A 131,186-nucleotide genomic window follows, 5' to 3' on the forward strand; every position below is an offset into this window, starting at 1 on the left:
CTTTGCTTTCAGGAATTATGTATGTTTTTTATAAATCCATAAAAGCGATAGTCTTACACTGTACTGTGATGTAATGTAAGAAATATGTAATTTGTTTTCTAAGCCTGCTCCTGTCCCATAGAGACCCATCACTGAGAGGTGATGTTTGTGTATCTATCATATGCACTGCATAGTGTACCTTGTCAACATTAAAGCGGCAGTGTGTAGTTTCTTGGCGCTAGGGGGCAGTGCGTGCATTTCAGGGTAGTTTTACACCATATCCCTGTGACTGTCGCTAGTTTAATACAACATTAGGGTAAATGTTGTTACCTGTAGAGCAGAAATGATGTAATATTGGTGTGACTCCTTAGACTTTGATGGTCCTTCAGTTAATTCCGTCAAGACAATGGAATGCCAATTGTAGTTTTCTGGCACTATAGTTTCGAGATTTGCTCGGGGGTCCTTCACCCGCCGATGACATCATCATACTATGGGAATACCGCCTGGCCAAATATATTGCATCTCTTTTTTGATTCTGTTCTTTCACATATGTTTTGGAAAGAGTTGAGCAGTTTTGTTATTAAATGTATGTTTCTTACTGCCTAAATGTTAGGGATGCACCGATACCGATACTGGTATCGGGCAGATACCGATACCATAGCCATGTACTCGTTAAAGTTAACCGATACCAAGGCAGTTGCCTGAAAGTGGCTTTATTGTGAATTGTCATTTCTGTTGTAGTTTTTGTATTGACCACTAGGAGGGGATGTTGAGCTAAAGAGTAACAGTGTGGGTTTAGGAGTGCTGCCTCAGAATAATAAAACCAGGTGGTGCTGTAGCTAGGTTATTGTCACACTCTGTCCTGTCCCCCCATTCTGTTCAGTCCTGTGTCCATGTTAACTGCTCCCACCTGCCGCTTGTCTCCCAATCAACCAAGGTCCCAGCTCCTCATGTATTTAAACCCTCTCAGTTCTGTGTCTTGTCGGTTGGTTGTTTCTAGGTCCTGCGTGCTCCGTGTCGGTAAAACCCTTAAGTTTCCTGTCTGCCTGCTTGCCTGCTTCTTTCCCTGCGTTTGGGTCCTCACTTCTGGCTCAACTCACCTGCGCACGTCATGACAGAATTAACCAACCTCCTGAAGGATTCAGCGGGGAAGTCCTGCCCTGGGACGGTCTGCTCCCAGGGCTCACTACCAGCTTCAGCTCCACACCCCCTCTTCCAGCGCCGCCTCGCCGCAGATGCCGCCATCGAATCTCGGCCTCTGCGATCCCCTCCACCCTCCTGGAGCCAGATGGGACGTTGGGCTGGGAGCCGCAGCTGGACCGCTCCTGCTTTGTCGGCACCAGACTGGCTATGTGCTCCCCTGGAGTTGGTCCCCGGCGCTGGGAGGGAACCCAGGCCCCGCTGTCACCTCCAGCCCAAGAACTGCGCCACGGGCGCGCTGCGGTCCCGGCTGACGTCACCTCCGGCTGCACGGCCTCCTCCCTCTCCAGGGGGGCCATGAGAGGGACCAAACCGGCGGTCCACCCGGCAGAGTTTGCCCTTCTCCTGGCTAAGCTGGTCAGGCTGAAAGATCTTATCAGCCTCCAGGAGTTCCAAATTGAGGAATTTACCACCCTGATTCTCTGGGCCACCTCACCAGCTCAGCCCAAGCTTTGGCTGTCCTCTGGGAGCAGCACCACCCCAGTCCAGTCAGCTGCTCCGCCTCCTGCCAATCCAGCGGCTCCACCTGCAACGGCTCCGCCTCCAATCCAGTCAGTTGCACCGCCACCAGTCCAGTCAGTGCCAGGTCCAGCACCTCCAGTCCAGTCAGCACCGGGTCCAGTGCCTCCAGTCCATTCAGCGGCACAACTTCCACGCCCATCAGCGGCATCGCCTCCGGTCCAGCCAGCATCACCACCTGCAGCAGCACTGCCACCGGTTCAGCCAGAGGCACCGCCTCTGGCCCAACCTGTCCAAGAGGTTCCTCCCCCAGCCCAGCCTGTCCAAGAGGTTCCACCCCAGCCCAGCCTGTCCAAGAGGCTCCGCCCCCGGCCGCGCCTCAAGTCAAGTCAGCGTCAGGTTCGGCGCCTCAAGCCAAGTCTGTGCCAGGTTCGGCGCCTCAAGCCAAGTCAGCGCCAGGTTCGGCACCTCAAGCAAAGTCGGCACCAGTGGCTCCACCACTCCTGTCGGCACATCCCGTACTGGGGTACTGTCACACTCTGTCCTGTCTCCCCATTCTGTTCAGTCCTGTGTCCATGTTAACTGCTCCCACCTGCCTCTCGACTTCCATTCACCCAAGGTCCCAGCTCCTCATGTATTTAAACCCTCTCAGTTTTGTGTGTCTTGTCAGTTCATTGTTTCTAGGTCCTGCGTGCTCCGTGTTATTTACAACCTTAAGTTTCCTGTCTGCCTGCTTGCCTGCTTCTTCCTCTGCATTTGGGTCCTCACCTCCGGCTCAGCTCGCCTGCGCACGTCGTGACGGTTATACAACATGTCAGCCATATGGACGTACTTTAAAATTAGTGAAGATGACGGAAGCAAGGCCAAGTGCAAACTTTTTACTTATAAAATGTCCAGGGGAGGAAAGGTGAAAACGTCATTCAATACCAGCAGCTTAATAAAACATCTGAGACGTCCTCATCAGCCGCAGTACATCGAGTTTGCTAAAGCTAAGGCTATATATTTTATTTTTTATCTAACTCGCCATCTTTTCCTGTTGAAAGTAAAGAAGAAAATAAAACCTGTATTCCAGTTCATTGCATTTATTATTATTATTAAGTATATATTTTTTGTGTGTGTGGTAGAAGTATCAGTAATCGGTATCAGCAAGTACTCAGGTCCAAGTATTGGTATGGCATTGGTTTGGAAAAAAGTGGTATTGGTGCATCCCTACTAAATGTTTTTGAATGCAGTAACGTTACTTCCATAAGTTGTACATCCAGCCAATCATCCAGTGTGATGTCATCGACAGGCGTAGGACCCTAAACCGGCCGGAAGGAAACATGGTGTCTAATATGGCGTCCCCCAAAGACACTAGACCTCAAAAGAAGCATGTCAAGTGATTTACATATGAATGGTCTCAAGACACGACGTATAATACTGCTGTCCATGGTGCTGAAAGAACAAGACTGAATTACTTGGATTTTATTAATTAAATTAACAAATTGTTAGTATTCTTACTTAGTATAAAAGTAAGATCAGTTACCCTGTGGTAAAATTGAATATAACCTAAAACGTTAATTATTTTGGCGGTTTGGGGGGAGATCCTCTGTTTTTTTTAGGGAAACCCAGCAGTTTTTCAACCCACCCACATTCCTAATGGGGTCCAATTGACCCCAGGTGTTTTTATTGATTTTTTGAAATTACTTTTTATTTTTATTTTCAACCCACTCGGGACCCTAATGGGGTCCTAATGTGACTGGGCGTGGTCAGAAGGCGGGGCCTGATCCATCAACCCAACCAATCAAACTTTTTGCAGAAAGTTGGGTTTTATTTGTCTAATGAATATGCTTTGTGTATAGCCACACACGTTTCAGTGTTTTTCACAACATTTTTTATTGTTTGTATAAACACACACTTGTTAGGAAATCAGAATATTTCTGGGTAACGCACACAAATAAACCAACAAAAACCCAGTAATGAGCGAAATACAAACTCAATATGCCCCACAGCACTGCATACTTCATACTGTGAACTAAGACTTACACCAACAATCTTGACTCTATTCAGTTTTTATGTGTTTCTGTTTGTTTCTATGATTGTGTCTCGACTAACGCTCCCCCAGCCTCCTCCATCTTGCAGCTCTTTGGAGCATCTTCCTCCTCTCCACTGCCCTTCGCTTCTTCACCATCTTCTTGTTTCTCCTCCTGGTTCTTCTCACTGCCAGTACTGGATGCCTCTTCCACAGCTTCATTTCTTTCCTCATTCTCTTCCCCCTTGTTCCCAGCTTTCTCTTTCTCCTCCTGCTCTTTGTCCTTCCTCTGTTTCTCTATTTTAGAGAGGCTGTGGCAGAGGGACTGCACGTATGTGAACACACACATTGGGTCAGGATTGTTGCCCATCATCATCATGTCAGAAACCTCCAGCAGAGGGCAGCAGTCAGCCAGGGACCTGCAGATATTCATACAACAACAATAAAAAAAAAGGACTTAAAACAAGATGTGAGTGGTTTCAGCACTTCTGATGAATTCATTGAATAATTAGGGGAGATGTTTTAACACTTTAAACATCTACAGAAGTGTCACATTGTTGTTTCTGAGTCTGTACTCTGCTGTTTGGAAAGCCAGGGTGAAGTTTTTCTTCCTCTCTTCTGGTTTCAGTGAGCTGTAGTCAAAAGCATCTGGAAAGAATCGATGGATCAGAGCGCAGAATGCCAGCCCATTGCTCCAGGATGATGAAAAGTTCTCAATGTTAACATTCTGCAAGTTTCAAAAGAGGGAAGAGAACAACATATCATCATTTGGGTCTTTTCAACAATCTTAGATGTGACCTGCAGTTATTTTTACCTCATAGTTGCGTGTCTTGCTGTGGCACCACTGGAGAATCTTCTGTTTGATGGAGGCTCCTGTCGCCATGGCAGCAGATGACCTCTGAATTTTGAAATTACGAGGTATTGGTGTCCTAAAAATGACACCAAGTGTAACGGTTTGTCATGATGTGTGAGTTCATATTTTAATGTAAACAATGGTTTAAATGCTGGTGATGACTTACTCTGGTGCACCCTGTTGGAACTTGGCTATGATGTCATTTTTTGAAGAGGCTCTAATGGAGCGTGCAGACGGTCTAGGTCGGGGGACGGAGGAGCCATTGGGGACACTTTTCCTTTTAGGCTTCATTTGTTTATCTGTCTCTTTTGTCTTTCCTTGATCTGCTTGCTTTGCATGTTTTTTCTCCTCTGTTTCTTTTGCCTCTTTGTTTTCAGCATTTTCTACTTCAATTTTTTCTTTTCTATCAGATTCATTATCCTTTGTGTCCATCCCCCCTGCTTCTCCTTCACTTTCATGGCTCCCTTTCACCTGGCCACCTTCCTTGCCTTCCTCCTCTTTCTCACTCTCCTTCACATCTTTTTCTTCTCTTGAAATCTCACTTTCTTTCTCATTAGCAGCAGCTGATGTTTTGTTTTTATCTTCTCCTTCCTGCTCAGTGTCACAGTCAGCAGGCTGTGAGATGGTCTGCGGTTTATCTGGATCATCACCTTCACTCTTATCTGGTACAGTTTCTGCCCCACCCTTCTCTCCACCGTCCACTATCCTCTGACCTTCTGCTGTCTCTTTCCAGTTTTTACTTTCCACCAAGCCTTGCTCATGTTCCTGCAAAACAGCAGAAATAGCAGTACAACATGTGATCTTTTATTCGTTTCAGCACCAGGTCAGGTTTTGTGGGGGTGACTCGTGAACGAGAATAGCTAACTCCACTGGGGGTGTGAACTTGATGTGCACCTCTAACTCATGAGAGATGCTCAGGAGTAAGAACAGGTGTAACACTGACAACTGCAGCTAAAAGCACAGCGCCTGCTGTGGCCACACATTCTCCACCTGACTTGTCCCGCTTCATAATGCAAGTCACTGAGAGCTACGAGTATGAAGACAAACATGAAGCACAAACCTGGTTGTTGTTGGTGTCTGACTGAGAGACCACTTCTGTATCCTGGGTGGGTGTTTCTCCATCCATGATGATCATATAAAGTTATTATTCCAACAGAGATAGACTTCTTTGTAAACTATGACCAGAAAAATCTCGAAGTTTTCAGGTTTCCTCAAAAATCATCCAACAAAAGCTCTATACGTCCTTCTTAACCACGTCTCCCTTTTCTCCCCCTCTCAGCCAACCCAGCTCTGTTTAAGTTGTGTGCCCGTGTTTGTGGACATCTGCCTTCACCCCCTTTCACCGACCCCCCCCCCCCCCCCCCCCCCCCCGTGAGGATTCCTATGCTTCTTTATCTGACCTTTTGAACAACACACAATCCCAAAATAGAGTTGTAATGACACAGCCTCAGTCCTACTGGGTTGACAGCTGCGTCTGCTGTGGAAACCACGACTGTACACTGACAAGTGCCCCCCCCTCGACACACACACACATACACACACACCCCTCTACAGTGTCCATTTAACCAACAACACACATTCACTCATATTAACACATGACCACAATCTGGCTTGCATGAAGCTTATGACATCATATTGGAGCAACTGGATGTTTACATGAATTAAAGTCACATTTGAAGGATGGATTTGATGGATCAAGGAAATTTCAAAACCTAAAGTTCATGGGATTCATGCTTGATTGTGCTTAAAACAGGGTTTGTAAACTGCATAATTAACTTTCTGTGCAAATTTAATCATTTACAGCAAATACTGTTACAGGAAAGTGTGTGCAAAATTAAAGGGGACATTTAATGGAAATTTGATTTTTTGCATCTTTTTGTGCTGCCATGGTGGGTCTCTTTTGCTCTATAAACACTCCAAACTTGACAAACAACTGTAATTCTGTTTCCTGTCAGTGTCGGAATTATGTGCTAATTGTTTGAATGCTGTTAAGCATTCAAACTATTGTTTTACTGGTTTCTTCTTATTCTGCTACCGTACACTTTTTGAACCTTTTCTACTCCTTCAAATTTTTAACTATTTCAACAATTTTATATCAAAATGTTCAGCTCGTTAAGCTCTTTCCGGCTATTACTTTTGGCATTGATATCTTTAAAAAATTTTGAGTTATTAAGCTTTTTCTGCGAAAAATTTCCCATTGAAATGAATGGGATTGGTCAATTTTCAGCAAATTCCTATCAGTTTTTTTCACCTAAAACTCTATTGGGTTCCTTTTAACTTAGAGACTTCATTCAAAGTTTAACAAACTCACAAGACTTTCCTGTTTAACATATTAAAGAGGCTTTTTGACATCTTTTACGGTTTTTCTAAAATCGCAGGTAGAAGTTGAGGTACGACATGAAATTTTCAGAAAAATTCACAAAAGTTATAATGGTGAAAGATAGGAGCGGTGACCCTCCCTTTCTCCATTTCTGGCGTTGTCCCAAGAGAACCGTAGGTCCGATTGAAATGAGACACATGCTGGCTCACAGCTAACGAATATACCTTCGTTTTGAGCTATAATTCATGACTGTACTCCAAACATTGTGGTCATACGGTTCATTTGTTTGAGAAAAAAAAAAGTTTCCCACCACTCTAAACTGAAAATTCCGCACTCTAACTTTTGAACTTCACATCTTCTGTGAAAAGCTCTTTACTACCCCCAGACCGTTTGGACTACCAAAACAAATTATAACTCAAAAAGTAGGAATTTTTGTCAGCTTTTCAGAATGGGTTTCATTTTATCTATAAGTGTTACCGTTCTTTCGCTACAAGCCTCAGAAAGAGGAGAGACCCAGATTTTCCCTCATTGAAACCCATGTTAAAGAGCAAGTCACCCCCTACTAGATTCTTACTCAACTCCCACTTCCTGTTTGAAAAATGCAACAAATGCTGTTGCTTAGCAGACCAAGAAGGTGGAGCCGCTGACAAATGCACACACTCACGACATTGTGGCATCATAATGTACCATCTAACATCATAGTGTACCTCTTAGCCAATAGCGACGGCAGATTTAAATTCAAATGCAGTGTTGAGTTTTTGCCTGACGACGGTGCATCGCTGACAGTTTTAGGCAGAATATTTAAATTTTAACTAAGATGCACTAAAGTGTCGAATTATTGACTACACGTGTCTGCACGATTAGACTCACATTTATATAGTTTATCAGCAAAAAAAATGTTGATTTGGAGTGACTTGCTCTTTAAAGGAACAGATTTTCTCCTCTGATCAGCTTCACACAGCTAAAAGTTTCTCGTCATAGCTTCTAGACAATTCATGGTAGGCACATAAAAATTCACACAGACGATCATCAAAGCCTTCTGTCGCTCACGCTTTTTGAATTTTTTGAATTTGGTGCAGTGCTTTTCGAATGATGATGAGAAGTTTGGCAGGTCCAATTTCACTTCTGAAGGACAGATTTAAAGGCTTCTCTCATTAACAGGAGTACAGCTGCAGGCCTCCAACAGCCAGGGACAAGGTAGGAAAACAGTGCTGCTCTCTGATTGGTTGAGAGTGTTCAACCATTTTCTGTCCAAGCAGGATCCAGCACCCACACATATGACACATCAAAACGACCAGTTTGGTCTCAGGAATCTTGTATTCAATTTTAAATGCGTTATCTGTTACCATGGTAACACAAGTGCATAAGTATATCCCCAAACAAGTCTTATGGAAATGAATGTGAAAAGCCTAATATTGAGCCTGTAACATACTGCTGTTTCTCATCTTCTTAGCTCTATACACTTAAAACTAGCAGCATAGCTGACATTTTAACACTAGTCAGAAGGCAGGAACCACCCCCTCCTCCTTCGCTGGCCTCTCATTGGCTGAGAGTTTTCATTCGTCTTCTGCCTAAAAGGAAATATGCACCCACACGTATTATACATCAATTCAACCTGCTTGGTCCCAGGAGTCTTGTATTAACTTGATATTGTGTTATGCGTTTCCATGGCAATGTGCTAAGCAACAACATTTAACAACGTTTTAGACACAACTGTATCAACATGCTTTAATATGGAAATGTTATTCAAAATTTAAAAGAGTCTTGTGACATTGTACATTGTTTTCTTAATGCAGACTCCTGTCATCTATTACCATGGCAACACAAGGAACTACAAATCGCTTTAACCAAGTCTCATAGGAATTAATATAAAAAGCTGAATATTGAGCCAATAACAGACTCCTGTTTTTGATCCAGGGGTCTGTGTTGGGGCCATCACTATTTAATATATATGAATGACATTTTAAACACATCTAATATACTGAAACTCATACTATTTGCAGATGACACAACAATACTTTACAGTAGTGATGATTATAATGAGCTTGTAAATACGGTTAACAATGAACTAAATATAATTTTAAAAAGTGCCACGCCCAGGTGCTGCTCCAGCAACCAGACCAGTGTCAGGATCTGGGGTGAGTCTGCACATTCAACTAATTACCACCAAGTCGTTGCAGGTGAGCGGTGCCGGAGAGTGGCCAGCTGCGGTGTGTTTCCCATCACCTGCCAGGGTTTATAAGGAGCTGGGAGATCACTTCACCTCGCTGGAAGATTACTCAACTTGGGTAGTTCTGTCTTGCCTTTAGTACAAGCTACAGTTCTTGTCACAGTTTATAGATCGCTACAGTTATTGTTATCTCAGTCCTAGTAGCTACAGATGGTGTTGGTGCTCTTAATGAGCGTAGTAATCATTCGCCCTGCTTTCCTCAGGATCATCTTCAGACCTGCCTCATCCAACCTCAGCCATAATCTGGAACCGTGCTACAGATCTCCCTCCTCCTGGTGGACCCCACCGCTCTCCTCCGCTCACCTCTTGGATCACGCCCCAGTACCAACACCTCTGCCACAGCTCACCCCAGATCTGCCCAGACATCAAAGCCAGCTTCCTACAGTAAGACTCCTCCGAAGAATTTATTCCACTTCAGCCACAAGATCCTCACCTCTGTCTATCCTACAGACCCCGGCCACCGGAAAGAGTGCTCTGCGCCTTTGCTACCCATCTCCACATTTTGTGGTGCCTCTTTAGTTCAGTTAAAAGAAATAAAATTGTATCTTATTTTTTCCTACCTCTGTCTCCGAATCATTCTGCATGTCTTGGGTCAGGAAACTCCCCTCAGTCATGTCAGAATCTTCCAGCCATACTCCTGACTCTGCAGAACCCCCTTCCCCATCCATCTCCGACACGCTGGCTCTCCACGACCGGACCTTACAAGCCCTCATGGAACAAACTTCGGCCTCTAATCAACGTCTCCTCCGTATGGAAGCCCTGCTTCAAAACCTGCACAGCAGTCAGCCCCCAGTTACGGAACCTCCGGAACCAGGAGCTCCACCCGGGGCCGTTGCTCAGGAACTCCCAGCTCTCCAACACTTCCGGGCTGCCCCCTCACCGCCTGCCGACACGTTTGAGGGTGAGTCCTCTGAATGCCAGGGTTTCCTGCTTCAGTGCAGGCTAGCCTTCGGACGTTCACCTCATTCATTCACTACAGACTCTGCTCGCATTTCATATGTTCTTGGTCTGCTACGCGGGCGAGCTCTCCGCTGGGCAGAGGCTAGGAGCCATAATGAAACATTTTTAACCGGCTCTTATTCTGAGTTTGTTAAGGATTTTAAACTAACCTTCGGATGTGAGGAGACACCTGGTGGCGTGGCACATAAGCTGCTTCATTTATCTCAGGGGCGGAGATCGGTAGCTGAGTTCGCCATAGACTTCCGGACCTACGCGGCTTCCTCGAGCTGGAATGAGGAGGCTCTAAAAGGGTTTTTTTCTAAGGCTTTGTCTGAGAGGATTAAAGACCAACTGGCGTTCTGTGCTGAACCCGCCACTCTAAATGGACTGATCGATCTGGCGATCCGCATTGATAAAAGACACCGGGAGAGACAATCAGGTACTCGTACACCTTCACCTAATTACCCTTCTCAGTCTCTGTCGCAACCTAAAAACCAGAGCCCGAGGGAGGAACCCATGGAGCTGGGTCGTACACATCTGGACCCAGAGGAGAAGCAGCAACGCCGCAGGTCAGGTCTGTGTTTATATTGTGGACTCGCAGGCCATTATGTCTCGAAGTGTCCTTCACTAAAAGACAGGGCCCGTCGTTAGGAACGAGAGTAATGATGGGCAGTATAACCAGTGGAACCTCTCGTAGCATCATTCCCTGTACCGTAATTTCTAGACTTCACGCCCTCGACTGTCACGCCCTTTTAGATTCTGGCTGTGAGCAGTCCCTTATGGACTCTGAGCTGGTGAAACAGTTAGAACTTTCCACTGTGCCTCTATCTACGCCTCTAGCTGTCTCGTCTCTAGATGGTAATTCTCTTACCACAATAACTCACCGCACAGCTCCCCTCACTCTCAGAATATCCGGTAATCACACTGAAGAACTCTCGTTTTTTGTTTTTCCATCACAAAACGCCCCTGTAGTTTTGGGTCATTCCTGGCTCTCAGTCCACAACCCGCACATCAACTGGCAGTCAAACTGCATCGAGACCTGGAGTCCCCGCTGCTCTGAATCGTGCCTCAAGTCCGCACTCCCTTTCTCCACTAGGGACCGCCCGACTACTTCTGTGCCCCCAGACCTCTCAGAAGTTCCCAAATGTTACCATGATCTTGGGAGTGTTTTTAGTAAGGAACATGCAGCCACCCTTCCGCCTCACAGACCATTTGACTGTAGTATTGAGCTACTTCCAGGAGCTCCTCTTCCTACCAATCGCCTTTACTGCCTCTCCAAACCTGAGCGGGAGTGTATGGAGAAATACATATCCGAAAGTTTGGCTGCTGGACTGATTCGACCCTCAACCTCCCCTTTGGGAGCGGGGTTTTTCTTTGTCCCCAAGAAGGATGGCACGCTGCGACCGTGTATAGACTACCGGGGACTCAACAACATTTCTGTGAAGAATAAGTATGCCCTGCCTCTCCTGTCATCCACTTTTGAACCCGTGCAGGGCTCCACTGTCTTCACCAAACTAGACCTCAGAAACGCTTACCACCTGGTCAGGATTAAGGAGGGGGATGAGTGGAAGACTGCTTTTAAGACTCCACTTGGACATTATGAATATTTGGTAATGCCTTTTGGTCTGACCAATGCTCCGGCTGTCTTCCAGGCTTTAATCAATTCTGTGCTGGGGGATTATATTAACCGTTTTGTTTCTGTCTACTTAGACGATATCCTGATTTTCTCTAAGAACATTACAGAGCACAAGGAACATGTGAGGGCAGTGCTACAGCGCCTCCTCCAGAACAGATTGTTTGTGAAGGCGGAGAAGTGCGAGTTCCACGTACCCTCTGTCAAGTTCTTGGGCTTCATCCTGGAGAGTGGTCGTTTGAGGGCGGACCCAGAGAAGACCCAGGCCATACTGGACTGGCCCACGCCCACCTCCAGGAAACAACTACAGCGTTTCCTGGGCTTCGCAAATTTTTATCTCCGTTTCATCCGCAACTACAGTCAGGTAGCGGCCCCTCTAACCAGTTTGACGTCTGTTTCTAGACCTTTTGTTTGGACCCCCCAGGCCCAAGACGCCTTTGCCCGACTGAAGCATAGCTTCACCCAGGCTCCTGTCCTTACCCGACCAGACCCCACCAGGCAGTTTACCATGGAGGTAGACGCCTCGGACGCTGGGGTGGGTGCTGTGCTGTCCCAGGTAAACCCACACGATAACGCTCTCCATCCCTGTGCTTTCTTTTCCCGGCGGCTGACCCCTGCTGAGAGGAATTATGATGTCGGAGACCGGGAACTCCTCGCTGTCAAGTTGGCTTTGGAGGAATGGAGGCACTGGCTCGAGGGAGCAGAGCTCCCGGTGGTCATCTGGACAGACCATAAGAATCTGGCCTATCTGAAGGACGCCAGAAGACTCAACCCCCGACAGTATCGTTGGTCCCTGTTCTTTTCCCGTTTCAACTTTATTATTTCCTACAGACCTGGCTCTAAGAACATCAAGCCTGACGCCCTCTCCCGACAGTTTTCTCCTGACAGAGAACAAGAACCTGGGACCATCATTCCCCCCTCCTGCGTCGTGGGATCCCTGACCTGGGACATCCGTGATAAGGTCCTCCAAGCCCAGAAGTCTGACCCAGGCCCAGGTAATGTCCCACATGACCTGCTCTTCGTCCCCAACCAGGTCCGAGGTTCCGTCATCCACTGGGCCCACACCGGACGCTTTTCTATGCATCCAGGAGTGGGACGCACTGTGGCCCTCATCCGGCGCATGTTTTGGTGGCCAACCCTGTACAAGGACGTGAAGGACTATATTGCGGCCTGCCACATCTGCGCCAGGGGTAAGATCTCCAACCAGCCACCTGCTGGTCTTCTCCAGCCTCTTCCTATACCCTCACGACCCTGGTCTCACATTGCCCTGGATTTCGTTACTGGTCTTCCCCCGTCTCATGGGTTTTCTGTGATTTTGTCCATAGTTGATCGTTTTTCTAAGGCCTGCCACTTGGTTCCCCTTAAGTCGCTTCCTTCATCCTCAGTCACTGCCCAACTTTTGGTTAAACATGTGTTCCGCCTTCACGGCATCCCTCAGGACATCCTGTCTGACAGAGGTCCCCAGTTTGTCTCGCAGCTGTGAAAGGAGTTCGCTGCCGCCCTGGGGGCAAGGGTCTCCCTCACATCAGGGTTTCACCCCCAGACTAATGGGCAGTGTGAGCGGTTAAACCAGGAGTTGGAAGCCACCCTGCGTTGTGTCTGTGCCACGAATCCCTCTACCTGGAGCGCCCAACTCCCCTGGGTGGAGTACGCGCACAATGCTCATGTCTCCTCGTCCACAGGCAGGTCTCCCTTCGAGACGTCGCTGGGTTTCCAACCTCCCTTGTTCCCCTCAGACCAGGTGCGGTCCGCCTCCTCTGTCCCGCAGTTCCTCCGTGGCGCTCGGCGCGCATGGACTCAGACCGTTGCAGCCCTGGAACGGACGGCCGAGCGCAACAGGAAGGTTGCTGACCGGCACAGACGTCCTGCTCCTCTGTACGCCCCTGGACAGCAGGTCTGGCTGTCCACCAGGGACATTCGCCTGAAGTCCTCCAACCGGAAGCTCTCCCCTCGCTTCATCGGTCCCTACACCATTGCTGCAGTCCCGGGTCCCTCCACTGTTCGTTTGACCCTTCCTTCCTCCCTTAAGATCCACCCTGTTTTTCATGTGTCCCTTGTCAAGCCTGTTGTGTCTAGTCCCCTGTGTCCCTCTCCTGCTCCTCCTCCTCCTTGTTTCTTTGAAGGTGGTCTCGTCTACCCGGTCAGGAGGCTCCTCGACGTTCGTCCCCGGGGACGGGGTCGGCAGTACCTCGTGGACTGGGAGGGTTTCGGTCCCGAGGACAGGTCCTGGGTTCCGGGGTCTTTTATTGTGGACCCCTCTCTCATCGCGGACTTTGAAGCTTCCAGGGCCTCGTCTTCTTCCTCCGCCTCCTCTTCCTCTGCTGGGACGCCAGGGGGCGTCCGTTGAGGGGGGGGGTACTGTCAGGATCTGGGGTGAGTCTGCACATTCAACTAATTACCACCAAGTCGTTGCAGGTGAGCGGTGCCGGAGAGTGGCCAGCTGCGGTGTGTTTCCCATCACCTGCCAGGGTTTATAAGGAGCTGGGAGATCACTTCACCTCGCTGGAAGATTACTCAACTTGGGTAGTTCTGTCTTGCCTTTAGTACAAGCTACAGTTCTTGTCACAGTTTATAGATCGCTACAGTTATTGTTATCTCAGTCCTAGTAGCTACAGATGGTGTTGGTGCTCTTAATGAGCGTAGTAATCATTCGCCCTGCTTTCCTCAGGATCATCTTCAGACCTGCCTCATCCAACCTCAGCCATAATCTGGAACCGTGCTACAGATCTCCCTCCTCCTGGTGGACCCCACCGCTCTCCTCCGTTCACCTCTTGGATCACGCCCCAGTACCAACACCTCTGCCACAGCTCACCCCAGATCTGCCCAGACATCAAAGCCAGCTTCCTACAGTAAGACTCCTCCGAAGAATTTATTCCACTTCAGCCACAAGATCCTCACCTCTGTCTATCCTACAGACCCCGGCCACCGGAAAGAGTGCTCTGCGCCTTTGCTACCCTTCTCCACATTTTGTGGTGCCTCTTTAGTTCAGTTAAAAGAAATAAAATTGTATCTTATTTTTTCCTACCTCTGTCTCCGAATCATTCTGCATGTCTTGGGTCAGGAAACTCCCCTCAGTCATGTCACCAGGCTCTGTGCAGGTGAGAGCAGAGCAGCTCAGTGTCAGTAAATTATTTCTAAAATACATTTAATTGCTGCCAAAACTGACATTTTCACCAACCGACGTAACATTTCACCTTTTGAAGCGAAATTATCAACTAAACTGTCAAAAGATGCAGTGAGAGGTTTTACTTTGTTTCTCTTTTAGACACAAGTTAAATAAAGTCCCCTAAAGAGGACCCTAAACCCTACTAACCCTAAACAACACTCAGCTGGAGAGTTCGCAGATCATTCAGAGAAATGTCTATTTATTTCAAATCATGCCAGATGTTAAATATTTATCATTTATAGTTAGTTGCTGATGTTGATCAATGTCTATAATAGGACTCTGAGAGCAGAGCAGCTCAGCATCAGTAAATTAGTCCAGAAATGAATTTCATTGTTGCCAAAACTGAGACATTGATTCTGAGCATTAGAAATGTCAGTTTTTAAAATGAAATACAACCAGAAGTTTCAAGTGTTGCAGTGAGATACCTGTCACAATTCTTTCTTTCTATTGCAGGACATTTTAAACACACGTTACGGTAAATAAAACAACCGTCTCATTGTAAATGGTGAGTAAGAAAAGATGGAAATACACCTGGAATGTGTGAAAATTGCTGCATTCAAAATGAGGCTTGTGAACAATCCACGCTCAAACTAAGGCCTAGTCCACATGTAGCCGAGTTTTTTAAAAACGAATATCCGCCCCTCCAAAAACTTGCATCCACACCACCTCGTTAAGAAAAAAACTGTCCACACGTACCCGGATAAATATGTTGTTAAGGACATGCCAGACCTGTAGGCGGCAGTACTTCCCCCGTTCTTAACCTCGTCCTTCGTCTGTGGTCTTCCGCAAGGAGCAGTAATTCCGCTTGCAAAAACAAACAAGCAAAAAGCGCTTGGACAATTGATAAAGCGAGCGCAACTCTGAGGGCATCCATGCTGTCGGCTAGTGTAAACACAGGTCGCACACGTGATGTCAGCATTTTTTTTTATCGCGGAAAGTGACGTTGCGGACCTTAAAACTCCGGTTTTGTCTGTCCACACGCAGACACCCAAAACGGAGAAAACGCAGATCTTCACTTTGGCCGGAGTTTTTAAAAAGATCTGTTTTCGTGTGAAAAAACTCCGTTTTCGTGTGGATGACAGGCCAAAACGTAGAAAAATATCTACGTTTTGGCAGATCCCCGGCTACGTGTGGACAGGGCCTAACAGGGCCGGAGTGGGACCATAGACTGTACATATACTGGACAATTCGATTCCATAGGCTTCAATTTCACGTTATCTGTCCATAATGGGAGGTGTCCACCACCGCCATTTTGACCGTGTCACAGGTTCCGTCCAGCCCAGACAATTCCATAAAAGGGAAGAGAGGAGGCGCTGAGGGTGTGGCTGTAAGGCTGGGCTCGAGTGACGACACCCAGGCGAACTAGCTACGAGCTAACCTGAAGCTAACCCTGGCTAACCCAAAGCTAAAGCGGAGGTGGGAGCCGAGCTAACGGATGTAGCCACCTAGCTTCAACCCAACCGGAGCTAACTGGAACACCCATCGACCTGAACCTTACACGGAGTTTAGGTGGAGGTTTTCTGCGCCTGTTCGTGAGAAGTACCTGTATTAAAAAAGTTTTAAATCGGTAAGTTTATAATTTATTTCCGTAATGAAAACATTTTGCTTTGAGCAAGTTTTCAGTAGTTTTTTTGGCGCTATCACTCCTGAGTCGCACCAGCCATTAAATGTATCATGAAGAGAAAATATATTTAAGTCGTATTTTGGGGGGACATTTTATTATCTTTCTTACAAAATCTGAGACCAAGCGTTTCACATTGCAACACAAGCACCGGTAACCATAACAGAATTTACAGCCAGCAGAGGAGAGGATGGCGGTGTTTCAAACCCTCCCGGCCGGCGTGTAGAGCTCATTCCTGGGCTGGAGCCGGCCCTCAGCACCCCGCCACAGGCTCTAACAGATGCTGGCGGTGTTTCATATATTTCCAAAACGTAATACTTGTTTGTATCTTGTACAGCCAACTAGCCTTTATTCTGGACTCAGTACAATTTACCAAAAGTAAAGAGACATTATACAGATGAAGTAAGCACAAGATAACTTACTGGAAGACACAGAGTTATCATCAGAACCAGAACAAGAGAGCCTGATAACAGTCATGTGAAAATAACAGTTAAAAAGTATGTATGTATAATAGAAATAAAAATATATTAGAATTAGTGTAACTCACTGTGATCCAAACAAATCAGCCATAGCTGATGAGTAAATATGACATGAGGTCTGGGAGTTTTTAAGTTTCATTCTTTTATTACATTTTTTTCTTAGATCTATTAAAAGGTCACCATGGCAGCCTGTGTGTCTCCAACGTCAGCTACACAACGCAGCGTGTAAGTTCCAAGTACTTGTCTTGACCACTTCATGAATGGTTTTGTACTTTAAACAGCTAGGCCAAACCTGTTATTTTTTCCTCCATAGCCATTTGGATCATTGGAGACAGCTGAGTGAGGCGTGGTGCCCAGAGAGCTGCAGAGACAACCTTGGCCTCCCTGACGTCTGTGTCTCTTGGTTTGGTTGGGGCGGACCATCGACATACATACATGTGCCGACACTTTGCGCCCTGTTTTATAAACTGTAGTGTTAAAAATAAATGTTTTTGCTCAATTACTTGAATTTCTTTGGTTAAGACAAAAGTGAGGAATAATCATTTACAAGTTATTTGTACAACAGGCCCATTTTAAATCCCAACAGTTTCTTAGCAGACAATAGAAATGTGTTCTTTACTAACTTTACTTGGTTTGAAAATCTTACTAAAATAAACTTGAGTGCCGTATTGCAAAACCCAATCATACTTGTTATGTAAACATTAGCTTTGTAGATATTTTTTACAGATATATATTTGTGTGCAACAAAAACCAAACTTAAATAATTTGTCATTCTTTATTGAAAAACAACAAAATACAGGTATACAGAAGTGTGGGAAAATGATAATGTGAAAGTATTGCACTATAAATGAAGTGAGATGAGATGAAGGTGAGATGAAGGTGGACGCCAGCGGGCTGGACGCCGGACGAAGAAACCTGGAGACGGATCGCTCAGACAGGAAGGGAAGAGCTTCCTCTTACCTTGATGGAATTAAAGTTAGCCGTCGTCTGAACGCCCAACCGTACGGTCTGAGGTCAAAGGTCACAGGAAACACACACCAGTCAGCAGTCATACAGATGCATAAAGATAACTAGCCATGGCAACCAGCTGACATGTCCCCACTTTCACCAAAACCTGGTGCCTGCCGGGTCACCTGAATTCCTGTGTGATGTCAGCACGGTCGGCCGTGACTGCTGCCATCAGAGGTGACCTCTGATCAGCTGAATGAACTCACCTTCCAGGGTGACGCCGTGTTAGAGTCGGCTTCATCCTGTAAACAAACAAATGAGTGGTAACATAAACACCACGTCTGGTTCTGGTGGAGGCGGAGGACAACACGCACCTTTCCAGGAGCAGAACCCAGATGTTCTTGTTGCTACAAACAGAGACGAGCAGAGTTAAACCAGGAAGTGAGAGGGACCAGCTGCTGCAGACAGGTGACGCTCACCTGAGCCTGAACCATAGGAGCCTCCTCAGCCATCAGACCTTCTGACTCCAGTTCAGATGCCACCTTGTTGATGTCCCTCAGGCGGGACTCATTGGCCTTCAGGTCCTGCAGGACAAAAGCACCTGCTGATCACCTTGTTGCTGTCGGGTTAACAGGTCTGGTGTTAGAACGTGGTGGATAAGAATGTTCTGACGGGCCGAGGATTCTGAACTCACCCTGCAGGACTGGGCCTGCTCCTTCAGGGCCTGGATGCTGCTGCCGTAAGCCGACAGGTCCGACATCAGGGCCTCGTGCTTCTTCAGGAGAGCCTGTGGAGCAGAACATCAGAACCTTCAGCTCGTCTGACACAAGTGGAGCTTTCTCGCAGCGATGGTCCAATCGGATCCGCCACCGTAAAACAAACCCTGCTCAGTTCACCGCAGACGTAGCTCTGCGGGTGTTTAGTGGAAAAGCGTGAGCCTTCTGCCGGCTGCCACGTGTCATGGCTGCTCTGCAGCGGGAACACACATCACAGCTTGTAAACCGTTTGAAATAAGAGCGACGGGAACACGTTTGTCATCACTTCCTGTGCGAGGCCAGCACTTCTACTCCTAACCCATGAGACGCTTAAACGAGCAACGACGTCTGGTAGACAACCGAAGGAAATGCCAAATACAGAAACACTATGAAGGACTGGAAAGAGAGCAAAGAAAAGCGATTGGAGTTTCTCAGGAAGGGACTTCCATACCTCGGCCAAGTCCTCGTCTTTCCCTTAGTCTGGACTTCCAACGATGGGCTCCTTCTCCCTCATCCAGGACTCGGCCTCATTAGCATCCGCAAAGTACTGTTTGGCCTGCAGAGAGTCCTCCAGGTCCTGCCTCCTCTGGGACGCCTTGGCCTTCAGCGTGTCCCAACGTCCATGAAGCTCCCACAGTTTAGTCTTCACTTCCTCACCAGCGAAGTGACCTGGACCCAAAAAAAGTGAGCCAGAACCTGCAGACACCTCAGAAACATGTCAGGACCAGACCTGCTCTACCTTCTTCCACCATGGTCTCTCCTTTCTGGGTGACAGCCTTGATGCGAGGTTCATGACCTGTGATCTCAGCCTGCAGAGCCTGGTGCTTCTTCAGCAGGTTCTGGACACCAATCAGGTCCTTCCCTTAGGACACATGTTAGAGTTCAGCATTATGCAGTAGACAGACCAGTTTAACCCAGGGGTTTCTTTCTTCTACAATCTGCTCTTTAACTGTATTATTTCAGCTGTTAACTTTATTTTCTCTCTAAGTGTTTTTCTCCCCAGAAGAAGCTACAACGATGTTCTGTTGAGCTGTGGTGGCCTCATGGAGGGGGCCATCGGCTAGCACACTGCTGCTAACCACTTAAACATTCTCCCTCTCCTGATAATAACATTTTACTTTCTTTGATGTTGGATGTGCTACTACTAGTTTACCCGTTTAATTATAGATTCACTAGGATAAATACAATAAAGTTTATCTCTTGCCAAATAGAATATTTACTGTGGCGAGCCCGTGAAGAGGTGTAGGAGAATGCGACAAATTTGTCTGTTAAAAAGTCTGTTATGTACAAAAACACAATATCATCACACTATTTTGGACCGATACATGACGGTCAGGTCCAGCTTGGGGAGAAAATATGACACGTCTTTCAGGATGGACTTCATCTTTGGTAGCTGGCGAAGCCGGGAAAAGCAGGATCTAACCACCTGGCTAATGTGGGAGTCCATCCGCATCTCTGGGTCCAAAACCACCCCCCGGTTAGTGATGGTTGGCTTCACTAAGCTGCAAAAACAGGGTTGCAGGACAGGACTAACTGCAGTGGGAGAGGGAGGAACAAATATTCCAGTTATAAATATTAAATATTTGAACAAATAAATATTTGTTAAAAGGAAGAAACTGATGATGACTTTAAGATTAGAGGAATGTTCTAGAACGGGTCTGGAACCAACGATGGCCCTTTGGATCAAATTTGGATTAAAAAAATAGCTCATGATTTTATTTATGGATGGAATAAAAATACAGGTTGTAAGCATCTTCTCAGTATCTTCATGTTGCACGACTTTCCACAGCAGAAGGACACAAAAACTGCCAGAATTATGATTAGAAAGATTTACGTTTTAATCTCAGAATCCCAACTTTTCCCAGAATCTTCACATTATTCTATGAATTCAGAGAAAATATACATTTTTCAGAGGTCTCGCTCCCCTGTTGTGGATATTTCTCAAAATTCAACCATTTTTTCTTTTCAAAAGCTTTAGTAAGAGTTTGGACTCTAAACAAGTTTTACTTTGCAGACTGCTTGTCTAAACCTTCATCAGATCTGCTCATAATAAAACATTTGGGTTATATTTAATGCCCAGGAAGATGCTCTTCCTGGGCATTAAGTTATCAAAAACAGATAAAATTATTTTTTACCATAATTTTAACTGCTATCAGCTGATAAAAATAATAAAAAACAGCCTGATCATTAAAGGGGTGTAAGTGAAACCGCGCGGATCACACAAACCATCATGCTGTCTATATGACTTTGAAAATATATAGTTTAATTACAGTTTGATTTATTTGACATCTGTATAATGTTTATTATTTTGTTTTTTCCCCATAAATGCCTAACGTTTCAGTTTAACATGAATATTAGTCATTCATCACAATACATAAAGTTACACATTTTAAATTTTAATAGGGGAAGACTGCAGGAGGGAGCGGTAAAATACAGAAATCCCCAGCAAAAACAAGAAACTTTACGAGTCTGATGAAACCCGCTGGAGTTCCTTCAGCAGGCCTGGTGGCAGCTACAACGACCCAGTGGCTGTGCTTGGTCAATGTTATCGAGCTCAGTCCGGCTCGGCCGTGAACGAGCCGAGGCGACATCCTGCTCTGCTTAAGAAGAGGTGTTATTTTCCGCTTCAGAAGAAGCGTCCGTGTTTTACGCTTTCTCAGAGACATGTCACGTTGCTAAGTTGTTAGCGCCGCGCGCTAACACGTCAATAGTGCAGCATAGCCTGCTGGAGGGTTCAGATGAAAACACCCTACCACTCAGGCTGCTTACACATCGATATTAAGTTGTCGCTGTTGCGCTCACGCCGTAATACAGTATTAGATGCGGTTAAAGTCAGACATGAAAAACTCCACGAGCGGTCAGACCGCGCAGCAGCTAGGCGCAGCAAATAGGCGCCGGATCGTCCAGGCTGCCCGGCCTGACCGCTGGGGATTACCGGATGGAAGAATGGACACAGAAGTCTCCCTCTTAGCGCTCCGTCATATTTCAACCCATTTTTATCTTAAATGCACTGGGTTTTACCCTATTACCCATCTAAATATGCCCTATTAATTATTTTACCGTATTTTACATTTAAATTTCATGGTTAAACAGTACATGCTACATGTTAAACTGATAGTTAGCTAGCTACTTCGGTAAACTCAGCTAGTTTAAAGGTAGCAGTGACATAAAATACGAATATAGATTTTAACTTACCGAAAAAAATGAAGTGGAGACTCCTTGGACGCTCTATTAGTGCAATTAATACCACTGCAAGTCATTTTGTCCAACAATTGCACCAATAATATCCAAAGAAGAATACACAAACACAGAGACTCAAAATGCCGGAGCAGTTTCCAAGCCAGACCGAGGCTGTACTGAGGCCTTTCCACGGAGCTAGCTCTGTGGTCACGTGGGTCTGAGGCGGCGGTCACGTGTGTCGGATGCTCATTAATTATACAGAATTTTAGGCTTTCAATACACTTAAACAGAAGAGTGAGAAAAAAATTCACCCCCCTCAGAGTTGTCATGAGTATAAACTAGATAATTTAGACAAAAAACATGTTTTGGCACCAGGCTGTAAACATGTTTATTTCTGCTGTGAAATCGGCATTTTTAACATGGGAGTCAATGAGGATTTGCTCGCTTCTGGCACCAGCCCCCAGCGGATGAGGGTGGAACTGCAATTTTTCTTACTTCCGGGATGGGACCATTTTCTGAGCGGCATTGTGGGGGCTTGAGTGGGACACATTTTCATCCCTGGAGTTTCAGACCCCAGACCGGCCCACTTAACGACTTATTATTAAAATCATGTTACAACTTCATATGTATAGTCTACAAAAGCACTACTCTGTAAAGCCTTGTAATTCAGTGCAAGAAAGAGTTGCTTTACAATGTAGGTTAATTTTAACATAAGTGCACGTCTCCAACATTGTTCTTTACAACACTTTCTCTAACAATATAACAACCTACCTTCTGTTCAAACAGCTGTTCTGAGATTTTCAAACCTTTAAAATGAAATAAAATAATAAATGAAAATATAGATTTCAAATAGTGATAAATACAATAAAGTGTTGCACTTTCTATTAGCACTAGTTTCTTTTTTCTCTGTAAGAAAACAGTTTCACCACAACTTAGTTTTAACAAATAAGCTCTATAACACTTTTTACAACATCAAATTGTCTTTTTCTGCTAAATCAAATACCAGTCAATTAGTGTTCACAGACATCTAATCAGTATGAACAAAGAATGAAAAAAATTGCACTGTTTTTTGCAAGTTTGCAATTCACAGTATAAGATAATGTTCTAATGATGCCATTATACCCCCTAAAAAAGGTTCTTCATTATCTTGTTTTCCCTTTGCATAGTAGTTTCAAAAACACATGCCCAACCTACAACAATAATAAACGCTTGAGAAGTGCACTGGTCTCTGCGACTTTGTTTATTACTGTATCATTGTCCAAAGACATGAGAATTTCTTTCTCAGTGCACATGAGCATGAAGGCCTCAAGTTTCTTCTGGGTCAAAGTGCTCCTTAGTCTGTTTTTTATGAACTTCATGATAGAAAAACTTTGTTCACAGGATACCTGTGTGATGGACAGTGTTAATAACAACTTGTAGGCCAGTCCAATCACATGGTAGGCATCAGTTAGCAGATTATACTGAGACAGGATGAGATGAACACAAATGACACAGTTTTTACAGGAAGAACAAAGTTTGCTCTCTAGTTCAGCATCCTGCTGTGCCATTGAAGGATCCTGCTCGCTTCCTTGTGACATTGCACCAGCTGTCCTGACAGTATAACCCTCCAGAGGGGACATCTTTAGTCTGTCCCACTGACATGCAAGGTTGTAGAGTTCACTACATAATGTGCCAACTGTATCTCTTTTGTCAAATTTAAGCAGACATTTGCTTATTTCTTCCAGAGCTGAGCCAGGGAGTCTATTTTCCCTCATGTGAGCAAAGTTCTGAGGGTCTAGCCAGACAAAATCTGAGCAAAGTTTTGCATTGGCAGAAAACCTTCTATGGATACTGTCTGTCACTGTGTCCACAATGACATTGTGAACTTTAACCTTGAAGTTCATATCAGCTGATCCTAGATGCTCATCTTCTGTGAGCTCTCCTTGCATTCTTTTCTTTTTTCTGAACCTTTTCTCAGGAAAGGCAGTCTGCACTACCATCTCACACTCTTCCTCTTCTTGCAACTTCCTATTTGCCCACTTCACAAACTCATCAGCTGCACACTTAACTCCTTCAAAGTCCCTAGCACACTCCCTGAGACCCTCCTCTGTCCCTTCAACCAGACGTTGAGCTGTAATAATATCCATTCCTTTTGTCTGCAAGTACTTTGAAAGAGGAGATGTTTGCTCAAAAATGCGAAGGAAAGTTTGAGCTGTGAGCACCGTCTCATACCTCAAAAGGCCTTCAATGAATCCTTTTGCCTTGGCCCTCACAGTTGGCTGTTGTGTTCTGTCATCTACAATGGTGTGTAATGTCATAAGAACTTCATGAAACAAGCCCCCCTGAGGGTTCCTAAAGCACCCAAACACTTTACTTAGTGCCTGATCCTTAGCCCACCACCTGATTGGCCCTATTGGGCACAGTCGTCTGTGATGCTTGTCCTGACTCATCTCTTCCCACCTCTGCATGCGCTTGTATGACTCTCTTAGAAAAACTGCTATATCATTAAGCAGTGAAAACAGGGCTGCACTTTCAACAACACTGCCTGTTGTGTCTGCCAGTACAAGATTCAAAAGATGTGCATAACACCATATATGAATCTGATTGGGGACTGCTCAGAGAGCAGTGCAGAAAACCCCCGATACTGTCCCTGCATATTGGCTGCACCATCTGTGGAGTTGCCCACACATGTGCCTATATCAATATTCAGTTCCAGTAAAACCTTTTTCAGGAGCTCTGCAAAATGCTGCCCTGTAGATGACTCACAGTCTACCATAGCAATCAGTCTTTCATGAATGACATCGGTTGCATATCTTATGATGATGGAGCACTGGTCTTTGCTGCTGACATCTTGTGTGGTGTCAATTTGGACTGAAAACATTCCCGCTTGTCTTACTTCTTCCGCTATGATTGCTTTTATCAGTTGGCTGATGACATCCACAACTTTGTCTAATGTGTCTTTTGACAGCAGTGTAACTAGAGACCCTCTGCCTTTGGCACCAGTTTCATGCTGTTTCTTGCTGTTGTCTATGCAAGTGTTTACATGTTGTTGTAAGCAAATGTCATATTTACTCAAAAGTAGAATTAATTCTAAGACATTGCCATGATTAACAGTGATGTTTTCTAGGCTGTAACCTGCCTCCTCTTTATCTCCCCTGCTTCTGTAACCATAGTAGACTCAGCACTCCATTTCACACTTTTTCCAGTTTCCCTAGACTCGCCTGCACCTCACACAATTAAACTAATCATCTGTAAAGCTTTAGCACATTTGATATGGAAAACACATAGTTTGTAACCAATTAAAATATTTTCTATGGCAAAATATGCAGGCTTATTTCATTTTACTTTCATCCTAATAGCTATCTGTTGTGGGCTTACTAATAAAAATACAACAGGTCACAGCGATTATTTGGACATTAAAATTATTATAATGAAACTGATGTTTGCTTGTTTGCACATGAGTTGGCTCACCTTCTATCCCAACAGGAGCAATACCCTCACTGCTGGCTCCTGGCTCTTCTTCTGACACTAAATCACATTGTGTGAAAATGGTCACAATTCAGCATTCATTTTACTTTTTTACACGCTTTCTGATCAATGCTGACTCATCTAGCATTTTAGGACACTTTCACATAGAGCTGTTATTTTTTTTAATTGCCCCGCGGGGAAAACGTTTTTCTGATTCTGATTCTGATCTTGACTTGCCTTACCCGTTATATCTTCATTTGAAGTTAAAGACTGCGAGCTTGTTTGAGAAAAAAAGGTGCTCATTTTTGCACATTTAGCTGCATCTGTTTCCAGCGCTTTCCTCTTTTTAATTCTTGCCTTCTACCTTCTCTTTCTACTTTCCATCTTTCCATAAACTGCGTGTCACGTGGTGCGCACATGCGCATACAGGGAAAAAAAATAACGAGCGGCAGCCTGCAGGTAGAGCCAGCCAGAGACAACCGGGAGGAGCGTATGAGATCAGCCCGGCGGCCTCATTGCCATGATTGAACACCGGCACCAAAAAATAAAAATAAAATTATGAAAAACAAAAACGAGAGCACCGGCCCATGCGGCCCAAACATCGCGCGGCCCACCGGGAATTCTCCAGACCCTCCCGATTAGCCACTCCGGGCCTAGGGCCTAAAATACCCAGTTTAAGAAAACCACTAGATTAAACAGATAAATACTACACCACCTCCATTTTCTTTTTAATAAAAACAAACAGGAAAATAAAAGCCTAAAGTTTTGTGCTACTCAGCTACAGCATGGTCACAGACTAATCACTTTTGACAAGTCAGTGAAAGGTGCAGGACTTTGGAATAAGCCTCCTGTCAACTTGAAATCTCTCTCCAGTTTTTACTCTTTTTTTATTTTTTATTTTACATCAGATGCAATCTATGTGTGTCTACATTCAAGTGCCCTGCATGTGTGCTCTTCTCCTCTCCTGGGTTTCGCCTGTGGTCGTCGCTTCCTGGGAGGACCTCTCTACACCATCGCCTGATTCGGCAGCCTGCTGCCTGAGGGTCCGGTTCGTGTGGGTCTGGACGTCCTGTGGTTCCTGCCGTGGTTGCTGGAGTTCTATGGTTCGCCTGGAGCCTGGTCTGGTCCCTGCTCATCTGCTTCCTTCCTGAGGGTTGTGTTAAGTGGAATTACCCTTTCAAGTTCGGGAGTTACATTGAATATTCTCTGGTGTGGGGGTTTGCTTTTCTCACTCCTGAGGCCTTTTCCTGGGAACTAACCTTTGCTTCCTCGACTGAGTCCTAAGAGCCTCTGGGATTGTTCAACGACCCGTGGTTTCCGCCAGGACCCCGTGCCCTTGCACAGGGGGGTTATGTAACGTCCAGCAATGGTCAATTTTTAGGTACAGTTTGACCGTTCAACATCTGGTCAAAAAGGAGACACAAGACTGCATGTGTTCCCTTTAAATCAGCCTGCCTTCATCCCATCAGCTGGAGCTCAGAGCCTGCAGCTCTGAACACAGATAACTAATTGTCAACAATAATGTTCTCTTCTCAAGGTCCATCCTTATCGCCCTACAGGATTCTTCATGCCGGATTAGTTGCTAAATCAAAGAATGATTTCCTAAATCAGATATGAACTTCTACAACTTATAAGCTAGATAATCATTAAATAAACGTTTGTTTATTGCTACTTATAATATTTATAATATAATGAAATGTTTCATTAATCTGTGCTCAATGATTGAAGTTTGAAATGAATGTTATGTTATGATTACAGTGATATATGTTTCGGCATGTTTATGTGACGAGGTCATAACCATTTGCACTCACACAAGGACAAAGTAAGGTTAAGTTAAGCTCATGACACGTAAATAGTCCTTTACCCAGATCAGAGCATCCGGTATCAAAGAAGGCGTGTTTCTGAGATTCTTGGACATATTCCTCAAACTTGTCAACCTCTGGTTGGCTACACAAATCATAACATGAGAACATTAAAACCAGATCACTCTGGTGATTCATTAGTTCAGTTCAGCTCAGCTGTTTAGTTCTAGAGAAAGCTTCAGATCGGCCATCTGAAGCAAAACCCTCTTTAACCATCAAAGCTTTTGACACGTCGTCAAAACCTTTTTGCACCTGCAAAGCTGATACAGCAAATAGTTCCTGCAGAACAAGCTGATATTGTTTAGACTCCCCAAGAGTCCCAGACGCGCGGTTCCATCCATCTGTCGTGACCCGAGACATCTCTGGACTGAAGAGTCGGTGCCACTGTATCCTACAGCCCTTCGGTGCCAGAGGCCATCTGACCTCTCTGACCTTCGGATCCACCAAGAGGGTCTCCAAAACGGGTGAAGTAGACACACAGATAGCGTCTGATGTGCTTTTGATATTAATCAACTTCATAGCTTAACACAAACCACATTCTTTTACATCCAGAACTCAGCTCTCTGAAGTGTAAATGCTTAGTTAACTTGTCATGTTTTAATTGTTGGTAAAATAAATTCTTACTTTTATAAACCTGACTGTTTTCTGAATAAAAACAAAGTGTGTACAATCCCTTAATAAACAAAGAACACTAGAATCTTCTGATAAACACAGTAAAGTCCAAGCAGGGTTGATATTCTATATTTAGAGTGTCACAGCTTGTTGGTCGTAAGTAGAGGTAATGTGTATACTGAGCTCTTAAAGCACTCAATTTACCAAACCCTACAAACCCAACCCCACACTCAACCAGGAGCCAGTGAAGTTGGGCCAATACAAGTGTGATATGCTCCCTCTTCCCTCCAGACGAGAATCTCGCCACAGAATTCTCAACAAGTTGAAGGCAGGCAATAGCACCTGAGCTCACACCAGCATACACAGCATTAAAGTAGTCAAGCTGCGACAATACAAATGCATGTCATGTTTTAATGGAGGTAGGACCCAAATGTGGGATTCCAGGAAGCAGAAAGAGGAAAAACTTGTTTGTTAAAACTCATGGCTGGAACAGGCAGGTAAAGGTACAGAATCCAAGAGAGGTAAGGAAATCACAGGAACAAAATCACATTAAACCAACAGTGAACCGAACAGCGTTTAAATGGTTCTGAAGTGAAACAAGGGAACAGGTGTAACTAATACTGAGGAGGGAGGACAAAACAGGCAGGTTGGCTAAACAAGGGTAGGGTGACCATATGTCCTGTTGTCCCCAGACATTTCCACTTTTCACTCTCTGGCCTGGGGGGTGGGGGTGGGAGGGGGGCTTCTTGTATTGATGAAAAAGTCTGGTTTTTCATCCAAGAGCAGGGATCAAAATATGGGGGAGCTGGATATCCTGCAAATCCGGGGAGAGACGGAAAAAGGTTTCTACCTATATTGCATCATTTATGTAGACTCTCAGGGTTCTTTTGAGCGGAGAGCACAGAGAGCGGCAGAGCTCTGATCGTTGGCGCGCTCCAGGCAGCTGCGTCCAGCGCACGGTACATCCTCAAAGTGTTGAAAAGTAAAATGTAGGCAGATTTAGTGGCTTTCAAATGGTTTTGTTACCTTTTGCAAGTTTAGAGATGAGACAGCAAGTCTGATAATTTTGTTTTTCATCTGATAACATTAGAACATGTCACTGTATAACTAATACAGGGTAGGAATTACACAAAAGCTTCTGGGGAGCCAGTTATAGGGGTGGGGGGTGTTCTGGTTTGCCTTGGCCCCCAAAATGCCTTGAAACAGCCCTGCGTGTGTGACTGAGTTTTGAAGGTGATCTGAATTGTAATAAATGTATAAATATTACATGTGTATAACTTATTGTTTTATACAGGTAAAATGGAGTCTGTGACAACTTTTTTTCATTGATCCTATCGTCTAATGTTTGCATCTGAAACAAGCATCCTTTATAATCTGTGCACAGGAAGTTTTACCGATGCTGTAGTTAAACAAAATATATATCTAATTAATATAATGTCGTTGCAGCACTAAAGCAGCAGAAAAATGAGATTTTGCAATAAATATAATAAATATTCAATTCAATTCTTTATTCAGGACAATGCACATTAATAAACAATCAAATAAATATGCAAAATATTTACATATGAATTGTTTTAGTCCTTTAATTGGCAGAATCTGATATTAATTTTAGCTCTTACACCTGGGAAAAAAAAAGGTCCCAACATGGTTTGTGTGACGTCATAGGCACAGATCCCCTGTCCTGTTTTTTGGAAATGAAAATATGGTCACCCTAAACGAGGGTAAACAGAACCTGATAAACATTAACTGAAGACCAGAAAATAAGGATCAACTAATCCGACACAACAGAATAACATGGGGAGCCAAGGGCAGCAAAATACGGTAAAACTAAAAACTGGAAGGCTAGGAAATACAACACTGGGATGAATAACAGAAGCCACAGAAACAGAATAACCTAAATCCAGAAAGCAGAAGGAACAGAAGATAAAATGAAATGCTGGGAGTAAAAACACAAGGCTAATAAGGTAAACCAAGACCTGATAGGATCAACAGGGAAGGTAAGAAAATAGCGACAGGAACTAAACACAAGTATATGATAAGCTGGAAGAATACTAGCAGAAACCTGACAGGAAAATACTGCTAAAAAATGACCTTTAGATATACCTTCTGTAAGGTCCTGCAGTTCTGCAAAGCACTTTCACACACATGCTGGTGAAACCCACTGCTGCACCGAGACAGACTCTGCTAAACACTGATTCCAGTCCCTTCAATCACCAGGTAAGGCAGGTTAAGTATTTTGACCAAAGGACATGACTGCAGGTAGGGTTCAAACCAGCAACCCTGTACTTGCACTTCAGTTCTGCCATAGTTGCAGTAAAATTTTAGACAGAAGGGAAACCTCAGATCTCTAATAAACTTTGTAATTTATTGTGTACAGGGGACGAATCACTAATGTGAGTTTAACACAATTAGGGATTTAGTATATTGGAAATATCTCTTCCAGTAATATGGAATTTATAGCTATGGGTTTTTAGAGCTGACATGAAATTATTTTCTTTAAGGGGCAATTTAAAATGGCATTTAGTAGAATGCAATGAGTTTCCACTTGGTACATCCTTTATTGAATATCTCACGTAATTTTTAGTCCATAACTAGCGTACAGTATTTTTAGGTTTTAGTCTCCCCTACATCACGAGTCATGATTCATTCCTACATATACACCATTTTTGAAGCATTTTGCTAAACAAGCTCTGCCCCCCAGTTTCTCATGTCTAAAGTATTGTTAAAAATTCAGACACTTGCTCACTTAAAATATGGTTTAATTTCAAGGACAGATATTTGTACTAGGTTGGCACTGAGTTTTCAGAGTACACTTGACTCAACTTCTTGCTTTCTTTGGTGGCTTTGGGAAGATTTTTTCCTGCTGCCCATAATCAGGAGTGGATGGAGTATCAGGAACATGCTCCTTCAGGTAGTGGATGCTCTGGTAGTAGTCATTGCCCTTCTCATGGTTCTTGCTGAAGGTGGTGTAGGTGCCAGTAGGGTACAAGCCATACAGGAGCCTGTAGTCAAAGTATGGAGAGGCTGGGTAGAGATAAGGGCTACCCCAGAAGACTCCACCATAAGGCATAGGGTAACCAGGAAGTCCTTGTCCAGGCCCCATGCTGGCAACCGGGTAGCCAAATTTTTCTGTTTCATGCTGGTAGTTCCCAAGTTCAGCTTCCTTCATAACATTTGAAGTCTCCCCAGACTGGAGGACTGGTCCTGATGGTGCAGAGTTTTGTGGGCGCAGCATGCTGGAGTCAGGAGTCTTGGTGTTGGCCAAGCCTTCCTCAGAGAAGATATTAGGAGCAACGGTCCACTTGGTTTCTGGAGACAATAGATCAATTATACCATTTGTTCAACAGCATTTGGAATCTATACTTCATACCTGGTAGACTGGACCCAGGACCTCCAGCTTCATATCCTGCTGGAAGAGTTCCAGCTGGGTATGCTGCTTGAAAAGATACAAAAGCACCAGGAGGGAATCCCTCTTGAGTAGAAGTACTGTACAAGGGTGCATAGCGACCAGGGGCTGATCCCTGTTGAGGACCAAAGTCATCTCCTTGGTGACTACTGCTCTGGCCATGGGATTTGGAGCCTAAAGTAAAACCAAGTTAGTAACCAGAGTTACCCAAAAGTTGTTTGGCAAGAGTAAACAGATCATTACCTTTAGATGGAAATCCATGTGTATGCAGAATCAGCAAAGCACAGAGGGAAAACCTGAAGGAAAGGATGATAAAATCATGAGCAAGTATTTTACAACAGATTCATTGAGACAAGCATCACTGTAACATACCCCAGGAAGGCCTGAACAGTCACCATACTGAAAGTCAGCTGTGTAGAAAGAGAGCATGGGAAGGGTTTATATATGCTGCCAGAGACCAGCCCTGACCAATCAGAGCCTAATGAGTAAACAACACTCAGCTGGAGAGTTCATTAATCATTCAGATTATCTAGTTAAAAACATGTCAGAAATAAAAATCATTATATTTGATTGCTGGTGTTTATCAGAATTAAATTGTATTTCTTTTTCTTCTTTATTTTGGTTTATAGCATTAACATAAAATTTTTCTTTTCAAACAAAACAACAATATTAACAACTTGAATTTAAACCAAAACAGGAATAGGCAGAAGCAATGCTTATTTTAGCCTACCCTATTTTCCACCTAAGGTACATAACCAATATACATTTCTTCTATTTTTCCCAATATAAATAACCACAATGAAAATTCATTAATGTCTATACATACTTTTCATACCCTGTAAATATGTGAAACTTTACACCTGCTTTAAACTTTAGTAAAGAAGTACATTTCTTCAAATCATCATCTAACTCATTCCACAATTTCACACCAACAATGGAAACACAGCTTGATTTCACATTAGTTCTGGCTTTTACACATTCAAACATAAATACACCTCTGAGATTATAATGATCATCTCTTGGTTTGAAATAAACTTTTATGCAATTTGGGATATTATTATTAACTACTTTATGAAGAATCTCTAAAACTTTTATTTTAATAATATCTCCTAATTTTAGCGTTTTAGTTTGACTAAATAGATTATGGATTTGTTCGAGGTATCCCAATTTATTAACTATTCTAATCACCTTTTTTTGTGATTTAAATACAGTCTCAACACACGTTTTACCTGCATTTCCCCAAACCTCTGCACAGTAAGGCAAATAAGGCATAACTAAAGAGCAATAAATCAAAAACAAGGCTTTTTTATTTAGTACATCACTAGTTTTATAAAGTATAGCAATAGCCGTTTGATATATTCAATATGTGGTTTCCAACTGAGTTTACTATAATAGAACTCTGAGAGCAGAGCAGCTCAGTGTCAGTAAATTATTTCTAAAATACATTTAATTGCTGCCAAAACTAACATTTTCACCAACCGATGTAAAATTTCACCTTTTGGAGCGAAATTATCAACTAAACTGTCAAAAGATGCAGTGAGAGGTTTTACTTTGTTTCTCTTTTAGACACAAGTTAAATAAAGTCCCCTAAAGAGGACCCTAAACCCTACTAACCCTAAACAACACTCAGCTGGAGAGTTCGCAGATCATTCAGAGAAATGTCTATTTAGTTCAAATCATGCCAGATGTTAAATATTTATCATTTGTAGTTAGTTGCTGATGTTGATCCATGTCTATAATAGAACTCTGAGAGCAGAGCAGCTCAGCATCAGTAAATTAGTCCAGAAATGAATTTCATTGTTGCCAAAACTGAGACATTGATTCTGAGCATTAGAAATGTCAGTTTTTAAAGTGAAGTACAACCAGAAGTTTCAAGTGTTGCAGTGAGACACCTGTCTCAATTCTTTCTCTCTATTGCAGGACATTTTAAACACACGTTACGGTAAATAAAACAACCGTCCCATTGTAAATGGTGAGTAAGAAAAGATGGAAATACACCTGGAATGTGTGAAAGTTGCTGCATTCAAAATGAGGCGTGTGAACAATCCACGTTCAAACTAAAATACCCAGTTTAAGAAAACCACCAGATTAAACAGATTAATACTACACCACCTCCATTTTCTTTTTTATAAAAACAAAGAGGAAAATAAAAGCCTAAAGTTTTGTCCTACTCAGCTACAGCATGGTCACAGACTAATCACTTTTGACTACTCTGTCAGTGAAAGGTGCAGGGCTTTGGAATAAGCCTCCCATCAACTTGAAATATCTCTCCAGTTTTTACTCTTTTTTTATTTTTTGTGTTTTCCTGTGTCCTGTCTGGCTGTTAAACAAACAGAATTGATGTCTGAATGCTGGTGACAAGCCTTACAGATTCACTCTCAGGTGGAGCATCAAAGCTTCTGCTTTAATGTCACGCCTGATATTTAAAACTTTATTGTTATTGTTTTTTGAAAGCTTGTGAAATACGAAATCAACATTGTTTTACTGAACAATCACACACTGTAAATCACAGTGCATTTAGTGCCAACCACAGCCTTAAGACATGTGTTGAAAATGCCCAACTCCATACTTATGAGAGCACCATGTGAGCATCTGTGTGCATTCATGCACTTGTATATGTAAGGTTTCTCCAGAGGAGGGTCCGATAGAGAGTGTGAGGGGCCACATATCTGTCCCCCAAAGATGTGTAGGAGATGAAAGTGTCATGTGCCGGGGTGAGTACTCCTCTCATTTTCCCATCTCTGAGCTGTTGTGTTTCAGGAGAGGGAGGCTCCAGCTGCAGCGCATTGGCAATCAGCGGGCCCAGCTATATAAGGAGGAGGAGAACACATCACTTCGCTGGATGATTAACTACAACTTATTAGTTTCCAGCCCTTTGTGACTTTAGGTTGATTACTTGGATTTTTTGAGTACCTTTTGGAATTTTTACCTTTACCTACCTGTCTCCCAGGTTTGGATTGCCTTGGATTTATTCTGTGACTCCTCTGGATTACATTTGGACTTCAGTAACTCCTTTGGATTATCCCTCTGGTTTCCTGTGACTCCACTGAGAGAACTTCTTGGATTTCCGTGCCGCCCCTGGATTACTCACCTGTGCCCATAGGACCTCCGGATGCAGCCCCCACTGTTCTCCTCCCCTCCTCGTCAGCCCACTCTCCTCTTGCTCCCTCTCCTGGACGCCCTCCTCGTGGACTCACCAGGGCACCCAACCTACCCACCCTCCTAGTTAGACTTACCTCCCTGGTCTCACCTGTTTCTCTGCTCTCCCCTCCTCAGACGCTGTGCTCCCGTTTTCAGCCTCCACTGATCTTTACCGGTGCACCTTCAGTTCCCGTTTTAAAATAAACATTATTTTTTACCTGAGATCTCTGTGAGAGAGTGATTCTGTATGTCTTGGGTTAAACTCGGTCCCCAGACCATGTCAGAAAGGAGCTCCAAGTCCCAGAGATACAGGAGCTGCCCCAGAGCACAGGGACCCCAGGGAGACTGTAACCAGAAAAGCCCCCCCCCCCCCCCCCCCCCCCCGAGACACAGAAGGTTGTCCCGGGGGGTCACAGCCAGCAGTTGGCAGAGTCCCGAGAGGTATCGGGCAAGACCATAGGCCCGCCTGCAGCCTCCCACCCTCATGCCGACCGAGCCTGGAACCCAGCGACCCGGGACCCAGGGACGACCAGCCCCACCGGGGACCCAACAGAGGCCAGGGACTCAGATCCCACCAGGCAGCCACTGGGATCGATCAGGCAGACTCCAAAAATCTTAAACCCCCTGACCCGGGAGCCACGAACACTCAGACAGACCAAGGCACCACACTCCTCAACAAATGTGGCAGGGGGAGGGTAGGCGAAGATGTATAGTAGCACAAGAAGTCCCAGGAGAGGGGAGGAGTCAAAGGCCCCACCTGACATACACAGTCACACACTCCCTCCCTCATGCTCACACATACAACCCAAGACTTACAAAATGAACTCTAGACACCCACTCACGCTCCCCATACACACCCTATTCACTCTGGTCCCGGTACTGCTGCACAAAGGGTACATCCATCACCGGTTCCCAGAGTTTGCCCCTTTCTGCTGGGGTGATGATGAGCAGGCAACAAAAACAAAAAATAAGTCCATGTTGTTTACATTTTGGGGACAGCAGTAGCTCTGGAGGTAGAGTGGGTTGTCCAGTATCTGGAAGGTTCAGGTTTGATCCTGGCTCGGAACAGAGAATGCTGCTGTTGTGTCCTTGGGCAAGACACTTAACCCGTCAGAGGGACCGGTGGCACCAGTGAAGAAGAAGAAGAAGAAGAAAATATCATTTCTATAGCACCTCTCAAGATAAAAATCACGAGGCGCTCAGTGCTCAGAAGGCTATTTACACATTGACTCACATTCATTCATACTACACCTCACCCACATTACCATCACCAACCTGATCTGATTCAGGGTTTCAAAACAAAAACAAACAAAAAGCAAAAATCAGTTCAGTGATGGTGATATTAGGCTTTAGTTCTGCAAACTTCAAAGTTTTTCACACATCCACATTAGATTTATATTATAATTAATCTACTTAACCTTCAACAATGTAAACCCAATCTGATGTGGGATTTCAAAATAACACAAAAATAAAAGCCTAAATGATGTAGGATCGGTCTCGGAGCTTAGTCTGCATTACCACCAGTAAGTGAGGCTCACCGTTGGTGAAAATTGGACTCTAAGGCTGCCTTTTATCACCAATTTCTTTCCTAATGTTTGACAGGATTTCTAGTTTTTAATAAGTTGCTTTAGACAAGACAAGACAGCTTTATTTATATAGCACATTTCCTACACAAAGCAACTCAATGTGCTTTACAGCAGTAAGAACAGACAAAACAAACACAAACATGAACATAAATCACTGAAGATTAACACTAGAAAACTAACATAATATCAATAAAACATTGAGAAGATAACTAAATGTGGCCAGCCAAAAATGACTAAGTCAGTGAAAACATTTATTAAGCTTAAGGTGAAAGGAGCCTAAAGCTAATGCAGTAAAAGCTGGCAATACTACAGAAACACATTGTTGAAAACTAACAGAATTTAAATTTTTTAAGTAGGTAAGAGGGCACACATGGAGTTACAACAAACTACAAAAAATTAAGGTTGCAAGGAGGAATTACTAAAACTTGGAATATTGAGGCAGACAAAAACTAAAGTTGTGAAACTAGTACAATGAACAACTCAGTACTTTCAGTAGAAAAAAGGCTAACCAGGAAATACAGAATTTAAGATGACTATAACTAAGGCAGTAAAAACTGGTACAATGAACTACAAAATGCATTGATGACTTAAAGACCCAAATTAATTCTGACAATGATTGAATGACATTTTTAAAAATACAGCGAAGTTAAAGATTTGGGCAAAGATGATCACGTATCCAAACGTGGAGCAGAAAGCAACGGTACTGAAGCCCATTCCTGCCACTTCAATAAAAAAAATTATAAATCTCATAAATATGACTTAGCTAAGTCATTATTATAAAAATATATTTTTTCATCAGTGTTCTTTTGGATAAAGAATTGATCTTGTGGAACACCGCAGTGACATCTGGTGGTCAAAAATTTAATTTCAAAATGCTGAATTCAGTAAAGTCAAGTTAAACTCCCATTAGTCATCATCACACAGTGATAAAATTACCTTTCTGTATTTGACCCATCACTGTGAGGAGCAGTGAGCTGAAGCAGTGAGCTGAAGCAATGGCTGCGTTCAGGAACTATTTGGTGGTTTAATTCCCCAATCCAACCCCTTAATGCTGAGTATGAAGCAGGGAGGCATTGGGTTGCAGTTTTAAAGTCTTTGGTATGACTCAAACTGGAATGTTTTCATGGATTATTTAATAATTATTCTGCTTATGTGAATTTATCTTGTATAGTAAACCTTTATTCTAACTCAAATGTGTATTTAAATATTATAGCCTAGTTTATTCTAGGATTTCCAAAGTATTTTTGATTGTAAATATGCACATACCATCCACAGATTTGTGACTTGATTTAGCTCTGGGGTGAGTTTTTCTGTCACTGAAGTAGACATCAGGATGTTTAATTTGTAGATGTCTCCACATTGTTGTATTGTTGTTGCAAAAGGCTAGATGTTGCATGCAATGCACACATTTTCTCAAGGAGCTCAAAGGGGTCCCTGATAGTTGACCTGAGACACTTTCTACTTACTTCTATTTCTAACTTTCTACAAAAACATTCATTACACTCAGACAAGAAAAAATACTTCAAGATAAGCTTAATAGGTTTCATGCATATTAGCTGATCAGCCACCAATCAGGCACATGGTTTCCTTAACCCTCTCAGGCTCAAAATACATTTTGATAAAAGGACAAACAACTAAGTCCTTCAGGGGTACTTCTGAGTTAAAAAATGCTCATGAAATACGTATGTGGAGTAACCAGGTAGTTAGGTTTTAACTGTTGCAAATCTGCAATGCCTACCTCCAGAGGGTTAAAAACTTTAAATTAATAAAAATAATGAAGTGTATTCAATGCACTGAAGCAGGATCAGTTGGAAGTTTGCTTTGTAAAGCACCTTGAGAAGGATTTTTGTGCATTGGCACAGTGTGCCATCATTTGTTTCTATAGCACCTTCCACTATCTTTGCAGAAGCCCAAGGTGATGTATACAATCACAGTAAAACAGCAGACAATGCGTCAATAAAAATATCGTAAAACAGATTAAAAAAGCAGTAAATCCATCCATCCATCCATCCTTCCATCCATCCGTCCGTCCGTCCATCCATCCATTTTCATCCACTTATCCGGAGTCGGGTCGCAGGGGCAGTAGCCTAAGGCGAGAGGCCCAGACTTCCCTCTCCCCAGCCACTTGGGCCAGCTCCTCTGGCGGAATCCCAAGACATTCCCTGGTCAGCCGAGAAACATAGTCCCTCCAGAGTGTCCTGGGTCTTTCTTTGGGTCTCCTCCCGGTTGGACGTGCCCAGAAAACCTCACCAGGGGGGCGTCCAGGAGGCATCCTGACCAGATGCCCGTGCCACCTCAACTGGCTCTTCTCAATGTGGAGGAGCAGCGGGTCTACTCCGAGCCCCTCCCGGATGACCGAGCTTCTCCCCCTATCTCTAAGGGAGAGCCCAGCCACTCTGTGCAGAAAACTCATTTCAGCCATTTGTACCCGCAATCTCATTCTTTTGGTCACTACCCAAAGCTCACGACCATAGGTGAGGGTGGGAACGTAGATTGACCGATAAATTGAGAGCTTCGCCTTCTGACTCAGCTCTCTCTTCACCATGACAGACCGGTACAACGCCCGCATCACTATGCAGCACCAATCCGCCTATCGATTTCACGCTCCAGTTTTCCCTCACTCGTGAACAAGACCCAGAGATACTTAAACTCCTCCACTTGGGGCAGGACCTCATCTCTGACCCGGAGAAGGCATTCTACCCTTTTCCGAATCAAGACCATTCAATCAAGACTATTCTCTGGTACGATCTGTGTTTCATTCCTGCCTGACATGTTCTGCTGCAGTAAAGCACCTGTGCTCTGGTGACTTCGCCTCACTGCCGCAGACGCACACCCCACTATATATTATTTGCAGTCGGTATCCTATTGAATTCTATTAAACTGCTTAATGGGTTAAGGTTAGGGCATTTTGGGGGCCCAAGGCAAAATTAACTCATTGTTTTTACAGGATAAGAGCTGTATTATATTTAACCAGATCTTATAATTTTTGTTAATTTGCTTTCAAAAACAGTGAGTTTGTGTGCACCCTATAATCCAATCTGTGAACTATTCTGGTTTGTCTTTTTTGAAATAAATATAATGGTCTTTATAGTATTACCCCAACCCTTCATACCATAAGTCAGATAAGGTAATATTAAATATAATCATAATTAGTAATATTATCATTTAGTTATGCTTTAAGGTTAAGGAGGAAGTGAGTGTGAGGTTTTGCACAATATTCTGTTTTTTTTAGCTGTACCTGTTCCACCATCACACAACTGATTCCATTCTGCTTGATGTCAACAAGATCGCCTTTAAAAGCTTCACTTTATTGCAGCTGTTCACTTTCAAGGGGAACAATATTTAAAGCCAAAAAGAGATGTTTACAGTTTAACTCCTCAGTTAAAATGCATAAAAGTTAACAAACATGAACACACCATTAACCAGCAAGTGATTTAAAATGCAGTCATGCTTATCAATGTAGTAAAAATGTTTCATTACCTAAAAAAATTTCATTCAAACTTAGATCCTTTACATCTATCAGTTGTCACACTTTAGACAGAGAAATGAAGCATTAGAGAATAAAATTGTACCAGCATGCATGTTTTTGGTAAGTTGTGTAATTCTGGTGCTACTCAAGCTTAGCTTAGAAACTTAGACAGACCATAGCAGAAGCCATCTCTAGCCATGCTCCACAGAAACTTCAACTGTTCAACCACTGGTGTTGCTTCCAAGTCGGTAACAAGATGGTGCCTGTGCTTGGTTTAGCCGCGATCACCGGCCACTTTTTCAAACTTTTCTCTACTTACCTCCTCCTTTCTACCTTACTTCTGTCTGTGATCTTCTTTGGTAGTGTCCCGGCTACCATCTCCTGTGATCGCCAGACATTTTTGTCCTTCCTTTTGTCTGCAATCGCCCAAGACGTGCCAAGGAATTATTTGCCTATTTGTTAACACGAGCAGCTGACTCGCCCAGAGCCAAACGCTGATTCCTACCCGAACGCCTCCAGCGATGTTTATCCAATCCCAGGAAAACGTCAAAAGAAAAGGGGTAAGCGTGCAGGAATCGAGGTGAAAATAAGACTTCTCTTAAAGCATGGTTTATCTAGTAAACATCAGCGTGATCTTTTAGCTTCTTGCCCTTTGTTTGGCAACCTGAGCGCCACTTCCACATTCCCACCAGGCCGCGATGTGGCGTGGCTTCTCTTTCCAAGTTTTTTAAGGTTTGTTTATCCTCATTCTTCAGTGGTTTTTCCTCCTGTTCCCTCCAAAAGTGGCTTTTATAAACGCCGTGGATTGAATCCTGCTAACTTACGTCCGCCAACTCCAGCAGTTTCTGATTTCTCCACCTCACTCAGCATGGCTCTATTAGATACCTGCTCCATTAACAATAAGTCCTTCCTGCTCAATGATCTAATTCCTTCAGGACTTTAGTGACTTTTTATCCTCCACTGTGAAGTTGTCCAGACTGGTAATTGTTGATGATTTCAACATCCACGTTGATGATGCCTCAGACCACTTTGTCATGAGCTTCCCCAGCCTCATGGACTCCTTTAGCTTTACTGAGCATGTTTCTGACCCCCCCCCCCCCCACACACACACACACACACACACACACCAGGGGGCGCTGTCTTGACCTTGTTTTTACCCTGGGTTTAAATGCTGACAGTGTTTGTTGCGAGGACATTTACATATTTTTTTCAGATCACCATCGAATTTTCTGTAACCTGTCAGTTCCTGCATTTTCACCTCCTGCTTGCTGCTTGGTTAGTTCTTGTTTTCTTCATGAGAGCACAGCTAGCAAATTTTCTGCTGCTTACGGAATGCAGAATATCAGCAGGGAGATGGATTGAGACAGAATGTCATGCATCTGTGACAGTGTGTCCTGTCACTGTGACCTGATTAATGATGCGCCCTGGTTAGTTGTACAGGGAAGATGTCTGTTTGGCTGACTGGTTAGTGCATGTGACTTTCAACTGGGAGTTTGGGGATCAAAACCTGATTGGACCATTTTTTTTACATCCGCCACAGATCTCTCTGAAGAATTCACAACATTGACGGCTTCAGCAATGCTGTGCCACTCCGTGGATTTTCTCTTATTTGTTTTGCAAAAGCACTTCCTTTTATTTCTCCACCTCACCCACAGGTACCTTAATTTCTGCTTCTGTGAAATTGCGCTTCCTTGATCTGCCTTGATCTACGTTCGCCATGTCATTGGCGGAGCGCTGCAGCAGCCGGTTTATGTATGTGCATGAGATCCACAAGACACTTTGCACTGACTATTTATGGCAGTAATTGGGCGTGCTGAGGGCGGGATGTGACTAAAATGCAGCAGAGAAACATTCTCGTTAGTCTCCGATTTATGAAGCAGAGATTGCGTGCAGCTGTGCGTACTCAATGTTTGATAGATCACAAACCTACTTGGCGTAAGTACAATTTTATTTGCTGAGCTTAAGTACGGTTTTAGTAAGGATTCTACGCAATGTTTGATAAAAGAGACCCCAGGTCTTTAGGGCCTTAACAATCACGATCATACACTGGTGATCTTCTCAGTTCTTACACCCCCAGCAGGTCCCTGAGGTCCAGTGTTCAAAGCCTACTGGTTGTGCAGCGCACCAGGCTAAAGACCAAAGGTGACCGATCATTTGCTGCTGTGACCCCCAGACTCTGGAACTCTCTCCCCTGAGCCTGAGATCAGTGGACTCAGTGATCTCCTTCAAAAAGCAGCTGAAAACTCATCTGGTTTTTGCGTGACCTTCATCATCACCCTCTCCTTATTCTGATCTTTCAACCTATTCCGCCTTTCTCAGGATCCACTGATTTCCCTCTATCCTGTCGTTTGAAACATATTTTTTACCATTTTTAAAAATCTTTTTATATTTAAAATTTTTAGTTTTTGTGAAGCGCCTCATGATTTTTACCTTGACAAGCACTATATAAAAGATTGTTTTCTTTCTTTCTTTCTTTCTTTCTTTCTTTCTTTCTTAGCAGTATTGTGTTATGCCAATCACAGCAGTTTATCGGTTTGGAGGGCCGGAGCAGAACAACAAATATTGCGGCGAATTGTCTGAAACAGCTTTGGCATCAACGAAGGGCTATTAAAGTCTCAGGCTTTTCTTTGAGTCAAGGGGTATGGTTATAGATATTTAAGTCTTATTTAGGAAAACATATGTATTTGCTTCTTCTTTTACAGTGTATGTAATGTACACTTGCCAGTACAATAGTAGTACAATTTCTTTAGGGGACTTTATTTAACTTGTGTCTAAAAGAGAAACAAAGAAGTAAAACCTCTCACAGCATCTTTTGACAGTTTAGTTGATAATTTTGCTCTAAAAGGTGAAAGTTTAAGATGGTTGGTGAAAATGTCAGTTTTGGCAGCAATTAAATGTATTTTAGAAATAATTTACTGACACTGAGCTTCTCTGCTCTCAGAGCTCTATTGAATACAATTTAACACTGATAAACATCAGCAATCAAATATAATGATTTTTATATCTGACATTTTTTTTAACTAGATAATCTGAATGATTAATGAACTCTCCAGCTGAGTGTTGTTTACTCATTAGGCTCTGATTGGTCAGGGCTGGTCTCTGGCAGCATATATAAACCCTTCCCATGCTCACTTTCCACACAGCTGACTTTCAGTATGGTGACTGTTCAGGCCTTCCTGGGGTATGTTACAGTGATGCTTGTCTTAATGAATCTGTTGAAAAATACTTGCTCATGATTTTATCATCCTTTCCTTCAGGTTTTCCCTCTGTGCTTTGCTGATTCTGCATACACATGGATTTCCATCTAAAGGTAATGATCTGTTTACTCTTGCCAAATAACTTTTGGGTAACTCTGGTTATTACTAACTTGGTTTTACATTTAGGCTCCAAATCCCATGGCCAGAGCAGTAGTTACCAAGGAGATGACTTTGGTCCTCAACAGGGATCAGCCGCTGGTCGCTATGCACCCTTGTACAGTACTTCTACTCAAGAGGGATTCCCTCCTGGTGCTTTTGTACCTTTTCAAGCAGCATACCCAGCTGGAACTCTTCCAGCAGGATATGAAGCTGGAGGTCCTGGGTCCAGTCTACCAGGTATGAAGTATAGTTTGCCAAATGCTGTTGAACAAATGGTATAATTGATCTATTGTCTCCAGAAACCAAGTGGACCGTTGCTCCTAATATCTTCTCTGAGGAAGGCTTGGCCAACACAAAGACTCCTGCTGACTCCAGCATGCTGCTCCCACAAAACCCTGCACCATCAGGACCAGTCCTCCAGTCTGGGGAGACTTCAAATGTTATGAAGGAAGCTGAACTTGGGAACTACCAGCATGAAACAGAAAAATTTGGCTACCCAGCTGCCAGCATGGGGCCTGGACAAAGACTTCCTGGTTACCCTATGCCTTATGGTGGAGTCTTCTGGGGTAGCCCTTATCTCTACCCAGCCTCTCCATACTTTGACTACAGGCTCCTGTATGGCTTGTACCCTACTGGCACCTACACCACCTTCAGCAAGAACCATGAGAAGGGCAATGACTACTACCAGAGCATCCACTACCTGAAGGAGCATGTTCCTGAGACTTCATCCACTCCTGATTATGGGCAGCAAGAGAAAATCTTCCCAAAGCCACCAAAGAAAGCAAGAAGTTGAGTCAAGTATTCTCTGAAAACTCTGTGCCAACCTAGTACAAATATCTGTCCTTGAAATTAAACTATATTTTAAGTGAGCAAGTGTCTGAATTTTTAACAATACTTTAGACATGAGAAACTGAGGGGAAGAGCATGTTAAGCAAAAAGGTGTTTATGTAGGAATGAATCATAAATTCTGACTTATGACATGGGGAGACTATAAAACCTAAAAATACTGTACGCTAGTTATGGACTACAAATTAAGTGAGATATTCAAAGGATGTACCAAGTGGAAACTCATTGCATTTTACTTAGTGCCATTTCAGATTTACCATAAAAGAAAATGATTGAATGTCAGCTCTTAAAACCCTTAGCTATGGATCCTGAATTACTGGAAAAGATGTCAATATATTCAATCTTGTTACACTAACATTAGTGATGCATTCCCCCCCCCCAGCTGTAATGAAAGCTCATTACTTTGATACACCAAATAACTCTAACCCTGCACTAAATGTCAGCTGTACAGCAAGGCCTTATATTAGTAAATCCCTTGCATGTTGTACTCTTAACCACTGTCCTACACTAAATTCATCCTCAAGTTTATTCCAGATCTGAGGTTTCCCTTCTGTCTAAAAAATTTTCTGCAACTGTGGCAGAACTGAAGTGCAAGTACAGGGTTGCTAGTTTGAACCACCTGGTGATTGAAGGGACTGGAATCTGTGTTTAGCCTAGTCTGTCTCTGTGCAGCAGTAGGTATCACCAGCATTTGTGTGAAAGTGCTTTGCGGAACTGCAGGACCCTACAGAAGGTATATCTAAAGGTCATTTTTTTAGCAGTATTTTCGTCAGGTTTCTGCTAGTATTCTTCCAGCTTTATCATATACTTGTTTAGTTCCTGTGGCTATTACCTTCCCTGTTGATCCTATCAGGTCTTGGTTTACTTTATTAGCCTTGTGTTTTTGCTAGTGACTACTGTCAAATTGCATTTTATCTCCTTATTTTTGTTTTTTAAATCTTTGTCTCGGACATTTTAAAATAAGACAAGGGAGTTCAGCGGATGACAATCGCACCCGGGTGAACATACATTGGTGGGCAGTACCTGTTGAATTCAAAACTGCATTTTGAACACTAAAAATATTGTTTGTCATCAATTGAATCTTTCTGGCGTCTGTCAAATGTAGAAACTTGTTCAGATCTCCGATTAGTGGGCTTTGTGATCAGAACAAGGGGAGAAATTGTCTGGAAGTAAAATGAGACAGCAGATTAAAGCTGCTGTAGGGAATTTACATTTTAAAAGTTTAAACTGGTTTAATTCTTCATGTATTCCCAGCTTGGGAGCTTTTAAATGCTTTGACAAAGATTTTCACGTTCCTCTGTGTCTGGGTTAAACGGCAAGGTCGTATCAAAAAACATACATGTTAGAACAGACCTTGTTCTCAAGTAAGACAATATTCTATCAGCCAAGAGGCTGAAGCAGAAATCAGAAAGGTTTGGGGAAATAACTGCTGAATGAAAATATAAAACAAAAAAAAAAGGTGAATGCTTTAAATTAAAAATGTAGTTTGCACACTCAAAATTCAGTGTGAAGCAGTTGGACAGTTGATTTGAGGTTCTCTGTCCTCTTTGGAATGTAAACATCGACATCGGCTCATGCTTTCAGGGCCAGTAGAGATAACAGTAGAGATAAATCGGCTCAGCCGACCTTGCTCACTTGAGAATCTGGAGAAATAAACGTATGCAGTTTCAGACTGAAACATTTACATGTTGGTAGAGCATATTAACCCTGTTAATATTTCCTCATTTATGTTTTGTTGTTCTAAAATGTCTTATTTAAATTATATTTATTTATTATAGGCCTTTTTAAAATGTGTGTTTTATTCTGAGAAATAAATTAATAATGATAATCTTCACATAAACATGTCCAGTGAAGTGAAGGACAATTGTTTGACTACCAGCTGCAGATGTTTCACTCCTCGTTTTTTTCTGAATGTATCACCAGCTGTTTGTTCTCAACTCATTACGCCCTGATTGGTCACAGCTTGACTCCGTCAACATAAACCCTCCCCTGAGCTGCTCTCTACTCTGAGCATTCAGTATGGAGGCTGTTCAGAGGTTGTTGGGGTAAGCATGGTTCTTGAGGAACCGTACTTGAAAGTGTTGTAAAACTAATTCCTGCGTTTTGTTTGTGGCTTTAGCATTCCCCTGTTTGCCTTGCTGATCTTGCATGTGCACAGCTTCCCAGTTAAAGGTAAATGTTCTGTACTTATCCTAGACAATATGCAGTCAATAGGAGTTCTAACACTTGCTCTTCTGCAAACAGGTCCTAAATCCCAGAGGAGCCGTGACCCAAAAGCTGGAGGTGGCCTTGCTCCTAGCCAGGGAGCAGCCGCTGGTCACTATGCACCCAGGTACAGCACCTACAGAGACCTCCCCAAGCCAGGGCAAATGTAGAGACCAGTTGCCAGCTCCTCCACTCCTGTCCAGCATGCTCCTGCACCAGGCATGAGCTTGGCTGTGCCTCAACCAGGATACCCCACAGATACTGAATTCTCTGCTAGCACTGGTTTTGGCCCTGCTCCAGCTGGATTCCCAAATGGTTTTCAGCCTTGGGGTGAATTCAAGGCCAGATTAACCATATGGGCAACTGGGCAATTGCTAGAGCCCACGAACTCTAAAGGGCCCAGGGCAGCAAGGGCATGAGTAAAATACTGCATCTGTAATCTCCCACTTTACATTAAACAAGGTTGACCGTACGTTCTCTTTTCCCCGCACATGTTCTTTTCACTCTCTGTCCGGGGTGTCCGGACTGGGGTTTTTGTAGATGAAAATGTCCGGTTTTTCATCCAGGAACAGGGATCAATTATGAGGAGCTGGATATACATCCAGGGGAGCTGGAAAAGTTTTCTACCTATATTACATCATTTATGGACTCTTCTGAGCAGAGCTGCAGAGCGCTGATCATTGTTGCGCAGCGCTCCAGGCTGCTGCTTCCAGCGCATGGTCCATTCTCAGAGTAGTGCTACCAAAAAACTATAATTAGCACACGATCGTTCATGTCCACACATGTTCTCTACTTTTTGTCTTATTTGTGCCTGAAGCGCTCTGCTACTGCGGATCTCATCACCTGTGCTGCGGTGACTCCACATCACTGATGCAGCATCGAAATGTGCTTCTTCGCCTTGCAGTCAGCAGATCCCTTTGATGTGCTCAAAACTAACTGATGTGAAAAAAGAATCCAGGCATCAGTTTTTCTGGAGACTTTAGAGCAGATGCAGGAAGATGAGAGACAAACAGGACAGGAAATAGTTAAATAAAATCAAGAAAACAAAACAAAGTGTTAAAGTAAAATGTAGGTAGATTTATCTCCACTACATGTTTTTCCTGTATAAAACAATAAGTTATACACATGTAATATTTATACATCTGATACAATTCAGATCACCTTCAAAACTCAGTCACACACCCAGGGCTGTTTCAAGACATTTTGGGGGTCAAGGCAAAATGAACCCCTACCCCCCATAACTGGGCTCCCCAGGAGCCTCTGTGTAATTCATACCCTGTCCAGGAGTATTAGTTATACAGTGTTTATAAAAGCTCCTCAGACATTACTGACATGTTCTAATATTATCAGATGAAAAACTAAATTATCAGACACGCTGTCTCATCTGCTGCTTTTCTAAACTTGCAAAAGGTAACAAAACCACTTGAAAGTTGCCATTTGTGGATTCTCTGAAAGTTTCTATGGAGTGTGTGACAACTTATTTTATCATTGATCCTATCGTCTAATCTCACAGCGGAAACAAGCATCCTTAATAATCTGTGCACAGGAAGCTTACCGATGGGATTCCCAAAGTGTGGTGCGCGAGCGGCCGCTAGGGGGTGCGCGAGGTGAAAAGTGTAATGGCTGTGGAGTTCAGAAGTCTGTCAAAAGTTACCATTAGCGTAGCCAGAAACCCATTTGTGGGTCGGCCTAAGAAAATGTAAGTGGGCCCAATAAACGTAATTGAAAACAAGTAGTGTGTGTGTGTGTGTGTGTGTGTGTGTGTCCGTGACGTCTTATATATATATAGCCATGCCCTGATGTGGGGCTGGGGGGTGCGTCAACATGGTCGGGACATAGAAGGGGGAGCGTGGCTAAATAAGTTTGGGAACCACTGGTGTAGTAAAACAAAAGGTATAAGTTATTGTTAATAAAACCTTGTTGCAGCACTAAAACAGAAAAATGAGATTTTGCAGTAAATATGCTAAATATTTACATATGGATTATTTTAAAGCCCTTTTATTGGCAGAATCTGATATTAATGTAGTTCTTAATAAAAATGGGTCCCAACGTGGTTTGTGTGGCATTGCCACAGTGAGACGTCATAGGCACAGATCCCTTGTCCTCTTTTTTGGAAATGGAAATATGATCACCCTACATTAAACTGTCCACCCGAGCTTTTGTGCTGCACAGAGACGCTTCACTGCCTATGACTTTGAATGGCAGTTGAGTCAGGCCCTGTCCACACGTAGCCGGGGATCTGCCAAAACGTAGATATTTTTCCACGTTTTGGCCTGTCATCCACACGAAAACGGAGTTTTTTCACACGAAAACGGATCTTTTTAAAAACTCCGGCCAAAGTGAAGATCTGTGTTTTCTCCGTTTTGGGTGTCTGCGTGTGGACAGACAAAACCGGAGTTTTAAGGTCCGCATCGTCACTTTCCGCGACAAAAAATGCTGACATCACGTGTGCGACCTGTGTTTACACTAGCCGGCATCATGGAAGCCTTCAGAGCTGCGCTCTGTCACTACCCGATCCATCAATTGTCCAAGCGCTTTCTGCTTGTTTGTTTTTGCAAGCGGAATTACTGCTCCTTGCGGAAGACCACAGACGAAGGACGAGGTTAAGAATGGGGGAAGTACTGCCGCCTACAGGTCTGGCATGTCCTTAACAACGTATTCATCCGGGTACGTGTGGATAGTTTGTTTTTAAAACGCGGTGGTGTGGATGCAAGTTTTTGGAGGGGCGGATATTCGTTTTCAAAAAACCCCGGCTACTGTGGACTAGGCCTCAGTCTCATGCAGACTGACCAATGAAGAGAGGGCCTCAAGATAAGACCCTCTCATTGGTCAGTCCACACGGGGTGGGTCAAAGGTTACTCTGAGCGGGTTACGTGATGTCAGGCATTCAAATATTGAGTATATTTACTGCATATTACAGTAAAATATTCTGTATGTGACCATATTATGGTGATCCTTGGGTCGTGATGATGGGGCTCTTGAATATTGTTGCCCAGGGTACAACAAAGTGTTAATCTGGCCCTGGGTGAATTCCCTGCTGGTTTCCTTGTCCCTCTTTCCGGAGGAGCTGATGCTGGCTCTACCCAGCCTGAAGGTTCTTAATCTAACCTACCAGGTAACAAATGCTCCTCAATTTCTCTTAAGAGGTCAAATAAAAAATAAAAAAGACTAATGTATAATTAACTTGGCTATCCAACTCTTCCAGGTTGGATAGTCCATTGTTTAATTTTAATTAACTGTTTACATTTTGAGTAAGACTTACTGTTCAAACTGGCTTAACTTGCCTAATGGAGTTAAGTGTTTCTGTTGAAACTTAAAGCCTCTGAAGGACAACCAACTGTGTTGTGATCAGTGTGGGAATTGGTATTGACTCATGAAACACTATGTAAAACTTGGCCTGAACTTCCTGCTTTATGCTATAGAGGGCAGCATTGTCTAAACTACACTAGCTCTTGATTTTTCTCTCATAATGTAAAATCCTGTAATGCTTAGATTGGGTAGGAATTAAAACACTAATAACTTGTACAAGGATTATGTAAAGACTAAAACTCCAATGAGAGTTGTAAATCTTAAAGTGAATAACAAGTTTAACTGTTTGTACCCACATTTGCCGACAATTAAAGGTAATGCTAGGTTGTTTACGGTCAATGTTTTTATTTAACTCGTGAAACTAAATTTTCGATGTCCTGAAAGATTTTCAGTATAAAACTAATTAGGGTTCAAGATATCGACTCGTATCTCAGTCTCTCTCTGACACTTCATAATCAAAATTCCTGAAGTAAAAGGGAAATTAAACAGCTTCTTTAACTTGTGTCGATGTTTAATACATTCAGGGTTAAAACTGACAGCTGGGCGGATCTGGTAACGGTTAAGTTCAGGACCGGTTGGGTCCATTTTAAGGGACGGGGGGGGGTATTAAATTAATGCACGCTTGCTCTCATCTCTTAAAGGACATATGAGCTGTAGTATTCGTGATTTGAAATCAAATATTGAATATTAAAGTGTTTTAGCCACAATGGCTGGCTGTTTTAGTGTGATTTAGAGATTACAGTGTGTTAAATTTACGTCATCAACCCCCGCGGGTAGACTAGTGTGAACCTGTAGCGGCGCCAACAAACTAAGTGGCACGTTTATTTAAAACGATTGTTCTTTTATTAAATTCAAGAAATGATTATTCGTAGTTAATTTATAAAAGAAATTCTCAGGCTAGCGTTCCGTCTCACCGTGGTTTCTGGACCCCTACTGGTTTCTCAGGGCTTTGGGACCTGGAGGAGACATCATTTTGGGATTTTTGAGGAGGTAAAGTGTCTGTTCCTCCCTGTGGGATTCTGCGGGTCCTCCCTTTATGGGCTCTCTGGTTTACATCGAACAATATGTGGATTATTTGGACGCTATCGACACCGTAGAGAGCACCACAACACGTAAGTGTTGCTGGTGATGTCGACACTGCAGCTATAATTAACAGGTCTGCTGCAGTGAGCTACATCTCTTCTGTTAGAGTCGTGTCTGATACGTCCCACCTCATAGGCCTATCCTGCTTTTAGTCCAAGCTAGTCGCTGCAAGCTAAATGCACGTATTTTTTTCCTTCTTACAGGGGCGGAAATTTAATCTCATTTTGTGGGGGACAATAAGCGGTAACATTCAGAGATTAATTTCTGGGGGGTGTAAATTAATTACCATCTTGCTGCTTTGCAACGTGTAAGGTGGGTCTTGAGCATGTTAAATAATGAAATGGAATACTACGCTAAAGGTAAAGTACCTCGACATCTCTTCAGATTAAAGAGAGCATCATCTAAACACAAAATGTCAATCAAATGTGACAGTCACATGATGGAAAGCTATTACAATTCCAAAAATGCTTTATCAGTGTAATGATGATGTGAAATGTATCTGGACAATCTAGAACAGCCCTGCAGGGACCAAGTAACATAAAAGGAAAGCTATTGATTTATTTCCTGGAGTCTGTCACTAAGTGACCAAGGGCCTCATTGATAAAGCTTGCAAACAGGGTCTGGAAACTGAGTGACTTTCCATGTAAACTTTGTGATTTATAAAGAGAAACTTGATGGGAAAACGTGCACAACTTAAAGCAAACTTTGGATCTGGCATGGGCACAAGTACATTATGGAGATGGGGAAACCTGCAGCGCAGCTGATTAAATGCTCAAATATTTTAGAACACATAATCAGACTTGTAGACACACACTCTTCTCCCCACCTCTGAACTGAGAATAAAACATATATGTAATTAAAATATTTTGGTTTAAACTAAAAATTAAAACTCTGCACTGCAGTGAACTGGTGCAGTGTTTCCTCAAACTGGCTTGTTAAAGTGGGAATTAGCTGATAGATGGGCTTACAGTATATTTGTTAAGATGAACAATATTTCTTGCCTATAGCCCTTTTGAACCTGAAAGCGAGCACCTTCTTGTAGAAACCAAATACCATATTGTAAAATATAAATACATTTCTTTAATCAATACACAGTATTTACTCTGTGAGGATGTCAATGCACTGGCAGTAAATGTCTCTTTCAATGTTTGAAGTGAACTCATGAACACTGAATGTTTGGCTGGCAGTCATCTGACCCTCTCTGAGGTCATTACATTGATTTCCCAGTGTTCAATATCTCAACCTCTATAGTTCATGTCCATCGAGCTGAGATCAAAGTTAGTCAGTTTACTCTGGGTCAGTACACACTCATTGACCACTTTATTAGGTACACCTTTTTATTACCAGTTGGAGCACCTTTTAGCTTCAGAACTGCCTTGGTTTCTTGTAACGGATTCAACAAGGTGTTAGGAAAAAAACGAAGAGGTTCTGGTTCATTTTAACACAATCTAATCACACAGTTACATCAGTGATCACCCATTCCACCACATCCTAAAGCTTATGAACCTGACTAAGATCAGGTAACTGCCGAGGCTGTTGGGGTGCAGTGAATTCATCGTCATATCAAGAAACCAGTTAGGGATGATCTGAGCTTTGTGACATGGTGCATTATTGTGCTGGAAGTAGATGTCAGAAGATGGGTTCACTGTGGTCATAAAGGGATGGGCATGGTCAGCATTCTCATGTAGGCTGTGGAGTTCAAAGGGGACAAATTATGACTTTTTATTAATTTATAATAGGCGTATGCCAGGGCTATTTAATTCCGGGCCTCGAGAGCCAGTATCCAGCACGTTTTTGTTTTAACCCTGCTTCAACACACGTTATTTCATTCAACAGGTGATTAACAGTCTTCTGCAGCGCCTGATGAGCTGCTGCACAGGTAATTCAACCACATCAAGTGTGTTGAACCAGAGAAACCACTAAAGCGTGCTGGATACCGACCCTCAAGGCCCAGAATTGAATAGCCCAGGTCTATGCCATGAGGTTTTTTTTTTTTTTGCACAAAATCAGTCTAAAAGAAGGTGATTTTACAGCTTTTGACTTGAAATTTGTTGTACATTCCATAAAGAGCAGTTTCGGGACTTTAACACTATAAATTAAACAAGCTGTTGCTGACCAGGCCCACCCTTCCCTTGATAGGCTGATTTAAGCTGAGGAGCATGAATACCGGGAGGGGCTCAGTAGAGTCACTGTTCCTCTACCATCAACAGGTGAGTGGTAATACTACTGTATGCCTCTGCCCCTTATTATGATGTCACAGTAAGGCAAACGCCTCATGTAAGCAAATGATTCTAGGAACCAGGCACTGATAGAAAATGGATGGATGGTTTTTATTCATGTTTAGAGGCAGTAGAGACCCACATGGCAAGTCCATGGAGTGCTTTGTCATCACATTTGTCCTACACAAAGAAACTTTTAGAAAACAGAAGTAGTGGGTTTTATGATGAATGATAGTCTCGTGTTTTGCTTCTATTTATAAAAATGTCAACATCTGGATCTTGAAGGCGACAAAAGTTGCTGATGTTTTTTATTTTTTCTGTGAGAGTGTAAATGACTTCTGCTAATGCAAACATAGACTTGCACTTGCTTTTAGTCAGAATAGAGAACTTGATTTCAATTACAATTTTCTAGAAGCTTACACTTTTGTTATAAAATTATAATAAACATACATAAACACAGTCCATTTGAAGCCCAATGAACCACCTGAGCTCAGCACCAAAAAGCCTAGACCACAATTGAACCAGCATAACATTAATGATTAGAACCACCCTTTACACTTACTATGGTTAGAGGGAGCCTAAGTCACACCCATCTGCTTCTAGACTATGGGTCTCCAGAAATGGGCAGCGGTGGCACAGGAGTTAAGTGCTCGCCCTGTAATCGGAAGGTTGCAGGTATGAGCCCCGCTCAGTCTGTTGCTGTGTCTTTGGGCAAGACACTTAACCCACCTTTCCTGCTGGTGGTGGTCAGAGGGACCGGTGGCGCCAATGTACTGCAGACTCGCCTCTGTCAGTGTGCCTCAGGGAAGCTGTGGCTACAGTGTAGCTCATCACAACCAGTGTGAAAAACATACAACAGTATCATGCTCAAGTAGAATATTTTTTTCCTGTAGCACCACAAATGTGTTAAACAACGGCTAATACTATAAGTCAGGGTGAACTGCAGAACAAATAAAATCTGAAATTCAACTTGCTTCCCTGACAGCTCTACATCACTCTTTGCAGATTTTCTATAAAAAAATTGCTATGTAAGTCTTTGATGATTCAGTTCTGAGCTTAGACATGTATAATTATCACAAGAAGTAACCTATCTCTGTGATGGTGAACAGGTGGCTGTTAAGCACAGTAGTCAGTTTTCTCAGCCATGAAAAGTTTACTCTGTGCATTCTCCTCCAAGCCAGTGAATCTTTCTCTTTACTAAATGGTAGGAGTCATCAGGTAGTTCAGCTTTAAGAGCATCCTCCAACTGCATAGTGAACAGAGGAAGAGAGGTAACCCAATTGGTTAGCGTCACTCGTACCATGCCACTTTGGTTGGTGAGCTCTGCAGGTTAGTGGAGAGAGGGCATGATTACCATTTGAGCAACTCAAAACCATCACAAGAGAGACCGAGAGATCCTGGGCCAGTCAGGATCACTGCAAAGAACTATAGCTTTGGTGATCACATGATCACTTTGTCTGAAATTGATAATTCGATCAGAAATGATAAATCACTTAGTAGGAGTGTAACTGTATGCTAAAATCATATTCGGTTTGGTTCAGTGTCATTTAAGAGCTCTGTTCGATTAATTTTCGGTATATTATGTTAATTTATTTAATATCTAAAGCGACTCCTATAGTGAGCAGAACCAGGTGTCTTTACAGGCTGCTGATCTAGCATGATGTCTTTAATTATGTCATAGGTTATTTGTGCAGTGTCACGCTCAAACAGACAAGTGTTGTGTTTAACTGTTGATGCTCCGTGTTTTTTTTCTGCAGCGAGCCTTAACAACTCGCCTCACACACCCTTCAGAATTTCTTCTTTAAAACTCCTCCATGCCCTATTTTTTTGTTGTAGGATGAGAACTTTACATCAGTTGTCCCAGGAGGAAGTTCAGCAGATGTGTTTGTTTACATTTTTGCTGCTGCGTGCCTAAACAGTGTGAGAGAAGGGAAGCAGGAGCAAAGCGATGCGTCGTTCAGTGTCTCTACAGGCTCCACAGCAGCAGCGACAGCCAGCTGGTTTCATCCGCTCTGAACGGCGTTGATCAGAATTTGCAGATCACATGTTTTAAACGGAGATCGGGTTCAGCCATCAATTAGAGTTGTCACAGTAACCGGTGTAGCGGTAAACCCCGGTAAAAAAGTTGACAATAATAATAACCGTCTTGTTTTAAAAAAAAATATCTCTATGGATTACTGTGGCTGCGGTGTAGGTACGGTGACCCTTACCAGCCACCGTATCGTCTGCTGAAGTTGCCGGCGGCACATGCGCACTTTGTTGTTTACAACCAAAACTTTCTTGAAGCTAAAGCTGAAATAATGGCCAAAGGAGGAGACAGCAGCGCTCATGACATTTATTATCCCTCAAAGAAGACAAAGTCGGAAGTATGGGCATCTTTTGGATATTTGAAGATGCCCATACAGAGGGAAAGCTGATAGAAGACGGCTATCCTGTTTGCAGCACTTGCAGAAAAAGTGTCTGTGAAAGTCAGCAATGCTTCAAATCTCATGACACATCTGCGTGACCATCACCCACAACTCTACAGTCAACGCAAGGCAAGTTAACGTTAGAGTTTTAGATAAAATGCGTGATCTGAGGATTTGGGTTGAGGGAGAATGCAACGAGTCGTTATATAAAGCAGCCGCAGCGCCGCTACCTGCATATAAACCGTGTCGCGGACACCCCCATATTGAAATGACACTATGCATTACGGGGCTCCCAGGGGCAGATAAGAGTTGGTCTCTCTCCGAGAATAATTATGAATTTAACGATGATTACTGCCTGATGACATTTTCCCACATCTGCAAAGCTCACTGAAAGGACACAAACTGAGGACAATATCTTCGTGATATAGGGTTTATTACTCAAGTAAGGGTAGAAAAAATTACCTGATTAGAAGGCTACTTGAGTACTGAGTATCATCTGATCTAATTTTTTTAAAATAAGTTATGGGCAAATTTTGGTATTTTAAAGACTAAAGGGGAAAAATGTAAACAAATAAACAACATATTTACAAAATAACAAATTTTAGGCAAAATTTAGACAAACTGAGGACAATATTTTCCTTGAACGTTAGGTGGGAATTTCTGGGCAAGCCCTAAATTGGTTTAGATCATATTTACGTGACCGGATGGTTTGTGTGAGGATGGGTGGTTTCTCATCGGGCTTCTCACATCTGCCATGGGGGATACCGCAGGGTTCAATACTGGGACCCTTGCTGTTTTTCAATTTATATTCTCCCATTGGGTGACATTTTAGGAAAGTTTGGAATTGGATTCCATCTCTATGCCAACGACTGCCAATTATACTTACCTCTAGATGGCGCCGGTGATCACACGATAAAAATTTATTTGGATTGTCTGGCAGAAATGAAGATGTGCTTGGCAGAAAAATTTCCTGTGTCTCAATGGGAAAAAAACAGAGGCATTGTTGTTTGGTCCGAACGGACATGTTGATTTTTCAAACGTAGACTGCGGTGAACTGAACTCCTATTTGGGTGTTTCAGCAGTCAACCTTGGTGTGAAGATGGACAGTGCATTCTGCATGGATGCTCATGTGGGTACTGTAGTATCCTCTTCATTTTATCATTTTAGACATTTGGCTAAAGTAAAGCCGTTTTTATCTAGACGTGACCTTGAGACTGTTGTTCATGCTTTTATTACCTCACGACTCGACTATTGTAATTCCGTTTTATTTGGTGTAAGTAAGGGTACTGTAAACCGGCTGCAGCTTGTCCAGAATGCTGCAGCGAGATTATTGGACAACAAAAGGAAGCATGAACACGTGACACCAAATTTGGCTGCTCTCCACTGGTTGCCTGTTGATTTTAGAATTTGTTTTAAACTTTTTAATGGTGTTTAAGGTGCTGAATGGTGTGGCTCCAACCTATTTGATGGAGTTGCTGCAGCCATATGTTCTGGCCCAGTCACTCCGCTCTGAGAACCAGCTGCTGCTTGTGGCTCCTAAGGCTAGGTTGAAGTTGAGAGGGGACAGGGCGTTCTCTGTTGTGGGTCCGAAACTGTGGAACACACTGCCCCTAACTATTGGGGGCTCTCCATCAGAAGCAGTTTTTTAAATGAGGCTGAAAACCTACTTTTATGATACAGCTTAAATTCTTAATAAATATAATATTATTATATTAATATTTTTAATTCTGTGGGTTAGCAATTGTTAACGTTTTATATTTTGCAATTCTTATTTGTGGTTTTAATTGTCTGTGGTGCTATGTTTTATTGTTTTGGTTGTACAGCACCTTGGTGGCATGCTCATGCCTGTAAGGTGCTTTATAAATAAAGGTTGAGTTGATATACAGGGTTTATTTAGTTGTCTGAAAATGTAACACGTTTTAAAAAAAATACCGCGATAATACCAAAAACTGTGATCATTTTGGTCACAATAACCGTGAGATTAAATTTTCACACCGTGACAACCCTACCATCAATACAATATCTGTGCGGAAACTCGCCTAGGAACCTTTATTTGCTGCACTTAAATCACGCAAATACAAATTCACTATTTAACAGAAAAAATCAACCGAAGTGGACCGAACGGAAGAGGCCGAATCGAGACGGTTCAACACTCCCCTGTATACCGTTACACCCCTATCACTTAGCCCTACCCTATCCTATACCTTAAGCAGAATATCAGTTTGTCTTTTTGACAGAAGTCCTTTCTTGCTGCTCTTCTTGACACCAGGCAGTTTTCCAAATATCTTCTCACTGTGCTGCAGGTTCACTCACATCTTTCTCAAATCACATCTTTATGTGTCCCTATGATGAATCACAGACCTTTCCAGGATGTCGGGTTCCCTACCCTACAAAGGAAAAGCAATTCAAAACATGAGTGAGTGAATAAGGGCTGTAAGGAGGAAAAGACTGAATTGCCGTTTTTCTTGCAGAAATTGCGATTTCGGTTCAATTCACGATTTTCTGCAAACAAAAGTCCAACATTAGCCTGCCAAGCCATCCAGTAGATTAAGTGAAAAGATGGTCTAGATTCTAATCCAGTACAACAAATCATTCATATTACTATTTACTATTTAATCATACAATAAAAACAGTTAAAGCTATTAATATTTTCTCCCATTATTATCTTTTTTTTTATCTGTTTGTGAATCAACTTGTGCTTGTGATTTTTATCTAGAGAGGAGCTTTATAAAAACATGTTCTACGTGGAGGAAATCTGTAGGTAGAAATACCTTTTTAAATGTATTAAATAAAAAAATGCACACAGTTTTCTCTGCATTACCTCGGCAGGCTGGCTGCACGTTTTTCGAAGCCGTCTGAAACGTCAGTTCCGTGAGAGAGACGCACACATTCTGACACGTTAGCTTGTTTGAATTAACGTGTGCCATCAGACACATTGAAACCATTTTTAAAAGAGAAGTTGGGCTTTCAAGTCAACTAAAGTGCGCAATGCTGCACTCGCGCTGATGAAGCATAAACCAAGCTTTAAAAATCAGCCTGAACCTGCTGATGTGGGAGGAGTTTCTCCCTCCCTAAACTACGTTCTCTCTCTGTCCCGGGCTCCCCTACGGTGCCTATATTATCGGCTCTAGCAGCGTTGTGTGTGTCTTCTTCGTCGTCTTCTTCCTCCGCTTATCCGGGTCCGGGTCGCGGGGGCAGCATCCCAACTAGGGAGCTCCAGACCGTCCTCTCCCTGGCCACCTCCACCAGCTTCTCCGGCAGGACCCCAAGGCGTTCCCGGACCAGATTGGAGATTTAACCTCTCCAATGTGTCCTGGGTCGACCCGGGGGCCTATGCCGGCAGGACATGCCCGAAACACCTCCCCAGGGAGGCATCCAGGAGACATCCTGACCAGATGCCCAAACCACTTCAACTGACTCCTTTTGATCCGGAATTGTGTCCCTCCCGAATGTCCAAGCTCCTCACCCTATCTCTAAGGCTGAGTCCGGCCACCCTGCGGAGGAAACTCATTTCGGCCGCTTGTATCCGCGATCTTGTTCTTTCGGTCATTACCCAAAGCTCATGACCATAGGTGAGGATTGGGACGTAGATCGACAGGTAAATTGAGAGCCTGGCTTTCTGGCTCAGCTCCCTCTTCACCACGACAGATCGGCTCAGCGTCTGCATCACTGCAGATGCCAAACCAATCCGCCTGTCGATCTCCCGATCCCTCCTACCCTCACTCGTGAACAAGACCCCGAGATACTTAAACTCCTCCACTAGAGGTAGGACCTCTCTCCCGACCCGGAGTTGGCAAGCCACCCTTTCCCGGTCGAGAACCATGGTCTGAGATTTGGAGGTGCTGATCCTCATCTCAGCCGCTTCACACTCTGCCGCAAACCTACCCAGCAAGAGCTGAAGGTCAGAGCTGGATGAAGCTAGGAGGACCACATCATCTGCAAAAAGCAGAGACGAGATTCTCCTGCCACCAAACGCGACACACTCCACACCACGCCTAGAAATTCTGTCCATAAAGGTAATGAACAGAACCGGTGACAAAAGGCAGCCCTTGCGGAGTCCAACCCTCACCTGGAACAGGTCTGACTTACTACTGGCTATGTGAACCAAACTCATGCTCCTCTGGTAAAGGGAATGAATGGCCCTTAACAGAAAGCCACCCACCCCATACTCCTGGAGCGTCCCCCACAGGGTGCCCCTGGGGACACGGTCATAAGCCTTCTCCAAATCCACAAAACACATGTGGATTGGTTGGGCAAACTCTCATGCCCCCTCCATCACCCTTGCAAGGGTATAGAGCTGGTCCACAGTTCCACGGCCAGGACAACAACCACATTGCTCCTCAGTCTGAGATTCAACTATCAATCTGACTCTCCTCTCCAGTACCTTGGAGTAGACCTTTCCAGGGAGGCTGAGTAGTGTGATCCCCCTATAGTTGGAACACACCCTCAGGTCACCCTTCTTAAAGATGGGAACCACCACCCCGGTCTGCCACTCCACAGGAACTGCCCCCAATGACCACGCAATGTTGCAGAGATGTGTCAACCACGACAGCCCTACAACATCCATAGCCTTGAGATACCCAGGACAAATCTCATCCGTCCCTGGTGCTCCGCTGCTGTGTAGTTGTTTGACTACCTCAGCAACTTCTGCCCCCGAGATTGGACAGTCCATCCCCAGGTCTCCCGGCTCTGGTTCCTCCTCGGAATGCGCGTAGGTGGGATTAAGGAGCTCCTCAAAGTATTCCTTCCACCGTCTGACTATAGCCCCAGTTGACATCAGCAGCTCCCCATCCCCACTGTAAACAGTGTGGGCGAGTTGCTGCCTCCCTCTCTTAAGGCGCCGGACAGTTTGCCAGAACCTCTTTGGAGCCGATTAGTCTTTCTCCATGGCCTCACCAAACTCCTCCCACACCCGAGATTTTGCCTCTGCAACTGCCACTGCTGCACCCCGCTTGGCTATCCGGTACCTGTCAGCTGCCTCCGGAGACCCACAGACCAGCCACTCCCTGTAGGCCTCCTTCTTCAGCCTGACTGCTCCCCGAACCTCTGGTGTCCACCAGCAGGTACGGGGTTTGTCACCACGACTGGCACTGGCCACCTTGTGACCACAGCTAGCAACAGCTGCCTCAACAATCGCAGAGTGGAACGAGGCCCACTCGGAGTCAATGTCCCCCACTGCTCTCAGGACGCGGTCAAAGCTCTGCCGGAGGTGGGAGTTGAAGACCGTCTTGACAGGTTCTTCTGCCAGGCGTTCCCAGCAGACCCTCACTATGCGTTTGGGTCTGCCAGGTCTACGCGGCATCTTCCCCTGCCATCTGATCCAACTCACCACCAGGTGGTGATCAGTGGACAGCTCCGCTCCTCTCTTCACTCGGGTGTACAAAACATACGGCCGCAGGTCAGATGATATGACTACAAAGCCTATCATCGACCTGCGACCTAGGCTGCCCTAGTACCAAGTGTACCAATGGGCATTCTTATGTTCGAAAATGGTGTTTGTTATGGCCACAACTGCGGCTTGCACAGAAGTCCAATAACGAAACACCACTCGTTCAGAGCAGGCGGACCGTTCCTCCCAATCACACCCCTCCAGGTCATGTTGTCATTGCCCACGTGAGCATTGAAGTTCCCCATCAGGCCAGTGGAGTCCCCTGATGGAGCATTATCTAGCACTCATCCCAGGGACTCCATAAAGGGTGGGTACTCTGAACTGATGTTTGTGCTTATGGGCCAAATAAGTCAGGACCCGTTCCCCGACCCGAAGGCGCAGGGAATCTACCCTCTCGTCCCCCGGGGTAAACCCCAACACACAGGCAGAGAATCTTGGTGCTAACAAAAAGCCAACCCCAGCCCTCCGCCTCTCACCCGGAGCAACTCCAGCAAAGGAGAGTGTCCAACCCCTCTCAAGGACTTGGGTTCCAGAGCCAATGCTGTGTCGAGGTGAGTCCGACTATATCTAGCCGGTACCGCTCAACCTCTGCCACTAGCTCCTGCTCCTCCCCCGCCAGCAAGGTGACGTTCCATGTCCCAAAGACCAGTTTCCTTGTCTGGGGATCAGACCGCCCAGGCTCCCGTCTCGGTCTGCCACCCGATCCACACTGCACCGGACCCTTCATGTTCCTCCTGCGGGTGGTGGGTCCACAGTTGGATGAGCCCATGTGTCCGGTTCGGGCTGTGCCCGGCTGGGCCCCATGGGCGAAAGCCCGGCCATCAGGCACTCACTCATGGGCCCCAACACCAGGCCTGGCTCCAGCGTGGGACCCCGGTAACCCTCCGGGCCGGGTACTCCGACTCCTTGATAGTTCATCCATGAAAGATCCTCTGTTCTTTGTCTCACCCTTCACCTAAGTCCAATTTGTCATGGGAGACCCTACCAGGGGCACAAAGTGCCCTAGACAACATAGCTCCTAGGATCATTAGGGCACTCAAACTCCTCCACCACGATAAGGTGACGGTTCAAGGAGGAGCAGGGAAAATAACCTGAACATGCAGCTCTGTCAGCTGTGGAGTTGGGCTCTGGACGGTGCACCCCACCCCCCTCCCCCACGTTGGCTTTTGCCACCGCCATAACACAGGGGGGAACCCTGGATGTAAAAAAAGTAACACAACTGATCCTGGATCAGTCAAAACCGCTAAAACCGCAGCTTTGACGGTCACATGATCGTGCTGTTTGAAATTGCAATTTCGGTCCAAAAACAATAGATCGTTCAGCCCTAGAGTGAATGAGTGTTTATGTATATTCTCATGACAGAATAACTTTGTGATTAATTATAATTTCATGAACTTTCATAAAATTCTGTCACTGAACCTGAAGGAGTGAACTGTGCAACATTAATAATTATGTCAGCCTTAAAACATTTGGCTGCCACTGTTTATTGCATGAATTCTAGTTTATTCGTGACTGACTGACACGGTAGCTGTACCAAGAGGTTTAATGAAAGATTATATAAAATATGAAAAGATGTCAAGAGTCCATTTATTATTCTCTGTATTTTCTTTAGATTTTTGGTATCATCTGCTTTCTTCCTTTTATTCAGATGTCATGGTTTGTGTTTTTAATTAAACAACGTGAGAAATGTTGCTGTCTGATCCAATAGAATGTTTGTTATTTTAATCATTCACACTTTGTTTTGTTCTTTAGAGGAATTCGGGAGGACTGCTGCAGGACATGCCAAGAATAATCAGCACAGTTTTTTTGAAAAATAACAAACATGTAGTATTAATATTTACCCTTTAGTGACTGCTCCTGGTGCAACGGGAGAAGTCATGTGTTTGAGCATGGTAGTACCTCGAGGAAACACATGTCAAATGGCAAGAGTCAAAATTCGGTTTTAGGTAGGAAGTGTGAGTTTGCTGGCATGCAATGAAGATCTAGTCTTGTGATGAAGTGCTCATGAGGTAAAACATGCAATCTGTGGTAGTGAATCTGAGTCTTCCCTGTTTTACATACAAAACTTTTCTAATCAGCAAAATCCCACAACATAGTTTATTTGTTTTTAGTTTAGCTGTTTTTTTTTTTTTTTGGTCAGTAGTTCTAGTTCCTCATGAAATTTGAATCTTTATGTTCCTATAATGCTAACTGCCTACAGTGTAAACTTGCAACCTCTTCCATGTTTTATATATTTATTCACTGTTTTATTTATTTATCATGCCTTAATTTCATGAAAAGGTTTGCTGACAGTCTCACATTTATTGTACAAAAATGCTGAAAATAAAAATATTAATCTGAAACTAACAACAGTTTTAATATGAGATGTTTTTATTGATTATTGAGATTTTAGTACATTTTTACTTTCTCTAGTTGACTGAAACATGGATCACATGCATGCTGTGATGTCATTTTCCTTCTGTTTCTGAAGATTTTCACAATAACCAGAAAACTCCTCATATCATTGACACATCTGACCACTTGTGAAAAGAGAGATCTTGTTTGTGGTTTGACGGTGTTGGTGCTGATTGAAATTGTTCGTGTGTTCAGGTGTTACAGCTCCTTCATGCATAATGACTGCATGACTACATACATTAACTTGTTGTTCTGTTAGTCCTTTCTGGTGCTTAAACAGGCTTCAGAGTTTTATCACTTTGTGTCAAATGCAGCTGAATCCCATTCATCTCAGGTGTTTTTGCAGAATATTCTACTTCTGTGTTTGTTTCCTGGTGCATTTGACATTGGAAACCACAAGCTGCAACCCCAACTTTAACTCACAGTGTCACGTTCACACACCACTAAAGTTTCACAAACTCTAGGCCAAACCAGCTTCACCGCCCAGCTTGCAGGAATGCAGGGGAGTTTATTTTTTACAGCGACTAACACCTCAGGATGAGTCTTCTCTGCTGCTGAGCAGAAAGTATTGAGAAAACATTGGGGAGGGGAAAGGGGGAGGGATCTTTGGGGTAAGGAAGGGGAAGCAAAGGGAAGGAAGGTATATTTAAGTAAAGCAGCTGGGTAGAAGAGACCTCTGTGTTCTGAGTCCACAGACAGTAAGCTTGTCAGTTTCTTAACCTGATAAATGTGCTTTTCTTTTAAAAAATCTGTTTCAGAACTAAAACAGTAGCTTCAGGTAGTTTGTGGGGTTTGTTTGATTCGTTTTACAACATAGTTTTTAAAGAAGAAACATTGTCGGATCAAGCTAAATATTTTGCTTAGATGTTTTTAGTTCCATGTGTTGCAGCTCCCAAACCTCCTCGTACAGGAATGCTTCAGTTGGATGATGGAAGAATGTTTTCAGACTTGTTTTAAACCTAAACTTTCTAACAATGTTATCATTTGTTTTCAGGAGGCCGTGAGACCAAAGCCACATGTGTGAATGAGTTTGTGTGAACCTGTGCAGGTGAGAGCTCAGTGTGTGTGTGTGCGTGTGTGTGCGAGTGACGATGGAGAACAAGCTGTCGGTGCGACGCTGCCTCACCTTTGTGACGGGCTTGGTGGAGTGTCTTTGTTTCGCCGGAGCTGTGTTTGGATGGGCGTCCCTCGTTTTCGTCCTCAAGGAGGACGGTTACTTCAGCCATGAGTGTGTCAACAGCACAGGAGTCAATGGCACACAGGTTTTAGGTGAGTTTAAATGCTTTTGGGCTGATCATGCTTGTCCTCGATTTAACCAAACATTTATCTGGTTATTATGCACAGATTGCAGCTTACAGGATGAAAAATTCTCCCTCGTTTTCACCATCGCATCCTTTATGAATAATTTCCTGACGCTGCCCAATGGTTTCATCTTTGATCGGTTCGGTACTACAGTCACCCGGCTGTATGGGATGTGAGTACAACACCTATAAGCTGAGGTTTTTTGTTATTCTTTGAGGTTTTTATGTAAATTCTACTTAGCTGGGATTCAGATATGTAGAGGAAATGGTGGTCGGATACATCTCAGAAAACAAACTGTATAAAAGTATCGTTGTTCCAGTAGAGACAAAGACAAGAAAGATTCATGTAAAGGAAATTGCACAGAGTCCTGGCCTGATCCAGAGTGGAGACTGCAGGAATGGTAAAAAAAATTCCCATAAACCCATTAGTAGAAAGGAAAATAATGAACCACTAGAAAAGTCCTTAAAGTGGAGACAAGTAGACAGGTAGATCATAAACTACATCTATTATACATTTTACCATTGAAGCCACTTTTGGTTATTCTGTCTTGTTGATAATGGTAAAGGTTTTCACTCATCCATGACTTGGTCTTCTCAGTAGGTTCAAACAAAACTGTTATTTTAACAGAAACTCAAAACTTTTTTACTTTTTGGCAAAAGTTTAACCCTTCGCTGTTACACCAATGTTAGGATGGTGTTAGGAGTCCAGGTGGTTTGTTGGTGTGATAAATGTGCATCAGTATTGCCTCTAAAGTGCATCTTTAATATTCTTTAGAATGGTAGAAAACACCATCTAAGGTCAAAAGGTTACTTTGGTTATCCTTCTGGGTGTACAGATTACTAGCAGGTGTTTAAAAATACTAAATCAAGGGACGTGTGCAGGCTTCCCTAAAAACCGCGGTTTTGGAGTCACATGACTCATTACGTACCACAAGGAAAGCTCAGAGGAAGACGTGTTTTACTCGAAGTTATTTTTAGTTGCTGAGGTAACACCGATTCAACTAAAGATGCCTGATGTTTGTGTATGTTGGTGTTGTACCAACTCCTGTTTGTCTGTATGTCCTGTTCATCGATTTCCACAACTGAAAAGTAATATAAGAAGTACAGAGATCATATAAATGTAGAGACATGAGCAGGGCTTTCTATTGGTGGTGTAACTGTGGGCCGCCGTGTTGGATAGGTCACCAGTCGCTCCCAGTGCATTGATTGAGCTAGAAAAGTCAATAGTATTTCCACATAATCTATTTTCAAGTGTACGGCGGTTGTTGGAACCATAGACCGCACAAAAACAGGCATAGTTGCTCACTCAAGCTGTTTTTATAGGACCATAGCGTTTTCAAAACGGGATTTGCCGCGGCACCCTGGGGAGGATTTTGGCATTTATAGTAGCAGAAAAGCTGAAGCTAGAATATACTGCCATCTGACACCTCTCCAATCAAGACGGGATATAGGGAGCCCCCCCCCCCCCCCCCAGCACCAGGCGAGCAGTACACGTGGCTAACGCGACCACCCTCTTTTATGGGGGTCTCCCACAGTTGCTCCAAAGGGATTAGCAGGGCTGACACGCGTTTAGCCGTCAGAGGTGAGGGGCTGATGCGGCAATATTACTACCAAGCGATGTGGAACGAATGCCGCAATATTCGCACAACGACATTGCGGTAATATTACGCCAATATGCCGGCATGGTGTGTCATACAAAAGCACCTTCAGTGTTGACTCTGACTAGGTTTTGGAGTGAGGGACCCATCCAATATGGTGGTGATGGGGTTACACTCCAGTGTTAAACGTTGCCTCTACATATTTCGTTTCCTCTCGTTCCCACCTCTTGTGGCCACTAGCCGTTTGTTTAATAAAAACAGTACATTCATACTGATTTCAAAAGTAAACTTTTTTCTTAAGTAGACCCGCTTTTTATTCTGATCACTGTTTGAATTTGGGACTATTTTATTTTGAGCATAATGAGAAAGTAGTAAAGCAGCTCTCACGTGAATGTTTTAGACCAATGCCGTGCTCACATTTAGTAAACAGGAAGCCAACATAGCGGCGTAATCAGAGTCGGCGATTATGATTTAACTACCTTAGAAACTCATAAACTGCAGAACAAAAAAATTTTTATGGAAACGTGTTTAATGTAATATGTCAGGGGACAAGTTTATGTTGAAACATATGTAAATAAAAAACGCTCTTACCAGTTAGCGTTTTTAAGTGTGTGTATTTTGAAAGTCCCCACGCTTCAGCAGCTCTTCTTTCGCCATTTAAATTAATCATCCCTGTTTAGCCTGATCCCATCAACTCTTGCTGCTGGCTCAAAACTGTATGGCTGTGCACCTTCAGCATTTAACATCAATGTATGTTCAGGTTCAGAACCCGGAGCTTCGTGCTGTTGCTGCTAATCCTTCAGGAAAGTTTTCCTTGAGCGACGTCCCTTCCGGTTTCCAGCAGCAGGTTCTGTTTTGAGTCATTTCTAGTAATGTTTAAAACGCCACTGTTTGGTCAGTGAGCTTCTTAAACTCTAAAATAAACAACAGGGCTCTGAGTTATCCCATCTCCACCCTCTTGTCTAAACAAACAGCCTAGGAAACATTAGTCCTTGAGGATTTCTCTCAGAAATGGTTTTCAGAAGCTTCACTGCCAGGTTGAGATTTAAGTAAAAGTCCTATAAAGGCAGGAGAGATCATCAGTGGTGGGCTTTGTTATAGGGCAAATTCTTTCTTTAAAAATGAGTACAGGACTAAAACAAGCAGAAGAGGTGGATTAAAATGCTGTATTTGACAAAAAGGAAAAACAAGATGTGACAACTAGTCTTACAACTAACATGTAAAGAGAGGAGTGAAGTTAACATGATGTGAGCTCAAATCAACAAGTGACAAGAATGTAGAGGAGATTAACTTCAAACCAAGGTCTGCTTGGAGGCAACAAAAACAAACAGAGGAATGAACAAAGATGGCAAACCTTTGTTAGTTACCCAGATAAGGACCTGGAGCCTCATTTATCAAGCTTGCTTACGCACAAAACAGGGTCGGAAAACTGCTGAAGCAACTTTCCACGCAAACTTTGGGATTCATGAAAGAAAACTTAGTAGAAAAATGTGCGCAACTTTAAGTTGACTAAGGACCTGGCTTACGCACATTTTGGACATGAGAGCACCTGCAGTGCTGCTGCTGAGAAGGATAAAATTATGAAATCCTGCAGCATTATCACTTGTACTGCTTTGTTTTCACACAGAACAAGACCCTCCACACGCACACACACACACACACACACACACACACACACACACACAGCCTGAAGCGCAGAATACAGAATGCAGAATATCAGCAGGGGGGCAGATTGAGACAGAATGTCATGCGTCTGTGACAGTGTGTGTCCTGTCACTGTGACCCGATTAATCATGCACTCTGGCTACTTGGTCAAGGGAGATCACTTGGGTGACTGGTTAGCGCTCGTGACTTTCACCCGGGAGTCTGTGGATCGAATCCCGATTGGGCCATTGTTTAATATCCGCCACAGATCTCTCTGAAGAACTCAGCATTGACAGCTTCAGCAACGCTGTGCCACTCCGTAGATTTTCTCTTATTTGTTTTGCAAAAGCACTTCCTTTCATTTCTCCACCTCACCCACAAGTACCTCAACTTCTGCTTCTGTGATATTGCACTTCCTTGATCTGCCTTGATCTACGGTCGCCATGTCATTGGCGGAGTGCTGCAACAGCCGGCTTATGTATATGCATGAGATCCACAAGGCACTTTGCATTGACTATTTATGGCAGTAAGTGGGCGTGGTGAGGGTGGGATGTGACTAAAAAGCAGCTGAGAACCTTTCTAGATAGTTTCTGATTTATGAAGCGAAGATTGTGTGCAGCTGTGCGTACTCCATCTTTGATAGATCACAAACCTACTTGGCATAAGTAAATTCTTTTTGCTGAGCTTAAGTATGGTTTTAGTAAGGATTCTACGCAATGTTTGATAAATGAGACCCCTGATCTTTTATCATGCTGGTCCGTGATTGGCTCCATTCATTTATATTAAACATTTTTAAATTCAGTCATTTGTATTTTACACTTTTGTTTATAGTCCAAAAAGATGTTTTTGACTTTGTGTTTGGAGAAAGCTGTATTTTGTTTTTCTACATAACTGTGTGTGTGTGTGTGTGTGTGTGTGTGTGTGTGTGTGTGTGTGTGTGTGTGTGTGCGTGCGTGCGTGCGCGCGCGCGCGCGTGTGTGTGAGCGTGTGTGTGTTCCACTGAATAATTCCTAAATCTGTTTGCTGTTTTTCTGAGGGAGGAGTCAGTTGATACAGATTTAGGCCAGGAAATTGTATTGTTTGATTTTCTTTTCATGTTGTGGATAAATAGAGCGTTATGGCTTCAGACATGGATAAAGGACAGGTTACGAAACAAAGGAGACTGAGAAAGGAAGAAGCACACGGAAGTAAAGTTCTCAGAAGCAGCTTTGGTCTTCAGGAAACGAGATTTACTTTTTTGTTCTCACCACAGAAACACGCCAAGGTCAGTGAGGATAAGAAAGAAAACAGTCAGGAATGTTTGGTGTAATGTCAGGGAGGCAGTTCTAAACTCACCTCCTTAAAGCGTTGCTTTAGTGCAGCGATTCCCAAACTTATTTAGCAGCGCACCCCCTTCTATGTCCCGACCATGTCGATGCACCCCCCAGCCCCCCACATCAGGGCATGGATATATATATATATAATCAGTATGCTAACATAATAATATAATAATGCTAAAATGCTCAGATGGGAATCATTTCTTGATTTATTTTGTTACATCCACAATGTTCTGTGTGTGAGGTTCACAATGTCAGAACACCTGCATGAGACAGGGTGTTAATTACAATCTGCCAGAATGACTCACCACCTTCAGATTCCTCCAATATCGTTAAAATGGTCAAATACTGAACATATCTTGCTATTGACAGCGTGCGCAGGCCAGAGCGCTGAAGCTCGGAGCATTATTATGAAGCTAGGGCACATGCGGAGGACACACACACACGCGCGCACGCGCAAAATATACTTGTTTTCAATTACATTTATTGGGCCCACTTATTTTTCTTTGGCCCACCCACAAATGAGTTTCTGGCTACGCTAATGGTGACATATGACAGACTTCTGAGTTCCGCAGTCATTACACTTTTCACCTCGCGCACCCCCTAGCGGCAGCTCTGCAACCCCCAGGGGTGCGCGCACCACACTTAGGGAAGCCCTGCTTTAGTGTATTTAGGATAATTTAATATAAGTTATCAAAGCAACTTTAAAGGGGTGTTAAAGTTTTAGCTGCTTTTATCTTTTCACAGATACATTCAAATGAATATAAAAAAGAACTGTCGATTATAGGTGTGGAAATATAAAAAAAAACATGTTTTAATTATTAAAATCTGTCACTCTGAGTTTAGCATGCAGGCTGAACTTTTACACTTCCTGCATTAGTTCTGATAGAAAGTAGATGAAGAAATGCCTGGATTTAAAAAGCCTGACAGATCTACATCATACTTAACATTCAGGGGAAGACGGTTGTTAGCGTCCAAGAAACAGCAGAAAACTTTGTGGCTATTAGAAGCTAACCATTACCATTAGCATTTCCCATCTCTGGTTTACTCTCATGGTGCGGGAGCTCATTCCCAAACCCGCCCTATTAAAAATAGTCATCAATGGCAGCAAGTGGTTGGATTTAAAATGACGACTTTAGTCATGAATGGCAGTAAATGAGTTCATTGTGGAGATAAAACATCAGAACAAAGTCAGTGATAGAGTTGTGTTGCTACTATCCAGTTAGAGGCAAGATGTCCAAATATCAGGAAATAAGACCCCAAATCCTGTTGTCTGAAGCTCAGCTCTGATGTGGCATTCTGCTTGTTCCTGAAACGGGCGCACCAGAGCTTTTTTCCCCCAGAGGATGATTTACAGGGCATTCATTCCTTCTAAAGACCACTGCAAATTAGTAATTACATTAATGTCCCACACTAACGAATGTTGTTTTCTGTTTTAACTGGAATCCAGCAAGATTTCCAATTCCATCAGTGACTAACAGCTTTGCATTCCTTAAAGGAAAGTATATTTTTGTTTGTTTATTTATTTATTTATTCGCTCATATTTTCAGAGAATAAACCACTTGAGATTAAGCATCTTGTTTTCAAGTGGGTCCTCCAATTTTCATGTCATAAATTTTAAACAAAGATCATCTCATGCTGAGTAGAAAAAACCCTCCTATCCACACACTGAACACTGAACTATTCACCCTCTTTCCCTCAGGCCCAAGTATGAGCAGCCTCTAAATCCACAGATCAAGGCTGAGGAACACCTGTTCCCTAGAGGCTGTGAGGGTCATGGCCTGTCATCCTTAGGCTGTTCTACTCTGTATTAAAACACTATCATTCTAGGTGTTTGTTAAACACCCTAGGTTGTTTATTCATTTATTTATTCTTGCCTGGGCAACACTTTTTATTCTCCATTACACTTGTAGAATCAAAATGTATGTATGCTGTGATTTTCTCTCAGCTAAAAGCACATCAAAGTTTCCCTGATTATCTGCAAGAGGTACAGGCTGAGTCCAAATTCAGGGACAGCATCCTTCAAAGGACCCAGTTGATGTAGGCTGGGTCCTTTGTTGACCACAAAGACGACAAAGACCTAATGAGCAGCTGTGAAATTGGGCAGGTTAGCCTTCAAATGTATTCCTGCCCTTACCTTGGTGTACATCCTGTCACCTAGCAACCATGATGCCCCTAACAGTAGCTACTCTGCATTAAGCTTAAAATTTTGCAAAGCTTTTTATTACATTCACTGTATTTTTATTCTTAAAGTGACAATGTGTAGTTTTTAATCATTAATCTCTGGAAAAATCCATCAAACTGTCGTTGAAAATAAATTAAAAGGTGGAATATGGAACATTTTAATAAAAAGATATATTTTTAAAAATAATGTCTCCACATGGCATTTAGAGATGTGCAGATTGAATGTACAGTTCTTCCTTTAAAAGCTAAAAAAATTAAAATTGTATTTTGACGAGCACAACGCAGAATTTATGTTTACATCTACCAGCCACTAGAGGGCACTGTTGCGCTAAAAAGTTCACTCAGCAAAGCGAGGCTGGGACTGTCTAAAATGGCTGACTCGACAGCTGATTTTGAAGCCTGGGGCAAAGATGCACCACAGTTAAGGTTACATAACTTTCTTCATTCATAAACGTTTTACACATTTACGTATTTTTGAACCTAATGGGCATCCGTTGGTAAGGTCTTACTCAAACACAAACTTGCTTGCTATGATTTCAAGGTAGTGGCCAGACTCGGCATTAAAATTGTACAAATACAGTATAACTACGCTTTACCATCTATTTAAATATGAACTGGGTTCAGTTTTTCATTTTGTTAAGGAATTTAGTCATAAATCATTACAGAAAATCAAAATTCTCTCCTCCAGGCAGCGAAGAACCGTGTTTTGCATTTGTCACTCACACATGCCATACTAGTTAGCTGCTGTTGCTAGCATGGTAAATCACTGTATTTTAACTATCGTGTTCCTAATAAAAACAGAAAATTGCGTTTACAGCTGCAGCTAAAGGTCTGAGCCATATGTCCGTGTCCTACACGTATTTTTAAATAACATAGGTTTGATCTAAAATAACAACCTACATCTATTAATCCATCTAGAACCGCACCGGTACTTCTGGACTCCAGCAGGCGAGTCCCGTTAGCAAGACTGCCACAGCACTAACCGTGTTAGCTCCGGTAACAAGTAATTTGTGAAAGCTACGGCACACACAGACACACACACACACAGATATAACCTAAAAGATGATCCCCATTTTTCAACAATAGATCCTCCTATAGGACCGGTAGAACCTCCTGTCATCCTGGATTAGAAAACAGCGATCTGAGCTAGCGAGTTAGCATCAGGAAAATTTATTCTGGTAAGCAATCGTTTAAATATTTTCCGATGTTATATAAATAAATACACACAGCAGTAAAGCTGGCAACAGGTTATTTTACTCATCTGTAGATTACTGAATTATATTGGGACAATATGATGGAGCTAATCAGCTGAGAACTTAACTGAAAGCTACCAGTGGAGCACAGACATGAAATATTTAACAAACTTAAACTGTACCGATTTAGGTTCCGAAGACTAACAAAATCCTCCCGTGTCTCAATCGGTCCGTGGGTTTTCTGAGTGAAACGGTCCAAAGCATGTCTGCGCCTTCGGTTCTGAAATCCAGCTGCAGGGCACGGAGTTCGGTTGAACGTCTCCGGTAATCCAACATCCGTTCTTGTCGCCGTATCCCAGAGGGAAAAAAAAACAAATCTGACTGACTAGCGAGGCTTCAGAAGCTACATCTGACTGATGACACATTGTTCTCTGCTATAACGCTAACGCAGAAACACCGGAGTCAGGCGTTGTTTACTATCGCTGTTTCAGCAGAGCGCCTTGTGAAACATCACCAGCTGCTCAGGGCTTAGAACGGAAGTTAGTTTCTGTTATTCCTGCGCCAGTAAAAAAAACATCAGATTTTCTTTAAATTCCAGCCGTGAAAATCAAAAAACCTTTTTCATCTGAGGTTTTAATACTTCTTTACACGTGCCGTTCAAAGGAATTTTGCCTCTGGCCAATGTCTTTAAGTACTGCCCCCTATCGCCAAGGAAAATACACACTGTCACTTTAAGGAGCTTCAGCATCATATGAGCTTGTTTACAATGGTTGTTCTCAACATTATATTAAAAACTAACTTGGATGATATTTGTTATTTAAATTTCATAAAAGCCCAACAACAAAACCCTCAGAGCTTTTATTTTTTTGTACTGCCAGATTTACATATCAACTGTCATTCTCCTCCGCTTCATTCGCCATTATTACAAAAGCAAAAGTATCCTGTTCAGCCTGTAATGAATCTTAGGATATGGTGATCCATGTAGGATGCACCAACCTGTCTTTCAAATCCAGGGTAAAGGAGGATGTATTTGGAGGAGCCTCTGTTGCATCTCTGTGGCGTCATTGTCCTTTGAATGATGCAGCACCTACATTTAGACACAGCCACAGTTAAACATAAAGGGTTACAACCACTTTGTGTTTTCTAGGTCTTATTAGGTATGGCAGCCATCTTGAATTGGATTTACTCCAAAAGATGATCTGTTCGTGCACTGATTCTTTCTAACACAGGCACAAGCAAAACCATGATGAGGTGTGAATCCTATGCTCTCTGTGATGGAGACATGCCAGGAGATCGGGTTTATTTATTGTTGCTCAGGTTTCACACACCCAAACCAAACTCTCCATACCTCCTCATACTTGATAAAAGTTCATGCACGGGTTTTCTAAATCCACCTGAGTCTTTGGAATTGAACTCGGGTTAGCTAACCAGTCAAGCAATTGCTTTGTGTAGGCCAAGTTATAATTATTGTTATTTCACTGTAAATATGTCATTTTAGTTAAAAAGGGGCAGATAACATACGTTTTTATCTTTTTGTTCCTTTTTCATTTTCTTGGTTTGAGAAACCTCATTTTATTTGTTGGTATTGTTTTTTTTTTCTGTTTTGGTAATAAATAAAATAAAAAAAACTGGTTCAACATTCATCCAAATGTTTCTACTTAAAGAATGTGGAAGAAAAATAAAAGAGCCAAGGAATGAAAACAACCAAAGAGTCAAGTAAAGATGGGGATGAAACGGGCTTCAGTATAAATCCTGAAAAGGAAATTAAAGTAGCTGAAACGACACTAATCTGGATGTGAATGAGTTTGTTGTGACTTTGTGTCTGAGAGTCCAGATGTTTCTGAAGCAGTTTTTAAATTCATATTTACAGATGTTTTTGTGGTTGGTAGCATCACAGTTTTAAATGTTTGTGTCCCATCCAGATTTCTCTACACCATCGGTACTTTGTTGGTGGCTTTCTCCTCATCAGGTGAATATCGATAATCTGAGTGTGTTTTCTCCTTTGTGATAAAAATCTCAGAAACGTTCTCTTTTCTTTCTCCATCAGCTCTCGCCTCCCTGCTCTTCCCAGCTCTCTCCCTCCTGGCAGTGGGAGGAATCTTATTTCTGATGACTAACATGCAGGTACTTCGGATTGGTTTCATAATAATCTGATTCTTCACGTGGTTAATCTGCTTCCTTGTAGCATTTTCACTGAGTCAGGATTTATGTTTGAGATGTGAGGATGTTTCTTTTTTCTGCTCTTTGAAGTTCCATAAGCGCTTTGATGTTACAAAGAAAAAAGGTTTTAGAAAGAAAACCACGATCTGGACCTTCTCATCAAGGACTCACCCTCTGAAGGAAACGCTTTCTGTTAAATGTTTTTGTAGAAGTGACCAAGATTACTAATGTCCTGATATCAGTGTTCTTTTGGGAAAAGTGGAGTTTCTGCCCTAAACTCTCTTTTACTGGCTGCTTCACCTCCTCAGGGAAAACAGATGTTAGAGATGTTACCGTCAAGTTGAGAAAAACATCCTCGGATTTACTTTTCCACACTGAATCGCTCACTGAGTCGCTCTAATCAGTCTGGTTTTGTTTCCTGTGAAGGTTGGAAACCTGTTTGGCTCTCATCGCTCCACCATTATTACTCTTTATAATGGGGCATTTGATTCTTCTTCAGCTCTCTTCCTCATCATCAAGGTGACTCAATCATCAAATAACAGGATGGAATGAGGTAATCCCACTGAGTGGCAATAATCTCCACCTTGTCCTATTTGTTTTGCAGCTGTTACACGAGTCGGGCATCACTCTTCGTGCCGCCTTCCTCTTCCTCTCCTCCTGCAGCGTCATTCACGTCCTCAGGACTTTTTTCCTGCTGCCCAGAAAGTTCATCCCCTACCCGCTGCCTGATCGCTACACGTATGGGTATGAAATAAATCCTAAATACATTCTGAACAATTGCTTCAGGTGCAAGGAGAAAATAAAGCTCAGAAACATAAAAGGACCTATTTAAACATGTTTCAAAGGAGATGTTAAAGGTGAGATTAAAAGAGAAACGTATAATACTTGTTCTTTTTTAAATATGGTCGGTCACTCTGAGGTTAAACATTAAAATGGTCTTCTACCCCTATGTGCCACATTAGCTGGCGAAAGAAAATCCACAGTGATACATCAGAGACAGAACAACAGCACACAGCTCTACATCACGCTGTAGATTAGCATTCATAGACACACCCATGTTGGCTCACAGTGGGGAAGGCTGTTGTTGGTTTAGCGTCCAGGAGAGAGCAGAGCATTGCTCGGCTAGTAGAAACTAAACATTTTCATTAGCAACTCCACCACACAGCAGAACTCCTTCAGGCTTGTGTTATTTGCGGAGATAAAACAACAACGTGGCATTTTTACCCAAGAGGAGCACATGGAGACAACGAAAGAGTCGTGTTTTTGCTAGCCAGTCAGAGACGAGATGTTTGAAAATCTTGAATATTATTGAGTAAGACTTGATTTCTGCCCCCCAACTCCTCTGACTGACTTCCACTTCCTGAAACTGGAACACGAGAGCTTTAGTTCCACCGAAAATGACTCAGTGTATTCATTCATACTAGAGATCACAGCAGATTTATTGAAATAATGAGTGCCAGTTCATAATAAAGGGATACTTACTTAAATAACAACCTTATTATGTAGACACTAAGGAAGGCTGGGAGACATTGCAGCTGTTAGATTAAGGTGTTGAAAAGACGAACGCACAGCGAGGAGATGGGTTTAGCTTTCAGTTCTACAAATGAACACTGTGGGTGCTAAAAGCAATTCAAAATTGCCTAGTTTCCCTTGAGGTGAGGAAATTACATTTGATCAATTAATATCTTCTCTATTCATGCCTGCAAACTTGTCGCTTTTTGGCGAAAATTGCCATTTTATAAGCCAAATGTGGCGTTGTTTAGAGGGAGGGGGCCTCTTCTGTCAGTTTCAGCGATGGGTTTCAGCCACTCTTAAGCCGGGCGTACACTGTGCGACTTTTTCACTCGTAGCACTCAGCTTCAGCTCAAACTGTACGACTTCCTCGCAGGGCAGATCTCACAAGTCGTGTGCTCACACTGTACGACCCAGTTCTCGCATGCGACCTGACTGCTCACACTGTACGTCTGGTAGCAACACGTCGGCCCTAAAAATGTGCTAAAAATAGCAGTTTTTACTCAACAAGTCAGACTTTTTTGTCTTGCCTGTTGTCCTTCGGGAGTGCTGCAGGAGGACACACAGGGATTTATGGGGGTTGGATGAGGAAAACGAAATAAAGAAAGTGAATCTGTGTTTTGTGATCAGTTTAATTTGACATGAACACGACAAACACGCTTTCTTGACAATCTTTGTGAGTAAAAAAAAATGTAGAAATAAAAACGAACAGCGTGTGTTATTAGGGAAATAGCGAGCGACCGGCGTTGATGCAGGATTGCGCGCGCATGCGCCGTGAGCGGTTCTGATACTTTTTGGAGCGTAGCTACTCGCAGCTGCTCGCAGCGCCGCTTCAACAGTGCGATACCCTCACGAGGGACGAGCGAAATATTAAACACACCAGAAGTCCCTGCGACCTCACGACTGCTGATCGGCGGCTGGTCACGTGGTGTTAATCGCCTCTCGTAACCCCCTGTACACTACACGACCGCTCGGCGCAAAACTCGCCCCGATGTCGTGGATTCTCGCACGACTGGAAAATCGGCTCAAAAAAGTGAAAAAGTCGCACAGTGTACGCCCGGCTTTATGGAAATCAATCAGAGAAAGGAGAGGGGACTCCTCTTGTTCACAAACAATCTTTGTTCTAGTGTGTTAGTCACATGTCATCATTTGACCAATCACAGTCAGACAGCATGCTGCAGACGAGGCAGAGTGGCACTCAGTGAGTATGAGTGCTGTCGCTTTAACTTCTCGCAGCGGTTTGGAGCTTAAAGTTCATCAAATAGAACAAAATCACCACTAAATAACAGTTTTCTGTCAAGGACTTTAGCAGATTTACCTTCACAGATTTTTCCAGAGGCTAGTAGCATTCATTTTATTTTTTGTTTGTTTTGGAGTTGAGTTTGGAGTAAAGACCTCCAGTAATATTAGTAACATAAATACTATTTCTGGTATGGCATGGCCGCCAGTATGCTACAGCCTTACTCGTTTTAAACCAACCCCAGTAAATGGATCTGGGCACCAGAAGATTTAAGGACGCTGGAGGAGAAACGCGTGATGAGATAATTTCGTAATATTGTAACATTTCTGCTGCATTAAAGAGTCAGATCAGCAATTTGCCCTTAGCAGAGGTTTATTCAAGTATTCATGCAGATAGCTGAGATAAAGCTACATTTACCTGCAGCTGCAGCTCTTTCTGCACGTTTAATCACAACAAACTCATCAGAGCAGCTGCATTTATGACCCATAACTATAACCTTTAAAGGATGATTACAGTATTGTGGAATATTGGAATATTTCCAGGTGTTTCCATGTTTGGTGTTCTGAGTGTGAATTAGTCTCATAATAATTCTTAAAAATATTTGATGATCCTAATAATTTTTGATCATTTTTGTCAGGCATATTTTTTCTTTTCTGTGAAGCAAAGACTGTCTACACCTCGTGGTAGAAAATGGTTTGCATTTTGCAAAAATGTATGTTGATTAGTTTATTTTAATTATTCCAACAAGAAGTATATAAATGTCAGAGCAGGCCACTACAAACCCCACAGACCTGGAGGGGCATTGTAGTCGTCACCTTTTTCACACCCTCCGAGTTTGCAGGTATGTCTATGTACAAATGTATTTTATATTTCTAACATTGCTTTCATATTTGAGTTAGTTACCTACCGAGGATTTAACTTTTTATCACCCGTAGCAGCAACAAATAGCCGTAGCACTTCCTGTGCAGCCTGAGACATTTCCTGCAGGAACAGTGTAATGTGTAATTAATGGCAGTGTTAAGGTGTATAAGATGGTGTTTACACGAAAGTTGTTTTAAGACATGAAAAGCTTACTGTGATCTTGGCTTCTCTCAATCTGCCCGTTAGCACCTCAATCCAAGCCGAATTAACCTCTGTTTCTCCAGAGTAAATGATAAGCTCTGAACTAGTTTCAGATGAAATGAAGCTGTAACCTGATGGGAGAGTGGACCACCTCCAGTTACATCTGAACTAAAAAAGTGGTTATGGGAGGTGACTGAATGAATAATGCAGGGTGCCTCTCATTCACAATGAAGATATATAATAAATCATATTCTATTCCTAAATAACACAAATATAAAATGCACATTTAATTTCATAAAGAGGTTTTAGAACTATTTCAGAAACAGCTTTTTGTTTATTTTAAAGTAAACATTTGCCTAATTTAGAGTTAAAGGGACCTGTTGAGCGTTTATGAAGCTGTTCTGTTTGAATTCATGGGAATCTGTAACAACCAGCTCGACTCAGACACTCGTTGTGCACCAGAGGTACTTTTTGTTTCAGCTGAGGTTGAAACTCTTCAGCACTGGTTACAGCTAAGGAAGAGAAGCATCAGACTGTGTTTGCCCTACAAGAGGTCATGTGATGTCATACAAGAAGAAAAGCACATTTTCAAGTGATGGGTCAGAAATCGCAGGCCAGAATTCTGTTGAAGAAGCATTCAGCTTTTGAGTTATTTATCTAAATCCATTGTTCATGTAGGATGAGCTGTGGTAAATCTGAGGCTGTGAGTGCTGAAGGAGCAGCCAACGGCACCGTCTGCACGGCAGCAGAAGAAGCTCCGCTCAACAAAGATGCTCCAAAAAAACAAGGTTCCGCTTCATGAAAGTTTTTATTTTAAATAATGAGTTTGTCTTGGTTTGCTGCTGTAATTCTGATCCGTTTGGCTTCCCCGCGTGTTTCCTCTCAGAGAAGAGTTTCCGTGAGTGTTTCCTGTCCAGGTTCTTCCTGTGGCACCTGCTCTGGCTGTCGGTGATGCAGCTCAGACATTACCTGTTCATCGGGACGCTCAACCCCATGCTGCAGAGGCTGACGGGTGGAGAGTCCTCTCTGGGTACGAGCTTCGTATCGCACCAGGGTCACACTGCCTTTATGGTTTTGGATGAATCATTTAACTTTCTCCCTTTTAGGGTTCATTTTCTGCTTTATTTATCCAGTAGCGCTCCCAAAGAGCTGTTAATCTTTCCTTCTGTGTCTGCAGTGAGCAGGTACACCAATGCCTTTGCCATCACCCAGCTGTGTGGCGTGCTGTGTGCTCCCTGGAACGGCCTCATCATGGACCGACACAAGGGCAAACCCCGAGCTGCAGGTAAACACTAAATAGGCTTCTAAAACACACCAGTGCTGACATACATCACGCTCTCTCTAATAACATGCATATTAGTTTTCTCAGGATGTTAAAAACACTCAAGAAAGGTTCTTTGAACATTTTATTTCTCAGTTTTTGATGCTTAGCAGCTGATCAAAACTCCTCAGAGAATTTGGATGATTTTTATTATTTACACTTCATAGATTATCTTTGTGTTTTATATACAGCATGCCTGTCATGTGTGATTTTATATAAACCTTAAACCAGTGGTCCTCAAAAGGCGGCCCGCAGGCCCCCTCTTTGTGCCCTAACCCTAACCTGCTTATGGATGGCATGTCACAGGTAACCATGACAACCAAAAGGGAATTCCACGCTCTGGCGCATGACAAAGGCACAGCAAAAAAGTTTTATTCCCTTGGAGCGGTGACGTGCTGCTGCAGCGGTGAGCTACAGAGCCGCAGAGAGATCAGCGGATATAAATAAATAAATGAAAGTATTAGAAGAAGTGGTCAGATGGAGGCTGAGATGGCACTAATCATCTATCCTAGTGATAAAAGTGGTACCATGGTGCTCAGGGAGGGGTCGCTGTCTGTTCCCGGTCTAACGGTAATATTTGAAGAAAACTTTTAATTTAACCCAAAAGGGCTTCATGCAGGAAATGTTGTTCATATCAAACAAACGTCTTCCTCGCTGAAGAAGAAGAAGAAGAAAATATCATTTCTATAGCGCCTCTCAAGATAAAAATCACGAGGCGCTTCACAAAAACAAAAAATAAAAAAATGTAAAAATATAAAAAAGCATTTAGAAAATGTTTAAAAATATATTTAAAATGAGCAAAAATAAGCAATTGCGATTTAAAAGAAAAAATGTTAAGAAAGAGAGAGAGTGAAGAGGAAAGAGGGAAATCAGTGGATCCTGAGGAAGGTGGAATAGGTGGGAATAAGACAGGAAGCTGGAACAAGACGGTTCTGTCAGAACTTCTGACTAAGGAAAACCCGACCAGTGCAACTCTACCGGTGTTATTCATAGGTGCTCTGTTGCACGTGACACAGTTAATGCACCTGTGTGTGTGTGTGTGTGTGTGTGTGTGTGTGTGTGTGTGTGTGTGTCTACAAGTCTGAAAATGTGTCCTAAATGAAACATCTCACCATCTCCAAAATGTGCTTACACCAAGTCCAAAGTTTCCTAAAAGTTGAGCACATCTAGTTTTCCTTCATAAATAACAAAGTGTGCGTGGAAAGTTTTCAGACCCTGTTCCAGGTGTAAGAAAGCTTTGTAAATGAGGCCCCTGTTGCTGCTGAAGGCCTGAAGTCTTATTTCCTGGACTTTGAGGTAGATGACGTTTGCTGTGACTCTTATCTAAACAAACAGGGCTGAGCAGAAGCTGCTGATTCCTCACTAACTCTTTATTTGCGTTTAAGTTTGACACGAGCGTTTGTGTGTTTGCAGGAGAGAGCGAGCAGGAGGCCGACCTGCGGGCCTCGGTTCTCTCTCTCTTCCTGACGGCGCTGCAGTGTGTGTTGTTCTCTCTGTGCGCCTCCACTCCCTACCTGCCACTGCAGTACCTCACCTTCGTCCTGCAGGTGCTCAACCGCTCCTTCCTGTATGGAGGCAACGCCGCCTTCATCAGTGTGGCGTGAGTACCGCACAGCTGTAGGGAGTTATAGAAACTTGTATCTTATGTAACATCTTTATTTGTGTGTTTGTAGGTTTCCATCGTGCCACTTTGGGAAGCTGTACGGTCTGGTCATGGCTCTGTCTGCGGTCTTCTCTCTGCTGCAGTATCCCTGCTTTGCTCTGGTGAAGGGAGTTCTGGGTGGAGATCCATTATACGTGAGTTCCTCTTTACCTGCGTCTGTTATTGTCTCTACTTTGGCTCCCAGCTGTGAACCCTCTTCTCTTTTTCAGGTGAATGTGGGCCTGACGATCCTCAGCCTGCTGGCGTTCATCCATCCTCTCTCAGTCTACCTGCACTGTCGCACAGCAACCTCTCAGAGAGCCGGAAGATAAAAAAACAGCTTCACTTCATCTCAGTCAAACCTTCTACACCCCAGTTTGTGCTCACCTGTCAGGTTTCTAACTAAAGCAGGGATTTTAGATGTAGTTCAGTCGGTAGGGGCTCATTCTACAAATAAAACGCATTTATTTTTCTACACTCAGTATTATTATCCAGCTAACAGAACTGAATATCTGACATTTTCATCCATCAGTGTCACGAAGGAAGGTACAAATCAGAAACGGTGACTAGCTGCTGCTCTGACACACTCAGAAATGTCATCTTGTACTTTATCTTCTGAAAGGGAAACCACAATTATACGTTAATTAATTACATAATTACATTTTCTGTTGATATAAATGACACCAATAGTGTTAAAGCTGCAATGAAACTAATTTTATAGCAGTAAGGCTTTAGGTAAAATAAACAGCTGACAGAACCACAGAAGTATGTATTTTCAGGAGTATTTTAGTCAAATCTGTTTGTTTTTACATATCGATGTAGCGTTAAATCAAACCGTTACTGTTTACAGTTTTGTTTGTTTACTGGGACGTCTCCGCCTGGTTTATGTTTTTACAGTTTGCTTTGTTTTCTAACAGCAGGGATTCGAAACGTGAAGGTGAATCAGATTTTTTAGATTCTGTCGTCAAACTGAATGTTTTTAGTTGAGGGATCACGACTGAAGGACTCGGTGATTTCTAAGGGATCAAGCATGTGACGTCTCAGGAGTTTGGTGTGTTCTGGGAAACAACACAGGTATTTTATTATCCTGTTACAAGCTTAATTTAAGGATTTCAAAACCTCATTGTGCCTCAAAAAAGGAATTGTAGCCACTGATTTGTAAAAAAAAAAAAGGGAATTATTGTTTTTATAAAGTTTAGTCTGCTGCCACCTAGTGGTATGTTTAAGAAGTGCCACATCGTCAGGAAGTATGTCCTGTAAGTGTGCATTTTACATAAAACATCACATTCTTTTTACAATAAAAACATACTTAAAGTATTTTCTGTTGGACTGGGTTCATATTTTCTATCCACTTTTAGGAATGTTTTGTTAAAATAAAGATTTTTATTTTATTATTTTGAATCTTATCGCTCTAATTCTGGGGTTTCACCCTGCAGCTCTACATAAATAAATAACAGAATAGCTTCGAATAGACTAGCTAGGAAATAAAATACATTTCCTTTTTAGTAATGATGATTTACCATAGGTTAGTCACAATAATAAACATCAACAAACATAATGGGAGCTTTTTTCAATGCTGCTATTAATCCTGAAATATATTATTAGATATTTTAATTCAGAGAGGACTTTGTGGCTTATTTTACCAGTGCAGGTATCTGAGGGTGTTGAGCACCTACGGTGGATGCTCCATTCCAGCATCAATGAGATAACAGAAAAATACAATCACTACATCTCTAGGAGGATTTGTTTCATCCAATCAGGAAGCAGCAGAAAACAATGTTTAATGTCCACAAATGATAAATTACCCACACTTGTATAGCGCCTCTCAGAGTAAGGACTCCAAAGCGCTTTACACTACAATGTATCATTCATCCATTCACACACTGATGGTGATGAGCTACGATGTAGCCACAGCTGCCCTGGGGCGCACTGACAGAGGCGAGGCTGCTGAGCACAGGTGCCACCGGTCCCTCCGACCACCATCAGCAGGCAACGTGGGTTAGGTGCCTTGCCCAAGGACACAACAGCAGAATTCTCTGTCTAGAGCTGGGATCGAACCTGCAACCTTCCGACGCTACTGCTGCCCACAATGGGCCCGTAACCTTTACAACTAGGGACACTTAACATCTCCACGAAAATGCCCATTTGTACAGACTGATGACACCTATAAGAGATTATAATCCAACATTATTTTTTATTTTTAACTAAAAGCGATTTCAGTTCTCCCGTGTTTGTAGAAAATTGGCTTCCTAGTTAGAGATAAAAAATAATCTTTCATTTGCACTTTAATGTATTTCAATTGTAGCATTAAGGATTGGCTACATATATATTAAATGATCAATAAGATGTGATGTTCCATATAAATATGAATTTGAATTTTTAATCTGAAGACTTTAGTTTGACTTATTCAGGGAACGCACTTTATATTAATTCAGACTGAGTCAAGATTATAGTATAAAAATTATTTTAATTCTATTTTTCTAAACTAAAAAAAAAATACATGACAAGGTATGAATGAAATGATGGCTGTACAGATAGCAGATGATGAATGGAACGGGAGCTAGATGTTTTAATAAAACCTTTCTGAGACAGCTTGTGGTGTCTGGGTTATAAAATCAATTTGGCTGTATGGTTTGATGAAATAAAATTTATTTTTAAAACCATCCGACACAATTTGTGCCGACCTACGCGCCCTTGTGTGAAGATCCTCCAGCGATCCAGGGGGTCAGGAGGTCGAGATGGACACTGCCGATGGTGTGGACCTCAGGTACTGGAGCCCGTAGACAGCTCAGAGTAGTCTGGGTTATCTTCAGATGATGGCAGGATGCTGGAGTGTATTTTGCGTCTGAGGCTGTTCGGTGGCTCTTAAAAGAGCCGTTGTCTGATATCACTCGCATGCGTTGCAGAGAGGCTTTGACCTTGGGGTCAAAAATAGAGGATGGTTCCAAATGCTTGCTCACCAGTTCGGCCGAACCAGGAGGCAGAGGGATAACCAACCAGATCAGGAAGTGATTCCTGTATTTATAAAATTTTTGTTTATAAATTTGACAAATCAGAATTCGACACGTTTAAAAGGCGTTACCAAAACACCTCAGAAATCACACCTTCACTCAGATACTCCGAGAGGTTAACTCTCAGTGCAAAGTGGAAATGTTTTTACACATTTATGTGAAGTGAATGTTAAAACCTTAATATTAATCTTATGTGTGAGTATGCTGGTAGATCAACCTGTTAAATCAACTACTGATCTGGTGTAGTTTAAGTCTGAAATGAATCATTACAGGAAAAATGTTCGTTTGAACTCATCATTGATTAATGCACACATTATTCAAACACTTTGTGATTTAAACATCTTGTTTATTGAACACATTTGATTATATCAACCTATACACAGTTGTAAAGTCCTTTATGATTCAAGGAAGATGAACTTGATTCAGAGTGAAAATGCAGAAAGTCTCGTCTTTCGCATGGCCTTGTCTGCCAGCACTTATTATGGCTAACTTATTTGGTTGCGAGGTCGTAGGTCCTTGCTTTTCTTGTTTGGAGGCCAGACAGATGTAATGCGTCCCTGGATGTGTGACGCAGTTTGTGTCTGGAAATTAAAAGTTAATTTCTGACCATTTTTGTGTGAATACTTGGCCTTTGGGTACGCTACACAATTCATACATAAACATAAAAATGCATATTTTTAAATGTGCTTCTAAAATAGCTTTTTACTGATTTTCTCTGTTTCTATGAAATTATTATGAATTCAGATTGAGATAACTTCACTAAACTTTATCTTATGCTTTTACAGCAGCAAATATTCTCTGGTAAGTTTGGAGTGAATCCGCGCCGTAAGTCAGCTGCAGAAGCAAACTTACACTTAAGCTGCATTTTGAGATCACTTTTGAACATGAAGCCAGTCGTAGCCCATTCTGGCCCTGAAAGGAAGACACCTAGCTGCAGAAAACACTTAATGCAAAAAGTATGCGGAAAAATGCTAAAACTATCATAGCTAATCATAAACTTAAATATAAATATTATTCACTATCTTCTCAGCCAAAGTCGCGTGTAAAGCTTGTACCAAGCCTCTATTGTCTCCAGGGGGAGCTGCGTCAAAGCAAATAAATCCTCCATGACACATTTGAGTTTATTCATACATAAATGTAGCTTTTTATTCATCTGGCCTTTTCACAAGAAGATGACTGGAGCAGGTTGCACACCAGTCACCCAGAGCTTTGCATGTGAGATCAGTCACAGCATCACTGCTGTTTAAATCTACACTTCATTACAGAGAATGCATGAAAATAAAGATGCATGACAAGAATGTAAATAGTATTTTATGCAACGAAGGGATGAATTGTCTATTCAGAAAATGTGAATGGGGTTTAGAGCAGCAGCAGTGCGACTTCTGCAGAGTTAGCACCCAGGGTGTGGCATCTAAAATATCCCAGACACTCCTCCACAACACCTGCTGTGCCCCAACACATAATGAGCCCGAAAAAGAGTTGATGCACACACACAAACTGTCACATGTACAGTTTGTGTGTGTGTGTGTGTGGGGTGACAGGTTCCTCCTCCCTTACATCTGCGTCACTGGTGATTTCAGCCTTTCAAAAATAAAAACTTGCACAAACGCATGACAGGAATAGTGCTGAGGGAGGGAGGAGAGGAAGGTAAAAAAAACAAGTCCGTCTGTTAATGAGTTGATTTGTGCAAAATGTGTTTAATTGGACTAAATCTGTTGACTGAGGCAGTCTTTATGACACACAGATCTCAAGTAATTAGTGCAACAGGAAGAAAAAAAGTCCAAAATGAGTTGTTTTTCGTCTGCGTCTGGCAGCTAGAGCCAACAAATGATCTCTGAATCTGAACAAATGCCTCAACGAGACAAAGATGTGCCAGAAAGACTGTTGAATAAATCCCTTCTCACTCCGATTGGATTCTAAAAATCACAGATGACTTTTATTAAGCTGGTGAACATCTGTGGTGGCAGTGATAGTTTCTAGCATTTCTAAAGAGCTCCCCATCTGAGGAGGCAAACATGCCTCTCCTGAGAGAGGTGTAACTAAATATTAGCCCATAAAGTTCAGGTTTTGGTCCAAACCGCACCCCACTCAGGGACTTCTGTTTTTTATTTTTATTTTTTTATTTAATTTTTTTTTATCAAATGAGTTAGAAAACTGCCCTAAATTCACATTAATGCCATATGTCCAGAGTGGGTTTAGAGTGGTGGGTGGGTGACTCTGCGTGCAACAATCTGAGCAGCAGTGACACAAACTACAAAGCTTTGGCTCGGACTGAGATTTGCATTTATAAACAGAATGAACAGAAGTATGAAGCAGGAATGAGGACACTGTAGTGGAGGAAGAGGTGATGTGATGTTTTTATTTATTGTTGACAGAAATACATTAAAACACTTGAAGACCTGATACCTGGCCCTGTGGTGTAGTTCAGCACCTGCTTGTTCATCTGGATCTGGAAGTCGTAGTGCTCTCAGTGCAGATGTTATTGTTCACTATTCTAACCACGTGTGGCTTTCCCTGCTTACACACACACACATTTATTTGCTGACATTACACATGACAGAACTCAACTCAAAAAGATGGAACAGTGTGGTGAAATGTCCCACCTGTTTCCTGGTTCTCTCCTTTGCTGCCCTGCTTGGTGGCTGCACCAAACCACACGGTGACGGAAGAGCTCGCACGTTTACCAGTTACTGGATCATCAGACCAAACCTCTGTAGTTGCTGCAGGAAGTTCACGTCCACGCTCTGCTTCACCTTTGTGAGGGTGGAGCAGACGTGCTCCTACTGCCTCCGTGTTGAGAATGTATGCTTTAACACTATTAGGAGATGTTTTTTCTTCTACTTCAAAACAATCAAACTTTATTTCTATAGCACATTACAACAGTACAAAACTAGCTAAAGTGCATACATGCACCATACAGAAACCTAGCAAAGACAAAGACTCTCGTGCCGTTAAAAGCTGCATAAAAATGGGTTTTCAAGAGAGATTTTAAAGATCACAGAGGAGATGCCCTCCTAATGTGCAGTGGCAGCCTGAGGACCCTCTACCAAAAAGCCTCGTGTCTTCTGAGCTCACGTCTCGTTCTCTGAACTTCCATGAGCATCCTGTCAGCGAACCTGGAAAAGCCCATAAAATCACCTTATACTGGACTCTAAGATGGACAGGCAACCAGCAGCAAAGCCAAAACTGGAGTAATGTGCTCCATCTTCCTCCTCCCAGTGAGCAGACATGCAGCCACATTCTGTACCAACCGGAGGTGAGACTGGAAACACCTAGCTACACAGAATTACAGTATTCAGCTCTCGACGTAATAAAAGCATGAATTACAACGTCAACATCTTGTTTCCATAGCAAGAGTTTACCTCGGAGATCGTTCTCAGTTGATAAAAACTTTAGTCACCGCACTGATAATGGAAGATTGGGTCCCTGTCCAGTACTACACCCAGGGATGTCACATCAGATTTCAAAAAAAGGACAAGCGGGCCCAGGTCAACTGCACAACACCCACACGAGGACCAAAAGCTACAACCTCAGAGGAAGTTAGAGAGCATCCGTTCTCTAACCTCAGTGAGGCATTCAGACAGAGAATCCACCTTGAAGCTTGAATCTGGACATGCAGATTGTCAAACTCTGAGATAAATGGACAGAATTTCTCTTCTCTACTGTTATTTATTTAACTTTGTCATGCTGAATTCTGTAATGTCTCACAGTTTAGATTCATATTTGTTTACACAATGCAACCATCTCAGAAGCATGATTCTGACCTTCAAATGACCTCAAAACTGTTTTCCAGGCCTTCAAAGACACGAACAGGCACATCTCAGCTTCTCCTCTGACACTAATTATCAAATGACTCATTGTCTTTTTTACAATATCTTGTCAGACCTTAACTGTCCCAGAGGACACCCACATTTCTGAGTCATAACTTCACACTCTATTTAATAGTTCAGTTTTGGGAGGACTGTTGGACTTTTCATCCTTGGATTGTGTTTATGTAACCTCACATCAACCACAAACACCAGATGGGGAAAGTTTAAACCTCGTTTTCTAATTGCTATAATCATCTCCATTTGGACAAATATTTTAGGAATCATTCTGAACCCTGCATCCAGGGTCTTTAACAACGTTATGTTTGTATTTGTGGGACGCTGCTGGATCAAGCAGGAGAAGTACAGAAAGCTCCTGTCCTCTGGATCAACAATAACGGATGGATGGATGGATGGATGGATGGATGGATGGATGGATGGATGGGAGACAGAGTCATAAATGTTAATTCAGGATCACGTGAACATGCCGTGTTTACATCAGTTCAAATACCAGAGTCCCTATGACTCATGTGTCCTCGGAGGGTGAGTATTAGGAGCCAAATATGGGCGTTTATGTAGATACACACGTTTATTTTCTTCTAAAAGCACCATGTGAGACCGGGAGCACACACACCGGAGCACACTTGTGCCAGTAGGTTTACACACCCTGGTGGATTTTATACATTTTTTGGCCATTTCACAAATTTGAGTGAAAACAAAAAAGCTTTTTCTCTCGTGGTCAGTGATGTTGTGAAGCCATTTATTACGGAAAAACATGTGAACTCATTTTAACTCACCATGACAAAATAAAATACCAAAATGACCGTGTCACAGTTTACACACCCCAGTGATTGTGACCTGAAACGTGCACACAACCTGACACATGTGGGTTTGAAAGGCTGCTAAAGGCAACCAACCTTACCTGGGATCTGTTTGGTGATTAAAAGGTGTTTGAGTGTTTCGGCTCCTGACAAACCCTTGCATCTTCCACTCAGAGCTGCACTGATGTTTCCAGTTTCTGTTGTCATGGGGCAAGCAAAGGAATTGTCACAGGATCTATGAGAAAAGGTGGTTATACTCTATAAAGCAGCAAAGGAAATAGCAATCATCATTTCGTTTCATTTATTTCAACAGAGACACAAGTGCAAAGACAAACAGTAAAACCACATCCCCGTGTGTGCAGCAAAATGTTATTAGCTGTAGCTAATTTGCAGCATTTGTCCCTTGATGGACTTTTACAATCATAAATTAAAGAGAAGAAAGAAAACAAATATGCATAATAAAGTCACAAGAATCAGTTTAAGACACAGAAAAATAACAAAGGAAAAAAGCAAATATAAGTTAAATCTATGAAACGTGTGTGCAGCACTGCTGCTGGGAACGCCAGGATTTGGTTTGCCTTTTAAAAGAGTAAAAACTGATGAGAGATTTCAAGTTGATGGGAAGCTCATTCCTAAACCCTGCACCTTTCACTGACAGAGTCAAAAGTGGTTTTACCGCACGGTACCTGGCAATTTCCACAAGAGGCCGCTCTGGTGCAGCTCGTTAACTTAGTCACACAGCGGTTTTGGTGCCATTTCGTTTATGCACTTAAAAGTCTTTTTTTTTACTCAAATGAATAAAATTGGTGAATGTTAAAAGTCTATAAATTGACAGTATGTTATTATAATGGTATCTACTGTAATTAGCTCTATGTCTAGAGTCTCCAGGGCCCTGTTATAACCAGAGGTCTGGTTAGTCTGTGACCGTACCGCGGCTCCGCAAGACAAACAAGAGAAGATCATAGAGTTTAAAAGTATATGTGCACATTCTGACGTCAGGCGGTATCTTATGATCTTAAAACAGATCATTTTTGATCTGACAACCCTGCAGGCTTTTTTTAACACAACTTTTAAATTTTAACTGAGAGTCTAAAACTATTCCAAGGTATTTCTCTTCCTGAACTTGTTTAATTGATTCTCCATTTATAGAAATTGTCTAGAATAATAGAAAAATATGTTTGTGGCAGATTCTTTCGTGGAGAAGCAGATATATTTTGGTTTTTTTTTTTGTGTTAAGAATTAAGTGAGAATCCTGTAGCCAAGTGGAAATCTGCGTTAAACTGTCAGTTAATTTATCGCTAACTGTGAGGCAGTCTTTGCCAGATACATGGACAATAGCGTCATCTGCATATATCTGTAAAATGACAAGGGTTTTGATGTATAAACTGAAAAGAACGGGACCTAATATTGTTCCTTGAGGGAGTCCAGTTTTAATTTTAAGAAGTTTAGACTTGTTCACGATTCTGTAGATATGATTGAAATCAAGAGGCCGAGTGCTTTGAGAAATGGAAGGAGGAGAATTAATAAACTATGGTTTATGGTGTCAAATGCCTTTTTTAAATCCAGAAATGCAGCACCTACAATATTTCCTTCATCAAGTGATTGTTTGAACTGTTCCAATAACTGTGTTAGAACTCTGATGAAGAAGTGGAAGATTAGGAGTTCTGTTCACGGTGAAAAGAAAAACTCTCAAACAAGTCCTGCTGACATTCAGGACTCACTCAAAAAAGTGGCATGGCTGTTTCAAGAAGCACAATAAGGATGCACTTGAAGAAAAACGGGCTACAAGGCTGAGTTGCCAGAAGAAAGCCATTACTACGCAAATGCCACAAAACATCTCTGTAATGTAGCAAGTCCATTACACGGGCTTTTGTTATGGTTTTGTATGATAAATGAAACCAGACACAATAACAATTGTTTTAATGTTTATTTTTAAAAAGGTCAAGAGTGAAGACCTATAAGAAGAAGAGTGGGTATGAGTATTGAAGACTTAAAATGGTGAATGATTGAGTGTTGTACTTGTTTCCTTTGTGCTTCTGGAGGTGTTCCAGCTAAAAGAGTCCCCAGGAAGCTAAAGCACCTAAAGGAGGTTCTGGAGCATTCCATTCAGGATGAATAGGAGGGATGACCTGTGAAATTGCTCTAGGGAATGCAGACTAGTTTCACTGAATGTTTTTAGGATTAATTAAGGATATTTCTATTTTTGGATTGTAATTTATTGAATAAATCTTACAGATGATCATTTAAGGATAATTTAAGAATATTGAAAGGTTGTATTTTTGTACTTACCTGTGTCTGGGTTTTAGGATCAGTCCAATTAGTCACACCTGTTATAAATACAGCTCTGTGTTTGCTGGTGAGAGCTAGAGATGGATGGAGCGGCATGTGTGGATTTTTGCTGCCTAGCTTTTAACTTGTAAAAATGTAAATAAATGCACTTGGGTCTGCACTGGACATCGGCCTCCTCAGTATTACTTTATCCTCCGGAGAGCATGAGGGTAATCCTGACAAGTGCCCTAGGCACCAAAATCTCGCTTGCAATACGCCAAACAGCACAGAGACAAGCCTCAACATTCCTGGAACAAAATCGTTTGGAGTATGAGACCAAACGGGAACTTTCTTGCCGCAACCATAAATCTTACGTTTGGAGAGGAGAGGACAGTAGTCAACAAGGCCTATGATGAAACGTGCACCAGTCCTACTGTCAAATATGCAGGTGCTTCCCTGATTTTTTGAGGATGTTTGAGTTACACAAGCACTGGAAACCTGGTCAGAACTGATAACACGATGAATGCAGCAGCTTATCAACAGATACTGGAAGAGAATTTGCACTCATCAGCCCAAAAGCTGAACATGGGTATGACTTGTTCTACCAAGACAATGATCCAAAACACAAGGCCAAGTGGAGCTGCCACTGGCTCCAGCAGAGTAAAGTGAAGGTTCTGGAGGGGCCGTCTAAGTGCCCTGACCTCAGTATCATTGAGCCACTGTGGGGAGAGCCCAAACATGCTGTTCATGACAGACGGACCATGAATTTACAGGAAATGGAGGCTTACTGGCCAGAAGAATGGACTGTTTACCATTAGATTACATACAGAACCTTCCCCACAACTACAGCAAGACTCCATGCTGACATTGATGCTGAAGGAAGGGGGGTATTAAGAACTGGGGTGTGAGAACATGTGATTTTATTTTGGTGATTTGAAATGAGTTCACACATTTTTTTCCACACTAAACAGCTTCACGGACACGAGTGAAACAAAGGTTTCTGTGTTTTCATTCATATTCTTTAAGAACTGGTTAAAAAAAAGTCACAACCATTTCTTCCGGCTCTTGGAGAGTACAGACGCTTTTTTCCTCCTCTCCTCCCTATCTTATCCCAAGGCTCTTTGTCTGTCTTTGGGTGTACGGCGCTTCTGTATTTTTTCTGGAAACTGGAAATTATTAAAAGTGGACCTGGTCAGTTGGTCTCTCAACGTGATTGACAAAATTTTTTCAACGATGAGAACGGGAGAAGGGGCTCCCGGATGCCCCTCTGGGACAGAGCCAGCTGGGCATATCATGGACTCCTGGAAACAGTGGAACATGATCTGCCTCTCTCAGCTGTCTGTAGAGGATTCTGAAGACATCTGGATATTCGTGGTGTTGGTGTCAGGTTTCTTGCTGAGGCTTACCGGAAAATTAATGAGCTTTCGAGGAATATTGGCTCAATCCCGGAGCTCATGGATTACATCGCGCTGTGAACGCACAAACTCTTATGATTGTCGAGATGAGTCGTAAGTTTGGAACTTTGGCTGAGATTCAGACTCTGGCACAGAAGGTGGATTCAATCAAGGAGAAAGTGGACGGGACAGCATGGTTGGGAATATATTAATTTACGCCATTATTGGATTTAGAGGGGTTAAGGACCAACAGAACTTTAAGACAGAGAGGAAATTATCTCTGTCTGGCCCAAAAACAAGTTCTTATCTGAATCTGGTGCCCTTGAGCCTGTGAGGCTCAAGCGATTATTCCCCCTCAGAAGAAATGTGGAATGCTGACGTCGCCATGGCAACTTTGTCTCTTTATCCCAGCCTGGTTGGGACTGCGACTGGTGAAGGCTGTTGAATCGTTTCCAAGAGTCACTGTGCTCTCTAACCCACCCCTGTCCAAACGGAGGTGACGAGCGCTGCTCATTGCAGCTGCATGCACTGATGTGTGGAGAGTCCCCAACCCTACCTCCACACCTAGTGGACACATATGTTGTGTGATGTCTGAAGTCTGTTGCATTTCTGCCTGAGGTGTTTTTTGCATAGCAATAGCTGCCCTCCCTGTGGAGGGTAACTCTGAAGTGCCTTTTTTCCTCCACCTGACCCAATCCTCAAATAAACCCTCTGATCGCTATTAAGTTAGCGAGACTCCGGTTGCGAATGACCTCAGTCACCAATTCTTGTCATGTGTCTATGCCTATGTATGTATGTCTGATCTCAGAATTGTGTGTACTGAAACTCTAATTTCCCTCTGGGATTAATAAAGTATATTTGAATTGAATTGAATTGAATTGAATTGAATTGAATTGAATTGAATATCCACCAGGGTGTGTAAACTGTGTCTGTAGTGAACGAAACACAAACCCTGAAAGATGGTGGCAAGTTAATAAGCATCTGCCAACCCTTGTTACTCCAAGGCCACTGTGAATTCATTAATTGTACACGTACACACACACACACACACACACACACACACACACACACACAACCTCATCAGCTCCCCAGCCACCCGTGGAGGCCGCCTGCTTGGTGAGCTGTCCACCTCCCCCACTTTGCTCCCAGCTCCCAGCTTGGAGCTGCAGATGACCTTCCATGAAGCAGGCTTTCATGTGTACATGTTCCCTCAGGAACAGATGATGTGCATCATGGTGGACCTGGCCATGACCTGTGTCATTCAGGGAGGACTCACTTGTGAGTAAAAACCCTGCCCACCCTTCAACATGACACATTTTATAGACCTCCATCCCTCATCCCGTCTGTGTGTACTGCCCTGCACCATCGTCTCCAGACCCATCTCTGCTGCAGCCAAATATCAACTGGGAGCCAGTCAGAATGGAAAGAAGGGTACGGCACACAGTACCCCCCCCCCCCCCCCCCCCCAGTTGGCTTCCTGATGTGCAGTACATGCTGTCCCACAAAGATGTGTCAGTCATATGTCATCCTTCTTCCTCACACTAATGCTTCAGAGTCCATATGCTGACTTGGATCATTTCTCCACCGCTGGGTTTCCTTTTCACGTGTTGTCCTGAAGTGGGCAGCTCTCTGCATCTTTCCAATCGGGCCCACGCTAAAGAAGGGCCATGATATTTGGATTTTAATGCCAGCTAGTTTTACCACCTCCTATGTGAGCACATGAGGCAGGTGAACCCTCAGTTGTTCTAATTAGCTGTGGATTCTCGGGCTTTCTTCCAGGACCCATTAGGCTTGTTCTAACCTCCATGATCCCACCTCCATAAATCCTCCCACACTCGTCTTTGTTTTAGAAGATAAACATTTATTTAGAGCATGTCACTAGAGTCTTTTTCAGATATTGTTGGGTAAATTTGAATAAATGATGAAGGACTTTGCCATCTGGTGCCTTTATTACGGCACATTAATGAATAATAAAATTTTAATTTCTCTTTTGGCAGTCACATACCAAACCCTCCCTTCTCCCTACCCCTGCCTTTCTGGTCGCTTCCTCCGGTGCCTCTCTCTCCCCCTCCCCTCCTCTCTCTCTTCCGCCCAGGATGACGTAGAGAGAATCCGTAGCTGCCCACCACGGCTGTGGGCGACGGTCCGGCCGCCGGTATAAATGTCTCCCCAGGACTCCAGCGCGTCACTGCCTGGAGCAGCAGCGACTCGGTTACCAGAGCTGGAGCCCAGCAGAGATAGCAGCAAGCAGGCACTTCCACGCCGCTCAGGCTAACTCGCTTTCGGCTTTGGTTCGAGATGGAGACTCGTTGCACCAAGAAGGGCTCCGGCGCCCACAACTTCAAGGGTAAGACCATCTCTTAAAACATTTTAGTCCTCTTAATTGTTAAATCAATTTCCCCACTAAAGTCATATAAAACTTTCTCATTTCTATTATTTTTAATGTCTGATAATCTATCTCCGGTGCGCTTTTACGCACAGACTCTGGCTTGGTTTTAAAGTATTTACAGTGACATATTTTTTCCATTTAATTAGAAATGAATATGATGTATAAAAGTCAGAAATCCTTGGTTTTACGTTTTTTACGGTAATTAGATGCAGAGGGTGCAAAATGTTTGCACTTTCTTGGGAATACTTTGATACAAACAAACATCCCTCGGAATGGTGTGATCTATTTAAAAGTGTGTTTCCACCTGATCAGAGTCGCTGAGTTTGAGTGTTTTTGTTGTAAATGTGTGTAAACATGCTTAGCTAATCTCTCCTTGCCACTTTTACGCATGGCGCTTTTGCGCGGACGTTCCTTTTGTGGTAAATAAACGTTACCCAAGTGTCGCATTAGTCCCACAAATCTTAACTCCAGCCTTCCAGTGCGCACAACGATCCAACCTGACAAAAGGTCAAAGAGTTACACGCTGGAAAATCTTGCGCGCAGAGGATGAATGGAACTTCGTTACTATTTAATGTCTGTACTTTTCCTGCTTTAGCCTCTTGTGTGCATCTGTTATCTGAGCGCTGCCAAAAACATCTGACTTATTAATGAAAACTGAAACGGATCCGGGTCTGGTTACTGCTTATAGCCCACTATGTCCTCTGCAGCTGCACACACCATGAGCATAGACAAGCTTTTGCTGTGAATCACCTGAGAACTGCTGGGTTCATGCAAATGAGAGAATCAGGTGTGACTCTGACTCTTCTGTTTTAAAAGTCTGTATGATTCATTTTCCTTTTAGTCGTTTAGTCTCAGGGTTTGGGAACAACACTGACACCTGTGTAACGTGATCAGGTAGAACAGATGAATGATTTTTGTTTGAATTATACATGAAGCGTGACGGCTGCAGAGCCCCAAAAGAATCACAATAACAGGTTTGACAGATGGGACTCAACCTCAGAGTCTCTGTCAGTCATCATGCACGGTTTTTCCAAATCACGTCAAACAACCTTTTGAGGTTTAATCAGTCTTTTTCCTCCTCCTGTGTCTTCAGGTGGTTTGACTCTGTGGCTTGTTCTGTGGCTGGTGGTGATGAAGCCAGGCGAGGTTACCGCATGTCCCAGGCTGTGTGTGTGTTACCCAATGCCCATGACGGTCAGCTGCCAGTCCCAGAACCTCGTCGAGGTGCCATCCGGTGTGCCCTATGACTCACAACGGGTTTTCCTGCAGAACAACCGCATCACAGAGCTTCGTGCAGACTCTTTTGCGTTTGAGACACAGGTGATTCTTGTTCTTTTACTTTCCAGAGCTATCTGGGGATAAGTATTTACATCTCACTAAACCCTGCTGCAGGTTCTCTGGCTGTATGGCAACAACATCACAAGGGTTGAGGCCGGCACCTTCAGTAACCTCAGGATCCTGGAGGAGTTGGACCTGGGCAACAATCCCTCGCTGCGGCACCTGGAAGGTGGAGCATTCAGGGGCCTGGAGAAGTTGCAGAGCCTGCACATGCATCGCTGTGGGCTGGCCACTCTCCCCCATGACCTCTTCCACAAACTCTACAGCCTGCAGTTTCTCTACCTGCAGGTAAAGTCTGCTTCTGAGTGCAAACACCTAAAAATGGTCTTGGTCCATTCATATGCACGCAGTCTTGTTGCAGAATTTATTTACTGACGCATCAGTCCACATCCAGGCTTGCAGCACACCCACACACACTCGGAGGCTTTCACTCTGCACTTGTATAAGAATGACATCTAAGAAGGTTCAGTGAGTTCAGAACATCACAGCCCAATCTGGGAGTAAATAAATATCAGAAACTCAAGACCATTCCTCGATGAGGAGATTTATCTGGCTCAGTCACACCGAATGCTCTGTTTCAGATAATCAGAGGATACATCTGATGCTGTGGTGAAAAGAAGATGCGCCCCCTCACTTTTTTCTGAAAGAAATCGTGCAATGAACAACAAAAACAACCCAGGATTATGATTCAAATGACTAAAATGAAAAAAAAAAGTTTAAACTAAACTATAGTGTAAATGTCTACTTTTTTTTGTTTATTTGACTTAGATTTTTCAGGAGGATAAATGGCTTGAGATTTGACATCTCGCTTTCGAGCAGGTCCTCCTACAATACAACAAAAAAAAGAGTAAGATGGCAGAGTTAATACACCATCATTAACTAAAAATAACAAACATAACCATACATGACTGCTGTCGCTCGCCCCATTCCTATATGGGTATTGCTGTGTCATCATTTATAAACACAAAAAAGTCAGGCAATAGAAAACAGCATTTAAAAATAAATAACCAATGAAATTGTAATCTACCTTTCAAGGACAACCGAGAAAGATGTTCATAACAGTGGTGGGTTTTGAAAGGATGCCGCAGAACAAAACAACATAGGCTATTTTAAATAACATTGAGAGAACGAAGACAAGCGACTGAGTTCTGATATAATATATCTGCAAAGTCTAAAATCAGTTGCAATATGCTTACGTACTGTCAGTTCAAAACAATTAATAGATGTATATAATATCTTTTTTGGTATTTTTGTAGAAAAATATCTTTGCTAGAAAAGTTTAAACCATAGTTTTAAAGAGTAATTTTGCCCTCATCACTAAGGAAACAGTTTTGAATCATTAAAATGACAAATTTACACAAATCAAATCAAATCAAATCAACTTTATTTATATAGCACTTTTCATACAAAAAAATGCAACTCAAAGTGCTTTACAGATTAAAATGGCCCCATAGATCCCACATTCCCATCCCAGCCCCCCTCCCCAAGTGTAAAACAATTAAAAATTACAGTTCCCCTCCCGCACCCAACTTCCAAAGTGGACATACAATCACCCGCACACTCGTCCATGCACACACACACATGCACACACACACACACACACACACTCGTGAACACCAGAGGAAACAATAGGCTGAGTTCAGATGGGTCAGGTAATGAACGACACATCATCACGTTTACATAAATTAAAAGATTCATTTCATGAGTCATTCTTTGATCAAATAAACTACAAATATTTAATGTCCTTTTTTTTTTGGCTCCAGCTTCACAGTTGTCGGCTGCTGACAGCCAGATCTCAGCTCTCCTTGAAATCAGCCTTTGTTCTGATTAATGTTCATTTCCTGCCAAGATATCATTTCAGGGAATGGGTACCAACACTTCCTACAGTCAGACTCTCCAGGTCTCAGCTGACCGGTAGACCAAAGCTGCTTAACAGTAACAGTCATCATGGTCCTCGATAGTTTTAGAAGAGGAGAAAATACATGTAAACTGACTTCAACACAGCAGAATAGAAAAGTGATGCATTTAGTTGTTCTGTTGAAGCAAAACAACTAGAGAAGTTGTTACTGTGGAGGAAAACGTTGTTTGTAAAGTGACATTTTGTTCACAGTTCCTGTAATTTAATGAATAGAGTGTTTATAAAAATCATCCACTTGCACCCCCGACCGATCTTCTCGTGTTTTCATTTTCCCTGCAGGAGAATCAGCTTCATTTCCTGCAGGATGACCTGTTCTCAGATCTGGTCAACCTATCTCACCTTTTCCTGCATGGGAATCGTATTCGCGCGCTGTCTGAGAACGTCTTCAGAGGCCTGGTCAACCTGGACCGCCTCCTTCTCCACGACAACCGTATCAGACAGGTCAACCGTCGGGCTTTTCGTGATCTGGGCCGCCTGACCATCCTCTACCTGTTCAACAACTCTCTGGCTGAGCTGCCGGGCCAAGCCATGAAAGACACGCAGGACATCCAGTTCCTTCGCCTCAACAGCAACCCCTGGTCCTGCGGCTGTGAGGCCCGTCCCCTCTGGGAGTGGTTCCGTAAGGCCCGCATCTCCTCCTCTGAGGTCATCTGCACCTCCCCATCCCAGCGTCGCGGTCAGGACCTCAGATTCCTGCGTGAGATGGACTTCGCCCTCTGCCCTCTACCTGACCCAGGATCACTGGCTGGGTCCACCACGACCACCTTCAGCACCAAGACCCGCTGGTGGTTCTCCAAGAATAAGCCAGTTTCTTCATCAAAGTCCTCCTACCAGAAGAGCTCAGAGACTGTGAAGACCTTCCCGTTCTCAGCCGGAAAACCTCAGCATGTCCCAAAAATCGCCCCTGAAACCCAGCCCTACAAGTATGAGCTGTCAGCAGACGAGGCGGCTCTTCCCAACCTGGGTCCAGAAGAATACTGGGCCAACTACGGCAACGAAGACTCCTCTATCCGCTGCTTGGAGCTGGAGTGTCCTCCCAACTATGACAGTGAAGCTTTCCCATCGTCCTCCTCTTTAACCATCACCCCATCAACACTCCACCTTCTCTGCCTCTCCTTTCCAACACTCTCATTCCATTTCCTCTTCAGCTGAACCCTTTTCTCCTTACACACCTTTCCTTTCCTCTGATTTCTCCTCCTGCTCTTTCTTGTTTAAACTCAAAACTGCATCTTGATTCTTCTCTGTGGCCTCCTGGATGCTCAGGGGGGTGAAATGCTGATGCAGGAGACAGATGAGGCGGCAGGGAGTTGTTTCAAAGAGCGGAGGTCAGACGGGTTCCAGCAGAGGATAGCCGCTAGGTAGGTCAGGCTTTAAGAGGCAGTGATGATTACAGCCTGCTGATAATGGTCACAGCTTACATTATCTTAACTGGTTCAAACCGGTTTGTGGCAGCAGCAGATGAGATCAACGGAGATGACGAGATTTTTATGACACCAGCAAACTTTCAGCATCACTTGTAAATATCACAGAACCATCACGGTACAAAGCGCCACCACACAGTGTATCTTACCCTGGCTGGATTTTTACTTTGCATCTAACAGTTTGTGGTGGTAAAGAGATAACCGAAGGGCAAACTAATTAAACGCTGAATGCTGCTGTTGCTCCTTCTGTTTCCAGCTGTTTTTCCATCCATCCGATGCTCCACACCAAACATGCTTTAGAGAGCTGTTTGAGGCTGTGTGTTAGTTTTGCAGTGGGTGTGTGAGTAGAATTTTATTTAATTTAAATAAATTAATTTAATCTAATTTAAATATCTCTAATTTAATCAATTTCCCTCTGGGATTAATAAAGTATTTTTGAATTGAATTGAATTTGAAAACAAAAAGACCAAAGTCCATACACAACCTGCAGGATCATCTCTCTGAACAGAGTCTGGAGGTCCAAACTGACCCAGAGTCAGATCGGAGCATCGGCTTGTTTCCCGTTCCTCGCTAACCCCCCCCCCCCCTCTCTCTCTCTCTCTCTCTCTCTCTCTCTCTCTCTCTCTCTCTCTCTCTCTTCTCTCTCTCTCTCTCTCTCTCTCTCTCTCTCTCTCTCTCTCTCTCTCTCTCTCTCTCTCTCTCTCTCTCTCTCTGTGTGTGTGTCTTTAAAAAAACACAAAACAAGGAGATATTTTTTTAGAATGAACATCTGAGACAACTAATTTTGTATTCAATAACGGATTCTCTGTTTTAACCAGTAAATATATGCAGAACATGATAATAAAGATCATAAAACTCAAACTGTGCACACCAAAACAGTCATCTACTGGAGCTTCTTCAACATCCCCACATCAGAACAACCACTGACACCCGAATCACAAACTGTGATGTTGCTGAATGTTTTTTGTATTTTTCAGTGAAAGAAACTGTTTATGCGTTTTGATATATTAAAAACAAAACTAAACTCAGAAAGTGAGTGAGGTGTTTTTTTTTTTTTTGGTTGTGTTGGTTTCTCATAATCAGCAGCGTAGTCAGTAACTGCTTATCAGATGGGCCCAATATAAAATAAGTGGGCAGAATAAATGTTGATGAAAATATGTTTATCTGTAAATTCCACTTTTGCTTCAACATATATTTCTACGTATGTATATGTATATACATACATTAATACATATGTACATCAGAAATACCTGGTTGGGTTTAATTTAATTTTAGGACAACCTGAAATGACCCCCCACCCTAAATAAACTAATTTACATAGGATCTCTTTAAGGAAGCCATTTTTTGGTTGGGCTCAGGCCCACCCATAGTCATGCCCCTGCTCTCCAGAGAGATGCATTAGTGTTAATACACTAAAACAAGCAGGTTCAGCATAAACAATTGTCTTCATTTTATTCATCTTTCTTTTGTTTTCTTTGTGTTAAAAAATTCACTCAGTAGTTTTAAAATCAGTTTGATTTCATTTAAATTAATGAATAAAGAATGCAGGTTCAGTTTATCCAATTTTATCCAAACAATTTACAGATGGTAATTCTGTCTAGTAGGTTGCATCATTCTATTCTATTCTATTCTATTCTATTCTATTCTAAATACACAATTATGTCTTGCCTGACAGCTGTTTTTTTATTTAAAAGTATAAAACCATAGAACTCAAACACAAAGTGGGTTCTGTTTCATGCAGCAGTTTTCAGAATCGTGTCAGAAGTCTGAGATGTTTCTGTTTGACAGAACCACAAACGCTAGTTTTCGTCTTCGTCTTCGTCTTCGTCTTCCTCTGCTTATCCGGGTCCGGGTCGCGGGGGCAGCATCCCAATTAGGGAGCTCCAGGCCGTCTTCTCCCCGGCCTTGTCCACCAGCTCCTCCGGCAGGACCCCAAGGCGTTCCCGGACCAGATTGGAGATGTAACCTCTCCAACGTGTCCTGGGTCGACCCGGGGGCCTTCTGCCGGCAGGACATGCCCGAAACACCTCCCCGGGGAGGCGTCCAGAAGGCATCCTGACCAGATGCCCAAACCACCTCAACTGGCTCCTTTCGATCCGAAGGAGCAGCGGTTCTACTCCGAGTCCCTCCTGAATGTCCGAGCTCCTCACCCTATCTCTAAGGCTGAGCCCGGCCACCCTACGGAGGAAACTCATTTCGGCCGCTTGTATCCGCGATCTCGTTCTTTCGGTCATTACCCAAAGCTCATGACCATAGGTGAGGATTGGGACGTAGATCGACCGGTAAATCGAGAGCCTGGCTTTCTGGCTCAGCTCCCTCTTCCCCACGACAGATCGGCTCAGCGTCCGCATCACTGCAGACGCCGAACCAATCCGCCTGTCGATCTCCCAATCCCTCCTACCCTCACTCGTGAACAAGACCCCGAGATACTTAAACTCCTCCACTTGAGGTAGGACCTCTCCCCCGACCCGGAGGTGGCAAGCCACCCTTTTCCGGTCGAGAACCATGGTCTCAGATTTGGAGGTGCTGATCCTCATCCCAGCCGCTTCACATTCGGCCGTGAACCTACCCAGCAAGAGCTGAAGGTCAGAGCTGGATGAAGCTAGGAGGACCACATCATCCGCAAAAAGCAGAGACGAGATTCTCCTGCCACCAAACTCGACACACTCCACACCACGGCTGCATCTAGAAATTCTGTCCATAAAAGTGATGAACAGAACCGGTGACAAAGGGCAGCCCTGGCGGAGTCCAACCCTCACTGGGAACAGGTCCGACTTACTACCGGCTATGCGGACCAAACTCACGCTCCTCTGGTAAAGGGACTGAATGGCCCTTAACAGAAAGCCACCCACCCCATACTCCTGGAGCGTCCCCCACAGGGTGCCTCTGGGGACACGCTCATAAGCCTTCTCCAAATCCACAAAGCACATGTGGATTGGTTGGGCAAACTCCCATGCCCCCTCCATCACCCTTGCAAGGGTATAGAGCTGGTCCACAGTTCCACGGCCAGGACGAAAACCACATTGCTCCTCCTCTATCTGAGATTCAACTATCGATCGGACCCTCCTCTCCAGTACCTTGGCGTAGACCTTTCCAGGGAGGCTGAGGAGTGTGATCCCCCTATAGTTGGAACACACCCTCAGGTCACCCTTCTTAAAGATGGGGACCACCACCCCGGTCTGCCACTCCCTAGGAACTGCCCCCGATGACCACACAATGTTGTAGAGACGTGTCAACCATGACAGCCCTACAACATCCATAGCCTTGAGATACCCAGGACGAACCTCATCCGCCCCCGGGGCTCCGCCGCTGTGTAGTTGTTTGACTACCTCAGCAACTTCTGCCCCCGAGATCGGACAGTCCATCCCCAGGCCTCCCAGCTCTGGTTCCTCCTCGGAATGCGCATTGGTGGGATTGAGGAGCTCCTCAAAGTATTCCTTCCACCGTCCGACTATAGCCTCAGTTGACGTCAGCAGCTCCCCATCCCCACTGTAAACAGTGTGAGCGAGTTGCTGCCTTCCTCTCCTGAGGCGCCGGACGCTAGTTTTGTCAAATTTAATCTTAACCAGAAATGTCCCAGGCCCTGTCCACACGTAGCCGGGGATCTGCCAAAACGTAGATATTTTTCTACGTTTTGGCCTGTCATCCACACGAAAACGGAGTTTTTTCACACGATAACAAATCTTTTTAAAAACTCCGGCCAAAGTGAAGATCTGCGTTTCCTCCCTTTTGGGTGTCTGCGTGTGGACAGACAAAACCGGAGTTTTAAGGTCCGCAACGTCACTTTCCGCAACAAAAAAATGCTGACATCACGTGTGCGACCTGTGTTTACACTAGCCGACAGCATGGATGCCCTCAGAGCTGCGCTCGCTTTATCAATTGTCCAAGCGCGTTTTGCTCGTTTGTTTTTGCAAGCGGAATTACTGCTCCTTGCGGAAGACCACAGACGAAGGACGAGGTTAAGAACGGGGGAAGTACTGCCGCCTACAGGTCTGGCATGTCCTTAACAACGTATTTATCCGGGTACGTGTGGACAGAGTTTCTTTTTTAAACGAGGTGGTGTGGATGCAAGTGTGGCAAGGTGGAGAAACGAAGGCCCGGGCAGGATTCGATCCCCAGACCACACTGTCACACAAGTTTTTGGAGGGGCGGATATTAGTTTTTTTTTTAAAACGCGGCTACCCCTTTCCAAGGGAGTCTTGGCCAAGAGGCAGCAAAATTTTACAGTTACACAGTTTTGTAAGTGGGCAGTAGTCCAAGTGTACTAATGGCTCCACCTCCTAGTAGACAAAGAAGGTCATCGCACTCTAGAATATAACTCACAATGATGGGTCAATGCTCTAAAATGTGAAAAAATCCAGAACAGATAGAAATGTCATTGTGACTAGCAACACCTACAAAGAAAATCTGTTTATTTTGGACGAAAAAGCCCAGTCTGAGTTAGAGTTTGTTCTCAATTGTCTATCTGGGGCTTGAAGTAGAGGGAGTCATTAAGGTCTTTGCATGCATGAACCACCTCTATGTTGTTTCCTTCAAGAGTGGACTCTGGGGAGATACTTTCCCATTCAATATGGTCTCCATTGTCAGGAATAGGGAACTGGACCCAAAAGCAAGGCTGGAGAACAAGAAGGTAAAAGGCAAATGTCCTTTATTAAGGCAGAGGTCAAAAAGCAGATAAATATTCCAACAAGCAAATCCAAGTTAGCTGGCAAAAAGAGCTGAAATGGATGCACCAAAACTAAGTCAAAAACACTGAGAGCAAACACTAATCACGGCTGGAACTAAGAGCTAGAAGACAACAACAAACTGGCAACTGGAAAGGAGAACAGAGAGAGGTTAAATACAAGTGAACACAGCTGGGATGAATCTGGTTAACGAAGGACAGGAAGTGACACAGAGGAGAGAGGAGGATGTCAAAGTAAAACAGGAAACAAAGAGCTGGGCTCCTGGCAGGGTGTGACACTCCATACCATACCATCCCATACCAAATGGTCTTCATTCCATCCCATCCCATACCATACCATACCATACCATCCCACACCATACCATACCATACCATACCATCCCATATGGTCTTCATACCTTCCCATCCCATACCGTATGGTCTTCATACCATCCCATACCATACCATACCATATGGTCTTCATCCCATACCATACCATACCATACCATCCCATACCATATGGTCTTCATACCATCCCATACCATACCATACCATATGGTCTTCATACCATCCCATACCATACCATACCATACCATCCCATACCATATGGTCTTCATACCATCCCATACCATACCATACCATACCATACCATACCATATGGTCTTCATCCCATCCCATACCATACCATCCCATACCATATGGTCTTCTCTTCATACCATCCCATCCCATACCATACCATACCATCCCATACCATACCATACCATCCCACACCATACCATACCATACCATCCCATATGGTCTTCATACCATCCCATCCCATCCCATACCATCCCATACCATATGGTCTTCATACCATCCCATCCCATCCCATACCATACCATACCATACGGTCTTCATACCATCCCATCCCATCCCATACCATACCATACCATACCATAACATACCATACCATACCATCCCACACCATACCATACCATACCATCCCATATGGTCTTCATACCATCCCATACCATACCATACCATACCATCCCATACCATATGGTCTTCATACCATCCCATCCCATCCCATACCATATGGTCTCTATACAATACCATATGGTCTCCATACCATCCCATACCATATGGTCTTCATACCATCCCATACCATACCATCCCATACCATATGGTCTTCATACAATACCATATGGTCTCAATACCATCCCATACCATATGTCTTCATACCGTCCCATACCATAACATATGGTCTCCATACCTTCCCATACCATATGGTCTTCATACCGTCTCATACCATACCATACCATACCATACCACTGAGGTCACTTTAAGTTTGGAAACATTAATTAGTTTAAATCTTTTAACAAACTGAGTTTTTTCTTGGTGTTTGTAGTAAAGGGGAAACAATTACAGCAATTTAATGATAAAGCTGTTTACAGTTTCTATTGATTGGTCTCATGCAGCAGTCAACACAAACTCCACATTTTCCACAGGCCTAAACAGTGGCACTCATGGTCAAAGTGACACATTTTGTTTGCAAAAGTATCTAACTGTGCCAAAACATTTAACATATGAAACAAAAGCACATTTTGACTTCAAACAAATGAATGAGCTCTTCCAATCAATCATTACACAATGGTGAACAATATACAGCGCTTTGCACAAGTCAGTGCACCATTGCTTGGCTTTGTGGCCCATGGCTCTCATTTTAGTACCATTTACTATGTTTCCACATGGATGGTCTAATTTAACATTTCCAAAAGGGGATTTCTGCATTCCTGAGATGGAGATGATGAAAACTGAGTGTGTTTGAGCTTGAAAGGTCAGAGGTCACTAGAAGCAAGTTTCAACTTGAAAATCAAAGATAATAGAAAAGTGTAAGTATTCAATGGAAGCCAACATCCTGTTACTGTCAAAAAGTAGCAGATGTTTTCTGTGTTTGTATAACAAACTGTGATTTAGGACATTAGCATCGTTCAGTATTTTCCAGGGTATGCATCTGTTAATATCAGCATTGTTCTTTGATATAAAACATTAGCCTGCCAGAATCTGCTAAAAACATGTGGTCTGCCAGCTAGACCTCTGACATCAGTGATGTATTAAATTGCCCCAACTTGTCAAACAAATCAGAAGGCTTTTTGGTTTGCTATCCAGTCTGTGTGTATCATGAGAAATAAAGACCCAACTCTGTGATGGACAACTGGTCGTCTCTTGTGTCTTCTTAAAAATGAAGAACCCAAAAAGTGGATCCCAGTTTCATCAAAAATAAAAACTGTAATCCACAGTTTTTATTAACTGTTTATTTGAATAATTGTACACTTTTGTCTGTGTTTTGGGTATTTATGCTGCACAAGCACCTACAAAGTTATGAGAGCAAGCAGATGGGATTTGTTGCACATGTGTACGTGTTTGTGTGTGTGTGTGTGTGTGTGTGTGTGTGTGTGTGTGTGTGTGTGTGTGTGTGTGTGTGTGTGTGTGTGTGTGTGTGTGTGTGTGTGTGTGTGTGTGTGTGTGTGTGTGTGTGTGTGTGTGTGTGTGTGTGTGTGTGTGTGTGTGTGTGTGTGCGTGTGGGTACAAGATCACCAGTTTAAGTGTCGGTCACTTCTCACCCCCACTGCTTTTCTCATAATTTACAGAAGGCAGCTAAATTGGGCAAGTTACAGATCAACTGTGTGTGTGTGTGTGTGTGTGTGTGTGTGTGTGTGTGTGTGTGTGTGTGTGTGTGTGTGTGTGTGTGTGTGTGTGTGTGTGTGTGTGTGATTCAGGGAAGAGGGAGAAAGAAAGATGAAAAATGTGACCATGTGTCCCGGTATCAGCACACCCCCTCAACAGATCTACTCTCACCATGCTAATGGTTATGACCACGATGATGCAAGGACACACACACACACACACACACACACACACACCACCACCACATAAACTAGAAACTTCAGCAAGGTCTGGTTCAGTCATCTGCACCAATCAGATCTAATGGGTTTTTGTCTTTTTGAATGAAAAAAAAAAAACAAATTGATCTATTCTGTTTTGCTCTATTGAAGTCAACAGGAAAGACCAATATACAGGAAGACCATGGATGTCGAAGGGACTGCAAAATGCCTGTAAAAAAAGAACACATTATATAGAGAATTCATTAAAAAGAGAACTACAGAATCTGAAAAGAAATATAAAAAGTATAAAAATAAATTAACTAACATAATGAGAACTTGTAAAAAAGAATACTTCATCAAAAAGTTAGAAGATAATAAAGATAGCATGAAAGGGATATGGAATGTATTGAATAGTATAAGAAAAAAATGCACCAAGGACTAATGACTACCCTGGGTATTTTATGGAAGGGACAAATACTATTAGTAAAATGAACGAAGTAGTAGATGGATTTAATGATTTTTTTGTACATATAGGGCCGAAACTAGCCGCGGAAATAAAGGTTGATATGATAGAAAGGGAGACTGGAGGAAACATTGAAAAGAATGCAAGTTCAATGTTTTTAAGAGCAGTGGAAGAGAAGGAGATATATTATATTGTCAGTGGACTTAAGAACAAAACAAGTACTGACTTCCATGATATTGATATGTTAACAGTAAAGAGAGTAATTGATGGTATTGTAAAACCGCTACAATATATCTTTAATTTGTCTTTCCAGGAAGGGGTTTTTACACAAAAAATGAAAGTAGCAAAAATTATTCCCATTTATAAATCAGGTGAAAAGCATTGTTTTACAAATTATAGACCAGTGTCGGTACTCTGCCAGTTTTCTAAGATACTGGAAAAACTATTTCTAAAAAGACTTGATAACTTTGTGGAAAAACATGATCTGTTGGCAAATTGCCAGTATGGGTTTAGAAATAACAGATCAACAGTTTTGGCATTGATGGATTTAATGGAAGAAATAACTGAATGTATGGATAACAAGAAGTATGCACTTGGAGTTTTTCTAGATCTAAAAAAAGCATTTGATACTGTTGACCACAAAATTTTAATAATCAAACTGGAGAAATATGGGTTTAGGGGTGTGGTATTGGATTGGATAAAAAGCTATGTGATGAATCGACAGCAATATGTACAAATAAATGAGTTTAAATCTAAATTGATGGATATTGAATGTGGAGTACCTCAAGGATCAGTATTGGGACCAAAATTGTTTATAATGTATATAAATGATATTTGTAAAGTATCGAAGATCCTAAAGTTTGTAATTTTTGCAGATGATACCAATATACTTTGTTCAAGTGGGGAATTTCAACAGGTTGTGGAGGTGATCACACAGGAGTTAAAGATATTAAAGACGTGGTTTGATAGAAACAAATTGTCCTTAAATTTAAATAAAACAAAATTTATGTTATTCGGAAACCATAAGAAAGATATTAACATTGAAATTTGTGTTGATAATGTATATCTAGAAAGGGTTAATACCATAAAATTTCTTGGTGTGATCATTGATCATAAGGCCTGTTGGAAAGCACACATCACTTATGTGAGGGGAAAGTTAGCACGGGGCATTGCTGTCTTGGGGAAAGTAAAACATTTTCTGGATAGGAAAACATTATATATGTTATATTGTGCATTCATATTACCATACATGAGTTATTGTGCAGACGTTTGGGGAAACACATATAAAAGTAATATTCAGACTATAATCATAATGCAGAAAAGGGCTATTAGACTAATAAATCAGGAGGGGTATAGGGCTCACACAAACGCACTCTTTATTAAGACGCAAGCTTTAAAATTCCAGGACCTGGTCAAGTTTAAAACAGTGCAAATAATATATAAGGTAAGGAAAGGGATGCTCCCAATTGAAATAAGTAAATGGTTCTTAGAAAGAGAAGGGAGGTATAATTTTAGAGGGAAGTGGAGTTTAAAAGTACAAAGAGTACGAACAACATTGAAAAGGATGTCTATTTCAATAGCGGGCGTTAAATTCTGGAATGAGTTAACAGAAGAAATAAAGGTCAGTAGTGATATAAACCAGTTTAAAATAAAACTCAAAAAAGAAATGTTAAATAAGTATAAGAATGAAGAAAATGCAATTAACCCAGGACGGCATGCAAACTGATGTTTAATCTATTCTACAAATTAGAAAATCTAAATATAGTTCTAGTTGAACCTGAGAATTTTATTTACTTATTATTATTGTTATTTTTTATGTGGGTTTTTTTAAGGCATTGTAACTGTTTTGTTGTTTAAGTTTTGATGATGAGGATGTAAACCTGAGGGGGTAGGGCTAAATAAGTATACACTTCTCCCTACTCCTTTTCAAACAATTGCGGGGAATAATTTTATGAAATGTTGGTGAATGTATATGTTTGAAATAAAGTGAACTGAACTGAACTGAACTTTAAAATAGGTAACTATTTACTGATTGTTGATTATAGAAACAGAGTCTGTAAAAATGAAATCAGCATCAGCTAGAGCATTAGATTAAAGAAAATGAAGTTGACATTAATAAAGATTTTGTAATAATTCAACTGCTGGTTGAGAAAATATGAAATAGAGCCCCCAGGAAAAACGACAGCAATTAAAACAATCTAATAAAAGTAAGAAACACTTAACCGGCTTTTGGTCACATCCGGTCTCCGCTGGTTGCCTGGCAACTGTTTAGAGTCAGGAAACCATTTGAAACCCTCTGTGTCCGAGAAATGAAAAAGGTTTTAAACAGTTTTGATGCTGACTAAGTCAAGTTGAGAAGAGAAAGTTGGATCAGTCACATCTTTTGCATCCTTGTAGCAGACTTTAGTAACTATTCATCTGGAGGATTGTACAGATCATCTTACTGTGAAAATGATATGATGAACATTTCACTCTCTAAATGGCCTTTGTTTTAAAACTATACATGTTTCTGACCCTAACTGACAAGCCCTTCCAAGATACAAATAAAAACATAAATCATTGTTAATTTTGGTCAAATTCACCAGTAGATATGTACACCCTAAAACTGTCATTGTGTCTATGCAGGTGCTAGCATTCTGTCCATATGTCTGAGTTTCTCTGTAGAAAACATGTAGGCTTTTACTAACTTGGCCATGCTGTAACTTTTTAGGACATTTAAGGTATTTTCCGGCGTACAATCAGCCCAAAAGGAGTAAGAATTTCCTTTGACGACACCCGCTCGCTCCATACTCCATGTTTCTAAGCTGTCGTTCCTCTCTTTTGTGTGCCTCTGAGGTTCTGTCACTCACTCTTTGTCTTAAACTCCACCACTCTGGTGCGTCTCTCTCCTGTCACTTTCTTCTGCTGACAGCTGTGCCTATTTTAGCCCAGTCCCGTTTGAGTTGGTGTGCTCATTTGCGTATGTGGCTGGTCTGGTCAATGACGTTTGTTGCTTCCAAATTATGACAAGAACAAATGCAGAATAGAATAGAATAGAATAGAATAGAATAGAATAGAATAGAATAGAATAGAATAGAATAGAATAGAATAGAATAGGACAATATACACTTGACCTGTGACCCTTTGGTTTCATTATTTATTTATTTATTAACTTATATTTCGAGAGGATAAACCACTTGAGATGAACCATCTCGTTTCCAAGTGGGTCCTACAAATCAAACAAATAGTAAACCAAGATAGCAAGCAGTATTTCAATGCCACACATTGAAACCACAATAGTATTAATAAAAATAATAATGAAAATAAAAAATAAATAAAAGTAACTAAATACATATTATATTAATACTAATGAAAATAAAGACAATAAATAAAAAGATAAACACTAAAGAAAGATAGAAGTGAAAAATCAAAATCAAAAACAATTACAGATGTGTATTAAATATTCATACAACAAGATTTTAAACGGACAAATTGTATATGATTCTTAGGAAAACAGGCAAATTGTTCCAGTCTCTTCGTGCTTTGACAGAAAAGGCCAGCATTCCTGACTCCGATTTAGAGAAAGGGATGGCGAATGAAACATGATGCATTCTGCGAATGTGGTAATGAGATCTAAATGGTACTAGTAAGGTAGTTAAGTATGAAGGAAAATTAAAATAAACACATAATTGATGAGAATCATTTGCAGCCCTGTTGCTCTGGCCAGCTTCCATAAACCTGCACCTGATCCAGCTGCTCTGATAAATGAACAGAAACCAAACGCGAGGATCAGGTTACGGGGAAACGTTAAAATCTCACAGAGAGTAACTCAAACACATCTGCACAAACACATAATGCTGCTCAAAAATGATTAAATCTATTCAAGAAAAGGCTTTGCACTTGTGTTATTACATAATCTCTGCTGCTGCCTGCCTAACTTATCGTCCCTTGTGCACAGCTAGAAGGTAGATGGAACTGAGTCTGGACTAATAGCAAAGCTCTTGTTTTACTGTATGTGATGACATATGCAAATGAGATTTGGATTGTGACCAAAAGATCTAGATCCCCAATACCAGAACCTGAAATGAGCTTCACCTTGTGACTAGCCTGGGAGATAAGATGAGGAGCTGCTTTGTCCTGACACTAGGTGGCAGCAGAGCAACACGTGTATATACAGAGATGCTGTGACGAGTTAGAGGAGTTCCTGAGAAGTGCTGCTAACAGGGCAACTGGCAATCTGTGATTTCTGGGGAATCCCAGAACAGCTGGTGTGCTCTACCCCCCCCCACCCCCACCCCCCACCCCCACTCCGCTCAGACATCCCTGGCATAGGGTAGAGCAGACTGCAGCGATGCCTCCTACCCGCTCATAGAAGTTAATACAGAGGAGTCTTCCAACAGCTTTTTATTGAACTGAATTTATGTGGGTTTTGATTGAATTGGTTAAAGGTGTTCACTCACTAAAAACCCATTTTTAATTATTATTTCTGATTATAATCAGTCACGCTGAGTTTAACATGCAGGCTGAAGATGAAAGTAGTCTCCCACACCTATCTGCTGCATTAGTTTCTGATAGAACATAGGCGGTGACACTACAGGATTTGAAAAGCCTGACAGATCTACGTCACACTGTTACTTAACATTCACGGACCAGTATATTTCCACTCCTTTAATCTGAATGTTCTAGCAGCTTACACATGCAGAAACAGCTTTTCTACGTAACATCGCCAGACTTTTATACCTCAAAATAATCCTTCGTCCCTCATGTATCTGTGAGATGATGCAGCAACTGACATCCAAAAAAAGCCTGATTTCATTAGCGACCTGCCTTCTGGTGTTTCTCTCCCCTTCTACACGTGTCTGCCAAGAACCACAATCATGTAGCATTCATCATGTGTGTAGGCAGCCACCATGTCTGGTCCTGAGTCAGTTTGTGGTTAAAATGGAGAGCGGGGTGAAGACAGGGCACATCTGTCTGGTGGTCTGTCCAACAAGTACAACACAACAAATACAGACTAAAACCCATAATAACGCAAGAGACTTGATGTATCCGTTTGCCTGGTGTGATGCAGAAACATGTAATGCCTAAAACAACAACAAGTGACGATACACCCAGGAAGTGTTAGTCTGGAGATTGTTTAAGAGAAGAACAATAGAGCAGTGATGAGATGTGCTGTTGTGAGTCACAACGCTTCGCTCTGGGCGGTGGGGGGTTTCTGGCACAGACGCAACTTGTGACGTCCATCGGACAATAGACTTGCATGGCTGCATGGTGGCGCAGTGGTTAGCACTGTCGCCTCGCAGCACGAAGGTTGCAGGTTCGAAACTCGGCTGCGGCCTTTCTGCGTGGAGTTGCGTGTTCTCCCCATGCATGTGTGGGTTTCCTCCGGGTTCACCGGTTTCCTCCACAGATCACAACATGCCCTAGGTTATAAATTGGAAGTCGCTTTGGATAAAAGCGTCTGCCAAATAAATAAACATAAATAAACATAATAAACTTTCCGTGCCCAAAAAAATTCCAGTCAAATCCTGAGTGACAGGCATTGGCACTGCTATTCCTGTAAGACCATATTGGCTTTAGAGTTGTGAGACATAACCGTCTGTTGATCTCAAAGACTTGTTCTGTCTTTCCTGTTGCTTCTTTGGGATGCTGTCATTCAGCCACTTGCAAACAAGTCAAGATTTAGGAATTGTCAGATAATGTGGACACATTCATTAAGTCCCAGTATTTGCAGGGGACAATAGACAGATTTTTACTTGGAAATGACAGAAGACGCACAAATGATACAAAGATTTAAAGTCTATTCTTTGTTTCTGTTTGCAATCTGTTGTTAACAGTCTTGGTCTTCATTAGAGGCAGGGTTTAAGAAATAGCCGCCTGAAAACATCACTGAATTAAAATAATATTCTTAAACCTTTGAAACCTAACATTCTGCAGGTCAGCGTGTGAATGTTGTGTCGGCTGATTGTCTTCAGCTGGATTTATTTCTAAGAAAGATTCTAATGTGTTTAATCTTCCCTGGCTATAGATGAAAAAGGCTTTAACACAGAAAGTACACTGTTAGTCTATCTTTATTGTTAAGACTTGCTAAAAATCTGAAAATAAAAATATGTCAATTCATGATTGTCAATTCATGATGCCAGTTGAGCTAAATAATACAATTATGGTATTATTATGTGGTCAAAACCTTATTTGAAATGTTTTCTCCTAATTTGTTCACATTTACTGAGAAAAATGATGGAGAGGACAAAACGAGTTATTTTTATTATAAAATAAATGCAAATGTAGGGTTACCTTTTAGATGCATCCAACAAATATGTGATATCAGTAAAGCACGTCATGCCAAATGTTAAAATCTTTACACAATATTAGACCGTTTTTAATTTATGTTTATTTCGTTTAAGTAAAGTCCTCATTTTATCTAGCCTGGTCTGCCAGACTCGTCCTCTGTTTAATTCTGCACAGTTCTGTGAGCAGAATTAAACAGAGGACGAGTCTGGCATGCCTGGCAACATTTTATCCGTTTTGCTATTTTGTTCTGAAATCAAACCTGTTAGTGGTCTCGCCCATCAGCTCAAACCCCCTCCATCAACCTTGGGTTGTTGGTACAGTCCGTCAGCCCGCGAAACGGAACAACAACAACATGGCGTCTAAAGCAGGTGGGTGAGTTTGGGCAGTAAGTTTGCTTTAGTTCTTTCATAACTTGACTTTAACTCAGTTATTTGGTCGACTAACGTGTTACCATGAGTGCCATGCTACATTTTTGCTTCTGGCGTTTACGTTAGCTTACATGGCTAAAACATGAAAACATCCCTAGAGAATGACTGATATACAAGTTTAATACATTCACGACATGTTTAAGCGTTTTAAATTAGTATAAACTGTCTGAACGTACACACTTGCACATGAGCGTGCTTGACCTAGTTCAGTTATGCTGTCAGTTATATAAAAAAATCTAAATGTTTGTGCACCAAACATGTTGTTACTGCTCAGGTCGTCGAGGTACGAAACGCAAAGCGGAGGTTGAGGCTGAGCAGACGTCAACACAGAAGGAGACCGGAGAGGAGCCAGTGTTGCCAACTTAGCGAATCTGTCACCATTTATAACGACTTTTCAGACCCCCTTAACGACTGTTTTTCAAAAAAGCGACTAGCGACAATTCTGGTGACATTTCCGACCCTCCTCAGCTACTTCGACTACAACTTTGTTGCCGAGATGCCGACTTTACCTGCAGATTAGAGATGCATTTGAAGCGACAGGACCGTGTCCTTCCTCCAGATGATCAGAAAGAAAATGATCTGCGCATGTGATTGCAGCATGATCATGCTACCCCCGTTGACCAATCAAACCATTTGTGGGTTTTCACCCTCCAACTAATAAATTTGTTTTACAGAGAAAATAAATTTAATTGTACAAAAGAAATATCCAAGTATTTAAGACCAATTTTTTCCTTTTGTTAGTCACACACTGGCCACCCACCAACAGATATCCACCTATTTTCAGACTTTGTATCAGTTTTATAGAGAATTGAACATACATTAAACAGCCTTTTTAAAGGCTACTTTACACTGTTTACTTTTGCTTAGAAAGCAATAATTTCTTTAATTCCTATATACGTTTTTTCATCTTTTAAACATTTATTTCTCCTTCCTCTTTCTAAAGTGTCCCCAGCCTTTTTTTATTGCTTACCATTTATTAATTTCTCAGTTCACCTCACATTTTCCCCAACTCAAAATTAAAAAAATTGTTTTTACTTCTTTCATCCTGTCCCACCTCCTTGTTTTCCCTTCATCATAGTGACACAGATTTCGATAAAAAACAGACATTTAACATTTTATTAGACAAATTGGCAAAGTAAATACATTACAACAATGACACAACCAAAATCCTATTTCCAAAAGTACCGCAAAGAATGGGAGTCACTACCTGAATTTAAAGGTTGGCTGAAACCACATGCAGGTAGTGACATTAGAGCTACCTGCATGTACTGCAAAACAGACCTCTATGCAAAGTTGTCAGACATTAAAAAGCATGCAGCTACCCAGAAGCACATCGAGAAGGCTAAGCCTTACAATCAGGCAAGCCAACCCAAACTGACATTCGTTGCCAAAAAAACGGACACACTGAAGCAGGCAGAGGCCACAATTGCTTTGGCTATCAGTGATCACTGCTCAATTTTGTCATGTGACCACATTGGTTTAGCATGCAAAGCAGCTTTCCCTGATTCTACTATTGCCCAAAATTTTCGGATGCACCGTACCAAATGCACTGAGATGATAAATGGTGTTTTGGCTCCATATTTCATACAGCGGTTGGTGGCTGACATTGGCAGTAACAAATACAGCCTTTTGCTTGATGAAAGCACAGATGTCAGTGTCTCCAAATATCTGGGCATTGTGGTTCGCTATTTTAGTGAGGGAAAGGGACACATGGTGGACACCTTCCTTGGCCTTCTTGAGCTGGAGGGAGGGGATGCGAAGAGCATCGCCAAGGCAGTTCTCTCCTTTCTCCATCAGTCTGGCCTTGAGAAGGAGAACCTGCTTGGCATTGGAACAGACAATGCATCAGTAATGACAGGGATATACAATGGTGTTCACAAAATTCTTAAAGAAGAAATAAAACACCTTGTTCTCATCCGCTGTGTATGTCACTCCTTGCAACTGGCTGTCAGCTCTGCTTCCAAAACCACTCTTCCTCGCAGTGTTGAGTTCCTGGTCAGGGAAACCTACAATTGGTTCTCCATCTCCCCTAAAAGAAAAGAAGCATACAGGACAGTTTATGAAACCATAAACTGTGGCGAGAGGCCATTGGCCATAACAAGAGTCTGTGCCACACGCTGGCTTTCAATAGAACCTGCTGTATCAAGACTACTCAGTCAGTGGGAGGAGCTAAAGCTCCATTTTAGTCTGACCAAGACAAGCGAGCATTGCTACATGGCAGACGTTTTGCATTCAATGTATGCTGACCCACAGAACCTACTGTACTTGACCTACCTGAAATCAATCCTTGGTGAGGTGCAGGCTGCAGTGAAGGCCTTTGAGGGAGAGCAAACAGATCCTCTCAAGCTCCTGGACTGTTTAATTCTACTAATTAAATCTGTGTGCAGCAGAGTTCTTCATCCTGGGGCTACAATTGACATCCTGAAAGACCCAATAGAGAACCACATCTCACCCAGGCCGTATCTTGGCTTTGCATTTGAGTCCAAAACAGCAGAGCTTACCATCTCCCCTGAGGATGAGGACTGTGTGAGACGGAGGTGTATTAGTTACACCGTTGCCCTAGCCAATGAGCTTCGAGCAAGACTTCCGGACAGTCTGGAAATTCTTCAGCACATGTCATTGTTCAGCGTCGGAGAGACCCTGAAACAAAACAAGAACCCAGATGACATGGCAAAGCTGATGGTCTTATTAGGATATGATCCTGAAACAACTGACCGCATAATTAATCAGTGGAGAAGTGTCCATTTTCAGAGATGGGAGGAAACAGCCAACACCACTGGGTTCTGGTTTGAGGTCAAAAAGCACAGGGATGCAGCAGGCCTTAACCCATTTGAAGAGTTGGCGTCTGCAGCAGTTTCAGTTCTTTCGCTGCCTCACTCAAATGCTGCAGTAGAAAGACTCTTCAGCCAAATGGGTGTCATTAAAAACAAATTAAGAAGCCGCATGTCCCTCCAAACTCTCACCTCCATCCTCCACATAAGATATGGCTTAAGACTAGCTGGGAACACGTGTTATGAGCACAAGTTGCCAGATAAGGTGCTAAATCTCTTTGCCACGTCTGCTGCCTACTCTTTTAAAGCAGACAGTTGTCCAGGTCCAAGCATGCAGTCATCCAGCACTGCTTCTCAGAGGGAAAGCACTGATAGTGCTTGTATAGAGGACATGGAGTTCTGCCTCAGGGCCCTCGATGATCTAGAGTAAGCAGATTTAAAAAAAAAAACATTAAAATTAGTTAACTTTGTAAATATTTGTCAATAGTTTATGTGATATGTTAATAAAAAAAAATAAATTGGAACTCCAATTTAAAAAAAACTCTGTTAATATTGTAAATAAGTCAATAGTTCATGTGATTGGCCTTTAAATCAAGCTGTATAATAGCTAATTTATTGTAAGTAAAGAATATCAACTGGAACTACAATAAAAAATCCTTTTTGTTAATACTGTAAATATGTCAATAGTTCATGTGGTTGGCCTTTAAATAAATATGTTAAATAGTTAATCTATTGTTAATAAAACATCTGAACTGAAACTAATAGATAAAACTGTTTCATTGTTGTTAATAGTGTAAATATTGAAATAGTTACAGCTTTGCAGGGTGATGATAAGTTTTCTTACCTTTTGAGTTTGTGCTCATCTTCGCTGGGGCGAGGTAGTCGTCGTGAGTAGCTTTGTTAGCTTTGTTGTTAGCTTTAGCCATTTTCTTCTTCCTTTGTTGACTCACACACACTTTACGTTTTGCTGAAACTCCTTCGTCTGGTTGTGAAGGGTGATATAATATGACCAGTGAGTTTTTTTCTCTCGCATGCAAATAGTTTATTAACAAGTTCATTATTTAAGATAGCCACCGGAGCTAGATAAAGGGCAACCACTCCTTCCGCCATCCTGCCGCATTTCGGCAGCTGAGCTCAGTTGGCACTGGTAGGCTGACCGCAGGGCAGCGTCGCTATCGCACATGGCTGCTGGCTTCTCACACCCATGTCGATGCTCGCACCACTTGTGGTGCGATCAAGGAACATTGGAACTCTATGATGAGTTCATAAACATTGCACATTTTAAACTTTTATAAAAAGGTGCTGTTTTGTATTCTATGGGTTTTTCATTTTAATAAAATATTAAAAAATAAATTAAATACATTTTTTATAAAATCACGTGGGTTTTATTTGATTGATTTACTCTACAAGACCGATTACGTCACGACGCAGACGTGGTGACGTCATCACGTCTTATGCAAATGAGCACGTGACGTCATCTGGTGACATCTAACGTCTTTCGGGGGGAACTTCAGCTACTTTCAGTCAAAAACAGTTGGCAACACTGAGAGGAGCACGTTGGCCAGCAAAACCTCAAGGTGGTTATTGAACATTGGTGAGTTGTCGATGGTTGCCAGTAATGGAGTGATTGAACTAATATATGCGCACCACTAGGAAAGTGTTTCATCACGTAGAGTTTAAAATGGACCCAGTTATCGTGTCGTACCGGGTTTTCCCTAAATGACAAAGTCCGTTTGCAGTGAATTTTTCGTTCACCAGTGTGTTTACCTTATTGTAATACAAGGACTCAAGTTCAGTTCTCAGCTGATCAGGTAAAATACAAACATGTCTCCTTCAAATTAATTTTCTGTTATTTTAAATCAGGGGCCGGCAACCTTTTCCCGTCAAAGAGCCATTATTGCCTGCTGCCCACAGTAAAGAAAACACTGGGAGCCACAGCAGAGAGCTGCTTTAACCAATCACAACAAGTGACAGCCAGTACCGGTTGCTCGTGTACATCAAAGTTATCTTTCAATAGAAGATAATCAATAAAGCGATTTGTATAAGATGGATCCAGAAGTTGTAGCCCGTCTCTGCCTACAATATTTTAATATTTTTCACCATGTTTGTGGTTTTACTGAGCAGGTGCCACTTTTGTCACACGTTTCTTTTTAAAACATGTTCAAACTGTTCAGATTTGATTGCTGTAATTTAACTTTGTAGGTGGGGAAGGTAAGAAAATGATCCAATCAATTTATTTTTCCCTCATTTACAGCGACGGAGATAACGGCGCAGTGCGCCTGGTGTTAGGTTTTTACTTATGCTTTACCCCTTTAAGAAGCTAAGAGGACAGAGAAAAGATAAGAACAGATGAGAAAGAAACCTGGGTATAAAAATATTTTCCTTATTTAATCAAAACACACCTTATGTTTGTTACACAGCTTACACTTGTTCTTGGGGCTGAAGGTTCTAACACAATCTACTAGACACAGCCCAACAAAGAAAACTCCTGAGTCAAATAAACAGGTAATAAAGAAAAATCACAGCTTTTAATTAAAAGCTGGAAAACAGACTAATCAACAGATCTCGGGTAGCTTTTAAAATGAAATAATTACTTAGGCTGGTACGGGTTTCTAAGAGTTTCTATAACCCAAATGGCTCTCTGAAGCCAAACAAACGAACCTTTTAAAGAACAGAAAATACTTAGTTTTCTGTCCAGGCACGTATACTAGTGTGAAGCAATTGGCTACAAACCACTGACTCAAGCTTAAACAGAATACCATGCAGAGGCTTTCCTCTAAACGCGCGCACAATCGTATTCTAAAGTCAGGGTGTCCAGAACGGAGCAGAAATGGAGACTACTCATGGGTTAGGAGTAGCTCCTCGGGCGTGTATCCAGCGTTCCTTTTATCCCCTCTCGGGAACAAACACACTCCGTCCAAGATGAGCTGCAGGTGTGACTGCAGCAATTCGGAGCGGGGACTTCCCCGTGACGTCATCGGAGAGAACGTCCGCAGCGAGGGAATCCCGGCACGTCTCCACAGCAACGGGGACGCCACCCTCCAGCGATGTCTTGCGCCGGTGTGTCCTTAACTGTTTGGAACTTAAATGCGCCATTTTAAACAAACACAATAATAATAAAAAGAATGCGCCATTTTAAACAAACACAATAATAAAAAGAAAACAGCACATTTACGGCCACACATGAGTGGGGAACGTAACACCTGGCTCTGGTGTTAATCAAATTTAATTTTATCTCTTTGTAACAATTTTCACAAGAAAACAAAACCGTTAAAAGCAGGGCTTGTGTTGACTGAATAGTTCCCGTATTTGTCCGTTTATTTTGACAGAGAAAGAATAGAAAGATAGCCTGGCAAGCCAGACAAAATAAATGTATTATTTAGTCTGGCAACACTCCATTGATGGCTCTCAGTTGTGGGGCGGGTTCTTCCGTTGTCTTTCAAATGATCTCTGCATGCTACTGGACAATGAATGTGACATACTCACCGCAACAGCTATCGGTAAATGAGGCGGTCCGCAGTTGAAGGAGAAAAAAAGCCATTTCAAACGAGCTGCCGCCATCTTGTTTCACTCTGTTGCATCATCCCACCCACCAGGCATATAGAGTGCCCTGATTGGCCCACAAAGCAGATAAAGCTCTGTGATTTGTTCACTAAGCAGATCAAGCACTATGATTGGCCCACCATTATGGACCAATCACAGCTCTTTATGTGTTTGAAACCCCTCTAGAGAGCTGTGATTGGCCAGCCAGAATGCTGTTGGGAGCTGCAGAGGTTCCAGTGGAGCGTTCCCAGACCAAACTTTGCAAAGAAAGAATTTGGTCTAGTTCACTAGGCTAATAGAGAATTACCCCGACACATGCAGACAAACTGACATTTTATTTGTTACGCACATTGTAGATGTAGCTAAATCACTCAAGAAAAGATTCCCATCTGAACATCTGAGCTGGACACTGCTCAGTGCAGCTCGCTGTCAGCGCGTACGTATGGTCCACAGCGAGCTGAAGATGTGGAGAGGGGCTTGGAGCGTGTCGCAGAACCAGAGCGCATGCGGGAAGGTTCCTCCCACTGAAGCGAGCGTTTTCCAAACCCTGTCTCTTAGAGAGACTTGTCACTTAGAAAATGTTCCCTGATTATGAAACTTTGGCTGAATAGTGCTTGTTCCTGTCTCCAATGTGGCGACGCATCCATGAGCCTGTCTGAGGAGAAGCCCAGAATCTCACATCCTCTTCAGCTCAGAAAGCGCCTATTACGCACGAGCGTGACCCGTCAACCCGGTCTCACAGTAAGACCGGGTTGGACCTGTTCAGGTTCAGACAATCTTTACATTTAGAATTGACATCCAGATGTAAAATTAATGCAGTAAAATATAAAGCATTTTATTTAAATATCCATTCATTATTTTACAAGCACAGAGAGCCGCATCAGATGGATGGAAGAGCTGAATGCGGCTCCAGAGCTGCGGGTTGCCGACCCCTATTTTAAATAGTCTGTGGGTCTCAATTGAAGATATCATCAATATTTTTTTGCGTTTTGCAGCAGAGGTGGGGCTCTAGCACTGTGCTTGCATAAATGTATATATTGACATGATGAGCAGCCACTAATAGATACTCTGAATGACCATCACAGATGTCCAGCTGATGGTTGATCTCATATTTGTTTTTGGCAGTAAAAGCTGACGAGTGTATGGGCGTAATGCCCAGGAGGTGAAGTCAGCCCTTCTGGCCATCCGCCCTGGTCTGAGTGTGGTCATCAACCCTGACAAACCCCGCAGGAACAGCTTTGAGATCTCTCTGCTGGATGGGGACAAAGGTGAGGGGGAGAAGAAGCCAATGCCAGAAATAATCAGGACATCTGGTGTTTCCAAAGGAAATCCGTTTTGGAGATCATCCTGGCCAAACTCTTCAACTTTTAGTTTTTGCAATTGTTCTCATCTTTCATTAATATTTTATTTGCACACAGAAGGCTATGACGATCTTTTTGTGACTTGAAATGCAAATATCAGATACTTAAACAAGAAAACTAGATTTGAAAAGTTTTGAATAATTTAAATGTTTGTAAAGCATCCTTTTAAAAACTGCTCATTGACAGTTAACTATTATAAAATTTAGATTTCTCTTTCAAGTTTTCCTTATGGTTTTTCCTCATTTCTGTAATGATATCCTCACAGGCTTGTTAAGTCCTGCCTTGGCTAAGTCCAAAAAGTATTTACCTAAATCCAGGGTATTGAATTCCGGTCCCGACGGCCCGTATCCAGCATGTTTTAGTGGTTTCTCTGCTCCAACACACTTGATAAAACGTGCTGGATACCCGCCCTCCAGGCTCGGAATTCAGTACCCCTGACCTAATTGTCTGTGTTTGGATAATATGTCCTTTAATTGTCTTGAAATTAACTATTAACGACTTTGTACTATTACTTTTATAAAATGACAGATCTCTTACTATTTTTCTTCTAAAGAAACGTCCCTGTGGAGCGGCATCAAGAAGGGTCCACCACGTAAAATGAAGTTTCCACAACCTGAAGCTGTTGCAGCTGCTCTGCAGGAAGCCTTAAAGAGTGAATAAACACACAGTAAAGGTTTGTTTAACTTATTTAACAGAAACCTAGGGTGTGTCCGAATCCACGGGCAGGATGCTTATGAGTACGGGTCCTTGCTCGACTGCTAAAACCGGAAGTCAGCGGCTCTGAATTCGGACAGTCTAGCCTTCACCTCTACGCTGGCCCGTAGGTCCCGTCACAGCCGTGGCGGCAGCTACACACAAAGGAAACATGCTAAAGCTAGCGAAAATCGAGCAGGAATATTAAGGAGCTAGAGCAACTTCACGTCCATCAGCAGCGTTTGTTCACAACCGTTTTCAGGTAAAGTAACTTTGTTTATTCTAGAAGCTTTCAGGACTTACATGTTAACTTTAGATGGTTTCATGTTTGTTTTAAGCTACAGAATGAACTTGTTAAACACACACAACACATTACTACAGAGTATTATCATGTAGGTAATTAATATAAACCAAATGCATTATAAATGTTAAATGCAGCAGGATGTTTTCTAATGTAAATTGGACCGTAGAACTTATTTTGCATCAAATGGGGATAAAATGCTTTAAAAAACAGGCTTTTAATAAAATAGCATTGAAGTGTTTTCAATGTGCATTTATTTAGTCAACTTAAGACTAATAATGATTAGATCTGTCTTAAAAATGTAAATTCTCTGTAGTTTTTATTTAACTATTCCCAGCTGATTTTCTTTAAACTGAGCAGAACCATCATACATCAGGTTATATGTTTGTTTTACATTTTTCAATAAAAAAAAAACTTTTTTTAATATATTACAGGTCAGCATGCACTGTGCTGCACATCTGCCTCTGTGCTGGTGAAGTTGTGGGTCTGGAGGATGAGCCTGAGGAAGATGTGTGTGGAGGAGGTCAGTGGTGCTCTGTCCTGCAGGAGGTACCAGCAAACCACCACTATTGTTAACAGGCAAGTCATTTATGTAGGAACCTCTATTAAAAACAACACTGTGGTTTTATTTGCTGAAGAGTCACAATTGTTATACCAGTGGATCCATAAACCATCTCATCATTTCATATTTCTGAATACATCTTGGAGATGTCACAGTCGTCGTCTGAGCCAGCCCAGAAGTCCCTGTAGAAGGACGATGGAGTGGACAGTGAGAGGAAGCGTCCCAAAGCTCTCTCTGCAGACCGTCCTGTATGATGTTCCTCTGACCAGAAACGTCCAGCCACGGGTCTGATCCAGCCCTCCATCCACGTCTGGATCCTCCTGCAGCAGATCCAGATGCACAGTTAAAGACTTCCTGCTCGCTCAGTTTAAATAAATGATCCAGAATGAGACAGGTTAATCCTGCTTTAACCGTACATAACTGGTCCATACTGGTTTTGATCTGTAAATAATTGTAACGTATTATAAATAATCTTGTCTCCTTACCATCTTTTCATTTTCTGTTCATGTAACATGTTCAAAAACATCTGTAATAATAAAACTGGTGATAAAATCAATGACCAAAAAAAGTTATCAATTAGTATTTGTTTTAATAAATGTGTTCAAATATCAAACAGCTAAATAACATTAACATGATAACAGTAGAAGGCCTCTCTCCCAGGAGGACCACCAGGTAAAGCCTCTCCTGACCCTGGACACCTGCAGTCCTACAGAGAAAATCAGACCGCAGGTGACAAAAAAGGCAATAAACACATTTTTACATTTATCCACATGAGAAGATAAAAATTATATTCTAAACAATTTTTACTTCATTAAAACGTGTCAGCTGTGTGAATCCCTGAATGTAAAACTGCTTTTCACAGCAGAACACAGAAGAACTTCTGTACTCATGTGTAGACAGCTTCCCTCTTCACCTCTAAGCTCAATAAAAACGCTCTGTTGTCCCTAAAACAAATGACAAGTTTAATTCGCTACACACACACGGGAATAACTACGGGACCCGCGATAAACTCATTCTGGCTGATTTCTGCCAAAATGTAATTTAAGAAACAAATATACAAACGAAAAATGTCCATAAACAAAACTGCTTTTTACGTCTAGTTTTAAACAAATTTACGTTTAAAACTTCGTAGCTCTCCCCATTTTCTCTACTTGTTGAAAATCCACAGCCGGCGCGCAAAGCATGCTGGGACAGCCTTGTTCTGTGAGGATACAACAGGCCCCGCCTCAAAATGTGGGTGGAGCAAGGACGCATTTGAGGACGCGAGAATAAGTATTCTTGGAATTCCGACAGTACTCGTCACCACGCTGTGACATCATCGACCTCAAAATGCGCTCTTACAAGCATCCTTCCTGTGGATTCGGACACACCCCTATTTTAGAAGACCAATGGCGCTGGTCTTCAGCCGTCTCGCTTTCGTCAGTGTGCCCCAGGGAAGCTGTGGCTACATTACAGGTCATCATCATCATCAGCGTGTGGATTGTAGAAACCTAAGAAAGCCCCAATACAGATACAGGCCAAATATTAGGATGCAATTTAAGTATTGTGTTAAACCTGCATGTGAACAGCATTAACTCACATATGTTTTATATTTGTTTACATTTAGTGAAATGCCACTCTTCTGCAGCCGGGCATCCAGAAGATGACTAGAAGCAAAAATGATGAAGAGTGACCAAGGAGACTTTCTCAGTCCCTCTTCTGAAGAAGCCAGCTCTTTGACACCTTCTGGTTACGCGGTGACACCTGCTGGGGCATCTTAGTAAATACAGGAACTGTCTCCTAGTGTCTTTCAAGTGTTTTATTTCTCAAAAGTTGAGTGTTGCTGATGTTAAATAAAATGTTACTTTGTTTTTCTGCGTGTATTTTTGCTTTAACAAAGCATGGACCTGTGTGCAACTAGTGTGGATGATTTGATACAGCAACAATTAAATTACGTTTATATGACCCCAAATCACAAGAGTTGTCTCAGGTTACTTTACAAAGTAAATGTTCCAGTGGAACTTACTTATCAGCTCATTGTCAATTAGTTAAAAGGTTTCCTATACAAGAAAACCCAGCATGGAGTCACTGACTAGTGTCAGAGTCTTTACAGCAATCCTCATACTAAACAAGCATGTAGTGACAGTGGAGAGGAAAATGCCCTTTTAACAGGAAGAAACCTCCAGCAGAGCCTGGCTCAGTATGGGTGCCCTAACTGACTGAGAATTTGAGAATACAGCAGACACAAAAGCTAAACAGATGAACTGGAGTTTTCTGTTAAAGAATAAAAATAGAGGGAAAATGTTTAGTGGTTGGCAGTACCTCTCTTGGAAATATCAGCTTAGAACACGAGCAGTCTTGAGTCTACAGCAGCATAACTACAGAAGTAACTCAACAGAAATGTAACCTCAAGATTTATACATAAATGAGTATCATCAGTGTAGCACTGAACCCTGTGGTATTCCTCAAGTAACCCTACAGACTGCATGAAGATTTGTCGCTTACATGAAAAAACTCAATTCTGTCAGACGTAAGATTTAAACCAGCCTAGCACTGTTCCTTTAATCCTTACAACATGTCTGAGCCTTTCTAAGAGAATATTGTGATCAACTGTGTCAAAACCAGCACTGAAAGAAGGAAAACAATCGTTTACAGCGCCTCTCAAGATAAACATCACGAGGTTCTTCACAAAAAAGTATAAAAAAGATTTCAAAGAATGATTACAAATATGTTTAAAATGAGAGAAAAAAATTGATAAATTCATTTAGTAAGGAAAGTGGGAGAAAAAGGAATAGGAAAAGAAAATCACCGAGATCCAACAAGACCAGAAGAGATCATTCGTAAGCTTCATTAATGTGGTTTCAAGGTTAGAATGAGCTCTAACATCTTTCACTAACAGATCTTTACTGTTTAGATTCTCACATGATTTTTATGCTGATGCCACAAACTAAACAGGTACTTTTGATGAAAAATGTCATGCTTCTACAAGGATGATGAAAAAATATTTCCCATTATTGTCCCTGGTAATTTTTAAAACAAACACCCTTACTTGTGGCTTTTGGTAATGGGGTTCAATGTGATATTTTTTCATGTGGTCTAAAGTCTCTGGTGGTGCCCCTGCAGATAAGGATATATAGGGAAGAAATTGTTAGTAAAATAACCTGTGGCCCTGTGTGAAGTTGTAACCATTATAGTGAATGGAGACTTCATATAAATATCTCTGTTAGAGCACATGCTGAAAAATAAGATTTCCGACTTGCTTTGAGGGGAGCTGGTGACTAACTCCAGCCAACAAATATTCACTCACACTCAGAACATTTAACCTGACGTACATGTTTTGGGCTGGAGGAAACCAGAGTACCCTGAGAGACCCCACGCATGCATGGGATGGAAATGCATCCGCAGACAGGATTCAAGTCTGCGACCTTACCTCTGCAAGGCAGCTGCACCACCATGTTACAGTTACTAGAAGCAAATCAAAAGACCGAACGAGCCAGTAGGTGGCAGTAAAAGAAAGAAAACAACCTGGCATGCGATTGGTTATTAAAGACCTTACGTCATCACCACGCGCCTACCGTCGAGCTAGGTCCTCTCGTCTTAAACGCAGTTTCTTAAAAACAACAAATACCTGATATTTTGCAGGTAAGAGTTTCGTATATAAAAAAACAACTTGTACATTTTATTTTGTTTGTGTTTGATGTTTGCTGATTATTAGTACACTGTCATTCCGCATTTGTTTAATTTAATAACGTTAGATTAGCAGCGGCCTGCTAACTGCTAGCAACTTTTCTTTTCTTTTTTTATTTGAAACGTGTTTTTTGTATTCAGTGTTTCTTTCATAGCGTAACACCAGATAGCTTTGCATGGTCTGACCACAACTATTTCTTTATATTAAGGTTTTTTTTTAATTACACTAATCTCCGAATCTGTCAGTGACGTTTACAATCTTGCAGAGTGTATGGTCTTGCTGTTGCACTGTAGAAATGTGCAACCGTTAATACTCTGCGTGATATTTTAGTCAAATGTGTGTGACCACGTTTTTGTGTCAGTCATGGCGACAGAGGTTTTGGAGAAGACGAGTGACGATGCTCCGGCATCGGGGAAGCCGTTTACCAGGTTCGACCTGGAGAAGGAGACAGAGCTGCGGTTTGAGGTGGAGGCAGGAGATGCATCAGAGCAGGTGGAGATGGAGCTCGTCACGGGAATGGCTGAAGTGTTCGGATCAGAGCTAAACCGGAATAAGAAGTACACGTTTGGGCCAGGCTCCAAAATAGCAGTTTTCACCTGGCAAGGCTGCACTGTGAATCTTTATGGAAAACCAGAGGTGAATGTTAGGCTGTTAGTCTGAATAATCACCCGCGTGCTGCCTTGTGTGTTTGAATGCTTTTCCGTTGTCTCTGCAGGTGGCTTATGTGTCTAAGGACACTCCTATGCTGCTCTATTTGAACACACATGCTGCCCTGGAACAGATGAGGAAACAAGCAGAGCGGGATAACGAGAGGGGACCAAGAGTATGTTTCAAGAAGAAGAAAGCAGTAGTCCAAAGAATATGACATTGATATTTAGTATTTATTCTGCCTTCAGGTAATGGTGGTGGGACCTACGGATGTGGGCAAGTCCACGGTGTGTCGGCTGCTCCTCAGCTATGCTGTCAGGGTTGGAAGGAGGCCTACATTTGTTGAACTGGATGTCGGACAGAGTGGGGTAAAACTGCTTTTAGTGATCATAATACAGATTTAAACAAATGCTCAGGTGATCAGTCGCTTTGTTTCTGCAGGTGTCTGTCCCAGGGACAGTGTCAGCACTGTGCATTGAGCGTCCGGCTGATGTGGAGGAGGGTTTCTCAGTTCAGGCGCCCTTAGTGTATCACTTTGGCTCGACTACTCCAGGGACCAATATCAAACTGTACAACAAGGTGAGAAGTCTTTCTGCCACAAGTTTATCCTGTGCTGTCTAGGGTTGTCACGGTAACCGGTGTAGCTGTAAACCCCGGTAAAAAAGTTGACAATAATAATAACCGTCTTGTTTTAAAAAAAAACTATATTATCTCAGTGGGTTACCGTGGCTGCGGTGTAGGCGCGGTGACCCTTACCAGCCACCGTATCATTTGCTGAAGTCGCTGGCGGCACATGTGCACTTTGCTGTTTACAGCCAAAACTTTCTTCAGGGTATCCGCGGGTCCTTAAAAAGTCTTAAATTTGCTTTTCCAAATTTAAAGAGCAAGTCACCCCCAAATCACATTTTTTTTGCTGATCAACTATATAAAGGAGTGTCTAATCATGCTACAGACACGTGTAGTCAATAATTTGGCAGTTCAGTGCATCTTGGTTAAAATTCAAATATTCTGCCTAAAACTGTCAGTGTTGCGCCGTCGTCAGGGAAACATTCTGCACTGTATTTGAATTTAAATCTGCCACCGCTATTGGCTAAGAGGTATGCTATGATGTCATCTGGTATGTTATGATGTCATAATGCCATTGTGAGCCTGTGTGTGTGTGTATTTGTTAGCGGCTCCGCCCTCTTGGTCTGCCAAGCAACAGCATTTGTTGCATTTTTCAAACATGAAGTGGGAGTGAAGTAAGTTTCTTGTAGGGGGTGACTTGCTCTTTAAGGCCTTAAAAATCCTTAAAAATGACAAATAATCCTTAAATACAATTTCCAAAGGTCTTAAATTACCACAGACACAATAAACAAGATTATTTTATTTCAATTTTCATGAATTTCTAGTTAGTGTTCAGCATTTTTTGTGTATGATAATGGCATAAGCGGAACCGTACACATTCAGTTGGTATTGAAAGGGGGCTTTTTTAGATGAGCACATAAGCTGGTTAAGCTAGTGGGAGATTGCGCCATGGGGACGTGCAACTTTTATGGTAACTGGATGGCTAATCCCACATTCACAATAGCTGGAAATTATAGTTAAATTTAATTTTAAAAAGTAGCTTAAATTTGGTCAAATTGGCCTAAAAAGGTCTTAAAAAGTCTTAAATTTGGCTCCCTTAAACCTGCAGATACCCCGTTTCTTGAAGCTAAAGCTGAAATAATGGCCAAAGGAGGAGACGGCAGCACTCAGGACATTTTTTATCCCTCAAAGAAGACAAAGTGGGAAGTACGGCCATCTTTTGGATATTTGAATCTCATGACACATCTGCGTGACCATCACCCACAACTCTACAGTCAACGCAAGGCAAGCTAACGTTAGCGCTTTAGCTAAAATGCGTGATCCGAGGATTTGGGTTGAGGGAGAATGCAACGAGTCGCTATATAAAGCAGCCGCAGCGCCGCTACCTGCATATAAACCGTGTCACGGACACCCCCATGTTGAAATGACACTATGCATTACGGGGCTCCCAGGGGCAGATAAGAGTTGGTCTCTCTCCGAGAATAATTATGAATTTAACAATGATTACTGCCTGATGACATTTTCCCACATCTGCAAAGCTCACTGGAAGGACACAAACCGAGGACAATATTTTCCTGATATAGGGTTTATTACTCAAGTAAGGGTAAAAAAGAATCTGATTAGAAGGCTACTTGAGTACTGAGTATCATCTGGTCTAATATTTTTAAATGATGACATCAAACAGACATAAAATAAGAAGTTATGGGCAAATATTGGTATTTTAAAGACTAAAGGGAAAAAATGTAAACAAATAAACAACATCATTACAAAATAACACATTTTAGGCAAAATTTAGACACAAACTGAGGACAATATTTCCTGACATACAGGATTTATTTAATTGTGTGAAAATTTAGCACGTTTAAAAAAAATACCGGGATAATACTGAAAACCGTGGTAATTTTGGTCACAATAACCGTGAGGTTACATTTTCACACCGTGACAACCCTAGTGCTGTCATCATTTATGTTGATTTTCTCTAACTCTAGCTTTCTCCTGATGTGTAGCTGACATCATGCTTAGCTGAGGTGTTTTCCCAGCGCTGTGAGATGAACCGGAAGGCCAGCGTGGGGGGCTGCATCATCAACACTTGTGGCTGGGTGAAGGGTTCTGGATATCAGGCTCTGGTCCACTGTGCATCCACCTTTCAGGTGGATGTGGTGCTGGTGTTGGATCACGAGAGGCTTTACAATGAACTCAAACGAGACCTGCCTCACTTTGTGCGCGTTGTACTCCTGCCTAAATCTGGTGGAGTGGTGGAACGCTCCAAAGAGTGCCGGCGGGAAACCCGGGATGAAAAAATCCGTGAATACTTCTACGGATTCCGTGGAATTTCCTTCTTCCCCTTTTCTTATGAAGTTCGATTCTCAGATGTTCGTATCTATAAAATCGGAGCACCATCCATCCCAGACTCGTGCTTGCCTCTGGGAATGTCTCAGGATGATACACAACTGAAACTCGTGCCTGTGACACCAGGGAGGGATCTGACGTATCACGTCTTGAGTGTGAGCAGCGTTGACGATGGGGATGAAGATGCCAGAAAGAGTATTGTGGAGAGTCCTGTGTGCGGTTTTATTGTTGTAACTCAGGTAGACACTCAGACGCAGGTGATGAAAGTGCTTTCTCCGGCTCCCAGGCCACTGCCCAGACACACACTGCTCATAATGGACATCCGATTTATGGACATGAAGTGAAACTTTGAGAGAGAGGCGGTGGGCTGAACATGCCAAACTGCAGCCTGGCTGGATTTTGTTTAATGAATAAAAGGTTAAATTGGTTTGTGCTGCAGATTTTACTCTGTTTTATAGAGCTGAACATACAGGTCTCTGACCTGTCTCCTGTAAACGCAGGGATGTATTTTGTCTTGATAAGCAGTTTTTAAGAGAGACCCTTTGCCTCCAATTGGTTAATAAATATTTTTATTGCCAAATTATTGAGTTGTGATTTTATTCCAGAAATGTCATTTGTTAATTTCCAAATGCTAGTTTCAAAACTTATTGTGAAACCTATGAAAAATTAGATGGAGTACCCTTTAGTTATGAATGAAACTAAGTAGCTTTGGTTAGACTTTAAACAAACCAGTCAATTTAATTTGTAAAGTAGTTTATATGCCTTGCTTTCTTCTCTGGGCAGATCTTGCAATGTTCATGGTTCTTGCTTTGAAGCAAATTTTGACAAATGACCCTCACCTGTTTGCCATACTTTAATAGTCACTCTACCGGTATGGCAGTAAATGTTTGCTTGCTCCACAAAGCAGCCTTGTTTGTTTTGTCAGCACCTGCCAGCTCAGTGTGCTTTCTGTTTTCTAATTTTACGTTAATATCCTGATTTTTTTTTCTTTT

General features: G+C 42.5%; 8 protein-coding genes and 1 long non-coding RNA gene across 17 annotated transcripts; 6 read left to right on the plus strand and 3 right to left on the minus strand.

Moving 5' to 3' along the window:
• Nucleotides 1-3,494: 3,494 nt before the first annotated feature.
• smtnl1 (smoothelin-like 1) lies at nt 3,495-15,610 on the minus strand. Of its 6 annotated transcripts, none has more exons than XM_070551414.1 (6): nt 15,487-15,610; nt 14,650-14,714; nt 4,669-5,267; nt 4,464-4,578; nt 4,192-4,376; nt 3,495-4,068 (listed from the first exon to the last, which is right to left on the minus strand). In XM_070551414.1, the coding sequence occupies exons 2-6, from the start codon at nt 14,701-14,703 to the stop codon at nt 3,711-3,713; spliced, it is 1,311 nt and encodes a 436-aa protein (XP_070407515.1). In that variant the 5' UTR covers nt 14,704-14,714; nt 15,487-15,610; the 3' UTR covers nt 3,495-3,710. The 6 variants fall into 6 exon arrangements, with proteins under 6 accessions (XP_070407515.1, XP_070407512.1, XP_070407510.1 ...); XM_070551411.1 differs by lacking the exon at nt 15,487-15,610 and adding an exon at nt 15,322-15,472; XM_070551409.1 differs by lacking the exons at nt 14,650-14,714; nt 15,487-15,610 and adding an exon at nt 9,613-9,989 and having other exon boundaries at nt 4,225-4,376.
• A 517-nt stretch (nt 15,611-16,127) lies between these two features.
• Nucleotides 16,128-17,389, plus strand: LOC139069963 (uncharacterized). The gene is made up of 3 exons (XR_011520628.1): nt 16,128-16,357; nt 17,054-17,115; nt 17,204-17,389. It is a non-coding gene; the product is annotated as an uncharacterized lncRNA (long non-coding RNA).
• A 262-nt stretch (nt 17,390-17,651) lies between these two features.
• On the minus strand, nt 17,652-19,262 carry LOC139069957 (spectrin alpha chain, non-erythrocytic 1-like). 3 transcript variants are annotated; one of them, XM_070551424.1, is made up of 6 exons: nt 19,045-19,262; nt 18,533-18,625; nt 18,318-18,422; nt 18,213-18,245; nt 18,105-18,140; nt 17,652-17,898 (listed from the first exon to the last, which is right to left on the minus strand). In XM_070551424.1, the coding sequence occupies exons 2-6, from the start codon at nt 18,596-18,598 to the stop codon at nt 17,821-17,823; spliced, it is 318 nt and encodes a 105-aa protein (XP_070407525.1). In that variant the 5' UTR covers nt 18,599-18,625; nt 19,045-19,262; the 3' UTR covers nt 17,652-17,820. The 3 variants fall into 3 exon arrangements, with proteins under 3 accessions (XP_070407525.1, XP_070407520.1, XP_070407521.1); XM_070551419.1 differs by having other exon boundaries at nt 18,105-18,245; XM_070551420.1 differs by lacking the exon at nt 17,652-17,898 and having other exon boundaries at nt 18,000-18,245.
• Nucleotides 19,263-30,436: 11,174 nt separating this feature from the next.
• LOC107382064 (uncharacterized) lies at nt 30,437-31,534 on the minus strand. The gene is made up of 4 exons (XM_015954052.3): nt 31,473-31,534; nt 31,344-31,396; nt 31,065-31,274; nt 30,437-31,003 (listed from the first exon to the last, which is right to left on the minus strand). Exons 1-4 carry the CDS (start codon nt 31,496-31,498, stop codon nt 30,513-30,515), a joined length of 780 nt encoding a protein of 259 aa, XP_015809538.3. The 5' UTR covers nt 31,499-31,534; the 3' UTR covers nt 30,437-30,512.
• A 10,895-nt stretch (nt 31,535-42,429) lies between these two features.
• Nucleotides 42,430-43,521, plus strand: LOC139071135 (uncharacterized). The gene is made up of 4 exons (XM_070553855.1): nt 42,430-42,477; nt 42,554-42,606; nt 42,680-42,889; nt 42,952-43,521. The coding sequence occupies exons 1-4, from the start codon at nt 42,452-42,454 to the stop codon at nt 43,443-43,445; spliced, it is 783 nt and encodes a 260-aa protein (XP_070409956.1). The 5' UTR covers nt 42,430-42,451; the 3' UTR covers nt 43,446-43,521.
• Nucleotides 43,522-45,479: 1,958 nt separating this feature from the next.
• On the plus strand, nt 45,480-81,995 carry slc43a3b (solute carrier family 43 member 3b). Its single transcript, XM_070551426.1, has 15 exons — nt 45,480-45,543; nt 45,618-45,670; nt 45,743-45,830; nt 63,500-63,774; nt 63,850-63,979; nt 73,664-73,710; nt 73,789-73,865; nt 74,328-74,420; nt 74,506-74,645; nt 78,394-78,503; nt 78,602-78,745; nt 78,893-79,000; nt 80,450-80,636; nt 80,710-80,833; nt 80,909-81,995. Exons 4-15 carry the CDS (start codon nt 63,597-63,599, stop codon nt 81,008-81,010), a joined length of 1,440 nt encoding a protein of 479 aa, XP_070407527.1. The 5' UTR covers nt 45,480-45,543; nt 45,618-45,670; nt 45,743-45,830; nt 63,500-63,596; the 3' UTR covers nt 81,011-81,995.
• A 12,156-nt stretch (nt 81,996-94,151) lies between these two features.
• On the plus strand, nt 94,152-98,918 carry rtn4rl2b (reticulon 4 receptor-like 2b). The gene is made up of 4 exons (XM_015946187.3): nt 94,152-94,325; nt 95,461-95,687; nt 95,760-95,993; nt 97,903-98,918. Exons 1-4 carry the CDS (start codon nt 94,277-94,279, stop codon nt 98,773-98,775), a joined length of 1,383 nt encoding a protein of 460 aa, XP_015801673.3. The 5' UTR covers nt 94,152-94,276; the 3' UTR covers nt 98,776-98,918.
• A 14,671-nt stretch (nt 98,919-113,589) lies between these two features.
• On the plus strand, nt 113,590-124,680 carry selenoh (selenoprotein H). 2 transcript variants are annotated; one of them, XM_070551470.1, is made up of 6 exons: nt 113,590-113,672; nt 114,007-114,072; nt 118,049-118,097; nt 121,172-121,314; nt 121,961-122,080; nt 124,591-124,680. In XM_070551470.1, exons 1-5 carry the CDS (start codon nt 113,657-113,659, stop codon nt 122,065-122,067), a joined length of 381 nt encoding a protein of 126 aa, XP_070407571.1. In that variant the 5' UTR covers nt 113,590-113,656; the 3' UTR covers nt 122,068-122,080; nt 124,591-124,680. The 2 variants fall into 2 exon arrangements, with proteins under 2 accessions (XP_070407571.1, XP_070407569.1); XM_070551468.1 differs by lacking the exon at nt 113,590-113,672 and having other exon boundaries at nt 113,826-114,072.
• A 1,802-nt stretch (nt 124,681-126,482) lies between these two features.
• clp1 (cleavage factor polyribonucleotide kinase subunit 1) lies at nt 126,483-130,774 on the plus strand. Its single transcript, XM_015946104.3, has 6 exons — nt 126,483-126,584; nt 126,992-127,266; nt 127,346-127,453; nt 127,527-127,646; nt 127,720-127,857; nt 129,852-130,774. The coding sequence occupies exons 2-6, from the start codon at nt 126,994-126,996 to the stop codon at nt 130,536-130,538; spliced, it is 1,326 nt and encodes a 441-aa protein (XP_015801590.3). The 5' UTR covers nt 126,483-126,584; nt 126,992-126,993; the 3' UTR covers nt 130,539-130,774.
• The last annotated feature ends 412 nt before the right edge of the window (nt 130,775-131,186 follow it).

This window comes from Nothobranchius furzeri, chromosome 1 (assembly GCF_043380555.1).
Source record: "Nothobranchius furzeri strain GRZ-AD chromosome 1, NfurGRZ-RIMD1, whole genome shotgun sequence".
Lineage (NCBI taxonomy): Eukaryota > Metazoa > Chordata > Actinopteri > Cyprinodontiformes > Nothobranchiidae > Nothobranchius > Nothobranchius furzeri.

What these genes read in the sequence shown, in the direction of transcription:
- smtnl1 (XM_070551408.1), bottom strand. Translation starts at nt 9,765, where the DNA reads ATGAGGGCTTGTAAGGTCCGGTCGTGGAGAGCCAGCGTGTCGGAGATG. An exon ending in TTCCAACAGGGTGCACCAGA is followed by an intron (nt 4,579 to 4,668) that starts GTAAGTCATCAC and finishes TGTCATTTTTAG; the next exon opens with GACACCAATACCTCGTAATT. An exon ending in GCAAGACACGCAACTATGAG is followed by an intron (nt 4,377 to 4,463) that starts GTAAAAATAACT and finishes TGAAACTTGCAG; the next exon opens with AATGTTAACATTGAGAACTT.
- LOC139069957 (XM_070551419.1), bottom strand. Translation starts at nt 18,598, where the DNA reads ATGTCGGACCTGTCGGCTTACGGCAGCAGCATCCAGGCCCTGAAGGAG. An exon ending in AGCAGGCCCAGTCCTGCAGG is followed by an intron (nt 18,423 to 18,532) that starts GTGAGTTCAGAA and finishes TTTGTCCTGCAG; the next exon opens with GACCTGAAGGCCAATGAGTC. An exon ending in CTCCTATGGTTCAGGCTCAG is followed by an intron (nt 18,246 to 18,317) that starts GTGAGCGTCACC and finishes CTCTGTTTGTAG; the next exon opens with CAACAAGAACATCTGGGTTC.
- LOC107382064 (XM_015954052.3), bottom strand. Translation starts at nt 31,498, where the DNA reads ATGGTGACTGTTCAGGCCTTCCTGGG. An exon ending in ACTGTTCAGGCCTTCCTGGG is followed by an intron (nt 31,397 to 31,472) that starts GTATGTTACAGT and finishes CCTTTCCTTCAG; the next exon opens with GTTTTCCCTCTGTGCTTTGC. An exon ending in TCCTGGGTCCAGTCTACCAG is followed by an intron (nt 31,004 to 31,064) that starts GTATGAAGTATA and finishes TATTGTCTCCAG; the next exon opens with AAACCAAGTGGACCGTTGCT.
- LOC139071135 (XM_070553855.1), top strand. Translation starts at nt 42,452, where the DNA reads ATGGTGACTGTTCAGGCCTTCCTGGG. An exon ending in ACTGTTCAGGCCTTCCTGGG is followed by an intron (nt 42,478 to 42,553) that starts GTATGTTACAGT and finishes CCTTTCCTTCAG; the next exon opens with GTTTTCCCTCTGTGCTTTGC. An exon ending in TCCTGGGTCCAGTCTACCAG is followed by an intron (nt 42,890 to 42,951) that starts GTATGAAGTATA and finishes TATTGTCTCCAG; the next exon opens with AAACCAAGTGGACCGTTGCT.
- slc43a3b (XM_070551426.1), top strand. Translation starts at nt 63,597, where the DNA reads ATGGAGAACAAGCTGTCGGTGCGACGCTGCCTCACCTTTGTGACGGGC. An exon ending in CAATGGCACACAGGTTTTAG is followed by an intron (nt 63,775 to 63,849) that starts GTGAGTTTAAAT and finishes TATTATGCACAG; the next exon opens with ATTGCAGCTTACAGGATGAA. An exon ending in GGGTGGAGAGTCCTCTCTGG is followed by an intron (nt 78,746 to 78,892) that starts GTACGAGCTTCG and finishes CTGTGTCTGCAG; the next exon opens with TGAGCAGGTACACCAATGCC.
- rtn4rl2b (XM_015946187.3), top strand. Translation starts at nt 94,277, where the DNA reads ATGGAGACTCGTTGCACCAAGAAGGGCTCCGGCGCCCACAACTTCAAG. An exon ending in CGGCGCCCACAACTTCAAGG is followed by an intron (nt 94,326 to 95,460) that starts GTAAGACCATCT and finishes CTGTGTCTTCAG; the next exon opens with GTGGTTTGACTCTGTGGCTT. An exon ending in TGCAGTTTCTCTACCTGCAG is followed by an intron (nt 95,994 to 97,902) that starts GTAAAGTCTGCT and finishes TTTTCCCTGCAG; the next exon opens with GAGAATCAGCTTCATTTCCT.
- clp1 (XM_015946104.3), top strand. Translation starts at nt 126,994, where the DNA reads ATGGCGACAGAGGTTTTGGAGAAGACGAGTGACGATGCTCCGGCATCG. An exon ending in ATCTTTATGGAAAACCAGAG is followed by an intron (nt 127,267 to 127,345) that starts GTGAATGTTAGG and finishes TTGTCTCTGCAG; the next exon opens with GTGGCTTATGTGTCTAAGGA. An exon ending in ATAACGAGAGGGGACCAAGA is followed by an intron (nt 127,454 to 127,526) that starts GTATGTTTCAAG and finishes TTCTGCCTTCAG; the next exon opens with GTAATGGTGGTGGGACCTAC.